Source organism: Hyperolius riggenbachi, chromosome 3, assembly GCF_040937935.1.
Source record: "Hyperolius riggenbachi isolate aHypRig1 chromosome 3, aHypRig1.pri, whole genome shotgun sequence".
NCBI classification, from domain to species: domain Eukaryota; kingdom Metazoa; phylum Chordata; class Amphibia; order Anura; family Hyperoliidae; genus Hyperolius; species Hyperolius riggenbachi.
In genome coordinates this window covers 247,261,491-247,404,978 of record NC_090648.1, presented here as the reverse complement: position 1 = coordinate 247,404,978, position 143,488 = coordinate 247,261,491, and the positions used below count along the sequence as shown (strand labels likewise).

General features: G+C 44.5%; 1 protein-coding gene across 2 annotated transcripts; it reads right to left on the bottom strand.

Annotated features, from left to right (window-relative positions):
- Window positions 1-59,741: 59,741 nt before the first annotated feature.
- Window positions 59,742-131,347, bottom strand: LOC137563532 (optineurin-like). Of its 2 annotated transcripts, none has more exons than XM_068276111.1 (14): window positions 131,265-131,347; window positions 124,349-124,486; window positions 120,403-120,596; window positions 114,475-114,621; window positions 103,965-104,041; window positions 102,946-103,077; window positions 100,871-100,973; window positions 98,667-98,782; window positions 97,493-97,642; window positions 97,176-97,248; window positions 96,027-96,185; window positions 90,097-90,233; window positions 89,878-89,957; window positions 59,742-62,697 (listed from the first exon to the last, which is right to left on the bottom strand). In XM_068276111.1, the coding sequence occupies exons 2-14, from the start codon at window positions 124,482-124,484 to the stop codon at window positions 62,585-62,587; spliced, it is 1,617 nt and encodes a 538-aa protein (XP_068132212.1). In that variant the 5' UTR covers window positions 124,485-124,486; window positions 131,265-131,347; the 3' UTR covers window positions 59,742-62,584. The 2 variants fall into 2 exon arrangements, with proteins under 2 accessions (XP_068132212.1, XP_068132211.1); XM_068276110.1 differs by having other exon boundaries at window positions 131,211-131,319.
- Between the last annotated feature and the right edge of the window lie 12,141 nt (window positions 131,348-143,488).

Sequence of the window (143,488 nt, the reverse complement as noted above, 5' to 3'; positions counted from 1 at the left end):
CAGCGCTTTTTCCCCCTCCTGCCTTTTAGACGCCGGCTCACGGCTATAGCTCTAGCGTCTATCACCGCCGCAGTAGTTCCGGGTTTCTGACGTCAGCCGCAGGAGGAGGGACGGGCGCACTGACGTCATCCGTGGCGCGGCGGAAAGGGGAGGATAAAGCGGAGGACCAGGAAGGAGGAAGTGAGTCCTGGCGTCCTCCGCACACACACACAGACCGGCATGGAAGGCCAAGCAGCGGCAAAGCCTTCTGGACAGACCCAGACCCAAGCGGCAGCTTCCGGTGGGGTGAGTCCTCCGTTCTGGAGGTGGTTTGTCTTCATTTTCGGTCTGAGTAAGTGCTTTTACAATTGCCTTTTATATATTTTATTATAGGCAAAAGCTGAGCCCAAAACTTCTGCTACAGCCCCAGAGAGGAAATATAAGAGATGTGGTTTTTGTAGCATTAAGATTCCATTGGAAGCTCCTAAAAATGCCTGTCAGGCTTGTATAGATACATTAGTGGCTTCAGAAACTTCTAATATTTTGAAAGGGGTTATGGAATCTGTAAATGTTAGAATGCAGGAAACATTGGATAAGTTTAAAGAATCTTTTGTTCCTCCTACCCCTGAACCTTTACCTGGTTCTTCCTCGACTTTTTTCCCGGGCTTTTTTGGGTGTTCTTCTCAGCAGTCTTCCTTATCGGATATTTTAGGAGCTGAGGAGGGGGAAGAAATTGAAGAGGGGGAAGAAGAGGGGGAGGGGCAGTCAGAGGTGATATCCCTTGAAGAGGGGGAACACCCAGAGTCTGATTCTGAGTCTGAACATTTACTTAAAACTCCGAGATTTCTGTTTTCACCCGATGAATCTTCTGAGTTACTTAAAGCAGTTTATGCTACGGAGCAAATTAAAGAGACAGTGGCTGAACTAACTCCGCAAGATCGGGTTTATTCGGGTTTAGCTAGGCCCGCAGGGAGGGTGTTCCCTATTCACAAATCATTACAGGAAATCATTTCCTCTCAATGGGAAAACCCGGAGAAAAGATTGTTTATTCCCAAGTCTTCTAAAAGGAAATATCCTTTCTCTCAATCGGACATTGATAAGTGGATCAAATGTCCCAAATTAGATGCTGCATTGGCAAAATATTCAAAAGATTCAGATTTGTCATTTGAGGATGCAGGGACCCTAAAGGACCCTATGGATAAAAGGGTGGAGGGTCTTCTTAAAAAGGCTTGGGAGTCAGCAGCCTTCGGTTTCCTTCCTGGGATTTCAGCCACGTGTATTTCTCGTAATTTAAGAATCTGGATGGATTATTTGATTTCTCAGATTGAGAAAGGGGCCCCGCCTAAGGATTATACGGCCTCTTTGCCGGTTGTTCTCAGGGCAGTTGCTTTTTTGGCGGACGCAATTACTGAGATGGTTCGTATCACAGCTCGCACGACGGCTCTTATTAATTCTGCTAGAAGAGCGATATGGCTGAAAACCTGGGAGGGGGACTTGACTTCCAAGAATAGACTATGTTCTATTCCCTTTGAGGGTAATCTTCTGTTTGGAGCGGAATTAGATAATGTTTTATCTCGTTCTGCAGAGAAGGGGAAACAATTCCCTAATAAAAAGAAGGTCTTTAAGGGTAAAAGACCCTTTGTAGCCAAAAAGACAGCCAGCGATTCAAGTTCAGGGCCTAATAAAAATCGGACGGTGCAGCGTAAATGGTCCTTTCCTAAGGGTAAAGGGAAAGGCACCTTTACTCTTGGAAATTCCAACCCTACTAAACAGAACAAATGACGTTCTACCAGTGGGGGGCAGGTTAAAGTTTTTTCTGACAGAATGGGAGAGATTATCTCCCGATCCCTTTGTTTTGCAAATCATCAAGCGGGGTTACCGTCTTCAATTTTCAGTTCCCCCCCCCCCCACAGAAAATTTGTGAACCAGATTCCAAGAGACCCTGGAAAGGCTCTGGGTCTAGATTCAGAAATTTCAAGTTTTTTGTTGAAGAAAGTAATAATTCAGGTTCCTCAGATAGAGGAGTTCCAGGGTTATTATTCACACGTTTTTCTAGTAAAGAAAGCAAACGGAAATTTTCGTTTCATTCTGAATCTAAAATCTCTCAATCCGCTCTTAGTGTACAAAAGGTTCAGGATGGAGAGCATTTACTCTGTGAGGGCTCTCCTCCAGGGCAACGAATTTTTTATTTCAATAGATCTTCAGGACGCATACCTGCACATACCGATTTTTTCAGGCCATCAGAAATATTTAAGGTTTGCAATCCGAGACCAATTTCGGATTCGACACTTTCAGTTTCAAGCTCTACCTTTCGGCATTGCATCAGCCCCTCGAATTTTCACCAAGGTACTTGCCGAGGTGATGAAGGAGCTAAGACTGCAGGGGATTTCAGTAGTCCCTTATTTGGACGATCTCCTGGTGTTTGCACAGACAGAAGACTTGATTCTGGCACACAGGGAAATCGTTTTATCCACTCTGACGCGTGTGGGTTGGATAATAAATTATGCCAAGTCAGCTTTGACCCCTGTTCAAAGGATTACCTTTTTAGGATACCAGATAGACTCCAAATTACAAAAGATTTTTTTGCCTCAGGAGAAAGTGCTGAAGATCCAGTCACAGGTAGAACAGATGTTGGGGCTGGAGGAGTGCTCTCTGCGTCTCATTATGAGACTTCTGGGTCTGTTCACAGCCACAATTCCGGCTGTTGTTTGGGCTCAGTTTCACGGCAGGCTGTTACAGGAGGTTCTGTTGACAAATTGGGACAAGTCCCAGGATTCTCTGGATCTGCGGATTTCCATTCCAGATCCAGTGAAGACCAGTCTGGAATGGTGGTTACAGCAGGAAAATCTGCAAAGGGGGAGATGGTGGAGACAAAGAAATCCAATAAAGATTTTCACAGATGCGAGTTCTTGGGGCTGGGGTGCAACAGCTCTGGGACAACATGCACAAGGCTCCTGGCCTCAGGACATAAGAGTAAAATCGTCCAATTTCAGAGAACTCAGGGCGGCCTGGGAAGCACTTCTAGCATTTCGAGAAATGATAGAAGGGAACCATGTGTTAATTTTTTCCGACAATATTACGACGGTGACCTTTTTGGCAAAACAGGGAGGAACCAGGTCCAGGGACCTGATGTTTCTTTCCTCACAAATCTTCGGCTGGGTAGAACACAGGATACTATCTTTGTCTGCAGTCCATATAAAGGGTACGTTGAATCTGGAAGCAGATTTTTTGAGTCGGCAACAGATAATCCAGTCAGAATGGAGTCTCCATCCGGAGGTGTTTCATTCGATCTCGGAGTTATTCGGCACGCCAGAAATAGATCTCTTTGCGACTTCAGAGAATGCAAAGGTGGATCAATTTTTCTCCCTGCACAGTAGCCCAGGATCTCTGGGATTGGACGCACTCAGTCTCCCATGGCAATACAATCTATGTTATGCCTTCCCTCCACTATTTTTAATACCTCAGGTTTTGGTAAAACTACAAAAAGAAAAGGTGAGATTGGTCTTAGTGGCCCCAAGATGGCCAAAAAGACCCTGGTATGCGACCCTGTTGAGGTTGTCGGAGAGAGATCCTTTTCCTCTTCCAGATCGACAGGACCTGTTGAGGCAGGGTCCTCTGTATCATCCCAAGCCCCAGTTATTCAAACTGGCAGCCTGGATCCTGAGAGGGTAATTCTGAGAAAGAAGGGTATTTCAGAGAAGGTTATTGAAATTCTCATGAAGTGTAGGAAGCCAGTAACTCAGAAGATTTATCGGAAAGTCTGGAAATTTTTTTTATCATGGTGTACTTCTAAAGACAAGGATTGTAGTCTGACTAGTTCAGTTCTAGATTTCCTTCATGATGGGTTCGAGATGAAGCTGGCACCCAGTACCCTGAAGGTCCAATGCTCAGCGCTGTCTATCTTATTAGACAGGCATCTAGCTCAGGAGGAGTTAGTAAAAAAATTTTTTAAAGCGATTCAAAGATCGACTCCGGTTAGACAAAAGATTTTTCCTCAATGGGATTTGCCCTTAGTTCTCAATCATCTCGTTAGGCCTCCTTTTGAGCCTATCGACAAAATTGACATTAAGCTCCTTTCCTTTAAATTAGCTTTTTTGATAGCTATAACATCGGCAAGGAGACTAGGGGACCTACAAGCATTGTCAATTAAAGATCCCTTTTTGGTAATATGTCCAGATTGTGTTCGGTTAAGATTAGACCCATCTTATATTCCGAAGGTTTCTTCGGAGTTTCATCGTACTCAGGAGATTGTTTTGCCCTCTTTTTGTGATAGACCTTCCAACGACAGGGAAAGGGAGTTTCATTGTTTGGATGCGAAACGCACTCTTGTAGCATACCTGACTAGGACCAGGGAGTTCAGGAAGTCGAATAATTTATTTATACTATATACAGGTAAAAAGAAGGGGCAGCAAGCATCAAAACAAACTATAGCTAGATGGATTAGGCAGACTATAATCTTGGCCTATCAGACTAGTAACTGTCCAGTACCTACCAATGTCAAAGCCCATTCCACACGTTCCTTATCCACATCTTGGGCTGAAAGAGCAGGGGCAACTATACAGCAGATCTGTCAAGCAGCAACCTGGTCGACGACATCCACATTCATCAAGCATTATAGAGTGGATGTGCTATCTCAGCAAGACCAGTCGTTTGGCAGAAAGATGCTCCAAGCAGTTGTCCCTCCCTAGGTGAGAGTTTTTGTCTTTTAAAAAAGACTTCTTGTCTATCTCTCCTGTTGTCCCGGATGACGGTTAGAGAAATACTCCTATTAGACCTACCGGTAATGGAGTTTCTAAGCGTCTTCCGGGACAACGCCTATAACCCGGCCCTTGCTGGGTACACCTTTCTATTTTTCGCCCTATACTAGTTAGAGGAATCACTGTTGGGTGTATATATTTTTCTGCTATCTTCATTTCTGGTGGTTTCTAGTAGGTTTTACTTATGGATGCACTGAGGAATGAGGGTGGGCGGGGGCTTTTAATGCTTCTTGATTGATCGTTTCCCAGATCCGGAGGAGGGACCGGATCTCCTGTTGTCCCGGAAGACGCTTAGAAACTCCATTACCGGTAGGTCTAATAGGAGTATTTAAGACTGTTTGGCTAGTTGATATCTCAGTTATGCTCCCTATGCAGGCTAACCTGGGGCGGCTAAACAGGAATGTACAAATTGTAATAAATGAGTTATGTGCTTGTTCATGAGTTTTCCTTGCAGGAGAGACTGTGCTAGAATTTTTCCACAGGAGAAGGGAAGATACCTGATGATGGAAGATATAAGCACGCAGGATTGCTGTATTGTTTTCCAATTTGTCTGTTTGACTATAAAATAAGCAATCTCAATTCTCTAAACAAAGTACTGTTGCCCTATACTTAAGGTGAACCCGTGATAAAATGTTTAGGGAGAGAGACTTCATGCGGACTTGTAAATTGTGCCTGTCCATTCCTTCCCCAATAAGCGACTTCCATAGCGAGTCACTATCTCTAGTCATGTGATATTGATGATTGGATAGTGAGCAACAGTCTTCAATTAGTAGATTCTAACTAGCAACAAATTCTGTTGCTATGGAAGGAGGTGAGGGAACATGGTGTGGCGCATAATGGAGCAGAAGGGATAAGGAGTAGAACAGTAGCGTTGGCCTGTACTTGGACAAGGTAATCAGAGAGGAAGGATGTTTTGCTAGGCTGCCGTAAACATGCTCGATTCTCGGTAGAGGCCGTCCTGACTGCGGGCTAGTGTGTGGGCAGCACAGTGGCGTAGTGTTTAGCACTCTCGCCTTGCAGTGCTGGGTCCTCGGTTCAATTCCCAGCCAGGGCACTATCTGCAAGGAGTTTGTATATTCTCCCCATGTCTGCATGGGTTTCCTCCAGGCACTCAGGTTTCCTCTCACACCTCAAAAACATACAGATAAGTTAATTGGCATCCCCCAAATAGGCCCTAGACTACCATACATACACTACACGATATGTACATAGACATATGACTATGGTAGGGATTAGATTGTGAGCCCCTTTGAGGGACAGTTAAGTGACAAGACAATAATATACGTGGTGCTATATAAATAATAATTATAACACAAGGCTTCTGAAAGTTTTTCAACTTGCTTTGAATAGCAACCTGGAGCCCTAGGTTTGGCTGTGCCACAAAGGGCTCATTCACACATGTGCGCTGCTGCCCATGGTGCATTCTGCACGGACATATTGAAAGTCCATAGACTTTTTTTATATCATCATTCACACACGTGCTGTGTGCAATAACACAGTGGGGAGCTGCGAGGGTTTTAGTGCACACTATGGGCACATTTCCACTATTTCCGTATACGCAGCGGTTCCCCGCATGCGAGCCAGACGGGGAAACTCTGCATGGGTGTTGCAACTGATTCAGAAATGGATGCAGCACTGTAATGGTAACCTGCCCTAATGTTAGCTAAAACACAGCCAAATATTTGCTTATATAGTACAAATGTTGGTTTTGAGGACATCTTGTGTCCAGATAGCAAACTGCAGTTTCTGACATTCTCTACAGAAACAAGACCACATACATTATTATTATTATTATTATTATTGATTTATAACATACCGACATGTTCTGTGGTGCTGTACAAAGTAAGAAACCAACATTGGATACATAATAATACAGACAAATGGAATACACCAATATACAAAATACAGAATTGATACTAAATACAGAAATGCTAATGACAGTGACTAAAGTAAAATGATGAATAAAATGTACAATCAGTTTCAAGACACAAAAGGGGAAGAGAGCCCTGCCCTTGCGAGCTTACAATCTAAAGGAATAGGGGGGAACAAAAGGTAGGATAGTATATAATAAACCTACTTCGAGGCAGTGTGTTTTAGGATATCTAGTAGGCCTTAGGACAAGGGGAAGAGGTCTAAGGTAGAGTGTATGCTTATCGGAACAAGTGAGTTTTTAGAGACCATTTAAAGGTAACAAAGGTTGAAGAGTGGCAGATGTATTGTGAGAGGGCATTTCAGAGGAAGGGTGAAGCATGTGCAAAATCTTGTAACAGTTAATGAGTGGAGGTAATTCTAGAGGAGGACAACAGCAGGTCATGTGCAGATCTGAGATTACGATTGGGTTGGAAACTAGTGAGGAGATGTACAGGGGAGAAAGATTGTGGAGAGCTTTGAAGGTTAGGATTAACAATTTAAACTGGATCCTCTGGTTAATTGGTAGCCAATGAAAAGCTTGACATAGAGGGGCAGCAGAGGAAGAATGAGAAGAGAGATGAATGAGACGAGCAGCTGAGTTCAGCACAGATTGGAGAAGTACCAGTCTGTTAGTTGGTAGTTCACAAAGTAGTATGTGTACAGTCAGTAGTTAACTGTGTACAGTCTCATTTACAAGTATGCTTATTTATTTTACAGGAGAATATCAAGATGCCGGTGTCTTGTGCTGCCTCAGGTTGCAAATCACGATATACTTTGGAGGCAAGAGAGAAAGGAATTACCTTTCACAGGTATTAATATCTTTCATAATTTATTTCACATACAACTGTTTTCCTATATAACAGGTTCAGTTTCGAACATTGTTTAAAATATTTTGTGTATATAGTAAACATAGCAAGATTACAAATGATAAACCTCAGTGGCCTTCAGTTGCAGTCACATGCATCAGTCAGGCCCATTGGGCCTAATCTACTGGAATCTCCAGTAGGAATATCCTAAGTAATCTAGCAAACTTGAAGTGTTTTTTTTTCATCAACATTCTGCTGCGGAAGCCCTAGTTTTTATTTTTAAAATCGTATTGTGGGAAATGTATCATTTGTAGTGACAAAGTCTTTGGAATTGCTTAAAACTCATTTCTGCATTTCTTTTTCTTTTTTTTTTTTTTTTGTTACCTGGCTTGCCGGGTTTGTAAAACTGTTTTTCTCTGAATCAACATAACGGCTCAGTAGCAGCCCCCGCAGACTGAATCAGGAAGTAATCTGTAGGAGATCCTAATGGAAGACCCCGCAGATAGTTACACGCAGTGCACATGTGCATCGTTGCCATGGGTCTGCGTATCCCTGGCAGTGTGTGGCATAGCTGCACAGATAAATGAGAGCTCTCTTGTCAGTGCGAATGCCCGATGTTTGTCTGTAACAATCTGAGGGGTCCTCTCTGTGAGGATCTCCCACAGATTACTTTTTGATTCAGGGCTGTTTCACATTGAAAAGCTGAGATTTTGCCACGATCGCTCCTGAAATGTTGCATGCTGTGCTTTTGGAATTGCAATCCCGGCAAAATCTCTGCCAGTGTGTAACAGCTCTCAGCCTACAAAAGTTAGAAATAATGGCAAGTTAGCAGTGTCTCACAAGAGCCGGGGATGTACCATCCTCCACAGGTCTGAAGCACTTTATTTGAAAAAAAAAAAAAAAAATATCCAAAGTTGTTTCATGCTCCACTTTCACCTGGTACTGGCAACTCTGTTATCTTACATTGACGTTCTAATTACATTTTATGAAGACCATTTATTACTTTAAAATTCTATTTACTACTTTTTTCATTGCTATTTATATTATACACTTTATTATTATTTTTATATTAGTGACTGATGTCCTTTTAATAACTTTAGGACAGCCTTAAAAATAAGTTCTCTTGCGAGTGCGGTTAACGACTGCAGCTGCTTTACTGCTAATTTCTGACTCTTCAGTATGTTTTTATTGGAAATTTTTGCTACCCAATAACAGATGTAATACCTCTTCAGGTTTGCCAGACACTGAGTAGGCATTTCATTTTCCTCCTGTTTTAAAATCTCAGTACATGCCCCATTTACTTTAGAATACGGGGGGTTCTTATTGCATTCACCAGGCTATGTCTCGGAACTCTCCATTCAAATGATTCCTCTTAAATATGCATGCTTGCTGAATTGTTGAATAGCATATTACAGTTTTTCTTTGCTACATTTTTTCACATGTATCACAGTGCCCTTTATCTATTATAATTAATATTCAGTATATTATCACAGATTTCCCAGGTCAAATCCTGCCTTATTAGATAAATGGTGTCGTGCAATGAGAAGAGCCACAAGCACAGGGGAGTTATGGATGCCATCCAGGTACCAGAGGTTGTGCAGCCTCCACTTCCAGCAGAGTTGCTTTGACACTACCGGGCAGACAAAAAGACTAAGAGATGATGTCATACCCAGTATCTTTAACTTCCCAGAAGATGTACAGGTATATGAAGAGCCACATAATTCAGTTTTTTGACCTGCAAACTGTGTAAAGGTGCAGAACAGTAATTGCTTATCTTTGTTTTACAGTTCTAAGAATGTAAAGTTCAACTTAAATTGATACTGAATATCAGGATATACTGTATTTGGTGTTCTGAGTAGTTACGACATTTTATATAAACTACAAAGTGCAATACTGCGCTGACATGTAGCATATATTAAAGGGTATATAATACAATTGAATGGTGGTGCATTTCTATTATCCAAACAGCAGTAAAAACCAAGTGAAAAAGTGTATGAGTCTGCTATATCACAAGCGTGGTGCTGATCAACTCCAGACAGACAACTTCAAGGGGTGGTCTTTAGGCCTTAACATGATACCACCACCTCACCCTGTAAGAAGGGGCACTCACACTTTTCATAGACCCTCTGCAAGGGCGGGTTAACAGCGCTTTGGGGTCATCTAGGCCGCCCCTGTCTTATCCAGGAATCTTCGTCCCTGCTCTTGCTTGCATGCTCTCAAGTACCTATTTCAAATGGCCAGCACGGCGTCACTTTTGGCTTCCGACCACATCCTCTGAGATTTTCCATGGTGTGAAATAACTAGTATTTCTTCCAAACGTCCCTCAGGATGGCCAAACGAGAGATTCCATGTCCCTCCCCCAAAGGAAACACAAGCCCAAATTGTTTAGTTTCAAAATTTTTATTGAAATAAAATTGAGAACATCATACAGCTTTGAAATATTGCCCCTAGAGGGGCTAAATGCTGGAGATAACAGAATATGTTGTAAACAGAGATATTGGTACTACATATACAATGCACTTACATTATAATTATACATAGAGAATAAGGTAGCCCAGGCAGGGATAAGGGCAGCAGATAGTGTATAATTTAAATTGAGAATGCACAGGAGCGGAGTCCTAATAGTGTGGAGACGCTCATCCAGGGCTGCCATGTTTTCATAAAGGTGTCAAAGGTGTCATTAGTGATAGCAAGTAGTCGTTCGGAAGTTATGATATCTAATAGAATTTTGTCTACCATTTGGACTGAAAGGGTTGGTTGCTGCCATTGGCGGGCAATATGCGATCTGGCGGCTTTAGCAATGTGCTGGGCTAGTCGGTGTGGAGGATGTTTCCATTTCGGGGGTTTGTCTCCAAACAGGAGAAGGGCTGGGTCAGGGCTTAAAGATGTTTCTAGCGCAGTATTGATTCTGGCCCAGAAGTTCTGGACCTTTGGGCAGTACCACCATATGTGCGCCATATCACCAACTCTCCCACATTTTCTAAAACAGAGATTTGATTTAGAAGTATCAATGTCATGCATTCTGGAGGGGGTGATGTATGCACGGTGAAAGAGTTTATAGTTTGTTTCGATGTGGGAGTAGTAGTTACTTCCCTTGGATAGAGTAGTACAGCAGTTTGACCATCTTTCTGGAGTAAGAGTAACTCCTAGGTCTGATTCCCAGGCTATCATAGTTTTGAGTTTCAGGGGCTGTGGGGGTTGTGATAGGATGGAATATAATAGAGATATAAGGCCTCCTTCTAAAGGTCTAAGGTCGCACCATGCCTCATATGGCGAACGCTGGGGGACAGGAGTCCCCTTTAAGCCCACAGATGTTAGGAAGTGGTATAGCTGCATTGCAGCAAAGTACTCAGACGGGGGTGGTTCAAGCTTAGACTTAAATTGCTCCCATGTGGGGATCTTGTCATTCACTATTAGGTGCTTTAGATGGGTAATTTCTTTCGCTTTCCACCATCTGAAGGCTTTAGGGTTTAATCCTGGAAGGAACATAGGGTTGCCAAACAGTGGGAGGGATAGGGGAACCCTTGTTTGTAGTTCTTTTTTGTATCTAACAGATCGCCATATAGATAGGGAGTGAGCTGATAAAGGAGATTTTTGTTTTACTGAGGTGGGTAGAGGTATCAGGGACCATTGTAGTGCTGGCAGGGTGAACGGTTGCAAAAGGTCAGATTCAAGTTGTGCCCATAGTGGTGCGTTAAATTTTGAGTGTATTTGCGCAAGTTGTGCGATCTGGGCTGCTCTGTAATATAACACAAGCTTAGGGACACCAAGTCCACCCCTTGTCCTATTGAGGTACATTAGTGTTTGGTTTATGCGACTTCTTTTGTTATTGATAAATTGAAAGATTGCATTTTATAGGTCTTTAAGTTTTTGCTGGGTAACTAGGAGTGGAAGGGTACGAAATAAATATAGTAAGCGGGGGAGAAGGTTCATGCGGACTGCCTGTATTCTACCAGTCCAGGAGATAATTGGGAGGTTCCATTTCGCTAAGTCTCTAAGGAGCTGTGAGATCATAGGCTTATAGTTCAGGTTGTATAGGTCATTTGGATTAGTGGAGATTTTAATGCCTAGGTATGTGATATATTTGCGTTGGAGGGTGAGACCCAGGGCGGATGTCAAGTGTTCAGCTTGGGCGCGTGGAAAGTTAGCAAACAGAATTTCTGTTTTGGCTACGTTAAGTTGGAGACCCGAGATGGTTCCAAAGTTTTTTACTAAAGTCAGTAGATTGGGGATTGATGTGTGTGGGGAGGTCAGTGTGAGGAGCAAGTTGTTAGAACCTGCTTCTATATCACCTTGCTTCGACACCAGTAACTTCTTACAGTTACGTCTCACAGACGGTGAGATCACTTGACTCTCCACACAGCAAGTAGGAGATAGACTTCCTCAGGCTTCTTCAATGTTTACGTTATTTATTCAAGTAACAGAAATACAGATAGATACAGTTTATCATCTCCTGGCAAAGCAGACTTCCATGTTGCGTTACAGCTGCTTGAGTACCTTCCTGCTGAAGATACCCAGGTCTTCTTGTATCTACTCTATGTTACATCTAGACTACCTATGTACAGCATACATTATATCAGATTACAGAAAGGAAAAACATACTTAGAGGTCCCAGTCAGCCTTGCAAGCTATTGCGAAAGTAAAGAGCAGAATGAGCTCCCATAGCTCCCTCAGCCTTTAATACTGACTAGGAAAGAGTTAAATATGACATCATCTTCGCCACCCCCTAGATCAGACTATTGGTGGACCCACTCGTGGTGTCATCATACACACCTACTTGATTGATAATCAATGAGGCTTCTGACCTATATGCAGGAATGTAGATATTTACATAACATGGCTGATGTTTATTGTTCTAGTGGCGGTACATGCGCAGGTCAGGGAGACCTGCGGCCTTGTACTAGAACAGCTTCTTGGTATGTTCTAGTTCTGCTGACAGAACTGCAGATTTTCTCTCTCAGAGAAAATCCCCTTAAAGGGCTGATTTGCACTCCAAGCCTTTTTGACTAACTCAGTCCAAATAACTGAGGCCTACTTAAATTATAACACAAGTCATCTGCAAAAAGGTTTGCTTTGTAGGTCTTGTTCGCTATTTTTATGCCCTGTATATCGGGAGATTGTCTCATTTCTTCTGCCAGAGGCTCAATCACCAGTGCAAACAGCGCCGGTGAGAGCGGGCATCCCTGTCTTGTGCCTCTTCTAATTGGTATGCTAATAGCAGAGGTAGATGGTAACTTCAGCTGAGCCGTAGGGCATGAGTATAGCCCCTGGATTGCTTGCAGAAAATTTCCGCCAATACCCGCTCTCTGTAGAGATTGTAGCATGTAGTCCCAGTCTATGGTGTCAAAGGCCTTCTCCATGTCTAGCGCAGCTAGTGCCACAGGTTCTTTTCGTTTTTTAGTGACATGAAGAAGGTCCACGACTTTTCTCACATTATCTGGCGCTTGCCTGAAGGGAATGAACCCCACCTGATCCTTATGAATTAGTGGAGACAAAAATTTGTCTAATCTAGTGACGAGAATGGACGTAAAAAGTTTGTAATCTAAGTTGAGGAGTGAGATGGTGCGATAATTTTTTACATCGAGGGGGTCCCTATTGGGTTTAGGGATTACCGTAATCATTGACTGGAGAAATTCAGACGGGGGAGTGTTGCCCTGGAGGATAGAATTAAAAAATTTAAGGAGGTGTGGGACGAGGTGGTTTTTAAATTTCGTATAATATAAAGCCATCTGGCCCAGGGGCCTTGCCATTTTTAAGGCGCTTAATTGCATTTCTTATCTCATGTTCATTAATAGGGTAGTTAAGTTCTTGTGCTTTTTCAGGTCTAAGGAAAGGAAGTGGTAGTTGTTGTAAGTAGGCAGCTGGTGATGTGTGAGGTAAAGTGGGGGGTTTTTGGGCGTAGAGGCTAGTGTAGTATTCAGCAAATTGTTGGTGAATCTTTAGGGGGTCTGAGGTGGTAGAGCCTTGTTTGGTTCTAATTTGGAGGACTTTATTGAGGTATTGGGTTTCTCTGAGTTTTTTGGCCAGCCAGGAGTTAGGTTTATTATATTGAGCATATAATTTGGATCTCGTCCATCTAAGCGCCTTTTCAGTTCGCGAGGATAGATTAATATTTAGTTGGGCCAAGGTCGATTCGATCTGTCTCTGCAGGTATGTAGTTGGGGTACGGGCATGAGCTATTTTTAGTTTAGTGAGTTTGAATTCCAGGTTGGACTGTTGTTCGAGCTTATGTTGTTTGTGTTGTGCTGCTAGTCTTATTAGTTGTCCCCTAATTGTTGCCTTATGTGCAAACCACACTGTTGAAGGTCTGATTGACGGTAGGTCGTTGATTCTAAAGTAGTCTGATATTTTTTCTTCAATGTCTAGTTCGTTTTCAGGAGAGGTTAGTAAGCTTTCGTTCAGTCTCCATGGCGGTCGTGTCAAGGGCACTGAGAGGGAGGTGCACGCGGTCACCACCATATCGTGGTCTGACCATGAGCTTATGTGTGTTCTTGAGTAAATCAGGTTAGGTATAAGGGATGAAGTAACATATATTGCATCTATACGCGAGTATGTTTTATGGGCATGTGAAAAGAAAGTGTAGGATCTAGAGTGAGGGTTGTACTCTCTCCAAGTGTCCACTAAATGGAGCGAAGCCATGAGGGTTTGAAGGGTTTTTGAATGCTGGGTTTGTCTATGAGTAGAAGAGGAGGTTGATCTATCTAGTACAGGGTTAGGGGCTATGTTGAAGTCCCCAGCCCAGATTATTTGGGCTCTGGGGTATTCTTCAAGTTTATTGAGGATTGTTTTAATAGTAGCAACAGGCGATTCGGGAGGGGAGTATGAATTGACTATACAGATTTCGCTGTTTTGGATATATCCATAAAGAATCATATAAGTCCCATCATCGTCTGTTATCGTTTTATCTACTCTGAAGGGTAGGGAGTTATGTAGGAGGGTGATTACACCTCTATGCTTAGTGGAGGCTGATGAGGCAAAATAGCGCTGAAAGTGGTTGTGGAAGTATTTAGGGTGCGAAGTTTTAGTAAAATGGGTCTCTTGGAGACAGATAATGTCCGGAGAGCATTTTTGATAGTCTTTGAATGCTTTTCTCCGTTTTATTGGCGAATTGAGCCCTTTGACATTGTGGGATAGTATTCTAAAGGAGGACATTGGATTTAAAGAGAACCCGAGGTGGGAATTACTTTTACTATTGGGGCACAGAGGCTGGTTGTGCGCACTAAGACCAGCCTCTGTTGCCCCATCGTGTGCCTCCATGTCCCCCCTGCTCGCCGCTATACCCTGCGCATTGCTGGCGACACGCAGCGTGTCGCCAGCTCAATGTTTACCTTGCGCTGTCAGTCAGCGCTGCTCCCCTGCCTCCTCCGCATCGGCGCACCCGCCCGTGTCCCTTCCCTCCCGCTGATAGGAGGGAAGTGACGCGGCGGGTGGCGCCGATGCGGAGGAGGCGGGGGAGCGGCGCTGACTGACAGCGCAAGGTAAACATTGAGCTGGCGACACAGCCAGCAATGCGGGGGGTATAGCGGCGAGCAGGGGGGACATGGAGGCACACGATGGGGCAACAGAGGCTGGTCTTAGTGCGCACAACCAGCCTCTGTGCCCCAATAGTAAAAGTAATTCCCACCTCGGGTTCTCTTTAAGGTAGTTTAATCTTTTTGTCAGCGCCATTGTACCTCTCCGGCCCGGGCAGAGTTGCAGAGAGTAAATTAGGACTGTATGACTTGAAGGGTTACCACAGAGTGTAGGCATATCAGTAGTGATGCATGTAGTACCAAACATATAACAACAACAAAAGAGAAAATTAACTAAATCATAACATTTCGAAAACACTTGGTTCTCGAATTTAGGCAAAACGCCTACAGGTATGGATTGCATAGACAGAGTTATTAAGGCTCTGAGTGTGCATTCCATCGAGTGGGGGTCAGCACTTTGGGTATTTCAGGCTACCACTCTAAACCTTTTTACATATTATGAAGACATTCAGGATAATTGTTAATATAACATATGAAGTGCAACGGCACTACCTAGTGGGCAAGATAGCCAATTCTTAAAACAGAAGGAAACTACAAATGCAATTAGTTGCTAGGCAAGTGGCATGAGGTATCCGCAATGTTATTTTGCCAGTTTTGTATAGGTAGGAAAAAATGACTAAGAGATAAGGGGTATCCCCAGTTCAGGTTAAAGGACATGTGTCCGATTGGAGTAGTATGCAATTAGGTGCAGTTTGTTTAATCCTCCCCTTTCATTGTAGGGGTATAAGGCTTGGTCTTCATGGGGCTTTTCCTCAAGGGCAGGACCAATCCCTGCTAGTGAGTGTATTAAGGGATACGCTGCTATTCAGGTTAAGTCTGCGGGGTCCAGTATATGCTCTATTGGAATATATGTATTTGTGGGGTAGAGATATAAGTATGAGCCTGAACCATAGAGGTAAAAAAGGGATGCAGAGTTTATCTAATAGTGCGGGATGTTCCAGGAATTGTGTATCATACTCACGCCAATATGGCGCCGGCAACAGTCATGATGTAGTTTCCGTTGGAATTATGCGTCCGAGGAGGAGGCCTGCGATGTTCGCTTTCTCGAGCTTTGAGTGGACCAAACCCGAGTAGGCCGTGGGGCGCTTTGTGGAAGTGGATCTTGGGCAACGGGCTCAATCGGGATCCCAGCAGTCTCCAGGTGTCTGCGGCCTTCCTCCAGGTTACGAGCGATGTAAAGTTTCTCCCTGTGGGTGAAGTTGAGCGAGAAGGGAAATCCCCACCGGTATTTGATAGAGGCCTTCTGGAGTGATGCGATAATTGGCCTAAGTGCTCTCCGCCGCTGTATGGTGGTGGGGGCCAAGTCGGCATATAGTTGGACCGAGTTGGGGACTCCCGGTAAGGCTGTGAGGTTGCGGGATGCTTCTAGGACTATGTCCCGTACTTCCTCGTATTGGAATTTCAAAATAACATCGCGGGGAAGGTCTTTATTGCGCGGTCTAGCCATCGTTCTGTGTATCCTCACCATGCAAAAGGATGCGGGATCCATTTGTGGAAGGAGAGCTCCAAAGAGATTTAAGGCGGTCGGCTTCAGGTCTTCTATGGATTCTGGCAGGCCGCGGATCCTTATGTTCGCCCGCCTGCTTCTATTTTCCATATCCTCCAGTTTTAGTTCGAGGGTTTCGATTTGAGCTGATTGGTCATCTATGACGTTCTTATCCTCCTCAAGGGCATCAGTGATGGCGTCTGTTTGTTTCTCAAGGTCTGCCACACGACCGCCCAGCTCTCTGATTTGTATAGTGAAGTCTCGGACGGCCTCTTTTAGCTCCGCTCTGAAGACCCGCATTATGTCTGCGAGTAGAGTGTCCTGGGATGGGGTCTGAGCAGGGCCCGAGTCGCTTGCCGCCATGTTAGCAGGAGATTGCGGGAGAGTGGCCGTCTTGGGCGAGGATTGCTTAGGGAATGCCGGAGATCCGTCGGCCATCTTGGTTTTTGTGGCGCGCGGCGCCGCCGTCTTTGTTTTAGGTGTAGCTGCCGAGTGAGAGAGGTTTTCTTGCTCCTTCTTCGCCTTTCCTCTCCGCGACATAACAGGGGTGCTCTACACCAATTTTGGGGTGTCCAGTCGCTAGTTGGATGCTGCTATTAGCTGAAGAGTGGCAGCCTGAAAGCGGAGCTACAGGAACTACTTCATGCTCCGTTCGCGCCGCGCATGCGCCCAAGCCCAAATTGTTTAAATAGCCTCTCCCTTTCCTTTACCTTCAGTTATTTTGTGTTTCCCGGACCACCCGGGTGCACAAGTCCATCTTGCAGCCCACGTTTAGTTTTTTTGATAGTTTGGTCCGGAGGTTCTGGCGGGACCCGGGCTCCCCTTCTTATTTTCCCCTGGTCTCTGGGTGAAGATTGCGGCAAACGTGGAGAGTTAGCCGGTCTAAGCGGCGTCAGGGAGCGCAGTGGTGATCTCCGCGAATTGGCCGGAAGTTTGTCTAAAGCGCGCTTTCGGGCGCATCAGGTGACGTCATACCGGAACTTCCGGTGGATGGTTTCAGGAAGCTCCGGTTGGTGGTTTCTGTTCGATACCTCCCTCGTGCTCTTGGCGTCCTCCGGGTGGCGACGGTGATGAATACAATTCAGCGAGTGGACAGAGCAAATTTGTCTCCAGGTGAAACTGTTTATTATGTGGGGATTAGGGAGGTGGAGCTTTTTGTATTTAAGGATATTTTGTTCTCAATGCTCCAGGACACTCTATGGCAATTGTGTATTATAGAGCAGGCTGGTGTTTCCCTTGATAGGTCTCAGATTACTGATGCTGCACAGAGCGCCCAGAGCTCTCCTCTGTCGACAGCCCAGGTAACATAAGGTGCACTCACTTTTGCTCGATTGCATGTTTCTTTTCTATGTAGATTGTTTTTGATTATTCTTTTCTTCTGGTGTTTTTCAGAATAAATATCCAGAGAAAGGAATAAACTCATCCAGGAACAAGCATAGGGGAATGTTTTGGAGGAGTCTGGTGTATCTAAAGTGGATGATGTTGAGAAGGATCGATCTAAGGGATCAAATCGTTCTAAACAATAAAAATCAGTGACTTCAGCTAAGAGATCTGACAAATCTAGAAGATGTGATGTTTGTGGTGTAAAATTATCTTCTACATGGAAAAATAAGATTTGTAAAGATTGTGTTGCCTCGGTAGATTCTAATACATCAGTGGTAAAGGATCTAGTGGATGAGAACGAGGGCATACAAATTTCAGATCCAGTCCTTTTAGCCAACGATAAGATCTATAAAGGTCTGAAAGTACAACCATGCAGGTCTTTTCCAGTACACTCCTCACTGAAAGATTGTAATGGATCTATGGAAAGACCCAGAACATAGACCGTTTATCCCAAACTCTTTTAAAGGGAACCTAAACTGAGAAGGACGTGGATTTTTCCTTTTAAAATAATACCAGTTGCCTGACTCTCCTGCCTATCCTGTGTCTCTAATACTTTTAGCCACAACCCCTGAACAAGCATGCAGATCAGGTGCTCTGACTGAAGTCAGACTGGATTAGCTGCATGCTTGTTTCAGGTCTGTGATTCAACCACTACTGCAGTGAAAGATGTCAGCAGGACAGCCAGGCAACTGGTTTGGTTTAAAAGGAAACATCCATATCCCTCTGTTTAGGTTCCCTTTAAGCCACGGTTTCCCTTCACTGAGTTAGACGAAGCACCAAGGGCTAAATGTCCTTAAATCAATGCGGCCATTTCCCAGTATTCAAAAGAATCGGATCTTTCCTTTGAAGACTCTGGTCTTTTGAAAGATCCTATGGGCAAAAAAATCAGATGTACTTATTAATAGAGCTTGGGAAGCTACTACATTCTGCTTTAAACCTGAAATGTCTTCAATTTGTGTAGCACGCAATCTCATGTCTTGGATTGAAGCTATAGAGGAGGATCTTGTTAAGAGAGTACCTCCATTAAACTATTCTCCAGGCTATCCCTTTAGTTTATAAAGCCGTGGTGTTCCTTGCTGATGCAGCAGCTGAAGCTCTCCGCTATTCAGCTAAAGCAGAGGCAATTGAAAATGCTACCCAAAGGTCTATTTGGTTGAAAACATGGGAAGGTGCCCTAACATCTAAACAGAGGTTGTGCGCCATGCAATTTGAGGGGGAACTTCTTTTTTGGCAAAGAGCTTGAATCAGTTTTAACGAGATCCGCTGAAAAAGGTAAAGGGTTGCCAGATAAAAAGAAGAAAATTGTCACTGAAAAGCTTTTTCGTGGCAAATCGAGTTTTTTTGTCAGAGGTAGAGGAAGAGGAGCCCAGGCGTCAGTTAGAGGTAGAGGGACTTTTTCTCGTGGTAGAGGAAGAGGATTTTCTGGGCCAATTAGGCCAGGAAATCCCAAACCTACTGAGGAAAAGTGACAACCAAGGTCCAGTAGGGGGCAAACTTCAGAGGTTTGTGGACCAATGGTCACTTATTTTAAAAAACAGGTTTATTTTGAATCTAATCGAAGAAGGTTATCGATTGGAGTTTCAATCCCTGCCCCCAAATTCAAGACTAATTACAAATCTAGCCTCAGACAGAAAAAAGGCAATTTTTTTATGGGAAGCCATAGCAAAATTGATCAACAAGTTGTGTGCAGAGTGCCTCCGGGTTAGGAAAACAGGGGATTTTTTTTTCCCATGTCTTTCTAGTTCAAAAAGCTTTGGGAGGTCGCAGAATGATATTGAATCAGCTCATAAAAGAAAAGAAATTTCGGATGGAAAGCATCTACTCTGTGAGGAATGTACTAATAAAGAATCTGTTCATGACATCTATAGATCTTCAAGATGCCTATCTGCATCTGCCCATTCATGTGAGTCATCAAAAATACCTACGGTTTGCAATCAGAAAGGGAGCGTCATTTGCCCATTACCAATTCAGAGCGCTCCCATTTGGACTAACCTCGACTCCTCGGATTTTTACAAAAGTAGTTGCAGAAATGATTCAATACATGCATCTGAAAAATTTGAGAGTCATTCCATATTTGGACAATTTCCTAATTATGAACCTGGACAAGGATTTATTGGTGAAAGGCTGTTCTTAGTGCATCCAGATCATGGAATCTCTTGGATGGATAGTGAACAAGGAAAAGTCGGAACTGTCCCCAACAAGAAAAATGAAATTTTTGGGTTATGTGATAAATACAGGAATGGAAACCATTTCCCTCATACAGGAAAAGATTCTAAAATTGAAGACTACGGCAGAGCAGGTACAAGGAGCAGACGTGTTGTCAAACGGAAGGTTGATGTTAGTACTCGGTCTTATGACGTCAGCAATTCCGGCAGTAGAATGGGCTCAGTTTCATTCAAGGACATTCCAGTGGCATGTTCTGAGAAATTGGGACAAGTCACCATATTCAATAGACCAATCCATCAATGTGAGCAAGGAAGTGAAAATATCTCTAGAATGGTGGAAGAATTTAAACAATTTTTTCATGGGAAGAAAATGAAGACAGGAAAACCCAATAAAGATCACAACAGATGCCAGTGCCTGCAAGCTCAGGGACAACGGTCAAATCAGATTTCAAAGAAGTCATCGAATTTCAGAGAATTACTAGCTGTAAAGTTGGCGTTGATACATTTCCAGGACAATGTGTTTCAGAAGGAGGTGCTCCTGTTCTCAGACAACATGGTAACAGTGTCGTATCTGAACAAACGGGGGAATATGGTCAGAATCCTTGATGAAGCCAGCCCAGGAAATTCTTCTATGGTCAGAATACTTGATTTCAGTAGTGGCGGTACACAAGGGACAACTGAACGTTTGGGCAGATGTGTTGAGTCGCCAAATAATTTTGGAAAGCGAATGGGAATTGAATCAGGAGGTGTTTGAAATGATAGTGACTCGTTGGGGTCGTCCAATTCTGGACCTATTCGCGTCAACACAGAATGCAAAAACTCGAGATTTTTCTTCTATACAAGCAGGAACACCTCCAGATCGGCTGGATGCTTTTTCAATTTTCTGGGGGAAGGGACTGATGTGTACATTCCCTCTGTTCAAGCTGGTCCAAAAGGTTCTTTGCAAGATTGCAAGAGAAAAGGCTCATGTGATATTAGTAGCACCTTGGTGGCCGAAGAGATGTTGGTTTCCTCTGCTGAAGGATACATCAATAGACGAAATCTTCATTCTGCCTCTACGTCAGGATCTGTTGATTCAAGGACAAGCTCGATATCCCAAACCAGAGTGGTTACAACTGTCTGCCTGGATCCTGAGAGGGAATTGTTGAGAAAAAAGGGAATCTCTGATAAAGTGATAAATACTCTATTGAGAAGTAGGAAACCATTTACTAGAAGGATTTATTTCAGAGTCTGGAAAACCTTTTGAAGCTTGGAGAAAGAAGACAAAAAGAGGAAATTCTTTACCAGATATTTTAGAATTTCTACAGAAAGGAGTTGACATTGGCCTTGCACCTGGGACTATTAAGGTTCAAATAGCGTCTTTGTTTTTCTTGATAAGAGGTTGGCCTTAGACCTCTTGATTGTGAGGTTTATGAAGGTTGTTAAATCAGATAAACTTGTGCCGGAGAAAGTTGTTCCACCATGGGATCTTCCGCTGGTGTTACAAACCTTGATGAACGTTCCTTTCGAGCCATTGGATAAAATTTCATTAACCTGCCTGGCGTTCTATTAAGATCGCCAGGCAGGCTGCGGGAGGGTTTTTTTTTAATAAAAAAAAAACTATTTCATGCAGCCAACTGAAAGTTGGCTGCATGAAAGCCCACTAGAGGGCGCTCCGGAGGCGTTCTTCCGATCGCCTCCGGCGCCCAGAATAAACAAGGAAGGCCGCAATGAGCGGCCTTCCTTGTTTTGCTTACATCGTCGCCATAGCGACGAGCGGAGTGACGTCATCGACGTCAGCCGACGTCCTGACGTCAGCCGCCTCCGATCCAGCCCTTAGCGCTGGCCGGAACTTTTTGTTCCGGCTACGCTGGGCTCAGGCGGCTGGGGGGACCCTCTTTCGCCGCTGCTCGCGGCGGATCGCCGCAGAGCGGCGGCGATCAGGCAGCACACGCGGCTGGCAAAGTGCCGGCTGCGTGTGCTGCTTTTTATTTGAGCCAAATCGGCCCAGCAGGGCCTGAGCGGCAGGCTCCGGCGGTACTGGACGAGCTGAGCTCGTCCAGACCGCCCAGCAGGTTAAATCTTTTGACATTCAAAGTTGTTTTCCTAGTTGCAATCACACCTGCAAGGAGGATCAGTGATCTACATGCCTTATCAGTAAAAGATCCTTTGATGACCGTGCTGGAAGATAAAAAAAATTTGAAGCCTGATCTGACTTACTGTATATTCCTGCGTATAAGACTACTTTTTAACCCTTGAAAATCTTCTGAAAAGTTGGGGGTCGTCTTATACGCCAGGTATCATTGATGCTGGGTGATACGCCCTAGTCTGTTACCGCCTCTCAGATCTTGCTGCTGAGGACTGTAGTGAAGCGGCACAGGCGCATATGTGCGAGCTCTGAGAGGCAGAGAGGGAGGTAAATAGGATACAAGGGTGGGCCAGACGGGTGAAAGAAGCATATTTTATGGGCACAGCACGATCTATTCTTCCATACTGCTCTGATAAACAGGTAGACAAGGAGAGCTGACCAATCCACTGAGGGAGAACGAGAGCTGGCCAATCTAGTCAATTGACTATATACTGTTATATACTGAGTACCACATACAGTACAGCACCAGTATATGATTTTTTTTAAAATTTGGTGTACGTTGGAAGAGGGGTAGTCTTATACGCCGAGTATATCCCAAGCTCTATATTTTAACTGAAAAAGTTGGGGGGTCGTCTTATACACCCAGTCGTCTTATACGCCGGAATATACGGTATCTTCCCAAAGTCAATTCCAGTTTTCATAGATCCCAGGAGATTGTTTTGCCACCTTTTTGCAGTTCTCTGAAAAAATACAAAATAAAAAGTTCTGCACTGTTTGGATGTGAGAAGAGCTATTCTATCTTATTTGGAAAGAGTTAAATCCTTCAGAAGATCTAATCATTTGTTTGTTCTGTTTGCGGGGCCGAATAAAGGTTTGCAAGCATCCAAGGCAACAATTTCACGTTGGATTAGGGTAGCTATTATATTGGCTTACAGGGAATCAGGACATACGCTTATGCATAAAGTCACAGCACATTCTACAAGGTCTCTTTCTACGTCTTGGGCAGAATCGGCAGGCACAACTGTTGATCAGATCTGTAGGGCGGCAACCTGGTCTTCTCCTAATACATTTATTAAGCACTATAGAGTGACATCTTGTCTAATCAAGATCAAGCGTTCGGAAGAAAAGTGCTTCAAGCTGTTGTCCCACCTTAGGGGTAAGAGTTTCTCGCTTGTCTCTCGTCTGGCCATCCTGAGGGACGTTTGGAAGAAAAACCCTGTTACTCTTACCATTAGCGATATTTCTTCGAGTCCCTCAGGATGGCCTATATTTTCCCACCCAATTAGTGCAGTATGATTTTATTTAAAGCGGAATATAACCCTGCATTTCAACTTTGCTCTAAAACATTATTTACAGCATATTATATGCAAAAAGCATTTTTTTTTTTACTAGACCAGCATTGGAAGGGTTAAACACAGAGGTTTTAAGTTCCGTGCAGACGTTCAGATAGTTACATTCTATTTAGTTATATGTATATATTTAGAAATGTTACACACTCTTTGGCTGTCCTCCAACTCCTTCTCAGTGAGAGAGATGAGTCACATTCAACACTTAGATACATTTATGTAAACAAAAAGTATCTAACTCAAGTTCGGATGTGTCTGCAGAAATCTCCAGGGACTTTAAAGCCCTGTGTAACCCTTCCAATGCTGGTCTAGTAAAAAAAAAATGCTGTAAATAATGTTTTAGAGCAAAGTTGAAATGCAGGGTTATATTCTGCTTTAAGTGACGTTGTTTAATATTTGCATATTTATTTTTATGTTCATGTATTTACTGGGTGGTTCTTTGTTTTTTTATAACTGAAGGTAAAGGAAGGGGAGGGGCTATTTAAACAATTTGGGCTTGTGACTTTGATGAACAGAGGCACCAGCAGAATAAAAACAATTAAAAGTTTTAAAATATGGTGGTGGACTTACCTCCAAAACCAGACTAGACTACTTGTCTGACGTAAATAAATACTTTATTATTAGTATAAAGTGTTTATGTCAGACAAGTAGTCTAATCTGCTTGCGGAGGTAAGTCCCCACTTCCTCCCCAGCATATTTTAAAACTTTTAATTGTTTTTATTCTGCTGGCACCTCTGTTCTTCAAAGTCATTATAGTGTCCACCCTTGAAAGGGGGACCCACCCCTACCTTCTATCTACAGAGAGCGACTTCTTAACCCTGAGTGAGGACAGGTCTAATCTCCTCACCTGCATTCAGTGTTATACTCACACCCTTGTTTGTGAGTATAACCTTCTCACATTACATTATTCACTATTGTTCTAAACATACTACACCATATTGGGCTCTTGGTGTCTTTTTCTTAATTTGGGCTTGTATTTCCTTTGGGGGGGGACATGGAATCTCTCGTGTGGCCATCCTGAGAGACTCGAAGAAATACCGCTAACGGTAAGAGTAACAGGGTTTTCTTTAATAATACTTTGCACTGTAGCCACTGGAACTTGAAAATATTTAGAAATGGCCTTGTAGCTCTTTCCTGACCTTTGAGCAGCCACAATGTGCAGCTGCAGGTCCTCACTGAGCTTCTCTGTCTTAGCCAACTCCTCTGTCAGCAAACCAACTGCAGAGAGCTGCTGTTTTTCACCTATTGAGTTAATTAAAACAGCTGTTTCCAATTAGGGTAATTAGGATGCTTTAGAACAGCTTGGACTATTTGGAATGGTATAGAACTTTGGATTTTCCCACAGACTGACAATTTGTGAAAGGTATGAATAATTTTGGACTGGGCACTTTTTGCTCAAATGTAAATAAAAGCTGAGAAATGTTGTTTCCCCACAATAATGCCTCTTGTACATAGTCTTATTATCTTTTGGGAGACACCTATGTCATTTCCCATCAAAAAATTACTTGCTGGTTGAATAAAAGCAACTTTAAGTCAAATTTTGCCAGGGGTATGAATAATTATGGGCAGCACTGTAAGTCACTACCCCGTCACTTGGACTCCTCTGTGCCTCGCTTTGCTGGCTTGACTCAGTAGCCTTCACTGAGGGCAGAGAGTGATCTCAGCAGGCAGCTGTTGTTCATACTTTGCATTTTGCAGCTAGCCACCAATATTCCTGCTTTTGAATAGTGTTGTTGATTGAACTTTTATTTGTCCAGCATGCAGAAACCCCTGAAAACAAAACGGTAGACGTGACTGAACCTCCCAGTGTGGAGCTGCACATAGTGCCTATTGCTCCCAAAGAGGAGACAGAAGAAAATGTGTCAGCCACCATAGACACCGATGCTAAAATCAGCTTCCAAGTACAGTTACAGGTAGGTGTTCATTTATTCTTCTTCTTTTGTTAATTTTTATTTTTTTAATGGCTGACGAAAACTAAGAACTGCCTGAATTATCCTATAGCAGGGGTCTGCAACCTTTAAGAATAAAAGAGCCACTTGGACCCGTTTCCGAAAAGAGAAAAAAAACTGGGAGCCGCAAAACCATTATAAAACAGATATGACCCTAATATGCACAAATCGTTAGCAGATATGACCCCAATATGCAGATATGTCCCCAATATGCACAAATCGTTAGCAGATATGACCCCAATATGCAGATATGTCCCCAATATGCACAAATCGTTAGCAGATATGACCCCAATATGCACAAATCGTTAGATATGACCCCAATATGCACAAATCGTTAGCAGATATGACCCCAATATGCACAAATCGTTAGAAGATATGTCCCCAATATGCACAAATCGTTAGCAGATATGACCCCAATATGCACAAATCATTAGCAGATATGACCCCAATATGCACAAATCGTTAGCAGATATGACCCCAATATGCAGATATGTCCCCAATATGCACAAATCGTTAGCAGATATGACCCCAATATGCACAAATCGTTAGATATGACCCCAATATGCACAAATCGTTAGCAGATATGACCCCAATATGAACAAATCGTTAGCAGATATGTCCCCAATATGCACAAATCGTTAGCAGATATGACCCCAATATGCACAAATCATTAGCAGATATGACCCCAATATGCAGATATGTCCCCAATATGCACAAATCGTTAGCAGATATGACCCCAATATGCACAAATCGTTAGATATGACCCCAATATGCACAAATCGTTAGATATGACCCCAATATGCACAAATCGTTAGCAGATACAGTGGAGGAAATAATTATTTGACCCCTCACTGATTTTGTAAGTTTGTCCAATGACAAAGAAATGAAAAGTCTCAGAACAGTATCATTTCAATGGTAGGTTTATTTTAACAGTGGCAGATAGCACATCAAAAGGAAAATCAAAAAAATAACCTTAAATAAAAGATAGCAACTGATTTGCATTTCATTGAGTGAAATAAGTTTTTGAACCCCTACCAACCATTAAGAGTTCTGGCTCCAACAGAGTGGTTAGACACTTCTACTCAATTAGTCACCCTCATTAATGACACCTGTCTTAACTAGTCACCTGTATAAAAGACACCTGTCCACAGAATCAATCAATCAAGCAGACTCCAAACTCTCCAACATGGGAAAGACCAAACAGCTGTCCAAGGATGTCAGAGACAAAATTGTAGACCTGCACAAGGCTGGAATGGGCTACAAAACCATTAGCAAGAAGCTGGGAGAGAAGGTGACAACTGTTGGTGCGATTGTTCGAAAATGGAAGGAGCACAAAATGACCATCAATCGACCTCGCTCTGGGGCTCCACGCAAGATCTCACCTCGTGGGGTGTCAATGGTTCTGAGAAAGGTGAAAAAGCATCCTAGAACTACACGGGAGGAGTTAGTGAATGACCTCAAATTAGCAGGGACCACAGTCACCAAGAAAACCATTGGAAACACATTACACTGCAATGGATTAAAATCCTGCAGGGCTTGCAAGGTCCCCCTGCTCAAGAAGGCACATGTGCAGGCCTGTCTGAAGTTTGCCAATGAACACCTGAATGATTCTGTGAGTGACTGGGAGAAGGTGCTGTGGTCAGATGAGACCAAAATAGAGCTCTTTGGCATTAACTCAACTCGCTGTGTTTGGAGGAAGAAAAATGCTGCCTATAACCCCCAAAACACCGTCCCCACCGTCAAGCATGGGGGTGGAAACATTTTGCTTTGGGGGTGTTTTTCTGCTAAGGGCACAGGACAACTTAATCACATTAACGGGAAAATGGACGGAGCCATGTATCGTGAAATCCTGAACGACAACCTCCTTCCCTCTGCCAGGAAACTGAAAATGGGTCGTGGATGTGTGTTCCAGCACGACAATGACCCAAAACATACAGCAAAGGCAACAAAGGAGTGGCTCAAGAAGAAGCACATTAAGGCCATGGAGTGGCCTAGTCAGTCTCCGGACCTTAATCCAATAGAAAACCTATGGAGGGAGCTCAAGCTCAGAGTTGCACAGAGACAGCCTCGAAACCTTAGGGATTTAGAGATGATCTGCAAAGAGGAGTGGACCAACATTCCTCCTAAAATAAGTGCAAACTTGGTCATCAATTACAAGAAACGTTTGACCTCTGTGCTTGCAAACAAGGGTTTTTCCACTAAGTATTAAGTCTTTTATTGTTAGAGGGTTCAAAAACTTATTTCACTCAATGAAATGCAAATCAGTTGCTATCTTTTATTTAAGGTTATTTTTTCGATTTTCCTTTTGATGTGCTATCTGCCACTGTTAAAATAAACCTACAATTGAAATGATACTGTTTTGAGACTTTTCATTTCATTGTCATTGGACAAACTTACAAAATCAGTGAGGGGTCAAATAATTATTTCCTCCACTGTATGTCCCCAATATGCACAAATCGTTAGCAGATATGACCCCAATATGCACAAATCATTAGCAGATATGACCCCAATATGCACAAATCGTTAGCAGATATGACCCCAATATGCAGATATGTCCCCAATATGCACAAATCATTAGCAGATATGACCCTAATATGCACAAATCGGTAGCAGATATGACCCCAATATGCACAAATCGGTAGCAGATATGACCCCAATATGCAGATATGACCCCAATATGCACAAATCGTTAGCAGATATGTCCCCAATATGCAGATATGACCCCAATATGCACAAATCCTTAAGCAGATCTGAAAAGAAAAACCCATTTACTCACCTAGTCAGAAGAACTGTCACGATCTCCTCCTGTCACGATCTCCTCCTGTCCCGACCTCCTTGTGGCACGCAACTCCCTCGGCTCCTCTTCCTTCCGACGTCACGTTCTGCCTGCACTACACTGCAGGGCTACGGGAAAATGGCCGCCCGAAGCCCTGCACTGGTCCGGCAGCCTCTCTGATAGGCTGCCGGCCAGCTGGCAGCACACGTCACACGCGCACATGTAACAAGCGCGCCGCAGCCACTGACACTCACTACTGGTGTAGTGTCAGAATGGGCAGCCCTGCAGCACCGGAGCCGCGGCCTAGGAGCCGCGGCAAAGGTGAAAAAGAGCCGCTTGCGGCTCCGGAGCCGCAGGTTGCCGACCCCTGTCCTTTAGTGATGTCCACTAACCCAGTTTTAAAAGAATCTTCAAAGCATTTAAATTCTCTTTCACAATAAGGCTTATATGCATCCACCACTAAAATCATTTCACTGCGCTATAACAAATAAGTCATACTTCCTAATTTGTTGCTAAAAGTGGCTTCATGGCGCTCCTCTATAAAAAGCTATATAAACCTTAATACAAAACAGTCAGGCACAAATTGATAGAACAGAAGTCCAATTAGATTGGTTCGCCACACACTTGGGGGGTATCCACCCTAACACAGTTTATAGAGAAAGTATGCAGGCGCTCGACAGCATCAGTGGGTCATCATAAGTAAAAAATTCACATCAGCAGCAATGTCCAAACAGAGTACTCTCACCATAAGGAATGGCTGATTGTATGATAAATCAGCATATGCACATATCAGCAGTATCCTGCGAGCAAGTATCTTCAGACAAATCTGGATCTGGAACTCAAAAAGCAAATATGCATAGCGTACGGAATGTTCAGGAGAGTATTAAGTTCACACTACCCCACAAGTGAACCAAACGTGTAAAACGCCCTCCACCAGCACACGAATGGCAATTATAACCGCTCACCAGATATTATTGCTGATCAGTGTAAGACCAGCATCAACGCTTTTATATTGTAGAGATCTTCCAAGACACCCTGCACATACTGTAATCTTGTAACTGTCATAAATAGGAATTCTTGTTCAGACTGGCCTTAAAGGAAACCTGTAAGGACTTTAAAAAAAAAAAGAGTTTAACTTACCTGGGGCTTTTACCGGCCCCCTGCAGACATCTTGTGCCCGCGCTGGGACAAAACCATCCTCTGGTCCCCCGCCGTGGCTCAGTTCCATTTTCAGAGACTGAGCCTGCGCAACAAGAGCGTGAATAAGGATGCACGCAGTCAGGGCCGTGCAGGCACAGTGGCTGTCGACTTGCAAGTTGGTGATAATAAAACTGAGCCACAGCGGGGGACCGGACTTCCTGTGCTTGGGCACAGGACGTCTGCAGGGCGGCGTAGAAGCCCCAGGTAAGTTTAACTCTAAGTCCGTACAGGTTTACTTTAATGCGGTGATGCATCCTGCATACATGGCACACATCTGTACAGGTCTCACTATGTTTGATTTGAGCTGTCATTCAGGAGAATGGTACATGGGCACAGGATCAGGTATTTATGTGCATTTTGTCTGTGCTGTTTTCCCTGTGTTTTACATGCTTTTGCCTTGTTTACTGTTGTTCCAGGATCACCCATATTTTATTCCTGATATTGAAACATTGAAAAAGAAACTGCAGGCGTCAGAAGATTCCAGAGCCCAGAAAGAAAAAGAATTGAGGAATGCCAAAGATCGAGAGAAGAGACTGCGTCAGACCTGTCTTAGCATTTACCAGGAACTCAGCAAGAGGGGCTTATTGACTCCTCAGCTTCAGGAAGCTCTTCATCCGTATGAAGGTAATACAGGCACTTACAGCCATGACTTCTGAACATTTCCACAAAGAATATTCTGATGTGGCAGACCAGTAGATCAATCAGTGCATTGACAACAGATTTACAGTTATTCTTTTATTTGACTATGAGGCTGTAAAAAGAAGTCTTGGCTTAGGTCAGCCAAATTTTCCATCATGAAGTTAAAAGGGCACTATGATGAAAAACTGGAAAAGGTGTACATTTGTTCCAGCCCTTTATTGATGTGTTTTAGAATAATACATATATACACATTCATACACACCGACACACTGACAATGAATTACCAATAGTATGACTACACACGTAAAGTGAATGCTTTGATTGTTTAGATATTTTCCTGGAATTATTCAAGAAACCGGAGTGTGAGTATTCTGCACAGCAGCGCCTCTTCTCCCTGGTCGTACACCTAAATGACCCACTGTCATATACATTTCTCAGGAAGGAACTTAAGCTGCCACTTCCAGGACCTAAAACACTTCGCCAGTAAGTAAACGTTTTTATGTGGTAATAAGCTGTCAGCTGCAGATTTTTGTTATATTTTTAGAAGACAGTTGTGTGCTTACTTAGAGACAAATTTATAGCCCGATTAGCTGAAAGCACAATCTTCCGCAACATTTTCCATTTTACCTGTAGAAGATCTATGAACATGAAGCCTTTGTAATATTTCCATAGGATGGTGTACTTCAGAAATACTGTATAACTTGGTTAGCTTAGTTGAAAAAAGGTCACATGACCACCAGGTTCAACAAATGTGTTTTCATCTCTTCAAATGACTTTGACGTTGATCTGTATGAAGATGTATTTCTACCAGAATAGCAAACCTCATAACTGGACGTCGTCAGTATCCATATGACAAGTGTGAGCTGTGGTGCTTTTATAAAATCAGATTTGTTGAAGCATATACTGTAGATTACTAAAGAGTAACAGAGTGTCCGCAACACACACTATAGTAATAATAAGAGTGTGCAAGGGCTCAAAAAAGCATATGGAAAATATCAAGGACAGAAAGCCCATAAAGATAGCACCACTCTAATGAAATAGTAGCATTTATTCAAAAAGTGTATAGCATTAATACAACATATGACATCTTTGAGTTTCAAACAAGATAAAAACAATTAAAACCGACCAAATGGTCCAAAATGGTAACAGCTGCATACAATCATGTCTTAAGGTAAATGAAGGTGCAATCCACCGTATAAATATAATCACAAATATGGCACAGATATTGTCTATAAATACCGGTAATCGCCTCAGTGTGCATCTGATCAGAGCACACACAAGGTTGAACCCGGGTTCAGCAAGAAAAACAAATAAATATACGCATCCACATACAGTAGTATAAATAGCAAGTGCAAAAAATTATATATATATATATATATATATTTCATATATCAAATTATTCCTGTGTAGGAAAAATGTGCAAACCAGCAAGGACTGCTGTATAATATGACACTAGGAGCAGCCTATAGAAAAGTGCATGAGGTGAAAAGTGATACAATAGGGGAAGATACTTAGCCCGGGGAGACCAAGGAGGCGAAGACAGTGCAGCTGTAAATAGAAAAGGTCCCTTCAGAACAGTCCCGCAAGCTCCGCGGGCGTCACCCCGCTTTCAAAGGAGACGCCCGCGGAGCTTGCGGGACTGTTCTGAAGGGACCTTTTCTATTTACAGCTGCACTGTCTTCGCCTCCTTGGTCTCCCCGGGCTAAGTATCTTCCCCTATTGTATCACTTTTCACCTCATGCACTTTTCTATAGGCTGCTCCTAGTGTCATATTATACAGCAGTCCTTGCTGGTTTGCACATTTTTCCTACACAGGAATAATTTGATATATGAAATATAAATATATAAATTTTTGCACTTGCTATTTATACTACTGTATGTGGATGCGTATATTTATTTGTTTTTCTTGCTGAACCCGGGTTCAACCTTGTGTGTGCTCTGATCAGATGCACACTGAGGCGATTATTTATAGACAATATCTGTGCCATATTTGTGATTATATTTATACGGTGGATTGCACCTTCATTTACCTTAAAGAGTAACTGTCAGGCTGCAGAAGCTAATTTAAACCTCTATTCTCCTGTGTTAAACAGTTTAGAAGGAAGCCAGAAAGCCATTAGTGAAGATAAAAATCTCAGTTACCTTTGATGTGTGCTTATCAGCAAGGGTGTTATAGACCCATAAGGACGCAAGCCGCATACTAAACTGCAAAGCATTCTGGGGCCCTCCCCTCGGCTGCTAATGAGACGTTACAGCAGCTTGTAATCAGTCCAGCGCGTAGCACTGATAAATCTCCGGGCAGAGTACACTGCAGGAGTCAGCTATTGTTCCTAGCCACATGGCTCATTAATATTCACTGCACACTGTGTTGTTCAAGTACGAGCTTATCTGTGATCAGGAAGCAGGCAGGACATGACGACACATTTGACAGAAAAACATGGAGCCTGCCATGAGCTGTCAGGAGCATCTATCTCTGCATATACTATATACAAATTCTGTGAAATCCAAACGTGGACAGTGAAATGCATATGTAATGTAAGTACAGCCAATCTTTAGCTACTGATATATGTGTTTATTTTCTCTGAGACCTTATACCTAACAGCTCCTCTTTAAGACATGATTGTATGCAGCTGTTACCATTTTGGACCATTTGGTCGGTTTTAATTGTTTTTATCTTGTTTGAAACTCAAAGATGTCATATTTTGTATTAACCATTTACCGCCATCCTAACGTATTAAAACGTCATGCTTACCGCTATTAACAGCAACATGACGTTTTAATACGTTGCGCATTCCCGCCGCTGCTACCGCCGTGTGTCCGCCGCTACCGCCGCCATTACCGTCGGGATCCCGTGCTGGGTGATTGGGGAAGAGGACCGAACAGTCCTCTACCCAATCGCAGTGCTTGGAGTGAATGGACGTGACCGCGAACAGCGGCTACGTCCATTCACATAAACAGGAAATGTAACAGTTTAATAAAGTGTAAAAAAAAAAAAAAAAAAAAATGAACACGGCCTATGAGTGTTCACTAGCGCCATCTTGTGGCCAAAAAGTATATTACACCTACAAAATACATACATTTTCAAGTATATACACATCATTAATAAAATTACACTTCCAACCCTCCCCCCCAAAAAAAAACACTTGTAAAAAAAAAAATCAGCTTAAAAAAAATAAATAAATAGTTGCCTTAGGGACTCAGCTTTTTTTATTCTATATTTTATGAGGGAAAATTAATTTTAATTTATTACATAGGGGCTTGTAATTATGGCCAGAACAAACAGAAAAATAACCACTTATATTTCAAAATAATATACTGTCGCCATACATTGTGGTAGGGACATAATCTAAACGGTTTAATTATCGGGACCACTGGGAAAATAAAACGTGTTTGTTTTATCCACAGGAGAATGTTTAATTTTAAAACTATAAAGGCTGAACACTGAGAAATAATGATTTTTTTTCTGTTTTTCTCATTAAAATGCATTTAGAATAAAAAAATTCTTAGCAAAATGTACTATCCACAGAAAGCCTAATTGGTGGCGAAAAAAACGAGGTATAGATCATTTTCTTGTGATAAGTAGTAATAAAGTTATTAGGGAATAAAAGGGAGGAGCGCTGACAACTGAAAATTGCTCTGGTCCGTTAGGATAAAAACCCTTGGGGGTGAACTGGTTAATGCTATACACTTTTTGAATAGATGCTACTATTTCATTAGAGTGGTGCTATCTTTATGGGCTTTCTGTCCTTGATATTTTCCATATACTGTAGATTATCTTTACTCCCTAACCACGTGAAATCCCACCCTCCTTTACTGAAACAGTATTGCATATGCACTGTGTATGTGGTTGCAATAACGTTATTGAAGTGTAATTTTAGTTACGGTTTTCTGTATTTTTGTGCACCTTTTTCTATCTCTAGGTGGCTGAAATCAAGCTGTCATGGTCCTGGCATTAATTATGTAGTTATTGAAGACTTACTAAAGAAAAAACAAACCCAGCCTCATCTGTATAGCAAGGTCTGCATTGTAGTGCATACAGTATCAGTGCAGCAAAATGTGATCTTTGATTCTCAGAGAAATGGGTTTGTTGGGTTTGTGAACTTGGGCACAGGAGGAAGTGGAAGCCAGGAAGTGGCCAATGAGGTGCTGGTGCTCATGCTTGTGGGAACTACTGGCCACTGGGAATCTCCTGTTGCATATTTCTTTGTCAAATCATTATCCGCACAAGCCCAGAAACAGCTCCTTTGTCATGCCTTGCGTGAAATCTGGGAGAATGGGTTTGAGGTGATAGCTGTTTCTATGGAAAGATGTCCACGTAACGAAGAAATGTGCTCCCTGCTGGGCTGTAACTTTAGAGACCCCTGGCAACTGCGGACCTTTTTCTGTTTTCCCAACAGTGATGTTAGGCATTATGTGATGTTTGACATTCGCCATGAACTAAAAACCATAACCAACATGATAGAAGAGGTTGGCTCTTTACAAAGTCCAAATGGAATCATCACATGGAAATTCATCACTGAACTGATGAACCTGCGCCACAGCTGGAAGGGGTCCCCTGAGCTTGCAAAGATGCCCTTACTGGTCCACAGGCTAAGCAACACAGTCGCTGATGCATTAAAACTCCTGGAAACGAAGGATGAAGAGGTCCGATATCCACACGCCACTGTACAATTTATTCAGGTCGGTTTTATTTCAGGTAACTTCTGTCTACTTAAATTGTAAGATATCATTTTAAAATGGCCTTTATCTTTTCATAATTCATAACTGTTAGAAATGTATCATAATTCAGGACAGGCGACCTCCAGTTTGCTATGATATATATATTGGATCAGTTTGTGTAAATGTAATGGATCCAGTTCTATGGCTTATTATTAAGGCTTTTGGAATTTTGAGGAATATTTTATGGAGGGGGGCTAAAATAAACTGTATAATCTCAAACCATAACCATTGTACCCGAGGGCAACCTTACCATATATGTAGGGTTAATCCTTTTATATGACAGTGGAGAAAGCGTGCACTAGTAGATACTTCTATCCATAAGCTGTGTAACCTCCTTCTCATTAGAGTTTCACAATAGTGAGGCTACAGCTTGGTTGTAATTAGAAAGTTCACGGCTGCTTTTGGATGCATCGTGTGAGAGGTTATGGTTTGCATGATATTGAAACTGAGTTTTTTTTTCATCAACAAAAGTGGTATTTCACTTTGACAAAAATTGCAGAGTGCATTTTTGATCTCTCCACCTGCAATGCTAAGTAGACAACTACCATGCGTGCGAGAGAATTCGCCGCTGGGAGACTTGGGCGCAGGATACAGCCGATATATGGCTTATCCTGCTGCTGTACAAGTCCTGGCAACGTTAATTACTATTCCCCCTCCAGGTCCACTTGGATGGTGGGGAATGATGTAATTCGGCTTCCAGCCGTTGGTGTCCCAGCACTGGCTGTAACACCAGAGCTGCAGGCACCTGTGGGCTGTATGAGACTCCATCCTCTTAGCAGGGAGAGTCTCCTTCCTGAAAAGTTAGCAATCCACACACTGCTCTGTTCAGAGACACCACTGTGGTGTTTGCTTTATTGGATCTTACAAAACATACATAATAAAAGCTGTATAGTGGCTACGGTCCACCGCCTGGGCTGTGTGGCGTAAACAAGGACTATGGTGGTCAGAAACGGTGGACCGTAGCCACTATACAGGTTTTATTATGTATGTTTTGTAAGATCCAATAAAGCAAACTTTTTGGTAAAAGAGCTGTGTCGGGTGGTACACGGGTGGATCCGCTGCACCCCTGACCCCTGCATCATTTGAGTGCTGTCCCGCTTACCTTTTTGACCCCTAAATATTGTCTGTAACCTTAACTAATGTCCAGCGCTGCGTAATATGTTGGCGCTTTATAAATACAATAAATAAATAATAAAGTATTGTATATATCCAGACCCCCCCCCCACCCCTTGTATGTAACAAGACCCCCTCCTTGTGTATATATAGCCAGATTCTCAATAGCTCCAACAACCCCCCCTCCCCCACCAACGCTGCCGTTTTACCTCCTGACCTTTGCTCCGGATCCCCCTGCTGGATTGCTGGCAGCATACGTCATATCTCAGTGTGAAGGAAGCTAGTATTGCATGGTAAAGCTGACCGCCGCATACAGGAAGTAAATAGGTGTCACTTTCTATACACGGCGGCCAGCGTTACCATGCAACACTAGCTGCCTTTACTGCAGGTCGCCGCTCTGAGATATGACGTATGCCCCCAGTAATCCAGCTGGCAGGGGGGAATCAGACTTTCTGGAGGAGGGGGCTGGATCAGAGGAGGTAAAACGGCGGTGGAGTAGCAGGTCAATAGCATTGCCCAAGCTTCCCCACTGCCGTTCTTCCAGCGGGGGGGGGGGGGGGGGGGGTGTCTGTTTTATAGGCAGTATGAGAATTGTGCCAAATGGCCCGCAGGATGCTTGAGCATATTTGATGTTTAAAAACTGTATTATTACAGCTTATGGTAGTGATTTTCTCCACAGCTTCAAAATACATTTAAAATTAGGGCCAATATTACCTCATATTGATACTATGTACTTCATATTGAGGGGCGCACTGTTTAAAATCCTTGCGACATAGCTTTTATAGCCCAGTGTTTGTAATCTGCTTTTGGATGAAGTGCTTGAAAGACAATTATGCTATGCTCAATCCAGTATCATCTGTGGACACAGCACTTGGCGTGGAATTTACGGTATACACTCGGGTATAAGTCGCAAAATTTAGGACTGACCCAAAGTACAAAAGTGGGGGGGTCGACTTATAGTCACATAGTCCTAAATTTTGTGACTTACAGACTGTGTGGGGTGGGGGTATGGATGTGGGGTGTGTGTGTGTGGATACTCACCATCCATCGCTGGGCGCAGTGTCCTCTCTCTTCCTCTCTTCTACCTCACTCGCGTCTACCCCCTTCAGAGATGGTCCGGCTCCCGATGTCACATGACGTCGGGAGCAGAAGTTACAGCGCGAGTGGAGGAGAAGAGAGCAGACTGCGCCCAGCGGTGGATGTGGTAACGGACAGCTGCAGCGGCGGGGAGAGCGGGCAGCATGGAGGCAAACATTGCACCACAGCCTCTATCTTCCACCTACCACGCATCCCCTTGTGTTGATACCAGCGTCTCTCCTGTGATAATGTCATCACAGGAGACGCTGGTATCAGCGCATGGGATGCCTGGGAGAGGAAGTAGATGGAAGATAAGTGAGATGTTTGCCTCCATGCCCGCTCTCCCCACCGCTGTAGCCTATACATGGGGGCAACTGTACTGGCTACCTTACTATACTGGGGGCAACTATACCTGGCTGCCTATCAATGCTGGGGCATCTATACTGGCTACTTACGTATGCCAAGGGCAACTATACTGGCTACCTTCCTATACTGGGGGCAACTATGCCTGGCTGCCTATCAATGCTGGGGCATGTATACTGGCTACCTACCTATGCTAGGGGCAACTATACTGGCTACCTACCTATGCTAGGGGCAACTATACTGGCTACCTACCTATGCTAGGGGCAACTATACTGGCTACCTTCCTATACTGGGGACAACTATACCTGGCTGCCTACCTATGCTGGGGGCAACTATACTGGCTACCTACCTATGCTAGGGGCAAATATATTGGCTACCTACCTATGCTAGGGGCAACTATACTGGCTACCTTCCTATACTGGGGACAACTATACCTGGCTGCCTACCTATGCTGGGGGCAACTATACCTTGCTACATACACTGGATGCACCTACCTGCCTAGCCTATACTGGGGGTAACAATACTGGCTACCTATACTGGAGGCACATACCTGGCTGGCTTACATATAATTACATATAGACTTATACTTGAATAATTGAAAAAATCCACCTGGTGAGGGTCAAATTTGGGGGGTCGACTTATACACGGGGTCGACTTGTATCCGAGTATATACGGTAAGTAAATCGGACTGCCACTATCATATGGAGTCCATGCTTAGAGTATAGATTCATTACAGCCATATGCTGCATGCAGGAGGTCAACCCCTGATTCCCACAGTTTAGTTTTTAATTGGTTGTATGCATGGATGTAGTGGGATCATCCCCAGATATCCTACTACCAACTACTGAATCTGAGAGAGCCTAAGCGATTTGAGTCCCATGGGAGAAAAGCGCTATAGAAATGGTATTGTATTGATATCTTTTTCACCACTTGACTACTTTGATTTCTGTACCTTTAGGGCCCATTCACACTTAGAAGCGCAAAATGCCGCCGATTTTTGACGGCATTTTGCGGGAGTGATTTTTCCGCGACTTCAGTGGACAGTGCAGCGATTTCAAAAGCGCTAGCATTTGAGCGTTTTGCCGAAATCGCCGGCAAAACGCTCTAGTGTGAATGGGCCCTTAGTGGCCTTTATGAGTTTTTGTTTCCCTTTTTGTAATGTAAAGTTTGTATAGTATCGAGGGCCCACCCCATATGTGGGAGGGAATATGACTTTAAATAAGAGGTTTAATTTATTAGGACAACCTCAAAAAATTGTACTGTTGGAATTTTTTTTTCTTTTTCCATATATTCATTCAATGCTTGATAAACCCTCTCACAAGAAAAGGAGCCACCTATGAAATCCTAGTTGTTCTGGTTTACCATGATGGATACTCTAGGTACACTGTAAGAAACTTAGTTAGGGCTCGTTCACACAAAGGGCGTTTTTGCCCTTTTTTCAAGCGCAGGCGATTTTCAAAATCGCCCTAAAAATGCTTGTGCAATAATTCCCTATGAGAGAGTTCACATCAAAGCGGTTCGTTTCCGATCTGGTCAGCAAAGCGGTGCCTGTACCATTTTTGAGGCGATTTTTGCCTCAATGGAAGGTATAGGAAAAATCGCAAAACGCTCACAAAATCTCTTTGTGCGGCAATTGCGTTTGCGTTTTTAAAAATAAATACATTGTATTCTTTTTCGGGTCAAAAAGTTCACTTCCTGACTTGCGTTAGGGAGTGGAAAAACGCAATTGCTCTGAAAAAGCGCTTATTAAAAGTGCTTTACAAAAACCGCAGTGCCCACCCAAACGCCGGGAGGAGAAAAAAAAAATTGCCCACAAAATTGAAAATCGCTGACATCAGCGATTTCGATTTTAGATGTGACTGAGGCCTTATAACTTTTGTTTGTTGTACCACAGATATTTCTTCTCAGATCCTTCAGCTTTTAGTCTCAGTTATAAAGGAATAAGATCCATCCACACATCAGACTAAACTCTGCTGCGGTGGCTGCTAAAGATTGTGTCTGCTGATAATCGCACGTGTGTATGGCAGGCCCAGCATGTTGCTGAGAGATCCGGCATGCCAGATCATGTCACCTGAACACAGCCCAGTTGCATTGTTTTCTCCTGCACTTTAAAGAGAACTCGAGGTGGGTTTGAAGAATGTTATCTGCATACTGAGGCTGGATCTGCCTATACAGCCCAGCCTCTGTTGGTCTCCCAAACCCCCCTAAGGTCCCCCTGCACTCTACAATCAGACATAGATCACAGCCGCGCTGTGCTGGCTGTGTTTACATCTGTAGTGTCAGTCTCGGCTGCTCCCCCGCCTCCTGCAGAGCTCCGGTCCCTGCCCCCCTCCCTTCCCTCTAATCAGCGGGGAGGGAAGGGAGGCAGGCGGGGACCAGAGTTCTGCAGGAGGTGGGGAGAGCAGCAGACTGACACTATAGAGAAAAACACAGCCCCCTGCGACACGCTGTGTGTCGACATCTAGGCTGTGATTTATGGGGGATTGCAGAGTGCAGGGGGACCTTAGGGGGCTTTGGGAGACCAACAGAGGCTGGGCTGTATAGGCAGATCCAGCCTCTGTATGCAGATCACATTCCTCAAACCGACCTCGGGTTCTCTTTAACCACTTGTCATAGTGACAGAACATAGCCATCAGGCTAGCGACGTGTCTGTACAGCCTGGACCACACAATTTCTCCCGAGGGATCGTGCCTTGCTCTCTGCCGACCGACATTAGTCTGAAGTGTGTACAAGGCTTTAGAGTTCAGTCCTCTCTCAGATTAACATGAGTTTGAGGCTGGTTTTTTTACACTTGAAACTAGCATTGTGGAGCGATGATAGCATCGCATCGCTAAAAAAAGCCTTTGGAGATTACAGAGGCAGTGCACTGTAATCTCCATTCTGGCTGCAAGCCAAGCAGGAAGTGAGGCTATCTAGTGCTCACTCCCTGTGGCCGTTAGAATTGCCCAGAGGTGTATTGTCAAAATACGCTTTTCGCATGCGAGCGGCGAACAGTTTAAATTATCTGCAGCGCCATAAACTCACATTACTTCCGTTTCGCCCCGCATGTTGCCCACCAATGAGCTGTTGTGGCGAATCAGGCACTTCCGGGTGATTGCTTTGCACCGCACCAGGTATAAAATGCCCCATAGACTTTCATTGGCAGGCATGCATTTTTGTGGTTTTCAATACACTCGTGTTTCATTTTTTCTTTTTTCTTTTTTTTTTTTCCATCTGTATACATTTTTCTTCCTGCATTTGCATTTTACATTTAGATTTTAATAGGCAATAAAAATCCAAGTTGATTATGGGTAGGGATGATGCAGGATTATGCTGCATACATTTGCATACAGGATCTGCATATTCCTGTCGTTTTTTATGCTCTTCTTTTAGCTTTAATGGACATGTAATATGCAGCGTGCTATGTGTTTGTGGATTGAACAAAAATAAAGCACATAAGGGAACCTAGTATAAGAAAACAATTGTCAGTACAAATCATGAAGCATATGTTTGCTGGTAAATGCAAAAAAAATGCATCTACAGAGATTGAACCCAAATTGCAGTCTTCAGCATGAGTTCAGTTTTCCATTAATACAGTATGTATAGCTTGGACATGCACTTGTACTAAATGTACTGTAAAGGCCGAGGTCTGTGTACACTAGCCCAGGACTGGATGAGTGAGGTTGGGTTCACAGTGGTCAGTTGCATAACGCAGTGTTTCTCAACATTTTATTGGTATGTACCCCTTTTAACCACTTGCCGACCGCCCACTGCACATTGGCGGCGGCAAAGTGGCAGCCCCAGGACCACGTAACGCACATTGGCGTTGGGTCCTGGGACTCTTCCGGGCCGGGGATCCGCCGGCATTAGAACTCCGCCCACCTGCGACGAAATCCCGACGGCCATACGGAAGCGCCAGCGGGATGTTAACCCCCAATCTGCCGCATACAAAGCGTATAATACGCTTTGTATTGTATACAAAGCGTATTATACAGGCTGCCTCCTGCCCTGGTGGTCCCAGTGTCCGAGGGACCACCAGGGCAGGCTGCAGCCACCCTAGTCTGCACCCAAACACACTGATCTGGCCCCCCATGCCCCCTGATCGCCCACAGCACCCCTCAGACCCCCCCCCTGCCCACCCCCCAGACCACTGTTTGCACCCAATCACCCTCATAATCACCCATCAATCACTATCTGTCAACGCTATTTTTTTTAGTCCCTAAACTGCCCCCTGGGGACTCCTGATCACCCCCCCCCCCCCTGTGTACTGTATGCATCTATCCCCCCTGATCACCTGTCAATCACCCATCAATCACCCCCTGTCACTACCACCCATCAATCAGCCCCTAACCTGCCCCTTGCGGGCAATCTGATCACCCACCCACACCATTAGATCGCCTGCAGACCCGACGTCAGATCACCTCCCAAGTGCACGGTTTACATCTGTTCTCTCCTCTAAACACCCACTAATTACCCATCAATCACCACCTGTCACTGTTACCCATCAGATTAGACCCTAATCTGCCCTTTGCGGGCACCCAATCACCCGCCCACACACTCAGATTGCCCTCAGACCCCCCCCCTTATCAATTCGCCAGTGCATTATTTACATCTGTTCTTCCCTGTAATAACCCACTGATCACCTATCAATCACCCCCTGTCACTGCCACCCATCAATCACCCCCTGTCACTGCCACCCATCAATCAGCCCCTAACCTGCCCCTTGCGGGCAATCTGATCACCCACCCACACCATTAGATCGCCTGCAGACCCGACATCAGATCACCTCCCAAGTGCACTGTTTACATCTGTTCTCTCCTCTAAACATCCACTAAATTACCCATCAATCACCCCCTGTCACCACCTGTCACTGCTACCTATCAGATTAGACCCCTATCTTCCCCTAGGGCGCCCAATCACCCGCCCACACACTCAGAACGCCCTCAGACCCCAGCCCTGATCACCTCGCCAGTGCATTGCTTGCATCTATTCCCCCCACTAATCACACCTTGAGACACCCATCAATCACCTCCTGTCACCCCCTAGCACACCTACCCATCAAATCAGGCCCTAATTTGCCCCGTGTGGGCTCCTGATCACTCGGCCAAACCCTCAGATCTCCCTCAGACCCCCTTCCGATCACCTCCCCAGTGCATTGATTGCATCTATATTCCCCTCTAACCACCCCCTGAGAAACCCATCAATCACCTCCTGTCACCCCCCTATCCATCAGATCAGGCCCAATACAACCTGTCATGTAAGACGCCACCCTGCTTATGACCGGTTCCAAAAAATTTGCCTCCTCATAGACCACCTGCCATCAAAATTTGCAGATGCTTGTACCCCTAAACAGTCATTTTGAGACCTTTGGTTTCCAGACTACTCACGGTTTTGGGCCCTTAAAATGCCAGGGCAGTATAGGAACTCCACAAGTGACCCCTTTTTAGAAAAAAGACACCCCAAGGTGTATGAAGCGTTCATAGAAGATTTTATTTTTTGTCAAAAGTTAGCGGAAATTGATATTTATTGTTTTTTTTCACAAAGTTTCATTTTTCACTAACTTGTGACAAAAAATAAGATCTTCTATGAACTCACCATACACCTAACGGAATACCTTGGGGTGTCTTCTTTCTAAAATGGGGTCACTTGTGGGGTTCCTATACTGACCTGGCATTTTAGGGGCCCTAAACCGTGAGGAGTAGTCTAGAATCCAAATTACAAAGGATTGCGGAGACACCACCGCGCGGTCTGGCAGCGGGGCGGCTGTCTCCGCGTTCAGACCGGCGGTTTCCGCACAGCAGCATGCGTCTGGTGTGTCTAAGCCTAGTAGTGCACACAGATGGAGAGCTACGCGCGCGCGCTAGGAGGCAGGACCTTTATGCCAATAGGAGAGGCATCAGCTGATCAGGACTGTCAGCTGATCCCAGCGCAGGGAGTGATTGGCTGAGTGGGGCTGGGCGGCGCTGAAGAGCGCTGCACTATATATACTTCTTGCCTGTCAGTTGCTGGTTGTCTGCCATTGCGAATACATACGTGTGAGCACTCAGACCAGTCAGATCCCACAGTGTGTTAGAACCAGGAGGACCTGGGAATTCACACTGAGCCAGATTACTAATTGTGTTATATGTTAGAAAAGTTCCAGGGTGTTGAGACCACGGACCTCACACCCAAGCTTTGGAATATTGTGACATTACGGTGTTATCCTTTAGACCAGTTCCAGGGTGTCGAGACCACGGACCTCACACCCAAGCTTAGGGATACTGTGTCATTGCTGTGTTATACTTTAGACCAGTTCCAGGGTGTTGAGTAACAAAAACAAGAGCCTCATGACATCTATACATCAAAAAATCATACCTATAGGTCTTCAAAATAGTCTCGCATGCACAAAAAAGAAAACGGGAAAACCGATCTAGGCCATATAAAATGATAATAATGGTATCATCACATAAACACTCTGGATACCCACAGGTATTCCCACTCCACAGAATCAAACGTCTTTTGTATATCCAAAAAGGCCAGGGCGCGCGGAGTAGTGATGTTTTCTGAGAGTTGGATATGGGAGTAAACACGTCTAAGGTTGATATCAGTAGTTTTGTGAGGCATAAAGCCAGTCTGGTACGGTTCTATTAGGTCTGAAATGTGCTTATTTATGCGGGTGGTTAAGATTTTGGTCAAGATTTTTAAATCATTATTGAGAAGGGAGATGGGTCTGTATGATCCACACTCCAGGGGGTCCTTGTCCTGTTTTGGGATGAGAATGACGTGTGCTTGGTAAAAGCTAGGTGGAAGTTCCCCAGACACCAAGCAGCTATTGTATGTTGATTTTAGATATGGGGCTATTATTCTCATGTGGCGTTTATAGAATTCTATAGGGATCCCATCGGGGCCCGGGGACTTATGGGACGGAAAAGAGATAATAGAGTCTAGTATTTCCTCCTCCGTTATCTCTATATCTAGGCCAATAGAGACCTCCTCCTCTAGGGAAGGCAGCGGCACAGTTGCCAGCAGTTCATGGAGGTCAGCGGTAGTGCTTTTGAACTGGGAGGTGTAAAGATTGCTATAGTATTGTTGGAATCTGTTGAGGATGGCTGTGGGAGATGATATGACTTCCCCAGTGTCATTCTTAATTTCAGGAATGTTAGAGTGTTCTAGAGGGTCCCTCGCTATGTTGGCAAGTAATTTGCCGCTTTTGTCACCCTTCTCAAATATAGTTTGTTGCCACTCCAGAAGGGATGTCTTAGTGAGGTCTGTCATGTGTAAATTGTGGGATCTTTTGGCTTGCATCATTGCCGCGTATGTATCCTCATTGGGGGTATCAGAGAAGCACTGTGTGCTTTTTTCCTCCTGTTCTTCCAGTGTATCTAACGTGGCGCTATATTCTTTTTTACATCTACTTATTTGGTTTATGTATTCCCCCCTGATTGTAGCCTTAAAGGCATCCCATGTGGTCTGGGTAGTGGCGGTATTCTCGTTGGTTTCCCAGTATTGATTAATGGCCACGGTGACATGTTTAGCAATGTCCTCCTCTTTCACCCACTTGGGATTAAGCCTCCATAGTGTATGGTTGGAGGAAGCGGGAAGTGAACATATAATTTCTAATGGAGCATGGTCTGATAGGCCGCTAGGGAGGTAAGAAGCTGCAGACACAGAGGAGAGCCAGTCTATATTACCAAAGGTCAGGTCAATTCTCGAGGCAGATTTGTGTGTGGCTGAAAAGTGTGAAAAGGCTAGCTTTTGGGAATTTTTCCACCTCCATAGTTCTGTAAGAGACAGGGAGTCTGCCCAGGCAATTAGGTCCGTATTGGCTATACGAGATTTATTAGTAGTATCGAGGTGTGATGAAAGGATATCGTTGAAATCTCCAATTATGAGGAGTTTAGCTGGTAGATATTTCTGTATCTTAGTCGTTATTTCCACTAGCAGGTTCTGTTGAAGGGGAGGGGGAGCGTATACGCCCACAATGCAGTAAATGTTGCCGTATATAGACATATGGAGAATAATGTACCTGCCCTCAGAGTCTGGAAGTGCGTGTAGCAATTTGCATGTGAGAGATTTGTTGATCAATATTGTAACCCCCCTAGAGAAAGTAGAGTACATGGAGTGGAAACACCTGTGGACCCACGGCTTACTCAGAGACCTCGCCAGTGCCCCATCCAGATGCGTTTCCTGGAGTATTAAAATGTGGGGCCGGTGCTTGGAAAGATATTGAAACATTAACGACCTTTTAAAGGGAGAGTGTATACCTCTGATATTCCAAGAGATTAGCTTTAGGGAGGTTTCCATGTCTGAGCATGGCGAATTTTAGCGTAATTGGATCTAAGGGTAGCTATGGAGTTGGGCGGGTTGAGAGCCCTGTGACATGTATAATAGAGGAGTCTTGCCCAGTGCATTAGTAATAGTACATTCAGTAGAGTTAAAAGTGGTTTTCTTGTGGCTGAAACGAAAAAAATAAACAAAAATCCCTGCTGCAGTAGCATAAACATTAACACAGAACACTTAACGCAGCGTGTATCCCAACTTTAGTAACTAGGCCTGAGTCACCTATAAGACAGTTTTGTCAGTGTAGAGCGGTCCCTACTTGGGGGGCGGCGGTACCAGAGGGAAAAAGGTGGGTCCGCTGCCCAGCTACACCCTGATATTGGGAGGAAACATCTTTAACCGCTATGGTCAGAAGAATCATAACACCGTTACTGTATATATGTAGTGTCAAATAGGCATTTATGCTATTTACGGAATATGTATGGCACCCGCTATTAGCCCCTTCCGAGGTGGTATGTGGGAGGCATCGGGCCATAGGAGCAGGAAAGCCCGCTATCCTCACCCTCAGCACTGCTGGGATACAATTCGGGTTCTGGGAAATTGTAGGCTAAGTGGTTTTAGGTGCTTGTAATTGTTTTCCAGAGGTGTGTTTCAGACGTATATCACCCTTATGGAGGAGACACAGGGCTAGCAAGGGCATTTGGGTATAGAGATATCAGTGTATGAACCCACCAGAGGAAGGTGTATGCACCGCATACAACTTCTAGTTGGCTTTCACTATGAAAGATAAATTGTTCTAGAAGGGAGAGTATGTGGGCCCCTCTGTTCATGGTTTGGGCTCGCTAACACATGTATCAGTGAGAGTTAATTAGGCAGGGCTTAAACAAGTATAGTGCCGTAGAGAGTTAACTATGTTAGCCATCACCAACCTGCCCCATTGGAGGGGAGTTGCACCTTGTCGTACCTTGAGTGTTGCTTGCATAGTTATGAGGAGTTGAGTCTCGTAAAAGATTCAATGCATAGCTAGGTAAAGGCTTTTGTGCAGGTAAGTATTGCAGCACTAACTTCTAACACAGACTGTGTGGCATATATGTGATGGGATTCTTCTACACATCAAATATGTAGGTGAGAGTCACAGAAAGTTAGCTAACAGTGCCCTCTGGTGGCTAATTTCAGCAATTGGATGTCCCCTCTTCTAGAGGCAGATTTTAGTCGGATTCCCAGCACCTCTCTTATATACCCCCCGTTGTACATACCACACAGCCAGTCCCACGTCCCCCCACTGGCGCGCCTTTATTGGGTGCCATACCATTTACTTGTATCCTGGTGTTGTTTTATAGCATATTGCTTATTTTAGCACAGGTGTACATTTCCAACCATTATATTTTGAACACACAACCAAACCAACTTAGTATAACTTTAAGCATGTCATGTATCACTTATAGTGACAGCAGAGAGATTTGTGCAGCATTACATCACTCCCCCCCCACCCTAAACCCACGCCAGGAGCCCAGCCCGGATCCCCCCCGCAAACACTGTAGGCCCGGCGGTGCTCGTCATTTTCCATTTTAGGTAAGTATGCGGCAGAGTATACAGGTTCACATCTGCCTCTTCGTCACCCAGTCAGTGCAGGCAGCTGGTTAGCATTTAAGGGTTCCACTTAGGTTCGGGCAGAGTTCTCATTCCACGTGAATCATTCCCTTTCTCCTCCCTCTCTAAGCCCACGGATCTGATGAATTAAGGTAACAAGCGACAGGGAGAGAAGCGGCCCATGAAAGGTGACAGTTCGTTTGTAAAGCCACAGAGTATATGCAGTACTGCGTCACCATTTTCCCAGGGCGCCCCGGAGCACAGAGAGAGTACACAGAGAGGGGGAGACCAGTAAGAGCCTGCAGCTCGCAGCGACCCGCATCCTGGGGGCGGGGTAACTCGTTCCCGGGCAAGTGAGAGCTGGTGAAGAAGGGCGGTACCTAGGGGACACCCAGTTGTATAGCCGAGGACCGCCATGTTATACAGCGTGGTAGAAAACAGGCCCGATGGTCATTTACATGCATATATACACATATATCCTCTAAACTGGCCCCCCAGAAATTCTTCTTTTGTAACTAATAAAGATTAGCCGTGGTTAGGAACATTAGGGTGGAGAAGCAGTACTATCGCAGCCCGGCATGGGCGGGAGGCGGGAAAGACGATGCAGCCACACAGTACTCAAATATAATAAGGGTACCTTAGGTTTTAGGCAGAGACTCGATCCATGTTAGAGCCTCTGCCGGAGTATCAAAAAAGAGGGCCTTGTCTCCATCTTGAACCCGGAGTCTAGCCGGGAATAGCATAGCATACGCAATTTGTTTCTCCCGCAGCTTGTTCTTAACTTGCTGAAAGGAGCTCCGCTGCTTCTGTGTTTCCACAGTATAATCTGGAAATATCATGAGCTTAGTATTTTGGAAATGTAACTCACCGGCTTTCCTGGAGGCAGATAGGATAGCGTCTCTGTCTTTAAAGTTCAGAATTTTAAGAATTACCGGTCTCGGGAGGGCCCCAGGGAGCTTCTTTCTGGTGGTCATCCGATGAGCGCGCTCAATCACAAAGAATGGGGAGAACGTGGATTCCGGTAGGAGCTGTTTGAGTAGGCTTTCAATAAAGGAGGCCATGTCTGCACCCTCTGCTCCCTCAGGTATCCCCAGAATGCGGAGGTTGTTCCTGCGGTTTCTGTTTTCCGCGTCTACCGCTCGGTTTTCAAGTTGGGATATTCGTTGCTGCATGCCTGGGATAGCCACTCGGTGAGCCTGGGCCGTGTCTTCCAGATCCGAGGTGCGTTGCTCTAGCTCTTTGGTCCGGTCTCTGATCTTGCCCACATCATTGCGTAGATAGCCTATATTCATTTCCATGCTATCGATTTTCTTAGTGAGCGCTGACTGGCATGTCTTGATGGCATCAAGTAGCTCTGCAGGGTTTGGCATGAGAGGCTCGTCTTCTTCATGATCCGCCATGCTGTCTCCGTCTTTTGCCTGCCTTCCTTTCGGCGGCGGCCGTTGTTGGGCCGAGGTGCCTGCAGGGTCTTCCGGGAGATCCTTATGTTCCTCCTTGTCCTTAGCCCTCGATCCTTTGGGAGGCATAGCAGAGTAAGGGTGAAATCTGTGTTGCGATCTTTGAGAGCGTTCAGGCCCCTCCGGCTCGCCCCAGCATGTGGCGGCAGTCCCAGGGTCCAGATCCGCTTCACTTCCGCTCTCCAGCGGCGGCTTGTACCCAGACTCCAGCTTGCAAGTACGAGTCTAGGAGGCAAGGCACAGTATTTTGGTTGGTCTGGAGGTGTGCATATATCGACAGTATACTATAGGGCAGAGGCTGGGCAGCGGAGCATCAGGAAAGACTTCTTCTCACTTCGCCATCTTGGCCACGCCCCCCGTACGCGTTGCAGGTTAACGTCCGAGATAGCATCCTGCACCAGCGGTAACGCGTGCAAAGATACGCGTGGCAGCCAGCCTACTCCGAGTCTCCAAAAACGAAACTAGCTGGCGGCGGGGGACCGGAGCAGCGGTGAATTACTTTGAGGGCATAGGATGGCTGCAGGGGGCTGGTAGAAGCCCAAGGTAAGTGAAACACATTTTTTTTTGGAGGGGGGGGGGGGGGGGGGTGGTCAGGTTTCCTTTAACTGTGTCACAGTTCTTCCTGCTAAGAAGTTAAGCTTCTTTCAGGCAGGTAGGCGACTGTCAGCTGCTCTCCTGCACTGGCCAGATGCTCATTAGCACTCAGTACTGGCACTAGACAGGCACCCCTGCTCCTCCCATAGAGTCTATGCTCAGACGGGACATGTTGCGGTCTCCGCCACCAGGTAACACCACGTGTCAGCGTTTAACACGTGTGGTGTTACTACCGCTGCAATTCGACTGCAATTAAATTGCACTCAAATTATACTGGTGCATGTCATGTGGGACACTGAACTGCTCGGCACATGTGCAGTTCAGCCCCCTATCTGAAAGAGGCCTTAATATGAATAAGCAATAAAACCTGACATATGGTTCTATTATTGTGTCCCATTTAGGGTGAATTGTGTTCCTGTCCTTTAGTATAGGCTGAAGCCGCATAACTGGTACTGTTATTTCAATGATTTAACAACTAAGAAGAATATTTCAGGTGCTTCTGCTGGATTTTTGTTTACTCTTCATGTTGCTTTGTTTGATGCATTTCTTAAGTGTTTTGCTTTTTATTTCTAGGTAATTGGTCAATTAGTTGACATGTTTAGTAGTAGCAGTCTGCGGCTAGAAGGTGATAAAGGCCCCATCAGGCATTCCAATCTAGAGGAGAAGTTCCAAATCCTTCAAGAAACCCAATATTATCTGCTGACCCTGGCAACCTGTGTGAGAGATTCTCATTTCCAGACCTCAAGGTACACAACTACTGCCGCTCTTCACATAAGGGAGTCTGGCTCTATTGCAGCATCATATGTAAGCCCCTGCCCCCCTGTCCTCTCTCCTGATTTCAGTGCTGTCCCCGTTAAAATTTGCCACCTTTGGAAGCTTTCATTTGCGTTCCAGAGTGCTACAAAAGACAGGTGGCTATGGAGCCGGCCATCCTTCCCAAGCACTGGGGGAAGCGAGCAAGGCTGTGGAGTTGGTATAAAAATCATCTGACTCCTCATTTTGTGAAACCTCCGACTCCAACTCTGATTCCAGGTACCCTAAATAACTCCGACTCCTCGACTCCGACTCCTTAGTCTAATACTTACCAAGGCTGTGGATTTGAAGCAAAAATCATCCAACCACGATCCCTGACTCCTCAGTCTATGAAACCACCAACTCCTACTCCAGGTACCCAAAATTGCCCTGACTCCACAGGCCTGGAAGCAAGTTCTTCCTAAGTTCCTTGAAGGCATAGTCGACCAGTTGGTCGAATACATGCAATGGAGGTGAGAGCGTTGGAACAAGGGCACCATAAGAGGACAAGGAAGGCTCTCGAGGATCCAGAGCCTTCCCTCCATAGGTGAATATTTAACTTATTTTTCCCCTTCAGTTTTACATTAACACCTTGGGCCATATGCAATTCATTTTTTTCTCTTAGGAGATATTTTTTCCATCTTCAATTCAAAAAAACAAAAACTTTTAGCACTTTTCAATGGAAAAAGTACCAAAAAGTAGGTGAAAAAGTACTGTTGTAATGGTTTTGAGTATTTGTTTGCTTGCTGGTGGTTTAAAAAAAAACTATTTTATTTACAAGTTGTGAAAATATCACCTAGGAGAAAACTCAGGTGAAAAAGAGAATTGCATATGGCCCCTTTTACCTTTTATTACAAATAGGATGCTATTATTTTCTCATCTTAGATCTAGAAAGTAAGTGTAGCAATAAAGCAAGAAGTGCTTGCAGAACATTACTGGTTTACCCATGAGCAGTACACGGTACTGTGCATCATCTGCACAGGTTATGGAGCACACAATGGTATATCTTTTCAGCTCTTCTTAAAGGAAATGTCTACTTCCTCATCATTTTGCCATAAACATAGATCTGGGCTACACATCAAATGGTTTGAGGTGTTTCTCTTTTTCCTCTTGAAAATGAAAGCTTGCATTGAAATGCTTAGTTGGGAGACCCATCCAGAGGAAAGCAAACGGTGAGCTTTCTTCCAAACGTATATACAACTTCTGGTTTCAGGGGATTGTAGTATAGTGGTTTGTGGTGTTCACATGTGTAGAATGTGCTCTAGCTTATGTTACTTATATCTACATTATATGACCAAACACTTGAGGTAATTTCAAAGGGTGAAATAAAAGGGGTTTACTTACAAATATACATATGTACAAGTTAGGGCACATATAATGTGACTCACATAATTGATCTTTACCCTACCCACAATCACGCTCTTTCATCAGCTGAGCCCCTTTCTCTATTATCTTCCTATGTCCATATCGGTGTTCCAAGAGAGAGAGAGCTTCCAAAAACTGTCTTATCTGGATATAACAGGTATAAAGACCCCTCCTCCATGGTATGCAACAATAGCCCTCGCCCTTAGCAGTTTGGTTGGAAGGAGCTAGGTGGGGGCTGTAGTTAGTTCTAGCTGTGGCCAGCCAATCATTGGACCAAACCAGACAAACGGGCTTCTGTAAGCTAGGAGTCCTCTGCTGAATACTCCATGGCCGCTCGTTAGAGGCGGGGCATTGATCTCAGGAAAACCCTTGTCATAGTAATGTCCATCCACAGTCAGAACAGCCATTAGTCACACCAGATTAACAAGTTAGGAGACATCCTCAAAACTGGTGGTAGAAACCATTTTGTGTCCATGTAGGCACACCCAAAATATCTTTATTTATATAGTTTATATTCGATAAGGAGTTTTAAAATCCAACAACATGTATTTTAATAGAACATGTTTGCTCCTTTTCCTCTTTTCAAACGGTTAACAGATCATGTTGGTCTGCTGGTCTGCTTGTGAATATAGCTTCACTGTCTGAACTGTTGCCAGGATTGCTGAAGGAGCAGGAATATGTCACAACACACAGGTTCAACACATATCACCTTCAGGAATTACTAAATCATCCTACAACCAGAGGTAAGTCATTTGGATCAAAACAATGTCAAAGAAATTTGATGTGAAAATAAACTGATGGATATAAAGAAAGTAATTGGCCAAATTAAAAAATTACAAGGATACAATATCATCAGCTGTCTTATGGGACACAGTAAAATATGTTACAGGTGTTTGGTACTATGAAAACAAAGAGAGAAGGGGGGGGGGGGGAAGCAAAATGTTATAAATTAAAATGCCAATAGCTGAGCATAATCAAAAAAAAGTGTGTAGAGAATTTTAATAATAGTTACTCAAATCAAGGTTTGGAGATTGGAATCAATAGCTAATAAACAAGAAAAAGGCTATTCCCAGAGGCAGAGGAGGCAAGATGGAATGAATTTTTTCACACACAGGCCCATATGCAATTATTTTTTTCCTGAGTTTTCTCCTATGTGATATTTTAAACTAGCCAATAAAATGACTTTTAAACTACCAGCAAGCAAGAAAATACTCAAAATAGTTTTGACAGTACCTTTTCACCTACTTTTTGGTACTTTTTCCATTGCAAAGTGCTGAAAAGTTATTCTAAATCAAATATGAAAAATTATCTCCTAGGAGAAAACTTAGGTGATAAAGTAAATTGCATATGGGCCACAGAGAAGACAGGATAACTTGTCAGAAGGGAGGGGTTGAGGAGGAAGTTAGCAGAGACTGGCCAGAGCTGCAGATCCACCTTGCCAATTGGAGCCGTGCTTTGCATTCTGGGAGAATTAAATAAAAATGCTGTAGAATAAGAGACAATTCCATGTTTGGACACTTTATAAATGAAGCAATGCATATTAATGCAAGATGAGTTACTGTATTTTTTGTTTTTATAATATTAGGTGGTTCAGATGTACATCCAACAGCCTTAGAGGTAAGATGTGCAGTAGAACAACTGTTGTCACAGAGCGGACTTTTACATAAGAAGGAATTCAGCGTTGGAGGTATAACATCAAGGCAAAGTCTCTGTAGCTATGGCGACTATATTTCCTCTCCATTTGCAGATACTGGTACTGAGCTTCTTGATCACGTCTATTCCTCTCAGTTGTTAGAGATGGCAGTTCACAATTCTGCAATGTACATTGCAGGCTGGGTTGTGAGAAAAGCCTTTACTCAGCTGTCCTGCAACAAGTGTAGATGGGCACTTGTGACTGAGCAGCACCCACAGGATTATTTAACTGCCTATCATTTACTGCCAGTTAAGGACAGTGCAGCTCACTTTGTGCCCTCACATGGAACAATCAAGGCTGTGCAAACAGCAGAGAAGGAACTGTATCATATGCTGAAATGTAATTCTAAGACTAGCACATCAGCCCATATGTTGCAGCACCGTGTACTGCTTGCCCTGGGTTCAACAGATATATTTCATCTAAAAGAACATATACTGCATACAGAAATGGGCATTAACAATCATCACTTCCTGTTGGTGCGTTTGGTTACATCGGTGTATCATAAACTAAAGAAACCCTATATTGACAGAAAGGCACTGGAATATCAACACAGAAAACAGGTAAAACAAAGACTCTTAAGATCTCTTCAAATTCAACCGCACTCAGTGGAACACAGCCAGACAGTGTGAAGAAAAGTTTTATGCTGTTATTTATATATTTATCCACCCTGTTCTGAGACAAAGACAGCCTGTCGCCTTTTATCCATGTTTGGTGGAATTTAACATTTAGGCATAGATGGATGTGTACTCTTTGCGTTTCACAGACTCCTATGAAATGTGTGAGGGTTGTAACAGAAATGACTACGGTTATGCTGAATACCTGGGTTATAGTATAGCTCTGAAGACTGGTGCACCATTGCTATGTTTGCAGCAAAAGCTACTAGGGATAATCAATTTAAATCTGGGTGGGACATCATTAGTCCATTTTCAAGTTGCATATACTTGCATAAAAAAAAAAAGTCATAATTCTGTATGAACTTGGAAAGATTTTCATCTCATTGATCATCCCTAGCAGTTACCAGTTTTGGAGATGGTACACCAACTCTTTGAAAGCTGCTTGTATGGTATAGTTTGTGATTGCAACTCATCGGTGATAGCAAACACATCATCTTTGATCAGACACAAGCTGAATTATTGTTGACTATTGACTATCATTTTTCCCCTTCTGCACGGTGTCTTTTTTTTTTTTTTTGTATCCAGTATATTGCAAAGTATTGTAACCCTTCTTAGCTGGCATACATTAACCCCTAAATAACCTAAGGAGAATCCTAAAAGTCAAAGTTAATCAACAGATTCTAGAAGCACTAGAATGCAATCATGCATCATAGTAAACTTAAATATTTGTGGTATTGTCTCTCCTTTCACAATCATGATAATCAATGTCTTCATTTGCTGCACTGAGACAGGTGCCTAAATAATGCTGTAATTGTCCTAATGCCTGCTGCTATGGCACTGCTCCATAGGCAAACTGCCTTCAATACCAATCATGTATTCCCACCTACATTTATTTTTTCTGCCACTTGTAGGGTTGTAATACTAGCTTCAGACATTTCTGTACAAGCTCTTGTACATACAAATTTTAATGCAACTTACGCTTAAAATATTTTACCTAATGTATTTTATTACTGTACCTATTAAGTGAAAATGCTCATTTGCCATTTTATTAGTAAAAAATATTTATGAATGGTGCATTGAAATAATGTTCTGCTTTCCATTGTAATGGGTGAACAGTCATACTATCATGGGTTTCTTTACATCCACATTTACTTTTCTCTAGTGTCACCGTGGCCACATGAACTATGTAGGCATATTTTCATAGTTTATCTTACCATATACCGTTTGAAGAGATTCAATTATATGCTCTTTTACTGCCCCAAGCTAGCCACTTACACTACCCAGAAAACAGAACTGGAGTATGCAATTATCTATATGTAGGGTATATATATATACACTCAATACTATGAAAAAGTATTTGTACCCTTCCTGATTTCTTATTATTTTAAGTGTTTGATGAACTGAAACATTGTTACAAATAAACGTATTAAATATTGGACAAAGATAAAGTGGGATGCGAAAGTTTGAGCAACCTTGTTAATAGTCTTGATTTTCCTGTGTAAGTTGTTGGTTGTTAGTATTAAAAAAAAGTCAGTTAAATATATCTTATAGGGAGACACACACACAGTGATATGAGAAGTGAAATGAAGTTTATTGGATTTACATAAAGTGCGCAATAATTGTTTAAATAAAATTAGGCAGGTGCATACATTTGGGCACTGTTTTATTGATTCCAAAACCTTTAGAACTAATTATTGGAACTCAAATTGGCTTGGTAAGCTCAGTGACCTCTGACCTACATATACAGGTGAATCCAATTATGAGAGAGTATTTAAGGGGGTCAATTGTAATTTTCCCTCCTTAATTTTCTCTGAAGAGAAGCAACATGGGGGTCTCAAAACAACTCACAAATGACCTGAAGACAAAGATTGTTCAGTCATGGTTTAGGGGAAGCATACAGAAAGCTATCTCAGAGATTTCAGCTGTCTGTTTCCACAATTAGGAACATATTGAGGAAATGGAAGACCACAGGCTCAGTTCAAGTTAAGGGTCGAAGTGGCAGACCAAGAAAAATCTAGGATAGACAATCTCGGAAGCCATCAATCCTGAATGAAATATAGATGTTTTGTAAAGAGGAATGGTCCAAAATACCTTCAACCAGAATCCAGACTCTCATTGGAACCTACAGGAAGTGTTTAGAGGCTGTAATTTCTGCAAAAGGAGAAACTACTAAACTTTGATTTCATTTCTTTTTTGTGGTGCCAAAATTTATGCACCTGCATAATTTTGTTTAACCATTTCAGCCGCCCGGATGTGATCCTCACGTCCAGGTGGCTGCTCTGATGCAGAGGCGTGCTTGGGCGGGCCCCCTTGTCCCCCAGTAGCCCTGGGATCAGTGAATGGGAACATGGTTCAGTTTACCGATCTAAGTTGCTTGCAGAAAAACCGACTGTTTCTTATGAGAGACCGCAGTTTTTCTATTAAAAAAAATAAAATTCCCCTGTCCTTGTACTTTCAGTAAGCGAGAAGCACAAGGAGGAAAAAAAACTCAAGGTGGCCATCTTGTGGCCAAATAGTAAAACTACATCTACATACATTTTTCATGCCAATTTACACATATTATAACAGTACAAATTTACTGTTTATTTCCCAACACCCAAAAAATTACCCAAATAAAATTTAATGAAAAAAAAATTACAATAAAAAAAAAAAAATTCAGTTACCTAAGGGTCTGAACTTCTTAAATATGCATGTAAAGGGGGTATACTACATTTTAAAATTATAAGCTTGTAAATAGTGATGGACGCAAAACTGAAAAAATGCACCTTTATTTCCAAATAAAATATTGGCGCCATTGTGATAGGGACAAAATTTAAACGGTGTAATAACCGAGACAAATGGGCAAATAAAATACATAGGTTTTAATTATGGTAGCATGTATTATTTTAAAGCTATAATGGCCAAAAACTGAGAAATTTTTAAATTTTTCTTAATATTCCTGTTAAAAATGCATTTATAAAAAAAAATAATTCTTTGCAAAATGTACCACCCAAAGAATGCCTAATTAGTGGCAGAAAAAAAAAAAGATATAGAGCAATAAATTGTGATTAGTGATCGTTATTAGCAAATGGATGGGAGGTGAAAATTGCTCTGATGCATAAGGTGAAAAATCCCCACGGGCTGAAATGGTTAAACATTATTGCACACTTTCTGTAAATCCAATAAACTTCATTTCACTTCTTAAATACCACTGTGCGTGTCTCTTATATGATATATTTAACTGACTTTTATCGTAAAAACCAACAGATTATACAGGAAAATCATGACGATTAACAAGGTTGCCCAAATTTCACAACCCACTGCAACTCAAGTAAACCCAAAATGCAGTTTTCACATGACTATTGTGTTTAGTAAGGGGAAAGCTATCCAAACTTAAGGTGGGCATTAACGATACAATTCTTCACCTGATCGATTTACCAATTTGATAGTTTGTGCCCACTAACAGAAAGTTGCTATCCAATTTGATCAAATGAATGGAATTGATCTGAAATTTGTATTGATTTGACTGATATTACAATCAAATCAAAGAATAATTCATATGAAGAATTGTTTCATTAATGGCAACCTTTACATGGCCCTATATGAAACACTAAGTAAAATGTTTCATGAAGTAACTGTGGTTAATCATAATTTTTGAAATGCAGAGTTCAATTTCAATAGCCACATCCAGGGCCTGTGTTCATGATACAACCATAAGGGCCCTTTTCCACCAGCGCGTATGCGCTGGCTGAATCGCAAAAACGCAAGCGATTTTACAATCGCTACGGTTTGCTTTTTAACATATGAATCGCGGTAGGTCATTTCCACTACCGCGATTCGTTTTTGCCGGGAACGCAAACGCGCGGCGGAGCGATATTTGCCGCGATTTTGCTATGCAGTGCATAGCAAAATCGCGGCCGCGAACGTCGGGGAATCGCCGGTAATTGCGATTCAGCAATCGCTAGCGTTCAGCGTGAATGCTAGCGACTGCAAGTGGAAAAGGGCCCTAAGGCAAAAATAGCATGCATAGAAGAGTTCCAAGGCAAAAACCACTGCTGACCAAAAAGCTCACTGTGCAATTGAAAAAGTACCACAAAGTAGATGAACAAATACTGCCAAAATCATTATTTTCTTGCTAACTAATAGCAAAATGCATTTTAGTAATAAAGTGTTAACATAATACCTAGGAGAAAAAGTTAATTGAATAGGAGCCTAAATGTTTAAAGTGTAATTAATATAAATACTGTATTTACTAAAAGATAATATCACCTGCTATGTGTCTGTAAGCCTGGCATCAGTCCACTAATGTGGTTGTAGGAGAGTTAGCAACATGCCAGTGAGTTGCTCTCTTTACATCTCCCATAATCACATGGATATCTCAGGAACCATCAGTGATGTGGGGCTGCAATTTATTTAGCACAGAGATAGTTCAGGACGTAGTACCCTACCCTCAAAATTTGGAGTGCATGGAAGCTAAAGGTAGCCATACACTGGTCGATTTGCCATCAGATTCGACCAACAGATAGGGACCTCTCTAATCGAATCTGATCAGAGAGGGATTGTATGGCTGCCTTTACTGCAAACAGATTGCGAACGGTTTCAGGCTGAAATCGGTTCACAATCTGTGGTGGTGCTGCAGCCGCTCCCCCCAAGCATACATTACTTGCTCCGCCGGCGCGACTGCCCCCGGTCACCGCTACTCTGTCTCCGCTCTGGTCTCCGGCATGCTTCACTTCTTCCTGCCCGGCAGGAAGTTTAACCACTTGCCGACCGCGCACTCATACCGCGCGTCGGCAAAGTGGCAGCTGCAGGACCAGCGACGCCGGTCTGCGTCGCCGGCTGCAAGCTAATTAATCAGGAAGCCTTCCTGTCAATTCACGGCGGGGGGCTCCGTGAATAGCCTGCGGGCAGCCGATCGCGGCTCGCAGGCTAAATGTAAACACCAGCGGAAATAATCCGCTTTGTTTACATCCCAAAAAAAGGGGGGGGGGGGGCGATCTGGTCGCTCTGCCTGCACCCTGATCTGTGCTGGGGGCTGTAGAGCCCACCCAGCACAGATCAGCTAAACCGGCGCTGGTCCTTAAGGGGGGGGTAAAGGGTGGGTCCTCAAGTGGTTAAACTGTAGAGCGCCCTCTACTGTTTAAACTTCCTGCCGGGCAGGAGGAAGTGAAGCATGCCGGACCCAGAGACCAGACCAGAGCGAGAAGGAGCAGAGGTGACCAGGGGCAGTCGCGCCGGCAGAGCAGGTAATGTATTGCCGCTCTATTGCTTTGGTCGTCGGGCACTCGAACGCCGCTAGCAACGCGCTCCCTACCCGCGGGCGATCGACGGTAATTTTCCACACAGAGCGATCGACGGGATCAGACTAAATAGATCAAAATTTAGCGGGAATGATGTGACAGCAGATTCGATCCCAGTGATCGAATCTGCTGTTGATCGGCGGGGAATCGGCCCAGTGTATGGCCAGCATAAGAGTGCTGAGATATCAAGCCTTTCAAATCAACATAATATAATACTGTTGATGTAGGAGGATCAGACACAGCATCGGAATGGAGGGCAGAGAAATAGCAGCACAGGATCTGACATAGCAGCCGAGTGGAGAGCAGTGAAATGGCAGCAAATAGTGTGAAAGGTAGTCTGTTTCATACTGTGGCAAAGATTTTCCACTATTTGCGATTCTCATTCAGGAAAAGATAATTGATTCCTGCACAAGAATTGCAAACACAATTGTGGCAAAATAGCAGCGATTTTGAAGTGTGGAACAGGTCCCTAAGCAATCTGGATAAACTTTAGGATCTATATATGGAACAAAGGTGCAGGTCTTCAACTAAGGGAATAAAGAGAAAACCCTCTAGCCCTGAGCACCAGTAGTAAACATGGTTCCTCCCTTGCTGCATGAGGCACTTTTTCTATGCCACACTGACAGGGTAGGAGGATTTATTTTTTTTCTTCTCCTCATAACACTCTCTTTTCCTTGTTTTTGTAAAGAAAAAAAATTCTCCTTACAGTTCCTTTTTTGAATAAACTAACAAATCCCTCATACTAAGTAGTGTAAAACTGGACAAGATTTTACAGTCAGTGGCCTGCTGTCCTGTACACAGTATCAGTGAAAGATTGAATTGTAAATCACTTTGTACAGCAAACACCATATTTTCACAAAGCTAATTAAGTGAGGAAATATTTTATTTACATTTATAGAACATAATTTTCACATTCTGAAAGATTAATATTTCCAAAACATAAAAGTAACAAATCATTCTTTTACATATTATACAGTAATCCATCAGCTAACAAGCCATTATCCGATGTTACGTAATAAGACTAGCAGGTGGAAGAAAGTGCACATACATAAAAAAAGAACATGCTGCAATGAACTTCTTTCAAAACAATGTTCAACAGCAGCTCCAGAGAGGCTAAAGCAGGTGATCCTGACAATGCTGCATCTGTAATGAGTAAAGAAGGTACTGTCTTGTAGTGGTCACACAAACTACATAGATATCTGAGCTCCCAAGTGCTTTTACCTGATTGTGCAGCTATGTTTCCACCACTGCTAAAAGGGAAAAAAAAATGTGAAATGCATGCCACAGCTGTTTTACCTGTTCAGCTAAGTGGCTTGTACTTTCCCCAACAGTTCTGAAAACCTGTGTTATTTACATGCTGATTTCTGCTTTGGGTCCCTGTAACAAGGACCCAGATGTAAGTGATTTTTGAATGATTTTAGTGTTTGTTTTTAAACAATCTTTTTATTAAGTATAAGATAGATACGCTTAGATGAGTCTATTATTTTTCCATGCAAAACTTTGAACACTGCATTGAGAGCCCGAAATATTGCTGACACTTGTATGTGGAGAGGAGGCCAGCTGGGAAGATACCGGCTGTTGACCTTATTATGCTATGTTGCAGACCCTGTAATTAAGGTTTGTTACTATCTGGTAAGCGCATCCATTTTCTATGGTGTTCGTGGTGGTGGATGTATATGATTAGCGCTGAAGGTTTTATATACAAACAATACCAGTTGCCTGGCAGCCCTGCTGATCCATTTGGCCGCAGTAGTGTCTGAGTCACGCACCTGAAACAAGCATGCAGCTAATCTTGTCAGATCTGACAATGTCAGACACCTGATCTGCTGCATGCTTGTTCAGAGTCTATGGCTAAAAGTATAAGGCCCCATTCACCCTTACAAAATGCTTGCCCTATTGCTAGCATTTTGCTCTGGCGATTTTTGGCAATTAACGTGAAAAACAAATCGCCATTCACACTTGCCGATTTTTCGGGATTGTAATTAGCGCTTCTATAGCACTAAACGCGATCGCAGAGAAATCACCTGAAAATGGTGCAGGATACAAATTTGCATTTGGCAATTTGCAATAATCGCCAGCGATTAACGTAAATCGCCGAAGTGAGAACGGGCCCATAGGGTATTATGGCACTAGCGCTTTAAAAAGCAGTAACGCTTGAGCGGTTTTCCAAAATCGCCGGCAAAACGCTCAGATGTGAACGGGGCCTTAGAGGCAAAAGATCAGCAGGATAGCCAGGTAACGGGTTCACTTTAAAGAATAGAATTTCACATGGTTGCTGCATTGCCCTTTGCATTTTTTTTAATCTGTCCACAACAAAATACACCCTTACATGGATGCAGAAGCAACAGACAGACCCTCTACTGGAGTGTTGGCTGTACCTTTCACAAGCCTATTACTAGTAACTATAAGAAATGAACTGCTATAGAGGGTTTTGTTAACTCCTTCCTTGTTTACTCCACTGTGCCTATAAAAAAGTTATTTGTACTCAGATGAAGGTCAGGTAAAACTGTATCCTCCCTGGGGAGGGAGGATTCTCATTGGTCTGTTGCAATCCAATGGGGAGCTCCATGTTTCAGCCTGGGCTCTAATTTGTATACCGGTGCCTCTTACCTGCAGTGGACCCAGGCGGTGGATGCGAATGTGACTGTGGCAGGTGGACTGGTTGGGTGGCAGTCACATACCAGATGCACAGCAGTGTGTATGTAAACAAGGCAATGGACCACAGCGCAGCCTGTTCTGATACTGTGAATGCACCCAGCCTTTTAGAGATGTTGCTTGTGTATAGAAGTGATGGGATTTTTGGACCCAAATAAAAGCTACCTACCGGTAACACTGAATTGGCAAATTCAACACAAAGGTTTTTCAAATTATGCTAATTGCCAGGCTGTCCTGCTTATTCTCAGACAAAAACATCAACTGCTGTAATTAAAGACCTACATGACTAGGCAATTGAGAATCTTTAAATGAAATAAATATGGCAGCCTCCATATCCCTTATCAATACAAGGTGCCTTTAAGACCCCTCCAGTTTTGAAATAGAGCAGCGAGTGTCCATTTCCAAGCAGCACCCATGGAAAAGTAACTATCTGAATGGCTGTAGTTGATAAAAAAATTTGAAGCCTTTGATAGAGCTCTTTGTAATCTTTCAAGACATAACAGGGTGTTAGTTACTCAACAATACTAACACTTATGTGCGCAAGGAGTTATGCAAAGTAGACAGTGTGCAACCTATGTTACATACACAATGCATACATTGTAGAACAGGCATTACGCAAACATTCTGTGTTGTGTATGTAACGCTATGTGTACCTTATGCATTATTTACGTTATGTAAGTCCCAGTAAAAACCATGTGTGCTCTTTTCCCACATGCAGTTTAATGATATTTAGTACCATTTATACCCCAGTATTCCTTGCCTCTATAATATAGTATAAGACAATGTAATTTTTATGTGGGGACAAGTCTCCTGCTGCTGCACTGGCCTGGGTGATTAAAAGAGCATATTGCTACTTTGTATAAACAAAGCTATTGCAGCTCAGAAGCAGAGTAGTAGTCAGAAATTACAGCATATAAATAAAGCAAAACAGTGTAAATTACATAACATAAAGGCCATCTGAAAACAGGCTTATAAACCAAGGATATAATCCAAAAACGTTATAAGAAATCCCTTAGATGTAGAAGATCTGCAGAAGATCTAGGTGATGCACTCCATGACATGGATCTGCAGAGTATCGATGTCTGGCACAGACAGCTGACACTTAGGACATATATGTACATTTAATCCTAAGGCCTCCAGGTTTCCTGCTCCTGCAAATAAAAAACATTTAGCTGGTGGAAAGAGTGTAAATATAATAAAACCTTACATACAGTACTGTACTAATTTTACATTTTGTTTCTAAATTCCTGCCATTTAGCACACACTGGCATGACAGTCTATGCATTATTTGGCAGTATTTCTGATAGGAAACTCACTTTGCAGTCAGTGCTACCATATACATAATTCCATTAGTTCATCACTACAGTGTGCTTCTATAATGCTGTACTAAAAGGTTGCTGGAAACATAGCCAACACCAGCCAGCAATTCTTACAGCCCGACACCATTTTCTGCAGACAGAAGCTGTGGGAAAGACTTCCTCCCAATTGCCAGGCTGTAGTCTCACCCACGGCTGTGGAGTTGGAGTAGAAGAGTTTGAGTACCCGGTTACCTGGAGTCAGGGAAAAAAATGCACTAACTCTGACTCCTAATAAATTTAAAATATAATTTAAAAAAGGGAAAATATGATAATTTTCTATTTCTCGGATAAAAGTCATCATAAATAACTTATTTATTTATGATGTATATCCAGTAATAGCAGTGCATAGTACACAAAAATCAAAAGACAACGTTATTTGTACTGCTGCAATAAAGCAGTATTTTTAAAATAAACTACAGGTAGTCCCCGACTTACAAACGCCCGACCCGCCGATATGAACGGCATGGATTCAATGTTTCCATGGGAACAAGCCAAAAAAAAATTCTCAAATTGGACTTTGAATTTTTTCAAATAGATTGTCTCAAAAACTAAAGACAAAATGGCTTTTAAACGTGTATAAGCAGGCACAAAAGGCAGAGGTGACACAGAGGGGGACACTGGAGGCAGAGGGGGGCACAGAGGAGGTACAGGGGACAGAGATAGCATATTGTTCCGACTTAAGAACAGATTCAGGTTAAGAACGAACCTACAGTCCCCATCACGTTCATTTACTGGGGACTAGCTGTACACATTTTTGATTGTGACTTTATATCTGATGTGTACACATGAATCTTGTATATATAATAGCATCTAATAAAGCCTGGGAACGCAGTTGATCTAAGTCCCCATTGCAATGATCGGCAACTTCTGTGAGAAGCCGCGATCATTCTGAGAAGAAAAAAAAAAAAAAAAAAAGTTCGCCATCCACCCATCACTTCCTGTAAGCGTAATAGTACACTTACAGGACGCATAAAAAAAATACTGAGCATTACTTGTGGCCAAATAGTAAAATTACATCTACAAACTTTTTTTTTAATTAAAAGCTTTTTTTAACATTTAAAATGACTTCTTCCCTCCCACACTTTCCCCAAGGTACCCAAAAATGTTTTTGTAGGACACAGGGACACAAAGGGGCATAGAGGAGGACACAAGTAGGACAGAGGAGGACACAGGGAGACACAAGAGGTACAAGGGGGCATGAGGAACAAAGGGGACATAATCCACAAAAGTGTGTGTGTGTGTGTGTGCGTACGTGTGTGTGTACGTGTACAGTGGCTTGCAAAAGTATTCGGCCCCCTTGAAGTTTTCCACATTTTGTCACATTACTGCCACAAACATGAATCCATTTTATTAGAATCTCAAGTGAAAGACCAATACAAAGTGGTTGGAAAAGCAAGAGTGAAAGAAACCGAGCGACCAATCTAGTGTAATAGTTTTTTTCAAAAGTGGAATTATGATTAAATAAAAGTTATACTCACAAGTCAGGGTTACCACAAAGGCAACCACTGAGACAGCAGGTGGGGAGAATTGTTACCTGAACCCACTCAGGTTTAAAAAGTCGCTATCTATAGATAAGAAGAAATGGGGATACACCCCTCCACCAAGGGTGGACTAAGATATTGAAATAACAGGGATAATAGAGACGCCAAACAAATATAAAATCGGTTAAAAACCGTCTAAAAGGAGGGAAATGGGTGGTTTCACCTCTCCTAGATACACAAATGACTAGGCTAGTTCAGCCGTAAGATCTATAAGTATATTAAAACAATTCTCCAATAGTGATGCAACGCATTTCATGGGCCAACATCCCGCTTCATCAGGTAATATAACAAGGAGAACACACATCCAGGTCAGTATGTAGCCAGAGCTCCTCTGGCTACATACTGACCTGGATGTGTGTTCTCCTAGTTATATTGCCTGATGAAGCGGGATGTTGGCCCGTGAAACGCGTTGCATCACTATTGGAGAATTGTTTTAATAAATATATTTATAGATCTTACAGCTGAACTAGCTTAGTAATTTGTGTATCTGGGGGAGGTGACTCCACCCATTTCCCTCCTTTTAGACGGCTTTTAACCGATTTTATACTTGTTTGGCGCCTCTGTTATTTCAATACAAAGTGGTGTACACGTGAGAAGTGGAACGAAAATCATACATTATAACTGCAAAGTGGGGTGTGCATAATTATTCAGCCCCCTTTGGTTTGAATGCAATCAGTTGCCCATAGACATTGCCTGATGAGTGCTAATGACTAAATAGAGTGCACCTGTGTGTAATCTAATGTCAGTACAAATACAGCTGCTCTGTGACGGCCTCAGAGGTTGTTTAAGAGAATATTGGGAGCAACAACACCATGAAGTCCAAAGAACACACCAGACAGGTCAGGGATAAAGTTGAGAAATATAATGCAGGCTTAGGCTACAAAAAGATTTCCAAAGCCTTGAACATCCCAAGGAGCACTGCTCAAGCGATCATTCAGAAATGGAAGGAGTATAGAACAACTGTAGACCTACCAAGACAAGGCCACCAACCTAAACTCACAGGCCGAACAAGAAGAACGCTGATCAGAATTGCAGTCAAGAGGCCCATGGTGACTTTGGACGAGCTGTAGAGGTCTACAGCTCAGTTGGGGGAATCTGTCCATAGGAGAACTATTAGTCGTGCACTGCACAAAGTTGGCCTTTATGGAAGAGTGGCAAGAAAAGAGCCATTGTTAACAGAAAAGCATAACACCCATTTGCAGTTTGCCACAAGCCATGTGGGGGACACAGCAAACATGTGGAAGAAGGTGCTCTGGTCAGATGAGACCAAAATGGTACTTTTTTTTGGCCAAAATGCAAAACGCTATGTGTGGCGGAAAACTAACACTGCCCATCACTCGGAACACACCATCCCCACTGTCAAATATGGTGGTGGCAGCATCATGCTCTGGGGGTGCTTCTCTTCAGCAGGGACAGGGAAGCTGGTCAGAGTTGATGGGAAGATGGATGGAGCCAAATACAAGGCAATCTTGGAAGAAAACCTCTTGGAGTCTGCAAAAGACTTGAGACTGGGGCGGAGGTTCACCTTCCAGCAGGACAACGATCCTAAACATAAAGCCAGGGCAACAATGGAATGGTATAAAACAAAACATATCCATGTGTTAGAATGGCCCAGTCAAAGTCCAGATCTAAATCCAATCAAGAATCTGTGGCAAGAACTGAAAACTGCTGTTCACAAACTCTGTCCATCTAATCTGACTGAGCTGGAGAAGAATGGGCAAGGATTTTAGTCTCTAGATGTGCAAAGCTGGTAGAGACATACCCTAAAAGACTGGCAGCTGTAATTGCAGCAAAAACTGGTTCTACAAAGTGTTGACTCAGGGGGCTGAATAATTACGCACACCCCACTTTGCAGTTATTTATCTGTAAAAAAAAATGTTTGGAATCATGTATGGTTTTCGTTCCACTTCTCACATGTACACCGCTTTGTATTGGTCTTTCATGTGGAATTTCAATAAAATGGATTCATGTTTGTGGCAGTAATGTGACAAAATGTGGTGGGTGTGGGGGTGTGTATAATCTTCCCTGGTCAGGAGCATCTTATAGTCTGAAAAATACGGTAAATGTTTCCATATTTTTCTTGAACACAATTGAACACACCATGTAAACATTCAAAGTGCAGGTGGAAAAAAGTATATGAACTTATGGATTTAATAACTGGTTGCATCTCTTTTGGCAGCAATAACTTCAACCAAGCATTTCCTGTAGTTGCAGATCAGACATGCACAACGGTCAGGAGTAATTCTTGACCATTCCTCTTTACAGAACTGTTTCAGTTCAGCAATATTATTGGGATATCTGATGTAAATCACTTTCTTGAGGTCATGCCACAGCATCTCAATTGGGCTGAGGTCAGGACTGACTGGGCCACTCCAGAAGGTAGATTTTATAAAGATTGTTATATCCAAATTAGTGGAGTCGGATTGGAGGAGCCAGAGGAATCCTAAACTGAGGAGTCGGAGTTGGATGGTTTTTGTACTAACTCCACAGCCCTGGTCTCACATCTCTGCAAGGTCTAAGTTAACCATTTCTAATGGTTATGGCATACATTTCCCAACATTAGGGTTATGCACCTTTTATTTATTTGAAATACAATGCTCAAACTGTAGATGTGTTCCTTCACTTTTTACCAGAGCCTTCTGGCTCTAGTATCCTTTAAAGTGCAGTTTGTAGGGTGGCATAATCAAATACTTACCGTGCCTCCTGTTCCCCTCCACGACTCCAAACCGGTCATACTGCGCTGAGCATGCGCAGCATGTCCGTTCTGCTCCCCTGTGGCCGCACAGTGATATCACAGGACAGGAGTGTGCTCACTCCTGCATCCTGGACTCAGTATTGATTGAAGACTCGGGGGAAGCAAGCGCACTCCTGTCCTGTGAAAGCACTCTATGCGGCCACAGGGGTGCAGAACAGACATGCTGCACCCACCCACTGCAACTTCACTTTTTACCAGAGCCTTTCGGCTCTGGTATACTTTAAGTGTATACATATACAATCATACACATGGCAACATCACGTCAGTATAATGTGGCTCTCCCCCACTATGCAAGAACCTTTATTACAAAATACATCAGAAATCTAGGCTCTTTCTGCACTTATCTAAAGTTGTTCATAATGTAGATAGCAGCTAAACGTATCTTAAACAATGGGGTCAATTTACTAAGGGCTGTTGGGGGTTCAGAGTGTGAATCAACCCTTAAAGAAAACCTGTAATGAAGAAAAACTCCCCTGGGGGGGTACTCCCCTCCGGTGGGGGAATCCTCCGGATCCTATAGAGGCTTCCCCGTTCTCCTCGGTCCTACGGCTGCGGCGCAAATCCTCCCGGAATGGCGCCGATGTAAATATTTACCTCCACGGCTCCAGCGCAGGCACAGTATCGGCTCTCAGCACGGAGATAGGCGAAAATAGCCGATCTCCATCGGGCCGTTCTACTGCGCAGGCGCAGATCTCCTCTGCCTGCACAGTAGAGCAGACCCGATTGAGGCTATTTTCGCATATCTCAGTGCGGAGAACCGCAACAGAGCCCCTGCTGGAGCCAGAAAAGGTAAACAAATCGGCGCTTATCAGGCTTGTCGAGGGAGGATTCGGGACACTTCGGGGGAGCCACCGCTGGACTGCCTGCAGCTACAGGGGAGGGGGAAGCCTCATTGGGACACTGAGGCTTCCCCCTCCCGAGGGTGAGTACCCCCAGGGGAACTTTTTTTTTTTATACAGAGCCTCTTTAAAGCAGACCCAAACCCAGAACATCCTCTGTACTCTAGAAGCGATGCAACAGCATAATAACCTTTAACCACCCTGGCGTTCTATTAAGATCGCCAGGGCGGCTGCGGGAGGGTTTTTTTTTAATAAAAAAAAACTATTACATGCAGCCAACTGAAAGTTGGCTGCATGAAAGCCCACTAGAGGGCGCTCCTGAAGCGTAATTCCGATCGCCTCCGGCGATCAGAATTAACAAGGAATGCTGCAATGAGAAGCCTTCCTTGTTTTGCTTGCCTCGTCGCCATGGCGACGAGCGGAGTGACATGGACGTCAGCCGACGTCAGCCGCCTCCGATCCAGCCCTTAGCGCTGGCCGGAACTATTTGTTCCGGCTGCGCTGGGCTCCGGCGGCTGGGGGGACCCTCTTTCGCCGCGGCGCATCGCCGCGGCAGCGATCAGGTAGCACACGCGGCTGGCAAAGTTCCGGCTGCGTGTGCTTTTTATTTGAAGAAAATTGCCCAGCAGGGCCTGAGCGGCAGCCTCCGGCGGTAATGGACGAGCTGAGCTCGTCCATAACGCCAGGATGGTTAAACAAAAAAAACATTTCTTTGTTACGCCTGATACAATTCTAAAATAAATCTTCACCTTTTCTACTTCCTAATTCATGGAAAAAGACATATTGTTAAGACCATTTGAAAGCACAGGATGTTATCTGCCATAGGCAGTCATGTGACAAGGGGGAGATCAGATTACAATTTGTGATTAGACACAAATAAAAGTGAATTAAACAGGCTAAACTCTAAATACATACAGGGTGCATTTCTCTATGTATTTAGAGAGTTTAGAGCATGTCTCTATGTCTATTCAGTCCTGTGCAAGAGTTCAGGTCTACTTTAAAGTTTGATAATTTACCGAAAAATGTTGTTTTAATTCACTAAGCCCTACTCTGTATGTCTCACCAGCTGTAAAGTAGGCTGACAAGTGTGAACAGCTCCTATATATAAAATAGGATCTGTTAACCGTCAATTTTGCAACAAGTGGAAAATGGACAAAAAAAAAGTCAGTTCTCAGCTCAAGTGGGAACATGTCCTGATTTTTTTCTCTGCATGTGCCATTCCCGTGTCAGTATTGTGAAGTATAAGGCTTCCAGCATCCCTTTAGATGTGTATGCTAGCCACTTTAGGTCTCTCTTCTGTGTATCATTATATAGATCTTCACATCTGAAGAGATACAGAAAAGCCTTTTTCAATGTGTCCCTTCTGCACTAGGTTTTTTTTTTTTTGTTGTTTTTTTGCGATATCCAACTGGCCAGGACATCAGATCAAATGGGGTGAGTAGCAGGACCAGGGAGCTTTTCCTATTGGCTGTCTGCCTCGTCTCTCAATGTTATCACATGCTGACATTAGTAAGGGTCCTTTTACACTTAATCAGCTGCTGTCAGTTGTAACTGAAAGGACAACTTATGCGTGGTCCACTGCCCATGTTTCCCTATGGCCTTTTTCACACTGTATGCTGAAAAACTGAAGCTTTATCACAATGCATTGCTATGGAGAAAAAAAAATGCAATGCATACTAATATAAGTGTGAAAGGGCCTTTACCGGCAAGTCCAGATAGGTCTTGAGAGTCTGAAGCAATTTAAATTGCTTCTTTTTCATGCCCAGTTATCCTAAGTATTAAGATCAAAGCTGATTCGCCACATCCCCACGTCAGAACGAGGTTTTTTATCTCCCCCCTGAAGAAGCCGGAAGCCATCGAAACTGTCGGTAACGGCGCACCACCCCGCAATACCCTCGGAGATCTGAGGCCAATACCATCGGTCTGGCGTGACTGCCTGTTGCGCACCGGGCCGTCAGAGCCGATCTCAGGGATGCCACACCGCCTATGTGTGATCACCGCCATACACATCTGACTGGAGGTGGATCGTTGCGGAACTTTACACTGCCCAGCACGAAGACTGCTGATACTGAGGAGGGCATTCAGGATCCTACACTGAAGAAGTGGCGAGATCTATCCATTGTGTCTGTTGCTAACTATGGACTCTGTCCGCTTTGCCTAACTAACACGCTGATGCTGCGTTTGCTGTTTATGCTGCTGTGAGCCCGGCAGGATCTGTGGTCCTCCTTCTTAATGTACAATTCCTCCAAGACGATCCAGCACAGCTCTTTTAATCAGAAGATTATTTTATTGGATCATAAAAATACAAACATTAAAGCTGCATAGTGGCTACGGTCCACCGTTTCGGACCATCACAGTCCTTGTTCACGCCACACAGCCAAATGAACAACTGCAGACATGCTCTTTATATAATCAAAGCTCAGGGCAACCAATCAGAGGAACCTATGCAAATGACTGGACCTGATGGGGAACTACAGGGTTTGTCCACAGAGGGTACCGCCCTCCCACCCCATTGGTCAAACATTTTGAAATGTATGATGTCACAGCAGGAACATAAACATATAAATAGAAACATTTCTAACTCTGATCTATAGCACCTGTTGAACATCTAAAAAGATCCTGGGAGGAATCCAGGGCATCCTGATGCAGAGGGCATGGGTTTGGATGTGTCATATACAGTGTAAAACTGTAAACGAACAAACACCGAGCGCTGCCCGCCGTCACCATGGCAACCACCGTCACATGACAACCAATGCGGAAGGACGTACGCAATGACGCCTCTACTGGCGTCCTATTGCCACCGCGATGCGGAAAAACAGACGCATAGTACGCGTATAAAAATACGGAACAGACACAGACAAAAATACGCATGCCCAATGCTATCAATAGATGACCTGGACTCAACCCATAAAATAACACCCCTAGTTCAATAATGCATAGTAAAAATGTGCAAAAGAACCTATGATACATAAGTGACAAATGAGAAGGGGACCCAAAGGACACCCCCCACCCCCAAACAACAGACCCAGAGCCATAGAACATCTACCACACAAAATTTAAATCGTATTCCTTATATAGTCCCCCACGACCAATAGTCCCCAATTCCTTAATCCAGCGCGCCTCTCTTTTTAACAATTCTCTACCCCTATCACCCCTAAACCCACGGGGCACCCCATCAATAACTTGGGCTCTAAGCTGACTAACATCATGTCTAAATTGAACAAAATGCTCTGAGACTGCATGATCCAAGCTTCTACCTCTAATATTGGATTTGTGTTTGGAAACACGATCTTTGAGCTCCTGTGTGGTTTTTCCCACGTAACAGCTGCCACATGGACATTTAAGCATATAAACAACAAAGCGTGAACAACAAGAAAAGCGACCTCTAATCGCATATCTCTTACCAGAGGAAGGGTGAGAAAAAACATCACCTCTAATAATGCTATGGCACATGTGGCAGCTGAGACAAGGGAAGGTACCACACACGCGGGGCACCTGTATATTAGATCCACGGTTAGGGTCAGAGTGAACAAGCCTGGATCTTAAAGAGGGGGCCCTTCTGTAGGAAAATAAAGGAGGCTGCTGGAATTCAGGAACATGTGGGAGGGAATCTTTAAGGGTGCGCCAATGTTTCGTAACAATACGTTGTACCTCATCACTGATAGTATTAAAGGTAGAGACGAATGCTATTCGTCCCTCATCCCTAGCCCTATTTCTCAACTTGTTCTTTCTCTTTTGGTATCTCATTAATGTATCAGGGGGATAGCCTCTAGACTGAAATTTTCTGCCCATCTCAACTAGTCTTCTTTCCCTCAATTGGGTGTCACCCACAATTTTCGTTACCCGATCGTACTGGCTATTAGGAATGCTGACCACCTGATGACGTGGATGGAAGCTATCAAAATGAAGCACCGAATTCCTGTCCGTACTCTTGACGAACAGGTCCGTGCTAAGCTTCCCATCCTTCTTAACCACTTAAGGACCTAGGGCTTTCTACCCCTTAAGGACCGGCCACTTTTTTTCCATTCAGACCACTGCAGCTTTCACGGTTTATTGCTCGCTCATACAACCTACCACCTAAATGAATTTTGGCTCCTTTTCTTGTCACTAATAAAGCTTTCTTTTGGTGCTATTTGATTGCTCCTGCGATTTTTACTTTTTATTATATTCAGCAAAAAAGACATGAATTTTGGCAAAAAAAAGATTTTTTTAACTTTCTGTGCTGACAGTTTTCAAATAAAGTAAAATTTCTGTATACATGCAGCGCGAAAAATGTGGACAAACATGTTTTGGATAAAAAAAAACCATTTAGTGTATATTTATTGGTTTGGGTAAAAGTTATAGCGTTTACAAACTATGGTGCAAAAAGTGAATTTTCCCATTTTCAAGCATCTATGACTTTTCTGACCCCCTGTCATGTTTCATGAGGGGCTAGAATTCCAGGATAGTATAAATACCCCCCAAATGACCCCATTTTGGAAAGAAGACATCCCAAAGTATTCACTGAGAGGCATAGTGAGTTCATAGAAGATATTATTTTTTGTCACAAGTAAGCGGAAAATGACACTTTGTGACAAAACAAAAAAAAAAGTTTCCATTTCTTCTAACTTGCGACAAAAAAAAATGAAATCTGCCACGGACTCACCATGCCCCTCTCTGAATACCTTGAAGGGTCTACTTTCCAAAATGGGGTCATTTGTGGGGTGTGTTTACTGTCCTGACATTTTGGGGGGTGCTAAATTGTAAGCACCCCTGTAAAGCCTAAAGGTGCTCATTGGACTTTGGGCCCCTTAGCGCAGTTAGGCTGCAAAAAAGTGCCACACATGTGGTATTGCCATACTCAGGAGAAGTAGTATAATGTGTTTTGGGGTGTATTTTTACACATACCCATGCTGGGTGGGAGAAATATCTCTGTAAATGACAATTTGTTATTTTTTTTTACACACAATTGTCCATTTACAGAGATCTTCCTCCCACTCAGCATGGGTATGTGTAAAAATACACCCCAAAACACATTATACTACTTCTCCTGAGTACTGCGATACCACATGTGTGGCACTTTTTTGCACCCTAACTGCGCTAAAGGGCCCAAAGTCCAATGAGTACCTTTAGGATTTCACAGGTCATTTTGAGAAATTTCGTTTCAAGACTACTCCTCACGGTTTAGGGCCCCTAAAATGCCAGGGCAGTATAGGAACCCCACAAAAGACCCCATTTTAGAAAGAAGACACCCCAAGGTATTCCGTTAGGAGTATGGTGAGTTCATAGAAGATTTTATTTTTTGTCACAAGTTAGCAGAAATTGATTTTAATTGTTTTTTTTCACAAAGTGTCATTTTCCGCTAACTTGTGACAAAAAATAAAATCTTCTATGAACTCACCATACTCCTAACGGAATACCTTGGGGTGTCTTCTTTCTAGAATGGGGTCATTTGTGGGGTTCCTATACTGCCCTGGCATTTTAGGGGCCCTAAGCCGCGAGGAGTAGTCTTGAAACCAAATGTCGCAAAATGACCTGTGAAATCCTAAAGGTACTCATTGGACTTTGGGCCCCTTAGCGTACTTAGGGTGTAAAAAAGTGCCACACATGTGGTACCGCCGTACTCAGGAGAAGTAGTATAATGTGTTTTGGGGTGTATTTTTAGACATACCCATGCTAAGTGGGAGAAATATCTCTGTAAATGACAATTGTTTGATTTTTTTTTACACACAATTGTCCATTTACATAGAAATTTCTCCCACCCAGCATGGGTATGTGTAAAAATACACCCCAAAACACATTATACTACTTTTCCTGAGTACGGCGGTACCACATGTGTGACACTTTTTTGCAGCCTAGGTGCGCTAAGGGGCCCAACGTCCTATTCACAGGTCATTTTGAGGCATTTGTTTTCTAGACTACTCCTCACGGTTTAGGGCCCCTAAAATGCCAGGGCAGTATAGGAACCCCACAAGTGACCCCATTTTAAAAAAGAAGACACCCCAAGGTATTCCGTTAGGTGTATGGCGAGTTCATAGAAGATTTTATTTTTTGTCACAAGTTAGTGGAAAATGACACTTTGTGAAAAAAAACCAATAAAAATCAATTTCCGCTAACATTGGACAAAAAATAAAATCTTCTATGAACTCGTTATACACCGAACAGAATACCTTTGGGTGTCTTTTTTTCTAAAATGGGGTCACTTGTGGGGTTCCTATACCGCCCTGGCATTTTACGGGCCCAAAACCGTGAGTAGTCTGGAAACCAAATGTCTCAAAATGACTGTTCAGTGGTATAAGCATCTGCAAATTTTGATGACAGGTGGTCTATGAGGGGGCGAATTTTGTGGAACCGGTCATAAGCAGGGTGGCCTTTTAGATGACAGGTTGTATTGGGCCTGATCTGATGGATAAGAGTGCTTGGGGGGGGGTGACAGGAGGTGATTGATGGGTGTCTCAGGGGGTGGTTAGAGGGGAAAATAGATGCAATCAATGCACTGGGGAGGTGATCGGAAGGGGGTCTGAGGGGGATCTGAGGGTTTGGCCGAGTGATCAGGAGCCCACACGGGGCAAATTAGGGCCTGATCTGATGGGTAGGTGTGCTAGGGGGTGACAGGAGGTGATTGATGGGTGTCTCAAGGTGTGATTAGAGGGGGGAATAGATGCAAGCAATGCACTGGCGAGGTGATCAGGGCTAGGGTCTGAGGGCATTCTGAGGGTGTGGGCGGGTGATTGAGTGCCCTAGGGGCAGATAGGGGGTCTAATCTGATAGGTAGCAGTGACAGGGGGTGATTGATGGGTAATTAGTGGGTGTTTAGGGTAGAGAACAGATGTAAACACTGCACTTGGGAGGTGATCGGACGTCGGATCTGCGGGCGATCTATTGGTGTGGGTGGGTGATCAGATTGCCCGCAAGGGGCAGGTTAGGGGCTGATTGATGGGTGGCAGTGACAGCGGGTGATTGATGGGTGGCAGTGACAGGGGGTGATTGATGGGTGGCAGTGACAGGGGGTGATTAATGGGTGATTGATAGGTGATTGACAGGTAATCAGTGGGTTATTACAGGGGAGAACAGATGTAAATATTGCCCTGGCGAATTGATAAGGGGGGGTCTGAGGGCAATCTGAGCGTGTAGGCGGGTGATTGGGTGCCCGCAAGGGGCAGATTAGGGTCTGATCTGATGGGTAACAGTGACAGGTGGTGATAGGGGGTGATTGATGGGTGATTGATGGGTAATTAGTGGGTGTTTAGAGGAGAGAATAGATGGAAACACTGCGCTTGGGTTGTGATCTGATGTCGGATCTGCGGGCGATCTATTGGTGTGGGTGGGTGATCAGTTTGCCCGCAAGGGGCAGGTTAGGGGCTGATTGATGGGTGGCAGTGACAGGGGGTGATTGATGGGTGGCAGTGACAGGGGGTGATTGACAGGTGATTGACAGGTAATCAGTGGGTTATTACAGGGAAGGACAGATGTAAATAATGCCCTGGCGAATTGATAAGGGTGGGTCTGATGTCTTGGGTGGTGATCTGATGTCGGATCTGCGGGCGATCTATTGGTGTGGGTGGGTGATCAGATTGCCCGCAAGGGGCAGGTTAGGGGCTGATTGATGGGTGGCAGTGATTGATGGGTGATTGACAGGTGATTGACAGGTGATTGAAAAGGGGATCAGTGGGTTATTACAGGGAAGGACAGATGTAATTAATGCACTGGCGAATTGATAAGGGGGGGGGGGGTCTGAGGGCAATCTGAGCGTGTGGGCGGGTGATTGGGTGCCCGCAAGGGGCAGATTAGGGTCTGATCTGATAGGTAACAGTGACAGGTGGTGATAGGGGGTGATTGATGGGTAATTAGTGGGTGTTTAGAGAAGATAACAGATGTAAACAATACATTTGGGAGGTAATCTGACAGCGGGTTTGCGGGCAATCTAATGGTGTGGGTGGGTGATCAGATTGCCCGCAAGGGGCAGGTTAGGGGCTGATTGATGGGTGGCGGTGACAGGGGGTGATTGATGGGTGATAGGTGATAAGCAGGTGATTGACAGGTGATCAGTGGGTTATTACTGGGAAGAACAGATGTAATTAATGCACTGGTGAATTGATAAGGGGGGGTCAGAGGGCAATCTGAGCGTGTGGGCGGGTGATTGGGTGCCCGCAAGGGGCAGATTAGGGTCTGATCTGATAGGTAAAAGTGACAGGTGGTGATAGGGGGTGATTGATGGGTGATTGATGGGTAATTAGTGGGTGTTTAGAGGAGAGAATAGATGTAAACAATGGATTTGGGAGGTGATCTGATGTCGGATCTGCGGGCGATCTATTGGTGTGGGGGGGTGATCAGATTGCCCGCAAGGGGCAGGTTAGGGGCTGATTGATGGGTGGCAGTGACAGGGGGTGATTGATGGGTGATTGACAGGTGATCAGGGGGGATAGATGCATACAGTACATAGGGGGGGGGGTCTGGGGGTGATTGGGTGCAAACAGGGGTCTGGGGGGTGGGCAGGGAGGGGGTCTGATGGGTGCTGTGGGCGATCTGGGGCAGGGGGGGGGGGGAAATCAGTGTGCTTGGTGCAGACTAGGGTGGCTGCAGCCTGCTCTGGTGGTCCCTCGGATATTTGGACCACCAGGGCAGGAGGCAGCCTGTATAATACACTTTGTAAACATTACAAAGTGTATTATACACTTTGTATGCGGCGATCGTCGGGTTAACATCCCGCCGGCGCTTCCGTATGGCCGGCGGGATGTTGTGGCGGGTGAGCGGCGCCAGGCGGAGGATCGCGTCACGGATGACACGATCGCTCCGCCCATGCCCCTACAAGGACCGCCGCCATTTGTCAATACGGCGGTTTCTTGCGGGGTGCACTTCCCGGCCGCCAATTGTACATACGGCGGTCGGGAAGTGGTTAAAGACACACGTGTCCAAAAAGGACACCTTCTCCCAGTCCGCGTTGACCACCAAACGAATGTATCTGCACTTGCTATGTAGATTTTCAACGAACGCTGTAAGGGTCGAACGTGGCCCCGCCCACAAACAAAAAATGTCATCGATGTACCGCCACCATCCTTTGGCGTACATCGTGAACAGTGGGTCATGATAAACAAAAGCCTCCTCCCAGAGACCCATAAAAAGATTAGCGTAAGAAGGGGCCACGTTCGACCCCATGGCAGTACCGCGTCGCTGCAGAAAAAAAATCGACCTTCAAAAGAAAAATAATTCTCCCGCAAAATCAGATTCAAAAGCGCTATCAAAAAACCACGCTGTTGGTGATCGTAGTCGGACCGGGTGAACAAATAGTGGTCTACAGCCTCTACACCGCCATCATGTGGGATGGCGGTGTAGAGGCTCTCGACATCAATGGTGACCAGCAACAGCTCTCCCTCTACCTGCTCAATGGAGGCAAGTTTGTTCAAAAAAATCTCCTGTGTCCTTAATATAGGAATCTAGCTGTGTGACATATGGTTGTAGCACGTCATCTAAAAATTGTGCCGCAGGAGTGAACACAGAGTCCACGGCGGCCACAATGGGTCGTCCGGGGGGGCGGTGGAGGTCCTTATGTATTTTTGGCAATGTATAGAAAAGAGGAACTACAGGGTGTTCGTTAATCAAAAACTGTTTTAAGTCCTCTTCCACAATGCCCTGGCCGGCAGCATTATCCACAAGTCCCTTAAGTTTCTGTTGTACTCGATATGTGGGATCACAGGGCAGTTCTTCATATACATCACCATTAGCTAACTGTGCATATATCTCCTCCACATAATATGCCGTATTAAGGACCACCACCGCCCCTCCTTTGTCAGCTGGACGAATCGTAATGTCCTTCCGTTCCTGAAGACTACTAATTGCTAGACGTTCTTCACTAGTTAAATTGGGCACAGTTCTCCATTGGCCATTTTTGCACTCTGCCTCAATAGTGGCCAATTCTCTTTTAACATTAGAGATAAAAAGATCAATGGCAGGATTGGAGGGTGGCCTGAACGCACTCTTATTCCTAAGGCCAGTGTTCTTAAGAGAAAGACCATGTTCTTCTAATTCCTGAGCAACTGGATGTTCTGGGAGATTACTAAAAAAAAATTTACGTTTCACTGATCTGAAAAAACTGTGCAATTCGATATCCAAGAGAAAGAAATTGGGAAAATTGGTAGGACAAAAAGAAAGTCCAAAATTAAGCACCCTCTCCTCGATCACACTGAGGGGTGAATCTGAGATATTCACAACAAGGGAGACTACGTTTTCATCTGGCGTAGTTGCATTGGATCCCTCCTGTTGTTTTTCCCTTTTGGACCGGTGTTTCCTGCCGCCCCTGCAGCTCCTTTTCCTGTACTGGCAGGTGAGGAGTCCCCCGATGGTATCGAGGTCTCAGAAGTATTACTCTCCTCTGCGGAGCTGCCTATTGCTTCACCTTTTGGGCGGGGAGGGTTGCGGGGTCTGGGTCGGCCGCGTCCTCTTCCCCTGCCTGCTGCAGGGTTGGGAACCTTTTGCCACGTGTATACGTAACCACTGGTGTAATCCAAGATATCTCGTTTGAACTTCGCTCGTTTTGTATCTTCTTGGGAGTGTAGGAAAGTTTCCATCTTGTCATCAAGGCTTTCCACATATTGATCATACTCCTCCCCTGTTAATGCATGGCGAAGTTCCGTTTTTAAAGCTTTAATTTTATCATCAATTACTTGTAGTTCCCGGTGTATCCTCACAATCGTGAATAACATGGAATCAAAAGCGGCTTTATTCCAGAACCCTTCCCATCCTTTGCAAAACTCCTTATCACCAGGAAACATCATAGGTGGTACATTCCCTCTTACAGATCTTGGGATTCTTCCAGCTTTGTGATATTCTGCTAAAGTTTTAGCATGCAGATCATATGAGATTCTACTTTTGCGGAGGGTCTCAATTTCGCGCTTGATGAGTTTAGCATCTGATTGATTAAGAAAAGTGGCGCCCCCTTCAGCCAACGCCAAGATGCTCTGGGTCTGTGTCAGGGAGTAAGAGCTGCCCTCCGGGGCCAAATCTCCGTCCGTATCCATCACGGTGCAGGTCTCCGGGTACAGAGTCAACAGCCACAAAGATGTGTAAGACCGCACACTAGCGATGTCGGGGAATAGGCGTGCAGCGGATCCACCCCTGTACCCACAGGGTATAGCGTACAATTCCTCCAAGACGATCCAGCACAGCTCTTTTAATCAGAAGATTATTTTATTGGATCATAAAAATACAAACATTAAAGCTGCATAGTGGCTACGGTCCACCGTTTCGGACCATCACAGTCCTTGTTCACGCCACACAACCAAATGAACAACTGCAGACATGCTCTTTATATAATCAAAGCTCCAACAGGGCAACCAATCAGAGGAACCTATGCAAATGACTGGACCTGATGGGGAACTACAGGGCTTGTCCACAGAGGGTACCGCCCTCCCACTCCATTGGTCAAACATTTTGAAATGTATGATGTCACAGCAGGAACATAAACATATAAATAGAAACATTTCTAACTCTGATCTATAGCACCTGTTGAACATCTAAAAAGATCCTGGGAGGAATCCAGGGCATCCTGATGCAGAGGGCATGGGTTTGGATGTGTCATATACAGTGTAAAACTGTAAACGAACAAACACCGAGCGCTGCCCGCCGTCACCATGGCAACCACCGTCACATGACAACCAATGCGGAAGGACGTACGCAATGACGCCTCTACTGGCGTCCTATTGCCACCGCGATGCGGAAAAACAGACGCATAGTACGCGTATAAAAATACGGAACAGACAGACAAAAAAACGGAACTTCGCCATGCATTAACAGGGGAGGAGTATGATCAATATATGGAAAGCCTTGATGACAAGATGGAAACTTTCCTACACTCCCAAGAAGATACAAAACGAGCGAAGTTCAAACGAGATATCTCGGATTACACCAGTGGTTACGTATACACGTGGCAAAAGGTTCCCAACCCTGCAGCAGGCAGGGGAAGAGGACGCGGCCGACCCAGACCCCGCAACCCTCCCCGCCCAAAAGGTGAAGCAGTAGGCAGCTCCGCAGAGGAGAGTAATACTTTTGAGACCTCGATACCATCGGGGGACTCCTCACCTGCCAGTACAGGAAAAGGAGCCGCAGGGGCGGCAGGAAACACCGGTCCAAAAGGGAAAAACAACAGGAGGGATCCAATGCAACTACGCCAGAGGAAAGCGTAGTCTCCCTTGTTGTGAATATCTCAGATTCACCCCTCAGTGTGATCGCGGAGAGGGTGCTCAATTTTGGACTTTCTTTTTGTCCTACCAATTTTCCCAATTTTCCCAATGTCTCTGAGGAAGCAAGTGTCTGTGTACTTGTGAAACGGCTGTTAGACCAGCCCTGTGCACCCTTTTCTGTCGGATTGTGGGGATGAAATAAAAGGTGGATTCGGCAGCTTTTTGGTGCCCGGACTCTTTCTGCTTTTGGTGTTGCTTATAATTGCTATTGTCTGGGGGCACATTGAGCATTTCCACTGACCCCCACTAAGTCTGCCAGCAGCGACTAGTGCCGCCTCCTTTTTTCTCTTTTTACTGACGGATATCGAATTGCACAGTTTTTTCAGATCAGTGAAACTTAAATTTTTTTTTAGTAATCTCCCAGAACATCCAGTTGCTCAGAAATTAGAAGAACATGGTCTTTCTCTTAAGAACACTGGCCTTAGGAATAAGAGTGCGTTCAGGCCACCCTCCAATCCTGCCATTGATCTTTTTATCTCTAATGTTAAAAGAGAATTGGCCACTATTGAGGCAGAGTGCAAAAATGGCCAACGGAGAACTGTGCCCAATTTAACTAGTGAAGAACGTCTAGCAATTAGTAGTCTTCAGGAACGGAAGGACATTACGATTCGTCCAGCTGACAAAGGAGGGGCGGTGGTGGTCCTTAATACGGCATATTATGTGGAGGAGATCTATGCACAGTTAGCTAATGGTGATGTATATGAAGAACTGCCCTGTGCTCCCACATATCGAGTACAACAGAAACTTAAGGGACTTGTGGATAATGCTGCCGGCCAGGGCATTGTGGAAGAGGACTTAACCACTTGCCGACCGCCCCCAGCCGATGGGCGGCGGCAAAGACTGGGCCCAAACGACCGCAATACGCCCATCGGCGGGGGCGGCTGCGGGAGTGGCTATGCGGCGATCGCGTCATTCGTGACGCGATCAGCCGCCGGAGACTGGCTCCACCCACCGCTCGTAGTAACCCGCCGGCCGTTCGGAAGCGCCGGCGGGTTACTAGCACCCGGATCGCCGCATGTACATAGTATAATAGGCTTTGTAATGTATACAAAGCCTATTATACTGGCTGCCTCCTGCCCTGGTGGTCCCAGTATCCGAGGGACCACCAGGGCAGGCTGCAGCCACCCTAGTCTGCACCAAAGCACACTGATTTCCCCCCCCTGCCCCCTGATCACCCACAGCACCCCTCAGACCCCCCCTGCCCACCCCCCAGACCACTGTTTGCACCCAGTCACCCCCCTAATCACCCATCAATCACTCCCTGTCACTATCTGTCAACGCTATTTTTTTTTTATCCCCCCCCCCCTGCCCACTGCCCCCTCCTGATCACCCCCCACCCCTCAGATTCTCCCCAGACCCCCCCCCCGTGTACTGTATGCCTCTATCCCCCCTGATCACCTGTCAATCACCCGTCAATCACCCGTCAATCACCCGTTAATCACCCGTCAATCACCCGTCAATCACCCGTCAATCACCCCCTGTCACTGCTACCCATCAATCAGCCCCTAACCTGCCCCTTGCGGGCAATCTGATCACCCACCCACACCAATAGATCGCCCGCAGATCCGACATCAGATCACCTCCTAAGTGCAGTGTTTACATCTCTTCTCTCCTCTAAACACCCACTAATTACCCATCAATCACCCATCAATCACCCCCTATCACCACCTGTCACTGTTACCCATCAGATTAGACCCTAATCTACCCCTTGCGGGCACCCAATCACCCGCCCACATGCTCAGATTGCCCTCAGACCCCCCTTTATCAATTCGCCAGTGCAATATTTACATCTGTTATTCCCTGTAATAACCCACTGATCACCTGTCAATCACCTATCAATCACCCCCTGTCACTGCCACCCATCAATCACCCCCTGTCACTGCCACCCATCAATCAGCCCCTAACCTGCCCCTTGCGGGCAATCTGATCACCCACCCACACCAATAGATCGCCCGCAGATCCGACATCAGATCACCTCCCAAATCCATCGTTTACATCTATTCTCTCCTCTAAACACCCACTAATTACCCATCAATCACCCCCTATCACCACCTGTCACTGTTACCCATCAGATTAGACCCTAATCTGCCCCTTGCGGGCACCCAATCACCCGCCCACACGCTCAGATTGCCCTCAGACCCCCCCTTTATCAATTCGCCAGTGCAATATTTACATCTGTTATTCCCTGTAATAACCCACTGATCACCTGTCAATCACCTGTCAATCACCCCCTGTCACTGCCACCCATCAATCACCCCCTGTCACTGCCACCCATCAATCAGCCCCTAACCTGCCCCTTGCGGGCAATCTGATCACCCACACCAATAGATCGCCCGCAGATCCGACATCAGATCACCTCCCAAGTGCAGTGTTTACATCTCTTCTCTCCTCTAAACACCCACTAATTACCCATCAATCACCCCCTATCACCACCTGTCACTGTTACCCATCAGATTAGACCCTAATCTGCCCCTTGCGGGCACCCAATCACCCGCCCACACCTCAGAACGTCCTCAGACCCCAGCCCTGATCACCTCGCTAGTGCATTGCTTGCATCTATTTCCCCCCTCTAATCACACCTTGAGACACCCATCAATCACCTCCTGTCACCCCCTAGCACACCTACCCATCAGATCAGGCCCTAATTTGCCCCGTGTGGGCTCCTGATCACTCGGCCAAACCCTCAGATCCCTCTCAGACCCCCTTCCGATCACCTCCCCAGTGCATTGATTGCATCTATTTTCCCCTCTAACCGCCCCCTGAGACACCCATCAATCACCTCCTGTCACCCCCCTAGCACTCCTATCCATCAGATCAGGCCCAAAACATCCTGTCATCTAAGAGGCCACCCTGCTTATGACCGGTTCCACAAAATTTGCCCCCTCATAGACCACCTGTCATCAAAATTTGCAGATGCTTATACCCCTGATCAGTCATTTTGAGAAATTTGGTTTCCAGACTACTCACAGTTTTGGGCCCGTAAAATGCCAGGGCAGTATAGGAACCCCACAAGTGACCCCATTTTAGAAAGAAGACACCCCAAGGTATTCTGTTAGGTGTATGATGAGTTCATAGAAAATTTTATTTTTTGTCACAAGTTAGCGGAAATTGATATGTATTTTTTTTTTCACAAAGTGTCATTTTCCGCTAACTTGTGACAAAAAAAAAAATCTTCTATGAACTCACCATACTCCTAACAGAATACCTTGGGGTGTCTTCCTAAAATGGGGTCACTTGTGGGGTTCCTATACTGCCCTGGCATTTTAGGGGCCCTAAACCGTGAGCAGTAGTCTAGAATCCAAATGCCTCAAAATGACCTGTGAATAGGACGTTAGGCCCCTTAGCGCACTTAGGTTGCAAAAAAGTGTCACACATGTGGTATCGCCGTACTCAGAAGAAGTAGTATATTGTGTTTTGTGGTGTATTTTTACACATACCCATGCTGGGTGGGAGAAATATCTCTGTAAAAGGACAATTGTGTGTAAAAAAAAAAATCAAACAATTGTCATTTACAGAGATATTTCTCCCACCCAGCATGGGAATGTGTAAAAATACACCCCAAAACACATTATACTACTTCTCCTGAGTACGGCGGTACCACATGTGTGGCACTTTTTTGCACCCTAAGTGCGCTAAGAGGCCCAAAGTCCAATGAGTACCTTTAGGATTTCACAGGTCATTTTGCGACATTTGGTTTCAAGACTACTCCTCACGGTTTAGGGCCCCTAAAATGCCAGGGCAGTATAGGAACCCCACAAATGACCCCATTTTAGAAAGAAGACATCCCAAGGTATTCAGTTAGGAGTATGGTGAGTTCATAGAAGATTTTATTTTTTGTCACAAGTTAGCGGAAAATGACACTTTGTGAAAAAAAACAATTAAAATCAATTTCCGCTAACTTGTGAAAAAAAAAAAAAAAAATCTTCTATGAACTCACCATCCTCCTAACGGAATACCTTGGGGTGTCTTCTTTCTAAAATGGGGTAATTTGTGGGGTTCCTATACTGTCCTGGCATTTTAGGGGCCCTAAAGCGTGAGGAGTAGTCTTGAAACGAAATTTCTCAAAATGACCTGTGAAATCCTAAAGGTACTCATTGAACTTTGGGCCCCTTAGCGCAGTTAGGGTGCAAAAAAGTGCCACACATGTGGTATCGTCGTACTCAGGAGAAGTAGTATAATGTGTTTTGGGGTGTATTTTTCCACATACCCATGCTGAGTGGGAGAAATATCTCTATAAATAGACAACTGTGTGTAAAAAAAATAAAACAATTGTCATTTACGGAGATATTTCTCCCACCCAGCATGGGTATGTGTAAAAATACACCCCAAAACACATTATACTACTTCTCCTGAGTACGGCAATACCACATGTGTGGCACTTTTTTGCAGCCTAACTGCGCTAAGGGGCCAAAAGTCCAATGAGCATCTTTAGGCTTTACAGGGGTGCTTACAATCAGGCACCCTCCAAAATGCCAGGACAGTGAACACACCCCACAAATGACCCCATTTTGGAAAGTAGACACTTCAAGGTATTCAGAGAGGAGCATAGTGAGTCCGTGGCAGATTTCATTTATTTTGTCGCAAGTTAGAAGAAATGGAAACTTTTTTTTTTCTTTTTTTTGTCAGAAAGTGTCATTTTCCGCTAACTTGTGACAAAAAATAAAATCTTCTATGAACTCACCATGCCTCTCACTGAATACTTTGGGATGTCTTCTTTCCAAAATGGGGTCATTTGGGGGGTATTTGTACTATCCTGGAATTTTAGCCCCTCATGAAACCTGACAGGTGCGCAGAAAAGTCAGAGATGCTTGAAAATGGGAAAATTCACGTTTGGCACCATAGTTTGTAAACGCTATAACTTTTACCCAATCCAATAAATATACACTGAATGGTTGTTTTTTTTATCAAAGACATGTAGCAGAATAACTTTCGCGCTCAAATGTATAGGAAATTTTACTTTATTTGAAAAATGTCAGCACAGCAAGTTAAAAAAGTCATTTTTTTTGCCAAAATTCATGTCTTTTTTGATGAATATAATAAAAACTAAAACTCGCAGCAGCAATCAAATAGCAGCAAAAGAAAGCTGTATTAGTGAACAAGAAAAGGAGGTAAAATTCATTTAGGTGGTAGGTTGTATGACCGAGCAATAAACCGTGAAAGCTGCAGTGGTCTGAATGGAGAAAAAGGCTCTGGTCCTTAAGGGGCGAAAAGACTGTGGTCCTCAAGTGGTTAAAACAGTTTTTGATTAACGAACACCCTGTAGTTCCTCTTTTCTATACATTGCCAAAAATACATAAGGACCTCCACCGCCCCCCCGGACGACCCATTGTGACCGCCGTGGACTCTGTGTTCACTCCTGCGGCTCAATTTTTAGATAAAGTGCTACAACCATATGTCACACAGCTAGATTCCTATATTAAGGACACAGGAGATTTTTTGAACAAACTTGCCTCCATTGAGCAGGTAGAGGGAGAGCTGTTGCTGGTCACCATTGATGTAGAGAGCCTCTACACCGCCATCCCACATGATGGCGGTGTAGAGGCTGTAGACCACTATTTGTTCACCCGGTCCGACTACGATCACCAACAGCGTGGTTTTTTGATAGCGCTTTTGAATCTGATTTTGCAGGAGAATTATTTTTCTTTTGAAGGTCGATTTTTTTCTGCAGCGACGCGGTACTGCCATGGGGTCGAACGTGGCCCCTTCTTACGCTAATCTTTTTATGGGTCTCTGGGAGGAGGCTTTTGTTTATCATGACCCACTGTTCACGATGTACGCCAAAGGATGGTGGCGGTACATCGAAGACATTTTTTGTTTGTGGGCGGGGCCACGTTCGACCCTTACAGCGTTCGTTGAAAATCTACATAGCAAGTGCAGATACATTCGTTTGGTAGTCAACGCGGACCGGGAGAAGGTGTCCTTTTTGGACACGTGTGTCTTTAAGAAGGATAGGAAGCTTAGCACGGACCTGTTCGTCAAGAGTACTGACAGGAATTCGGTGCTTCATTTTGATAGCTTCCATCCACGTCATCAGGTGGTCAGCATTCCTAATAGCCAGTACAATCGGGTAACGAAAATTGTGGGCGACACCCAATTGAGGGAAAGAAGACTAGTTGAGATGGGCAGAAAATTTCAGTCTAGAGGCTATCCCCCTGATACATTAATGAGATACCAAAAGAAAAAGAACAAGTTGAGAAATAGGGCTAGGGATGAGGGACGAATAGCATTCGTCTCTACCTTTAATACTATCAGTGATGAGGTACAACGTATTGTTACGAAACATTGGCGCACCCTTAAAGATTCCCTCCCACATGTTCCTGAATTCCAGCAGCCTCCTTTATTTTCCTACAGAAGGGCCCCCTCTTTAAGATCCAGGCTTGTTCACTCTGACCCTAACCGTGGATCTAATATACAGGTGCCCCGCGTGTGTGGTACCTTCCCTTGTCTCAGCTGCCACATGTGCCATAGCATTATTAGAGGTGATGTTTTTTCTCACCCTTCCTCTGGTAAGAGATATGCGATTAGAGGTCGCTTTTCTTGTTGTTCACGCTTTGTTGTTTATATGCTTAAATGTCCATGTGGCAGCTGTTACGTGGGAAAAACCACACAGGAGCTCAAAGATCGTGTTTCCAAACACCAATCCAATATTAGAGGTAGAAGCTTAGATCATGCAGTCTCAGAGCATTTTGTTCAATTTAGACATGATGTTAGTCAGCTTAGAGTACAAGTTATTGATGGGGTGCCCCGTGGGTTTACGGGTGATAGGGGTAGAGAATTGTTAAAAAGAGAGGCGCGCTGGATTAGGGAATTGGGGACTATTGGTCGTGGGGGACTAAATAAGGAATACGACTTAAATTTTGTGTGGTAGATGTTCTATGGCTCTGGGTCTGTTTGGGGGTGGGGGGTGTCCTTTGGGTCCCCTTCTCATTTGTCACTTATGTATCATAGGTTCTTTTGCACATTTTTACTATGCATTATTGAACTAGGGGTGTTATTTTATGGGTTGAGTCCAGGTCATCTATTGATAGCATTGGGCATGCGTATTTTTGTCTGTGTCTGTTCCGTATTTTTATACGCGTACTATGCGTCTGTTTTTCCGCATCGCGGTGGCAATAGGACGCCAGTAGAGGAGTCATTGCGTACGTCCTTCCGCATTGGTTGTCATGTGACGGTGGTTGCCATGGTGACGGCGGGCAGCGCTCGGTGTTTGTTCGTTTACAGTTTTACACTGTATATGACACATCCAAACCCATGCCCTCTGCATCAGGATGCCCTGGATTCCTCCCAGGATCTTTTTAGATGTTCAACAGGTGCTATAGATCAGAGTTAGAAATGTTTCTATTTATATGTTTATGTTCCTGCTGTGACATCATACATTTCAAAATGTTTGACCAATGGAGTGGGAGGGCGGTACCCTCTGTGGACAAGCCCTGTAGTTCCCCATCAGGTCCAGTCATTTGCATAGGTTCCTCTGATTGGTTGCCCTGTTGGAGCTTTGAATATATAAAGAGCATGTCTGCAGTTGTTCATTTGGCTGTGTGGCGTGAACAAGGACTGTGATGGTCCGAAACGGTGGACCGTAGCCACTATGCAGCTTTAATGTTTGTATTTTTATGATCCAATAAAATAATCTTCTGATTAAAAGAGCTGTGCTGGATCGTCTTGGAGGAATTGTACGCTATACCCTGTGGGTACAGGGGTGGATCCGCTGCACGCCTATTCCCCGACATCGCTAGTGTGCGGTCTTACACATCTTTGTGGCTGTCTCCTTCTTAATGTGGCAGTGCTTTTGTTTTCCAGCTTCTTATTTTTCATCAAGCTTTGCATGTATCAATTCAGAACTTTGATTTTGGATCCATATTTTTTGGCCCTATCACATGACTTCAGTCAGTGGCTTGTATGAGTGGTGCACCTGGTGTGTGTGGATCTAGAGGCTTGCGTGGTGGGGTGGCCATCCCATGTGTTTTTAATGAATTTTTCTACGTGATATTTGTATTAATAAACATTTTCTATTTTTGAACTTAACGTCTGTATAGTCTCTATATCGCACTAGTCAATATTAACACACCACTTCCTGTCTTGTTTGGGTACGAGGTTTTTATCTCCCCAAAATCCCGGGGGAAAATTCCACTAATTTCCAGGTCGTAGATTTTGCTGCCTGGGGGAGGCAGAGCTTTGCGCTGTAGCTCTGCCTCCAGGCCAGGCAATCTCCACCTCTCCCAACCCTCTCAGTGAAAGAAGACTGGGAGGGGCAGGGAGAGGCGGAGATTAACTAGTGCAGAGGCAGAGCTACAGTGCAAAGCTCTGCCTCTTCCAGAAGGATCACAGAATTTGACCCCAGGGATTTCGGGGGGATAAATACCTCGTTCTGCCGCAGGAATGCAGTGAATCAGCTTTGATCTTATTGCTTAAAATAACTGGGCAATTAAAAAAAAAAATGTACTTTTTATGGCTTCAGACTCTCTAAAGCAGTGTTTCTCAACATTTCATGGGTATGTACCCTTTTTGAAAGCCTGTGCTGGCCAAGTACCCCCTGATATGGTAAGAACTATCTACAGTACCCCTTGATACAGATACACTGAATTGTAGTACTAGATAATTGTTTCTAAACCGTTTCCAAGCATTTGCTATTGTTTTTAATTAGCTGAAATACTAGTTTGGCTGTTTAAATAGGATTTGTTATTTTCTGAAACCATACATTTATTAAACTTAAAGAGTAACTGTCAGGCTGCAGAAGCTAATTTAAACCTCTATTCTCCTGTGTTAAACAGTTTAGAAGGAAGCCCAAAAGCCATTAGTGAAGATAAAAATCTCAGTTACCTTTGATGTGTGCTTATCAGCAAGTCTGTTATAGACCCATAAGGACGCAAGCCGCATACTAAACTGCAAAGCATTCTGGGGCCCTCCCCTCGGCTGCTAATGAGACGTTACAGAAGCTTGTAATCAGTCCAGCGTGTAGCACTGATAAATCTCGGGGCAGAGTACTCTGCAGGAGTCAGCTATTGTTCCTAGCCACATGGCTCATTAATATTCACTGCACACTGTGTTGTTCAAGTAGGAGCTTATCTGTGATCAGGAAGCAGGCAGGACATGACGACACATTTGACAGAAAAACATGGAGCATCTATCTCTGCATATACTATATACAAATTCTGTGAAGTACAAACGTGGACAGTAAAATGCATATGTAATGTAAGTACAGCCAATCTTTAGCTACTGATATATGTGTTTATTTTCTCTGAGACCTTATACCTAACAGCTCCTCTTTAATTAAATACATCAAGCCCAAGTACCCCCTGGACCCGTCAGAAGTACCCCCTGGGGTACGCGTACCGCATGTTGAGAACCTAGGCTCTAAAGCACTGAACATTTTACTTGCTTTACTGACTGCACTAATCTTTGTGAATTGACATTTAAGGTATTTACCGCATAAGTCGGTAATTTACCTCACTAGTTGGCAGTTTTCATTTTCAGTGCGGTAAAGGTTTAGTGAATTGGGGCTTGAGAAGAGGTTTAGTATAATCAATCTCCCGTTTTGCTGCATTACCAAATGCAGAATGCTAATGCTTAATGAATTAACACCAATGTCTATATTTTAGCAGCTCGTTGTCGTTATACTTCACCTCTTGGTGTAAGATGAGGCCCTTCACTGCCTTCTGATGATTGCGATGCATGACGTCTCTGAAGCTGTTCTATGGAGTGCCTGCCATAAATATCATACAGTTAGAGAAAGGAGGACACAGATAAACTCAGTTCTTGGACTTAACATTACACGGTACATAGTACTGTATATTTTAGATTCTAATCATCATCGATAAAAAACTGCGATCATCAATCTTTACCTTCCATGAATTTCATCCTTCAGTTTTTCATTTTCCTGCAAAAAGTATGCCAGTTGTGTTGCCAATTCCTCTTTCTCATGATGAACATTTTGCCTGGCTTCTCTCTCCGCATGAAAATCAGAACAGTAGACATCAATCTGAGCAAGGCAAAAGTAAGGTATAGATCATTTTGTTGTGTTAAGTAGTAATAAAGTTATTGGCGAATATAAAAGGAAGGAGCACTGACAGGTGAAAATTCCTCTTGTCCGTTAGGGTAAAAAGCCTTATGGCTTATAGTGGTTAATGTCCTCTTCAGGGCTAGTTCACAGTGCTCAGGTGAATTGCAGAATAATTCTGCATTTCAACTCACTGGCCGTACAATTCTTCTATGGGCCTGTTCACAATAACGGATTGCGTTATTCTAACTTGCAGCAGACAGGCTTTGTATTAAAGTCAATGGGCAGTCTCCATTGCGGTTCACACTCATTGTAACATGTGTTATGCAACAGACCACTGTGAATCAAGCCTCAAGGTAACTTAGATAGAATTAAATAGAGGAACATTTTAGTCCCCTATGCGGTCATGAATTTATTTTAATTTTTTTTTGCCACTAATTAGGCTTTCTGTGGGTAGTACATTCTGCTAAGAATTTTTTTCATTCTAAATGCATTTTAATGGGAAATATAAGAAAAAACTGAAACAATTATTTCTCAGTTTTCCGAACCATTATAGTTTTAAAATAAAACGTTCTCCTGAGGATAAAACACACACACACAGTGGTCCAGATTATTAAACCGTTTAAATTATGTCCCTATAACAATGTGTGTTATTTTTATGTTTGTTTGGTTTTTTTTGTTTTTTTTTTAACCCTCCTGGCGGTCTATTAAAAACCGCCAGGGGACAGCGCAGCCGTTTTTTTGATTTATTTTTTTTTTAAATCATGTAGCGAGCTACATGATAGCCGCTGCTCAGCGGCATCCCCCCAGCCCCGCCGATCGCCTCCGGCGATAGGCGATCAGGAAATCCCGTTCAAAGAACGGGATTTCCTGGAGGGCTTCCCCCGTCGCCATGGCGACGGAGCGGGATGACGTCACCGACGTCGTGACGTCTAAGGGAGTCCCGATCCACCCCTTGCCGCTGCCTGGCGCTGATAGGCCAGGCAGCGCAGGGGTCTAGGGGGGGGGGGGGGCTGTGTTGCGACGTGGATAGCGGCGATCGAGCGCGGGGCGGCGGAAGTGCTGACGCAGCTAGCAAAGTGCTAGCTGCGTTCAGCAAAAAAAAAAAAAAAATTACTCAAATCGGCCCAGCAGGGCCTGAGAAAACCTCCTGCTCGGCTTACCCCGAACTACGTTCGGGGTTACCGCCAGGAAGGTTTAGTGCGGTCCAGAGCTGCGGCGGGAGCAAGCAACTTATTAAAACGTCCTGGAACCGTTAGACTCAAACAGGACGTTTTAATAAGGCAACTTGTCATAAAGTGGTTTACTTGCATAAAGTGGTTTACTTGCATTACGATTTCTTTTTTAAGGCCTTCTTGATAGCCAGCTGCATAAATTATTCACGTGCAGCCATCAACATAAAAGAATCTTATATATATATATATATATATATATATATATATATATATATATATATATATATATATATATAATCGTGTGTGTGTGTGTGTGTGTGTGTGTGTGTGTGTGTGTGTGTGTGTGTGTGTGTGTGTGTGTGTGTGTGTGTGTGTGTGTGTGTGTGTGTGTGTGTGTGTGTGTGTGTGTGTGTGTGTGTGTGTGTGTGTGTGTGTGTGTGTGTGTGTGTGTGTGTGTGTGTGTGTGTGTGTGTGTGTGTGTGTGTGTGTGTGTGTGTGTGTGTGTGGCGATCACGCGAAAACGGCTTGACCGATTTCAACGAAACTTGGTATGCAGATACCTTACTACCTGGGATGATATGTTCTGGGGGTCTCGCGGCCCCCCTGCACACCTGGGCGGAGCTACAAACAGCAAATCAGATTCCACCCATTCAAGTCAATGGAAAAAATGTAAAAGGCTGTCATTCTCACAGTAATCGAGCCACAGTCCCCACACTTTGCACAGTTGGTCACTTGGTGACCGAGGTTACAAATCCAGGAAAAGTGGGCAGAGCATAAAACAGCCAATCAAATTTCAGCCGTTCATTTTAAATGGGAAAATGTAAACTGCAGCCATTCTTAGACTGTTAATCGCAGGGTTCTCAAACTTGCCACAGTTGGTCACTGGGTGAATGAGATTAAGATTCAAGAAAGTGGGTGGAGCCTACAACAGCCAATCAAAATTCACCTATTGATTTTCAAGGGGAATATTTAAACTGCTGCTATTCTTACACTTTTAATGGCAGAGGCATCAAACTTGCTACAGTCGGTCATTGGGTGACTGGGGTCAAAGTTCACTAAAGGGGCAGGGCCACATGCAGCCAATCAGATTTCCTTAGTGGATAAACTGCTTCCATTCACACATTTTTGATGCCTAGAACCTGATAGCTCACAAACTTGGTCATTGAGTGACTGTGTGTCAAGGTTACAAAAAGTGGGCAGAGCCAAAACAACTTTTACTGGGAAAATATAAACGGCAGGCATTCTTACACCGTTAATGGCAGGGTTCTCAAACTTTGCACAGTTGGTCATTGGGTCACAGATTAAGATTTTGGAAGGTGGGTGGAGCCTACAACAGCCAATAAAAATTCCACTTTTGATTTTCAAAGGGAATATTTCATCTGCTACTATTCTCTTATACTGGTAAAAGCAGATGCCTCAAACCTGGTACAGTTGGTCACTGGGTGACTAGGGTCCAAATTCAGGAAGGGGGCGGAGCCACAAACAGCCAGATTTGTTTATTTTTCAATGGGAATATACAAAGTATTGATACCAAGGATCCCAAAGCTGATAAACTTGATAATTGAGTGACTGTATGTCAAGGTTAGAAAAACTTCATTTTACACATTGCAGGGTTCCCAAACTTTACACAATTGGCCACTGGGTGACTGGGATGAATATTCAGAAATGTGGGTAGAGCCTACAACAGCCAATCAAAATGTACCTATTAATTTTCAAGGGGAATATTCACATTGCTACCATTCTTACACTGTTAGTGGCAGAGGCCTCAAACCTGATACAGTCAGTCATTGGGTGACTGGAATCCAAATTCACTAAAGGGTTGGAGCCACAAACAGCCAATCAGATTTGTTAGATTGATTTCAGCCATTCTGTTATTGCCAGGGTTCTCAAACATGACACAGTTGGCCACTGGGTGACTGTGGCTAATATTCAGAAAAGTGGGTGGAGCCTACAGCAGCCAATCAAAATTCACCTTTTGAATTTCAAGGGGAATATTTACTTTGCTGCCATTCATGCACTCTTAATGGCAGAGGCCTAACATCTGCTACAGTCAGTCACTGGGAGACTGAAATTTAAATTCTGAAGGGAGCGGGCCAAAAACAGCCAATCAGATTTGTTTAATTTCAATTGTAAAATGCAACTTATTGATGCCAAAGACCCCAAAGCTCATAAACTTGGTCATTAAGTGACTGTATGTCAAAATTAGAAATAGTGGGCAGAGCCAAAAACAACTAACTTTTTACATGGGGAAATGTAAACTGCAGCTTTTCTTACACTGTTAATTGCAGGGTTCTCAAACTTCACACAGTTGGTCACTGGGTGACTAGGATTAATATTCGGAAAAGTAGGTGGAGCCTACAAGAGCCAATCAAAATTCACCTATTGATTTTCAAGGGGAATATTGAAACTGCAGCCATTCTCACACTGTTAATAGCAGAGGCCTCAAACCTGCTACAGTCAGTCGTTAAGTGTTTGGGGTTCAAATTCAGTAAAGGGGCGGAGCCAAAAACAGCCAGATTTCTTTGCTGGATAAACTGCTTCCATTAGCACAATTTTGATGCCAGGAACCCAAAAGCTCACAAACTTGGTCATTGAGTAGTGACTGTGTGTCAAGGTTACAAAAAGTGGGTGGAGTTAAAAACAGATTTTTCTGGGAAATTGTAAACTGCAGCCCATCTTCACTGTTAATGGCAGGGTTCTCAAACTTAGCATAGCTGATTACTGGGTGACTGGGATTAATAATCAGAAAAGTGGGTGGAGCCTAAAATGCCAATCAAAAATCACATGTCGCTTTTCAAGGAGAATATTAAAATTGCTGCCATTCTTGCACTGTTAATGGCACAAGCCTCAAACCTGGTACAGTTGGTCATTGGGTCACTGAGGTTCAAATTCAGAAAGGGGGACAGAGCCACAAACAGTTAATCAGATTTGTTTCATTTCATGGGAAAATACAAATTATTGATGCCAAGGACCCCAAAAAACTCACAAACTTGGGCATTGAGTAGTGACTTTGTGTCAAGGTTACAAAAAGTGGGCGGAGCCAAAAACACATTTCACTGGGAAAGTGTAAACTGCAGCCCTTCTTACACTATTTATTTCAGGGTTCCCAATCTTTGCCCAGATGGTCACTGAGTGACAGATATTCAGGGAAGTGGGTGGAGCCTATAATAGCCAATCAAAATTCACCTGTTGATTTTCAAGTGGAATATTTAAATTGCTGCCATTTTTACACTGTTAGTAGCAGATGCCTCAAACCTGCTACAGTTGGTCATTGGGTGTCTGGGGTTCAAATGCTGGAGAGGGGTGGAGCCACAAACAGCCTATCTGATTTGTTTAAATTCTATGGGAATATACAAATTATTGATGCCAAGGACTCCAAAGCTCACAAACTTGGTCATTGAGTGTTTGTGTGTTAGTGTTAGAAAGTGGGCGGAGCCAACACCAGTCAAATACATACCCGGGCAACGCCGGGTCATCACTGGGTGGAGACAAAGACAAATACAAATTTCACTGGGAAAATGTACACTGCAGCCATTCTGTTAATGGCAGGGTTTTTAAACTTTGCACAGTTGGTCACTGGGTGACTGGGATTAATATTCAGAAAAGTGGGTGGAGCCTACAAAAGTAAATCAAACTTCACCTGTTGCTTTTCAAGGGGAATATTTCATTGCTACCATTCTTGAACTGTTAATGGCACAGGCCTCAAACCTGGTACAGTTGGTTATTGGGTGACTGGGGTTCAAATTCAGAAAAGAGTGGAGCCACACACACTCAATCAGATTTGTTTCATTTCAATGCAGATTATTGATACCAAAGACCGCAAAGCTCACAAACTTGGTCAGTGAGTAATTGTGTGTTAGGGTTAGAAAAAATAGGCGGAGCCAACAACAGCAAAATACATACCCGGGCAACGCCGGGCAATTAGCTTGTATGCCTATATAATCAAAGTATTCCTTTGTCCTGAATAGTTCAGCACTGCATAAATACACAATAAAATGTATTCAGAACTATATATTTGTATCCCACCTACCGACCCATGCCACATCTCCTGACTCTCACCTAGTCACCCAACCCACGGCCACCTTGAGCTGGATATTGCTCATGTCCCACCATCATATTACCAACCAAGAGCCCCCCCTTCCCCCCCCCCATCCCACCCAGTTCACCTGATAAGCTCTCCAACTCTCATCATCCCGCACTGCGTTTTCTTCTTCTCTAATCACATCTCTTGCCTACCTATTCTATGGCTCCTCACCTCTTCTATACTCCTCAGTAATGCACCACCCCACAGCCATCACTCCCATTCCTTGTCCACTTGCCTCTCCTACAATCCCTACTGCCTGGCTTGCCCAACCAGTACCCACTTCATTGTGCACATATTTGCCCTTAAAAGCAAGAGTTTTATGGCTGTAATTCCTTATTAGTGAGGATTAAGATATAGGACTGGGTCCAACCTAGAGAGAAATGGTCATTGGCATACCTGAATGTTAACTCTTTCATGCAGTAAAAAAAAAAATCTTAGTTAATGCACATACATTATCTATATTATTGTGTGACCTCAGGTACACTTTAAAACCACACACAACATGTAGTTACACACCTGAGCTTTAAGGACAGCAATTGTGTCCTCATCCTCCTGATGTTTGCTGATCAGATCCTTCAGTCCATCAATCTCTTGTTGTTTTTTAGCCAATGCTTGTTCACACACTTCCAGCTTTTGTGATAGGTGGGTTAGCTGCACTTTGGGCACTTTTTCAGCCTGCATTTGAAGGAAAGGTATTTTCATTGATGCTCCATGATAATATTCTGCTACCATATAGTATACTGTCAGTTTCATGGTGACTAATTATAAAGCAGGGCTCAGAGTTTTTTTTTTTGGGGGGGGGGGGGGGGGGGGGGGGGGGGGAGACAGTAGTGAGAAATTATACCTATCTTTTTACTTGCTGGTCCCTCGCCCTGCTCTCTTTCATAGGTGCCTACTCCATCACTACCCCTTTGCAGCCCCTTCTAGTAACAAGTACTATGGCAAGGCTAATACCCATGCACCATTCTGGTGATTGGAAGCATCAGACCAGCAGCAGAGGGCAGGGACACTTGCTGGAAGAGACACTTATTGAGCACAGGAATACAAAAGGTCCAGCAAGAGTCTTCCTAGAGAGCAATGGATCTGGTTTTCTACCAAAAAGTTGATTTTTATTTTATTGTATCCCTGGAGATACACTAACACTGTTTACAGATTTTTTTTTTCTAATCTTTTCTTAAAGAGGAACTTCAGCCTAAACATACTATTATTAAATTACATTAGTTATGTTAATTAAAATAGACAGGTAATATAATCTCTTACCCACCCTGTTTTAAAAGAACAGGCAAATGTTTGTGATTTCATGAGGGCAACCATGGTTTTGGTTGAAAGGAGGTGACAGGGAGCATGAGACACAGTTCCAACTGCCCTGTGCTCTGATCACCCCTCCCAGTTGCTAGGCAATGAGACCAGCATCATCAGAATTCCCATCATGCATTGCACAGCATCAGGGGAAAAATGCCCAGGCAGTTTTCTTTGATCGGGCAGAGCTTAGCTTCTGTGCAGCTAAAAACGAGGCTTTGGTAAGAAAAACAAAGTTCTGATGCTGTGAAACTTAAAGAAACACCAAGCCTTTTCAGTGCTGCCGAGTAGATTTTTGGTCTGGAGGTTCACTTTAAGTTTAAAAATGAAATGACAGATATTGGTGTGTTTGCGTGTCACGTTTACCTCTGCTTTTCTTAACAGCTCAAAGTCACATTTCTGTTTGTCGAGTGCTTCTTGCAGTGTCGTTATCAACTTCCTGTATGACAGGAACACAGGTCATTTGTGAATTAAATAGAGGAAAACACATAAGTCAGGAAGTAAAATACAGAAATCTTGCTTCTTCCACTTTCACACAGGGTTTCCACATAACAGTACAATTTAAAATCAAAGAATGTCACAAACATGATTTTGATATTATGAAGCAAAATAATAAAATACATTTTGTGGTCTGCATCGGCCACTGCTTGCTATATGTGAAAGATGAGGGGCACACTTCTTACTTTTGTTCTTCATTTTTTTTCTGCTCCAATTTAATTTCAGATTTTAAGCTCTCCACCTGAAGCTCCAAAGTCTGTACAGAATACAGCAGCGTCTGTCTATCATCCACATTAACCTGGCTATCTGCAAGTTTCTTATCCAGAGATGAGCATCTGCAATAAGGGAAGAAAAATGAAGCCAGCTTCACTGCATTCCACACAAAAACATAACAGTCTGCTAATGCTAGTACACACACCTATCCTATGCTAGGGCCCGGTTCACATTAGCGTTTTTTTCCAGAACTGTACAAACGGAACAGATGTGAAAGGATCCAATGTTAACCTATGGAGCCATTTACATGCGTCCGTTGGTACGGATACGTTCCGGTCCCCGGATCTAAAAATTGCTGCAGGCCCTAATTTTTCGGACCGCTCTGCCCAGCGAAACGGATCCGGACAAACAATGCTGCAGCATTGGGGCAATGGAAAACGGAACGTTTCTTCACAGTAGTGAAGAAACTGACCATTCCATGGGGAATTGGAGGCATGGGCCGACGCAAACCTGAGCGACGGGAGGGTGCAGCAGCCGGGTGGGTGAGGAAGGGTTTATACATACCTAAACTTCTGTAGCAGCCAGCGGTAGCTTCAGTCTTCTTCCGCGTCTTCTGTGTAGTCACAGCGGAAGAAGAGGAAGCCTCTACCGCCGGCTGCTACTGAAGATTAGGTACAGTATGTATTTGCTGAGTGAAAACTGATCCGATCAATCATTGATCAGATCCATTTTCACTATGTGAACCGGGCCGCGGACAGAGCCATCCGGATCCGGTGAAGTGGAGACTGGATTCGCTCACCGAATACTTTTGGCTCCAAACGCAGATGTGAATCGGGCCTAAGAGATTCAGGTATAGGCTGAAATTCACAAAACCATAATGCCCAAGGAGAGGAGGAAAACTATAGGGCAAGGCACAGCACTGAAGGTCTTCAGACTTCAAGTAGTCAGGATAAGTTAAGTAGAAGTGTGGCCGGAAAAGTAGTAGATAACAAAACCAGGTAAGAAAACCATTGATTTAGAACATGTGAGAACTGTCTTGACTGTCAAAATGGTATCATTGTTGCAGTAAAACTGGGGAAAGTTGTATTTTTCTCTGAAAGTCGATGTACACAAATTATCTATAGGGTAATGAAGATTTGACATCACCTGTCTTCCAGTTTATTCTTAATCTGTTGAGCCTGACTTAACTTCTCGTTTGTTTCATATAGTTCTTTATTCAATACCTCTGCTTTCTCTTTTAGCGCTTCCACTTCAACAGACAGCTGAAAAGTAAAATGTTTCACTCCATTGGAAAATGATATCCTCCCAAAATACACAACCATCACAGCACATTACATGCAATACGAATTTATGCTGAATTATAACATTTGGAAAATGTTCAGTAAAAAAATTGCCGTCCCAAACTAGTGCTCGGCACTGCCCTTCACAATGTGATGTTATCTTATAATACTGTTAATGATCAATACTACCCGACAATAGCCTTGATTTTATGTCACCCAATATTGTCCAAAGACCACTTCAAGCTACCAGTTAGTGCTAGACCACTGCAAGCTACCGCCAGTTACTAGTCTCTCACTACCGGTTAAAGGAATACTATCGATACCCAAGTGTTCTAAAATGACAGTGTGCAAATAATGTCTAAGTAGCTGTGTAAACATTTTCCTACTTTTCATGGTAAATATCAGTGGCAAAAACTGTAATTTATGTAGGATTTAGCTATATTGGGACAAATCAATTGCAGAAGGGGTGTCTGCTTCAATGCACAGCCAGAGTTGCATATCAGACTACAGAAAGCAAATATCAAACATCAAACTCTGAAAGCAAAAACAGTTAAATTTCCTCTGCTCTCTTCAGACACTTCAGTCAGAAACAGAGCTCCCAACAGCTGCAGCTCCTGTGTCCTGTCTCTCTCTGTCACACACAGAGTAAGGGCTGGTTCAGACGGACGCTTGTGGAGCATTTACTGCCAGCGTTCGGGGCTTGGCGTTAAACGCTCCCATTCAAGTGAATGGGAGCATTTGTACCAAGCTTTCACGCGCGTTTACACGAACGCAGCATTCTGGTCCCGATTTTCACTGGCGTTCAAGGAGCCCCTGGAAGCTACATGTTGCTTCCAGGGGCGGTTAACCGCGACGGGTAATGTCCCCCTAGGGGAAGAAAAAACGTGACCGCATCCGAACGCAACGCGAACGCTGCTGAAAGTCCGAACGCATTGCCACCGCGACGCCAATGAACGTGACGCCTCCAAACGTCCGTCTGAACCAGCCCTAACACAGAGTTAACTGATCAAGTGTGAGGGGAATTTCCCCTCTCCTCATGGCTCAGTCAGCCATCAGTTTTGGCGTCAGTAAACTTTGAATATATTTTGCTAACAGTAAACAAAGAAGTTGCTATTAAAATGTATACACCAGTACTTAGAGGCACTTCCCAAACAATTCCTGTGTCAATTGAAAAAAATATGTGAATCGATAGTATTCCTTTACTGCTTGATTTGCCCGATACTGATTGACACTACGGTTTGATACTAATACTGTCTTAATGGAGACTGACACCTCTTGCCTCTACTGGATTCACTTGATACTGCCCAACACTGCTTGGTAACACCTGTTACTCGATATCGCTGATACAATTCAGAATTACTTATCGGCTATTGCTACTGCTGTGGAAATCCAGCTCTGTACTGTAATGCTTTAATACTATTGCTGTGTTGCCTGGTGTTGACTAGCACTCCAGCAATTACAGGCAGCTCTTAAATCATAGCAGGCCTGGCAATCAGCAATCTCTTGCTCGCTAGGATCATCCTTAGACAACCCCCACCTCCCAAAAGGTAACATAAAACAAATACCATCAGCTCCCCTGAAGAGCAAAACATTTAAATTAAAGAAAAAAAAAAAAAAAGAAAAAAAAAAAAAAAAAACTTTGGGTTTCTAGAATGAGGATTGTGCTAAATATAAGTGAATGAAAGCCTTCACTGTGTTATCCCACAGGAACCACGTGGTCCACGTTGAAAATGGTAATATTGCCGATATAAAGCCAGCGCAAGGCAATATTACCTTTACTTCCACCAGTAAGAACTGCGAGTAACGCTATTAACGTGGCCTGCGGTACTCTAGTAGCGTGACCATTACTATAGTAACAAGCGTTACTAACAGTAACTTATGTTACTAACAGTACTTACTGGTGGAAGCAAGAGTAATATTGCCATCCGCTGCCTGTATGGCAATATACCACTGTTACGTGCATCAGGCCTTATATCTGATATTGTAGAAACAAAACAGAAATGAATTTTCTGCTTGGAGCAATGCAGACATTTCCTTACATCAAACCTACAATTTCCTATGGGGACTTACAAGCTCTGCAGTCTGTCTTTCTCCGTCATTTTCCTGAACTGGGAGATCAGTTTCAGTTTCTTTATGTACATAATAAGATGACTTCTGTTCCAGATCTGACAATCTAACACACAAAACACAAATATAAAAACATCACTCAGTAGAGGCATAAAAAATTATTCATTTTTAAATAATTTGCCATGTAGCCTTTGCTCTAAGTCATACATAAAATTACACTAAAAGATGTGAATATTATGACGATTTTCTTCTGTAAAGTGACCTTGCAGTGAGAATAAACTTACTTGTCCAAGCCCATCCCCATGTAACACTAGCACTGTACTTTAAGAGTAGCTTCACACTTGTTCAAAAAACGTATCCGTGGCTCCTGTTTTTAGCCTGGATCAAACCGGAGCCAAGGATACCAATGTTAAAAATAACAGCAGCCTTCACTTAAAAAAAAGAAACATATCCGTCTGCGTTCAGGGAGATCCGTTTTGAAAACCTGAACGGACAGTCCGGATTTGCAACATTTTCACGGACCCCAGGTACATGGAGGGGTAGTGAAAAGTATATTTTGACACCGAAACGTATCCATTTTTTGTGTCCCAGGGTAGGGGGGGCTGCCATGCTGGAGGGGGTAGCAGGCAGGAAGGGAAGCAGCGGGGGCAGTGGCGGGGAGGGTGGGTTGCACCCCCCTCCCTCACCTGGGTCCTCCCTTCCCTGCTCCCCCCTCCAGCCAGTTTCATTGATAAAATCATTAACCTCCCTGGCGGTAAGCCCGTGCTGAGCACGGGCTATGCCGCCGGGAGGCACCGCTCAGGCCCCGCTGGGCCGATTTGCATAATTTTTTTTTTGCTACACGCAGCTAGCACTTTGCTAGCTGCGTGTAGCATCTGATCGCCGCCGCTACCCGCCGATCCGCCGCAATTCCTCTCGCCGCGGCCGCCCCCCCCCCCAGACCCCGTGCGCTGCCTGGCCAATCAGTGCCAGGCAGCGCTATGGGGCAGATCGGAGTCCCCTCTGACGTCACGACGTCGATGACGTCGGTGACGTCATCCCGCCCGTCGCCATGGCGACGGGGGAAGCCCTCCAGGAGATCCCGTTCTTTGAACGGGATCTCCTGATCTCCGATCGCCGGAGGCGATCAGAGGGGCTGGGGGGATGCCGCTGAGCAGCGGCTATCATGTAGCGAGACTTTGTCTCGCTACATGAAAAAAAAAAAAAAAAAAAAAAAAATTAAAAAAAAAGATTTGCTGCCCCCTGGCGGATTTTTTGCAAACCGCCAGGGGGGTTAAAGTATTCAAAATGTAAGCCAAGCGGGGAACTTACTTCCTTGTGTTCCACCACTCGCCGTCACTTCCTGCCATGCCACCCAATTAACTACAGAGGGCAGCATTGCAGGAAGTGACGGCGAGCGGTGTAACACAAGGAAGTAAGTTCCTCGCTCGGCTTACATTTTGAATACGTTAATGATTTCATCAATGAAACTGGCTGGAGGGGGGGGGAAGCAGGGAGGGGGGGGACCCAGGTAAGGGAGGGGGCGACCCCCCTCCCCGCTGCTGCCCCCGCCTCCTGCCTGCTACCCCCTCCAGCATGGTGCTCCACCCATGGCCAGGGACGTTTCCTTGGACTGGTAGCGTCCCTGCAAAAAAAAAAAAAAAAGCCATTTCTCTCAAAGCAGAAAGAAAAGCAAATGGTTTACAAAAACTGATCCGTTTTAAACGGATCTGATCTGCAGCGGTCAAGTGTGGACCTAGCATTAGTCTGAGCCATTACCTGATCTGTGTTCAGTGCACCCAAAACAATCATTTCACTTACAGATCTTAATCTGTGCATGTAGACTCGTGCACAAAACAATTCAAACAGATCTTTGATCTAAAATGAATATATCTGCAGAAGATATGAAAAACATTTTGCTCCCTACAGATAAAAAACAATTTTAGTGGTTGTAAAAGCTCCATCGAGTTGGAAACTTACTACTTGTGATTTTGCAAGAATTGTTTATATTCATTTATATACATTTATATTAGGATTAGTGATTGCAAGGAAAAGATGTTCTTTGTCAGAATATTGGTGGGGAAGGGGAATGCACTTACTTCTTGCTCACAACGGCCAGCTCCCTTTGCAACTGTTCCACTTTTTCCGTTTCCTCACGCAAGCTATGAAGAAGTTTTCGGACTGCCAGCTCCTCTGATTCCAAGCCACAGTGGTCTTCTAAGGACTTTGTTCTATTATTGTAAACATTACAATTCAGACATCTCAACACAAGTATGACTAATGTGTTACTCCAGTCTGACCACTGATCTAGGGTGCGTAGTTCTCATACAGGCTGATCTGCAGCCATCCGTACTTTTTAGGACCGTCAAATTTAAAATGTGCCCTTTTTTTGCACCACCGCAACTAAATGCAGGCTAAACACATTTATTACATTTAAATGCATTCTTTAAGTGTACCCGAGGTGGATGTTACATTACAAATGGGACACAGACAGGTTCCCTGCTCAGTGACATCCTCACGGCGCATGCTGTGCCCCCACCGACAAGCAGCTTGTTGGTAGCCTTATGGGGAAGGGGCGTCCTTAGCAGTAAAGCAATTGCTGCAGAACGCCTCTTTCCAGCCTCTCTGTGCCCCTGAAATCTCTCTCCCCCACCTCTCTGTTCTCTCAGAGAAGCACAGAGTTCTGTCTGCCGCGCCATGATCCCACAACATTTTTGTTCTTCATGAAAATGAAATTAAAGGATTCAATGAAGCAGAAGCAGTGGGGAGCAGCAGTAAGGGGCACTACCTGATCTAGCTAGCTCCCTGGATCAGGTACAGTAAACTCCAAGGGACCAGCAAAAGTGGTTTACTATATCAGAAGTTTATTATATCAGAAACTACATACACACACACACACACACACACACACACGTCACTACCCTTGAGCCTACCAATGTATCTGTACAGCACCGGGAGAGTACTCATGTGTATGCACCTTTCTGTCTAGCAGTATTTATCAGATCAAAAAATGAAAAATACTAAAGACTATTTAGGTAATAAACTGATATGTTTAGAATTTTGATAATGAACTGTGAAAGTATCTGCAGTCTCACAAATGTGCAAGTTATACAAATACCTGCATGAAATAATCTCTTGGTTTGACATTCCATGATCTGCATTACTGTCGTTTGACTCTGCCCCAGCCTCTCTCCCCTATAATCATGAGAAAAAAAACAAAACATGGAATTAAGAGAGAATGTTATTCCAATGTGCCATAAAAGCTTTGGCATCTGCTTGTACCAAATAAAGCAAAGCTGAAGCGAAAAAAATAAAATAAAAAAAACTATTAGGCCCAGTGCACACCGAGTGGTTTTGGATGCGATCCGCCGGCCGCATCCGCCTGTAAAACCGCTTGGCTAATGCATTTACCAGGACACTCTGCTGTCCGCCTCTATCATGATTCCCCTCAGTTTCCTCTCTACTTTTCGTGGACAATCGGAGCACCTGTCTTGTTGGGAGCGTGTCGCTGTGTAGCGTCCAGTGCCGAAAATGGCAGCGCTCAGATCAGCTCTCAGGCTGCTCCTCCAGTCCCACTCTTTTCTGTTCCTGCTATCAGTGTATGTTTTTGCTCTGTTTGTATTACGTTAACTGTACGTGTATGCTGTAATGTTCTCTGTTTGTGCTTTTTATTTTGCTTTTATGGTTTATACGTATGTAACATGCTTAACTGTATATGACGCTCTGCTCAGTTGTACGCACAAGCTGTAATGTTGTCCTATGTATGTTTGTCCCATGTCTATGTATGTACCATGCTTAATCGTCCCATGTCTATGTATGTACCATGCTTAATCGTGCTCTTTTCTTGTTTTCATCAACGACCCTGTATGCGCCAAAACCAATTCCGGGTACAATCCACCGTTGTACTTGGCGAAATAAATTCTGATTCTGATTCATTTCAATGGGGTGGTGCACACCAGCGGTTTGTAGCAAACCACAAACGTGCCTCCTGCTGCACGTTTGCGGTTTGCAGAAGCATTTCTGCCTCAATGTAAAGAATAGGGAAACCGCAAACCGCTCTGAAAAACGCTACATCAGAGCGGTTTGCCAGGTGTTTGTTACAGAAGCTGTTCAGTAACAGCTTTTACTGTAATTCTATGTAATCTGCTACACTAAAACGCTCCAAAACCGTTAGGCATGTTTAGAAAACGACTCTAAACATGCCTAGAATCACTCTGAAATCCGCTCCAAAAACCGCTAGCGTTTTGTGGATCTGCTAGCCGTTTTGGTGTGCACTGGGCCTGACAAACAAATGCATCTATAGGACTTCCCTAAAATCCCATAGTCTTATTTTAATTTAAAAGGTTTGTTGTCATTATTAAAGGTAACTCCTCTGGAACAGCTGCATCAAATATTAAGACTGTGCGAGAAAATGTATATTCCTCTATTCAGCTGCAATGTGACAGTCCCGAAGTCACCTCTTTATGTTGTTCTGTGACAACGTATTACAGGTAATTCAAGTGTCTCATTAGGACAGTATGTAGAGTTCTTTCAGACTGAACTTATTGTTGAGTGTTGTCTGTATGTAGGGTGCAACACAAGATACAGAACATTTATCCACTTTCCCACTGCTGTACAGAATATCTACGCTCCTCTGTGCACTGTCTCACCACTAGGTGCCAGGTCCCTGTATCTCTTTATTTACATGCTGGGAGCGGGCGCGGGCATGAGAACGCACACTCTAGCCAGCCCGCACAACAGTTAACTAATTGGACATTAGGGACAAGTGTCCTAAATCCAATTAGAGTCCCCGATTGATAACAAACCGCAGGCACCTTGGTATTGCAGCCGTGTGCGTGTGATCGCGCGTGCCCACGTGCACACACGCACCTGCACAGCCCTTGCAGTCCAATGATTGGTTTTGGGGACCCCAGTCCCCAATAACCAATCATACCACATGATAAATAAATGAATGAATGGAGACTGCCTCTGCTTGAGGCAGCCTTCATTCATAACAAGTATTGTAAATAGCGCAATTGCGAGCCCCCGGCGCACGCGTGCACACCAGCTCCACAGTCCAATGATTGGTTTTGGGGACCCCAGTCCCCAATAACCAATCATACTGCCTGATAAATAAATGAATGAAGACTGCCTCTGCTTGAGGCAGCCTTCATTCATAAATATGTATGCCCCCTATTGATGTGCGGCGATCGTGCACGAGCAGCCATGTGACCCTCTAGAGCACCTTGATTGGTTTTGGGGACCCCAGTCCCCATTGTCCAATCACAGTGCTCTGTGAATGATTGACAGCTGCCATAGCCACCTTTCATTGTACTGTTAACATACACATCCCCCTAAGTTACAGATCACTGATTGGAGACTGGGAAAAGATTTTCCCAAATCCAATCAGAGTTTCTGATGAATGATTCTGCTCCTGTGATCTGAGATATATGTTACTTTTTTCACATTGCTGAGGGAAAAACTATTTTGTTAGATTTGCTGTTTTTACCAGCTTTTCAGTACCAGCTTTTCAATAGCTGATTAACCCTTCCCTTGCCACACCACTTAACCTCTCCTTTTCTCCATTTTTTGTTAGGCACTTCAGGCCCATACATTCCTTTTTTCATACACTACTATACTTCTGGCGTATATTCTACGCCTTTTTTTCCCTACTCCCTACTAGCTAACTTCCCTTTAAAAAATAAAAAAAAATATATACCTACCTGTCTGCCTAACTTAGGGCCTGTTTCCACTTGTGCGGTATCGCCACCGATTCCCCGCTGACGAAATTGCATGCGGTTGCGATTCCGCATGCGTATTTTACCGTGATTTCGCATAGGTTAGTAGTGATGCGATTTTAACCAAGTCACTGCCCGTGGGATTTAACATTCCTTTCAATGCGAAATTGCGGTAAAATACGCATGACAAAACTGCATGCGATTTCCCTATTAAATACAGTAGTGGCGTTTCGCATAGCGGTGTGCGAATTCTGACGGCTCTTCCGTGCAGATTTATCCCGCACAGAAAAAGGATTACTGACAAGTGGAAACAGGGCCATCCGCTAGTATTGGCTATGCGAATCCGCATGTGGACAACGCATGCAGATTCACGATAGTGGAAACGGGCCCTAAGTCATTAAGATGGCAAAGAGGCTATTTACGGCAGAAGAGGCCTGCGCCATTCTGCAGTATAGTGACAGCAGTGAGGAAGACCTATCTGATTCAGATGAAGAGTGGTATTCTCAAGAAGATTCGAATTCGCTGACAGAAAGCGACACAGATTCTGACTCCGCTGGGCCACCACCAGCTCAGCCAGCTAGGACAGAGGTGCAGGCGAGGGGCACTGATCCTGATCCAATGAACAGTGACACAAATTCTGCAACTGAAGGAGGATCACCTCACCCAGATGAGGACAGCACCCAGTGCAGCCACTACCAGCAATGCCAGTCAGAGAGGTCAGAGGGCTGCCGGGCCAAGTCAGAGCATGTGATCGAGAGTTGCACAGAGGCAAGAGCTACCTTATGAACTTCGCCACCCACAGTGGGTACCCTCTAATTTGGAGGCCCCTAGCATCCATTCCTTCACAGCCAGTAGTGGTACACAAGTGGCCACTGAGAACATGCAGCCACTAGATTTTTTTCAACTGTTCATTACAGACTCATTTCTGCAGTTTGTGAACAGACAAACCTTTATGCCCAGCAAAAAATAGCGGATAATCACACCTCACCATTTGTGGCAAAGTGGAACCTGTCACAGGAGCCCTGGTGGCTGGAACGCTAAGCGCCTTCCAAACAGTTCCAGTGCACAGATCGTGCAAACTGTGGTCGCAGTCAATGCACAGAAACCGTTGGGAATTGGCCGCAAACAAACCAGAAGGGAGCCTGTGGGTTACGGAAATACACTTTACACACTATTTCAGGGTATATCTGCCACCACCACCACTGGTATGGGCCAGTGGTCCCTACCGACTGACTGAATGATCCTGCAAATAAAACGGTTAAAACACGCGGTATTCTGTCTAGATATCAATAATAGTAGCGACTCCTCAGAGACCGGAGTTCAGTTTCTGTGTATGGCTGTATAGCGGAACAGTAAACGACTTTGATAAAGTCTTTATTTACGTGCAATATAAATAATTAATATATACAGAAAATCAAAATCAACAATTATAGAGACAATATGATAACACAGTATAAAAGAAATTAAAAGGAATAAAAAATACTTAGATTTATGGAAAGATGCCCTTTTGTGGGAAAAACTTGTAGAGTTCGTTTTGCTTCAGTTCAAAGTTCAGAGTTCAGACCAGGTGGATGCCAGCATATCCTCAAGCTGGCACAGATGTGATCAAGATGGTGTTTCAAGGTGGAGGACACTTGCGTTTCAGACTGTCAATAGTTTTATCACCCATCGTTGCGGGGAGTGGCTATGACAGGCACAAGTCCAGCCTCGGGAGGATGGAACAGGGGCTGTCCCATCCTTGCAGACCCTCAGACTGGCAGAATTCTAGTTCGGCCCGTCTTGGGGTGCACGTGGGGGCAGTTAAAACCTATACCGCATATTCACACTCAGCATGATTTTACAAATCCTAGGACATGAAATATGACCGGTCTATCATGAGAATTTAGTAAGAAAAGAGAAAAAAAGAGAAGTCTCTTCAAACCCATATTGCTATTAGAGTTTAGGGGACAGAGTTCTGGGAATTTCACAGAACCAGCACCGGGACTCATGCTACACTTTCCCCACACTTGGCGAAGCTGCCATCTCAGGAACCCCAGAAATATGACAGATCTAGGAAGTTATGGATTATGCTAGGAGCCTCAGGTCATCCAGGGTGTGTGCTGGCAGCTGGCTACCCTTTGATCATTCCCAGGGAGCAAGGTGTCAAGACCTCCCGGGGATTCGTAGCCTGACTGGCTGAATCTAGGCCCCCTTATCAGAGTGAAACAGCTGGCATATCCTCTGAGAGGGGTCATTAGCTCTCCAGGGGGCTGGGGAACCAGCTTGTTACAGCTATGTGCTAAACGCAATTAACTACCTTTCCCAGAACTGTCTATCTTAAAAATAAAAAGTTTGTCATTCTGAGCCCTGCAATAGATGTGCGATCGATTGCGGTGATCATAAACGAATGCTGGATCTGCAATTTTTGTGCGTTTTGGACGACTGGGCGTCGCCTGGCGTCACAGATCCCCACAAATATTCCTGAACTGAATTTTTTTTAGGTTTGACCTTAAATATGGGCATTACAAAAAAACCAGAGCAATACAAGTACTAGAGCAAGGATTTGATTCACTACATGCCCAGACACCGTTACAAATTGCTTATGAGTTGCTTGCATTTTAATGACAATGCCAATAATCTTTCCCGTGACGACCCTGGCCGTGACCGCCTTTTCAAAATACGGCCCCTCATTCACCACCTGAATCAAAAATTTGGAGAGCTTTACATCCCAGAGCAAAAAAAATAAAAATCGCAATTGACGAGCCCCTTGTACCTTTCCATGGAGGACTAGGTATAAAGTATTATATCCCCTCCAAACGATCCAGATACGGGGTCAAATTATATATATTATGCAAAAGCGGGACCGGCTTTACCTATACTTTCAAGATATACGAAGTAAAGGACAGTGTGATCGAACCTCCTGGATGCCCTCCTTACATGGGTGCTAGTGAGCGAATTGTCCTGGATCTCAATCCATTACTCCACCAAGGGTATCAGCTGTATGTGGACAACTTTTATTCTAGTGTCCCACTGTTCAAATTTTTGCATACAGCTCAGACTGGGGCCTGCGGAACTGTTAGAGCTAACAGAAAGGGTCTGCCACCACAGGTCTTGAATAAAAAACTGAAAAGAGGGGACAGCAACCGAAACGAACTGCTAGCCCTAAAATACAGGGATAAAAAGGGATGTTTTGCTTCTGACGCGACTACATCAGTGCTGTCCCGAAGACAAGAAGTGACAAAACCTGTGGCCATTGCTGAGTACAATAAGCACATGGGGGCTGTGGACTTGGCAGATCAGAGGATTGCTCCTTACCGCATCGATAGAAAACGCAAGGCCTGGTACAAAAAAGTAGCAATTTATCTAATGCAGGTGGCACTTCACAACTCTTTTGTCATCTATAAGAGATCAGGCAAAATGGCCAGGTTTTTAAAATTTCAGGAGCAAGTCATCACAGCACTCATAAGCCGAGCTGTACAACCTGAAAAGAACACAGTGCAACTTGTTTCGGAGGATGTCATCAGACTCCATGAAAGGCATTTTCCTGCAGTACTCCCCCCTACTTCATCGAAGCTATATCCCCAAAAGAGATGCAAGGTTTGCCGCAAAAATGCAATTTGAAAGGACACCCGTTATTACTGTGCAAAATGCCCTTCAAAACCAGCACTATGCGTTATCGGGTGTTTCGAAAGCTACCACACAGACCTGCAGTATTAGAGGATTTTTTTTTTACTCTATTAGGCCTGGAACCCACTGCAAACCGCAAACGCTAAACGCAACCGCTAGCAATTTGTAACAGCGGTTTGCAAGCGGATTCATGCGCGTTTGCGGTCGCGTTTTGCAACATTGTATTTTTTTGCCCAGCGGGTGCGTAGCGTTTTGCGGTTTGCGGTTTTATCCTGATTGGTCGTGTGAATAATTTTTCATTTTGTTACATTGCGCTGCACCGCAAAACGCTAGCAGAACCGCTCAGTTTAGGTTTTGCTGAGCGTTTCCACTAGCGTTTCAATACTTTACATTGAAGCGCTAACGCTCCCAAAATGCTGCAGGTCCTGCGTTTGCGTTTCTGAGAAACGCAAACGCTCCTGTGGAAGTTGCCCCATCCATTAACATTAGCACAGCGTTTTGGCAAACTGCTAGCGTATCGCAGTGCTGCCAAAACGCTGCTAAAAGCGCTCCTGTGGGTTCCAGCCCTGAGGCTGGTTCTCACTGCAAGAGCTTTTTTTAACCCTAGTGATTTTAAAAGCACTTGCTAATGTGTTGCTATGGGTGATTTTTTTTTAAAAAATCACATTGCTCATGTGAGAACACACACAGCATTGCATTAGCTAGAGCTCTTAAAATCACAAGCAGTTTGAAAAAGCTCTTGCAGTGTGAACTAGCCTTAGGGCTGGTTTTCACTGTAAGAGCTTTTTCTAAGCACTTGCGATTTTAAAAGCTCTTACTAATGTAATGCTAGGAGTGTGTGTTCTCACTTGAGCAACGTGATTTTATAAAAAATCCCCCATAGCAACGCATTAGCAAGTGCTTTTCAAATCACTAGTGTTAAACTCTTGCAGTGTGAACCAGCCTTTAGGGATTTTCTTTTTTACTTTTTCAGTTCACATTTTTTTTACTTTAACTTTGGCCTTTACTTGAACTTCTGGATGGCAGACAACCACACTCTGGAATCTCAGCAAGGCTTGGTGTACAGAGGCGCCAGAGTAGAATAAAAACATTTAAAAAACGTCTAAAAGAGGGGGATGTTCAGGTGGATTTACCTCCCTCAAAAATATAAAACTAAATTGAGTCACAATATATCAATACAAAAATGTTTGTTGAACTCCTCTTAGTGCAACGCATTTCGCAGGGGTGGTCCTGCTTCATCAGGCAAACAGGAGTATAACTCAATGGGTCTAGATGCAGAAGAGAGCGCCACTCTGGAATCTGACCACTGGCATGGCTATCAACCACCCTCTGACGTGGCTGCCAAAGACCCTCTGACATGACTGCCAAACTCTGACCTTTGACATATTTGCCGAACACCCTCTGACTTCTACCATGGATGCTGTACACCCTCTGACCTCTGGTATGGATTCTAAACACCCTTTGGCTTCCACAGCTTCTACAATGGTGAGTTTTTATTTTTACAGTCTTTGCTGTACTCCCATGTACACAATCTGTTCATAGTATTCACAATTTGTTAGCCCTCATACTATATGGATGTGGTAAAATTGGCCAATCAAAATTCAATGTGTGTACCTGGTTTTATTCTCTTGTCTTCTACACACACAAAAAAAATAAAAAAAATAAAAAAAATGTATAAGCCCTCAATATGCTTTGCTAAAGCCTGGTACACACTTTCAATTATGATTGGCCAATCACTGACCAATTTTACCACCTCTATGTAGTATGAGGCTTTACCCACACAATCTGCTCATAATATTGAATATGGCCTGGTGCACACCAAAAACCGCTAGCAGATCCGCAAAATGCTAGCAGATTTTGAAACGCTTTTTCTTCTTTTTCTGTAGCGTTTCAGCTAGCATTTTGCGGTTTTGTGAAGCATTTTTGGTGTAGTAGATTTCATGTATTGTTACAGTAAAGCTGTTACTGAACAGCTACTATAACAAAAAACGCCTGGCAAACCGCTCTGAAGTGCCGTTTTTCAGAGTGGTTTGCGTTTTTCCTATACTTAACATTGAGGCAGAAACGCCTCCGCAATCCAAAATCTGCAGCAGCCCGGGAGTATGCATTTCTGCAAAACGCCTCCCGCTCTGGTGTGCACCAGCCCATTGAAATACATTATCCAAGCGTATCCGCAGCCGCAAGCGGATCGCAAAACGCAGCCGAACCGCTCTGGTGTGCACTAGGCCTATGTGTTGACTCTCATACTACATGGAGGTGGAAAAATTTGTCAGTGATTGGTCAATAATACATTAAAAATGTGTGTACCAGGATTAAAAAAAAAATAAAAATAAAATAAATTAATGACACTTTGGTGAGAAAAATAGCCCTTGCAAAAGCTGTTGGTGCTACTTGTGATTAACAGTCTGCTGTGTGCCTAAAACATTATCTGATTTGGTATGTAGCGTGTAATGGTAACTGTGACAAGCGAGAGAATAGAATTTGGAGTGTTTGAGGGCTGAGGCCTATGTCATGGGATATTTTTTTTTTTCAAAGTGAAAAAAAAAATAAAAATAAATAAATAAATAAACTTAAAAAAAAATACCATTTTCAAAGTTGTTGTGCAATTTCAGCAAAACCGTATAAATCCAAATGTTACACAATAGGTAGATCTGAGTAGGCCCCTCTCTAGTTTTCAGAATGGTGACATTTATGACCTGTATCAAATGTTCTGAGACTCCAGGGGCTTTGCTAAGAATGAATGACTATTACTTTTGCTGCAAAAAAATGGCCATGAAAAATCCATTGGCGCTGCTCATGGTTAACAGTGTTTTGCGAGGCCAAAAAGCTATGTGATTATGTATATAGGGTATCATTTTAACTGTGACAAGCGAGAGAATAGAATTTGGGATGTCTAAGAGCTAAGGCCTATGTCATGTGACTTTCCTTAGCCCCAAACTGAATGAAAAGCAATACAAATTGTTATTTTACTATACTCTGTACCAAAATAAAACATATGTAAAAAGTAGAAAAAAAAAACAGAATTGAAAAAAAAAGAATACAAAAACAGTTACCTTAGAGACTCTGCTTTATAAATAGGTACGCCATGAGGGTGTATTACTGTTAAGTTTGCAAGTAAGGACTTGTAACTACCAATAGAGTACAATGAGAAAACAAATAACACAGAATTGAAAAACTACACCTTTATTTTAAAATAATATATTGTCGCCATACATTGTACTAGGAACACAATTTAAATGTTGGGATAACCAGGACAAAATAGCAAATAAAATGTGCGGGTTTTACCTATGGTAGCATTGTTTATTTTAAAACTATAGTGGTTTAAAAATAGAGAAATCGTGTATTTTTCATTTTTTTTCTTTTTTTACTTTAAAATGCATAGAGAACAACATAATTACTAAAATAAAGTATTACCCCTGAAAAGCCTAATTTGTGGCAAAAAATAAATAAATACAAGATATAGATAATTTACTTGTGAGAAGTAGGGATATAGTTATTGGCAAATGAATGGGAGGAGTGCAAAATGTGAAAAATGCTCTGTTTTTTGAAGGGGAAAACTCTGTGGTTGGGAAGTGGTTACATCACGCTTTTCTTCTGGCAGAATTAAAGCACCAGAGAGGCAGTAGTAGTGTTAGGGAGTCTTGCCCAAGGTCTCCTTACTAAATAGGTGCTGGCTTAATGAACAGGAAGAGCCAAGATTTGAACCCTGTGTCAGTACACTATCCAGCCACTGTGCTACTGCTATGGATTGTTATTCAAATCCCAAGAGACTTTGCAAAATGAACAACATGAATATAACCTGTATTAAAATGAAGTAGTAAAACCTATATTTAACACAGATAGTTAATATTTTCTAAGCTTGTAATCATGAAAAAGTGAATGAAAAACAGTATGGTTTACTCTTAAAGTGGACCCAAATTAAAAATGCAAGATTTCAGAAATAAAATCTATTTTCTAAATTATAATAATAAATAGCAGCCTTTTTTCAGCTGCATGATGACAAATATAAAATATTTTACATTTATTGGAGGAACCCCTCCCTTCCTTTCATATTGCCGGGACAGAATCCGGCAAAATGCTGGAGTAGATAGTGTCCAGCAAAGGAGGAATTGCTAATGGCTGCCACCTGTATAACCCTAGTTGTGCAAAGAGAAGGGTGAAAAGCATGCAGTGAAATGCTCACAGGCTTGAAGGAGTGTTTATTTATCTTTGTATGTGTCAGAGTGGTGCAACTAAATATTTTGAATTAAAAACCATTTTTGGTTTGGGTCCGCTTTAAGAGAAGAAAAAAAAAAATCTACTTACTGCAATATTGATTTCAACAAATGAGTCTTCAGATGCACAACTGCTAAGTTTTACTTGTAGCTCAGATATTATTCCAAGAAGATCAGCCTTCTCTGCCTGAAGACGAACAATCTGTGCCTTCATCTGTTTCAGCATCTCATCTTCACCCTAAGACAAAGAAAATGTCCATGACTAAATATGTAAGGATGCAGACAGATAAGGGCTTGTGCACATGATGCAATATTTAGGAGTAATAAGAAAATCCATATGTCGTATATACGTGAATATAAACAGATGTCCTGCTCCTAAAATGCCCTCCCCACTCAAAAAAAAAAAAAAAAAGTCTGTTTATACTTGGGTCAGTGCAGGGAATACCCCTGAGATATAACCAGATGCAGTAGCCCCTGGCTACCGGGGTTGACAGCAGAGGAACGGACAAGACTGAACACACACTAAGGGAGCCTACGTACTACAGGAGGCTGGAGGAAGCCCCAGGTAAGTATAAATGTTTGTATACCATTTGTCTCATGGATCGAATGCCTTGTGTATATTTAGCACTGGGTGAGGGTTTTTGCTAGGATTGTGAATTGGTTTGTCTGTCTCACGTCTTGGGGAAATAGGTAGTACAATTTTTTTTGAGTAGAAAGAGCCCCGGCTGAGGGGGCGAGACACAGAGCCCCGGCTGAGGGGTGAGCGCATTGCGCTGTTACCATGATACAGGATGCCTAGAAGAAGGAAGGACACGTGGCACGTGGATCCCAGGAGGTGTGTGACAACTTTCATGCGCTCAACCTCCCCCACTGCACCTCCCCCTCCCTCAACCTCAGCCACTGTGCCCCTGGCAATGCCCTGCTCCTTCCACCCCTAGAAACAGGCATGCTCCCAAATATGATAAACTCTGTGGGGTTGCCTCATGCTACATATTTCATTCATATAAAAATATATACTGGTTTATATGTTTTTATTAACCAGATTACACCAAGCCTTTACTGCAGTGCTTTCTGGGACATACCAGGACATACCATTTCAGTGTAACCATTTTTCAAGCATTAAACAATAGTGGTCCACTTATGCTGCTTGATTAACATGCAGTGTACGTGATGCATGTATAAAGCGCATTACGCAGTTTGTCATAAGTCGCAACGTAAATTGCATAAATGTTTGGAATCTTAACCACTTCGCATCCAGACCTTCTTTTCTCCTTATGGACCAGAGCAGTTTTGAGGCTTTAGCCATGTCCCTATTTAAACAGCCATAACTTTATCCCTACTCACGACACCTAAATGATCTAGGTATCGTTTTTTTCAGGACATACTGGACTTTCATAGGGAGGATATTTTGACCCAAGAAAAAAAAAATTCTACGCATTTTAATGGGAAAAAGAGGGGAGAAAAAGAAAAATTGCATTAATCCTTAGGTTTTACCAATTCTAGTAAAAAATAAAAAAATGCTACAGTAGATAAACATGCCACCAGTATTACGTCCCCCAAGAATACATCGCCAGGCGCATCCCCAGTATCATCCCCCCCAGTATAGCCAGATGTGCCCCCAATATTAGCCCCCCAGTATAGCCAGATCTGTCCCCCGTATTTGCTAGCCCTTCAGATAGACCGATGCGCCCCCCGGAATAGGGCCCACCATTATAGCAATATGTGTCCTCAGGATCAATGTTCCCCATTGTAGCCAGATGTGCCCCCAGGATTAGCGCCCCCTCCCCATTATAGCCAAATGTGCCCCCAGTGTTAGGTTATGGCCCCCAGGAACATCAGATGTGCCCCCCATTATTAATTCCCAAGCCCCTGTTACCCTGATGGTCCCCAAAATACGTTTCAACCCCCCCCCCTTTCGGAACACTACCCCCACCCTCCGTTATGGGTAGCCAGATATGCCCCCCCCCCCACTACTCTGCCCCCTCAGTGGCCAGAGCGATAAAAAAAAAAAAAAAAAAAAAAAAAAAAAAAGCCCCTGCAAGCAGAATCTCTCACCTTACCTGGTTCCTGCAATCATCCTTCAGCCCCAGCTTCCATTCACTGCGCTGCACTCAGCCCTGTGATAGATGTTCGGCATCACAGGGCTGCGTGCACCACGGTGAATGGAAGCTGGGGCTGAAGGATGATCGCAGGAACCAGGTAAGGTGAGATATTATCCTTGCAGGGGCATTTTTCTTTATCGATCTGGCGCGGAGGGGGAGAGATAAAGGATCAACGCTGTTTGCTACATCGGTAATCGTTCATCCGCGGAGTGTCACTAATTTGTTACAAGGGAACATTTTCCCTTTCACCAATTAGTAAGGCAGCTGACAGTGCCGGGGGGTGCGCTCTGAAGCGCACCCGATCGTACACAGCAGGGCTGCTAGCAAGTCAGTATATCTACGTCATGGTGGCTTGGAGGGTGCCACAGATGACGTAGATATACTGTAGCAGTGGTCAAAGTGGTTAATGTGTGCTATGTTCACTTGTTAAGATTAACCACTTAAAGAGAACCAGAGACAAAAACACCCTCATGCATTTTATTACATTTATCAGTAGGAACATGACAGTAAACACCTACCCTGCTTTTAGTTTCATTCTTATCTGCTTAGTCTATTAGCAGCTGTGATAAGAATCCCCGACTGGCTCAGTCTAGATTTGACCTGGAATCATTATAGCCGAGTCACTCTTCTGTGGAGTCTTTTCAAGCCCAAGCCTGCCACCTCCTGGCTTAAATTTCCTGCTTTGCATACTGAGAGCTGTGATGACATGGGAGGGGCTGCTGCTGCTGAGAGAGAATCTCTGAAACAGACAAGTGTGGCTGCAAGCCTGCAATATGATCTGTGTGCTCTGTGTGCTCTCAGCATAGATACTAATGATGACTGCAGTTTCATTCCTATGAGAGACACTTCCTACAGGCAGCTGCACATCATACCAAAATGAAAGCACATAGATGAAAGGCTGCATTTAGCCTAAATAGCAGCCTAGTCTCATATAGCCTAGACCAGGGGCGCCTATACCAATAGGCAGTACAGGCAGCTGCTTGGGGCGGATGTTAGCCAGAAGGTGCCGCCCACCACTACTGTAACTTATTTTTCCCTCTGGAATATTGATTTTTACAGCTATGGAATGAAGGCTCTAGCACGAGTGAGGGGGGAGGAGCATGACATCACAGGAAGTGCAGAGCCGAGGCAAGGTGGGGAAGTGATTATGAGTTGGAGACTGAATGGCCTGTGGGGAGAAGCAGCTAGAAGCGTGCAGCTGGCGGAGGCTCTGACATGCTGAATGAATCTAAACAGAGACAGTGGTAAGACCAGTAAGCAGTAAGTGATACAGCGTTTCATTCTGGCGATTCATCACCACTGTATTGTCACTGCACCCTGTCCTGTTGATGCAGAGCAAACTTAAAAGGAAAACTTCCTTATGGCAAAGTGTGAACATAAACAAAGAAAAGGAATGCCCAGAGGTCTGCTTCGGGGTCCTGTGACTGATGAATGCTTTACGATCCTGTGAAGAGCAGTGCACATTATGTACCAGATAAGGCTGATATAACTTGAGCAAACAATACCCTCTATGCTAAGATAAACTTGTGATGCTAAATAGAGTTCCCTGGAATATTCTGTTTGAAAATACAGTAGTTGGACTGCTTGTAGTGCAGACAAGCACACATACCTTTGATTTTGTTTTTAATACTTTATTTTGCATATTTTACAGCTATTTTCTAAACTTTTCTGGGTCTTGTGGTACATAGGGTTACCAGATTATTTACCACAAGTACAAGTCCCAGTGTGAAGTACTGGTGGGGTATGTGAGACATATAGTGCCTGGTACACACCATGCAATTTCCCGTCAGATAGACTGGTCGAAATCGATATTTTCCGACAGATGTATTCAGATTTTTAATCATTTTTCTGATCAAGTTTCCAATCGCTTCTATAGAAAATTGATCAAAAAAATCGATTGGAAATCAGATCAAACCTGTCGGAAATAATCAAATCAACCTGTCTTATCTGATGGGAAATTGCATGGTGTGTACCAGGCATTATATGTAGCCTTTTTAACCACTTGATGACCACAGTGTTAGACACCCCCCCCCCCCCCCCTCCCCAAAGACCAGGCCACTTTTCAGCCTCCAGCTCAGCCCAGCTAAGGAGCCCAGTGATCGGACTCACCTCCTTTTTTTGCCCCTATGGGGACATGCCACCGGAGATGTCCGATCGCCGCTGCTGCAGTTTGTTTATTTTTTTTTTCCCCAGCCTCTATGAGTCTCTCTCTCCCTCCCCTTCCCTCCACCATCAGAACTGGAACAGGACGGTGATCCGTCCTGCTCTCCGCCTCTCATAGGCATCAGCCTATGAGAGGACGGCGTTCCCCGGCCAATCAGAGGCCGGTGAACCCCAATCTCGTACAGTGCTGCCGAGGACCGCAGCGATCTACACTTGTAAACAAAGGGGATTTCTTCCCCCATACGTTTACAAGCAGGGTTCTGACCCTGCCTCTAACTTCACCCCATCAGACAAAAAAAGGGGGGTGCTGCGCCAGTCTTTTCCTGCCACTTGCCTGTACCCTCCAACTGATCAGGGCCATGCTCCTCTTCAAGCATGAATGCAGCCGCAAAGCGCCTGCGCAAGTGCAGCCATTCCTGTGCAATAAGCCGTATCCGCCTGTGCATGAGCGGCTCTGAGACACTACACAAGCGTGGCCATGCTCACGTGGGTACAGCAAGGCTCTGCTCATGCTTGAAGAGGAGCGCACCGATCAGCTAGAGGGGGGGGGGGGGGCGCCACAGGTTTTCTTGCCTGGAGTGACAAAGTCTAGAGGCGCCCCTGGCCTAGACAGCACATCCAGAACAACTCATAACCCGGAAGCAGATGGAATATGAGCCGGCGGCCATATTTGATTTTTCCTGGAGCAATAATAAATAAATTAAACAAAAAAAAACAAAACACTAAAAAAAGGCACACCAGAGCGGCGAAATGATCAGGTAGAGCATTTATTCTTTACAAGCTATTGACTGATATGTTTATTTTGTGTGAACCGTTCATCTCTGGTTCCCTTTAACGACCGCCTAACGCCGATAGGCGTCGGCGGGTCGTTAGTGGTTTTGCATGGAAACGACCGCTCGTTCGAGCGGCCTTTCCATGCCAGTTCACGGAGGGTGTCTCTGTGAACAGTGTGCGAGCCGCCGATCGCGGCTCGCACACGTAATGTAAACACGCGGGGGAACAAATCCCCGCTGTTTACATCATACAGCGCCGTAAGGCAGATCGGCGATCCCCGGCCTCTGATTGGCCGGGGATCGCCGGCATACGATAGGCTAAAGCCTATCCTATCCGGCGCAGGACTGATATCCGTCCTGCGCCGCTCAGATGGTAAGGGAGAGGGAGGGAAAGTCGGGGAGGGCGGAAAGCGCTGCGGAGGGGGGCTTTGAAGAGCCCCCCCCCCCCGGAAAGCGTGGGTAGCCGGCGGCGATCAGACCCCCCCAGCAGGACATCCCCCTAGTGGGGAAAAAAACGGTGGGGGGGGGGGGGGGGCAGGGATGTCTGATCGCCCTGGCTATTTCCTGATCGGTGCTGCGGGCTGGAGAGTCCACGCAGCACCGATCAGAAGAAAATCCCCTGGTCCTTAAGTGGTTAATGTTCTTTAGTGAATCCACCACAAGGAGGCATAGATCATGAGTTAAGTTAGATAAGGACAGATAAAGCATGAGTTAATAAAATAAGGTGGTATAATTAACCACTTCTTTCCAAACGGATGTTTTAAAACAACCTGTTTTGCAGGAGACATGATCGAAAAAAAATACACCTGCGGATACTGCGCATGGCCACTTTCCAACGCCTATGGGCGGTCGGGAAGTGGTTAAGATAAGTTTAGTGAAATAACCCCATTGTTTCCTTACCAAGAAAAAAAACTTGCATTATTAGGGCACCCCCATCTTTTTTCACTTAAAACAATTAATGACAGCACTAATGCCAAGTACCTGTGTATTACTGCCCTCTTTTAAATACTGGATTTCTCTTCTCAGCATTTCATTTTCTTTGCCCAGCTGAAATAGACGCTCTTTCGCTTCTGTAAGTCCAGACTCAACTAGTCCTTGTTCCTCCCTCTGTCTCTCCCTCTTTAAGAGTTCTTCAAGACGTTCCTTCATTTCCTGATTTTTTTGCTTCATGGTCTCTAAACAGAGCATTTATGTTATGTGTTATTCATGCAGCCAAAAACAAAAACAAATTGAGCACACAAAACATTCCACTTTTCCAGTTTCCCAGTGTAAAAAGGTCAGTTTGTTTACCTTGAAATAAGAAAAAAAAAAAAAAAAAAAAAAAAAGGAGCGATGACAAGCAGACAGAAATAAGTGTTATCCTACAGAAATACAACTCCAATCTCAGTATGTGCTACCAAAAAAAAAAAAAAAAATTAGGTTGGCCATACACTTAGATCTCCATCCAGATATTCCAAAACAATTTCTTTCTAAAGGTGGCCATACACTGGTCGATTTGCCATCAGATTCGACCAACAGATAGATCGCTCTCTGATCGAATCTGATCAGAGAGGGATCGTATGGCTGCCTTACTGCAAACAGATAGTGAACCGATTTCAGCCTGAAACCGTTCACAATCTGTGGTGCTGGTGCTGCTGCCGCCGCTCCCTCCCCCTCCATACATTACCTGCTCCGCCGGCGCGACTCCCCAGGTCTCTGCTGTCTTCTTCTCCGCTCTGGTCTGGTCTCCGGCATGTTTCACTTCTTCCTGCCCGGCAGGTGACTCGCGCTGGCCCGAACAGGTAATGTATACCAGCTGTATTGCGTCAGTCGTCGGGCATTCGAACACCGCTATCGACGCTCTCCCGACCCGCCGGCGATCGAGAAAGATCTTCCGCACGGACGGATCGACAGGAATGATCAATTTCGGATGGAAATCGATCGTTCTGTCAGCGGTGTGCTCGGCGATTTCACAGCCAATTCGATCACTGTGATCGAATCGGCCGTATATCGGCGGGAAAATCGTTAGGTGTATGGGCCCCTTAAAAAAAATTCAGAAGGATTCAATACCTACCATACACTGCACGTCAATTTCCAATAGGTTCCAGCAGGGAATCGATTGAAAATCAATTGAACTACAGTGTGGCACTGTTTGATGCAGTGCAAAGCTATATAGGCCATCCATCTGTCAATGCTCTTGCCCTGCACCCGATTTGATACTTTCAATTGTTTAGAAAAAGTTAGTTTGAGTCCTATGGGAGAAAAGCGCTTTACAAATGTTATTGTATTGTATAAAAAAGGGGGATCAATCTGATATTTTGGGGAATATCGATTCTCATACCTCTCAACCTCCACATGGTCCTTTGCAGACACTCCTGTTGCCACAGTTATGCCCTTGTTCCAAGGCACACGTTTGTTTGCGGCCTCATTCCAGTGTACTCATGCGCAAATTCAGGCACCAAAATACTCATTTTTGCATATAAGAAGCTTTCATGCAGCAGGACCCAGTGCAAAATTGTCTATGAGCTTTGGTGTGTTATGCTGGGAATATATGGGTCGTTTCTGAGCTGATTAGATACATAATTTCCGACATGTCCGATCACCTTTTGATCATTTTACAGCTCGATTTGTCATTGAAGTGAATTGAAAAAAAAAGATAAGATAAACGGAGCGGAAGATGAGAGAGTGGGGATCGAGCGGAAATACGATCGGGCGCAGAATCGACCACCAGAAACAACCCGTGTATTCCCAGCATAAGTCTTGCTACCAGTTACTGTTTGCTTTTCCCATTGTGACATTGGCCTGTTTGCTTTCTCTTGATCAGTCTACCCTGCCTACCCTCTAACCTACACCTACCCCTAGTGACAGAGTCAAACAGCACCTGCAAAGCCTTACAGTTACATTTGTACTTTGTAACATTTTAAAAAGGTTTGCTAGCTGCACAAATATAGACCCCAAAATGTCTCTATTTAGCTACCTCCCTAAACCTCCTCCCTTACAGGGGAAATCAAACCTTCTGAAATGCAGTCAAATGAAGGACACTTGAAACCTTTTGCACTCAGCCCGCCATGGCTACCTGTTGAGTACTGGTACTAGTGAAGTCCATTCTCTGAGTGCAGGGTGCATTGTATTTTTCTGCTGTTTCTGTTTGTGCGGATTTGGATTTGTCCCCAGCAGCTTCCTAGCAGCGCTGTGATTTTTCCATTGTATTGCTTCTGAAATGTATGCTTGACAAATTCAGATACAGGAAAATTGCCAGATGCAGCCTCAGACAACAGAACAGCTTTAAAGAAGATGCACACCATTTCTGGTAAAATGTGATCATATAGGCAAGCCCAACAAAACATAAGGCACCTACTCAATGAGAAAATTATAACTGTAATATATAGAGGAAGGACATGGGGCAGCAGGCTGAAGATATGTACCCTTGCACTAGATGGACAGGGTGCTTTCACACTGCATCAGTTACATTCTGTCATAATGGACAATGCAATTTTGTTTTGATGGTACATTCACATCGGGGGCGGTGGGTTCCATCATAGTAACATCCAGCATGCTGTGCATTCACCAGACCATCAATATACGGTATGTGTTGCACCATACATCTAATTCGCAGAGCGACTTTTCACCACCATTGCCATTTTATTGCAACATGTATAGTGTGAAAGGACCCTAAAAATGTACTGGGGAGCAACTCAGACATGGAAGGGTCTTTTGCAATGTGTTATGCCTGCTTATCCGTACAGGCTTGTTTTACTATAGGGCAGGCTTTCTCAACCAGGGTTCCCTGGAACCCCAGGGTTCCTTGAGGACTCTGCAGGAGTTCCTTGGATTTTCCCCCGATTGTGGAGGAAGTATATTAGAGCTCATTACAATAGGGGGTACTGTAAAAAGAAGCACTAAATTGGGGGTCAGGATAAGAATGAACACAGTATAATGAGTGGCAGTGTAATAGGAGTTAGTGAAATTAACAGCCTCACCTACTTTTAAAGACCATGCCTCCGGAAAAATAAATGCAGGGGTTCCTCGAGATTAAAAAAAAAAATCGAAAAATGGTTTGCAGGGGTTCCTTGAGATCTGAAAGTTATTTGCAGGGTTCCTCCAGGGTAAAAAGGTTGAGAAAGGCTGCTATAGGAACTGCATAGTAAACCTCTGATTATACTGTATAAGGGTAACCATATTTGACAAATAAAGTGGATTATACCATCCCACCATAGAGATCAAGATCAAGGGAAATATCAAATAAAACATCTATGGGAATACAACAATTTGAAACTTATACTAATGAACTGATAATTAAATGTGAGCACCAATACATCTGGATAGGCATTACATGGTTAAAACAGAGTTTCAAGGTTTTAAAAGATATATGGTAATTTGTTTTGGTTTTTTTTTCCTATCAGAGGGGAAGCCATCAGGAAAGGACTTTAATTTGCTGTTTAAAGTGGTCTAACACCCAGCATTTCAACTTTGCTTTAAAAGATTGCTTACAGCTTAGAAACTATTATGCCAGATTTTTTTTAGCAGAAATTCACTGAATGGGTTCATCTGGCTGATGACTTCCACTTTCTACTCTTTTTGTAATGTCTTGTCATCTTATCTAACTGTATGCTGTATATAGGCCTAAGTGCAACGTAGTATAGATGTAACATAAGGGAAAGCCTTGTTTCCATTCAAAAGGAATGGACCAAGAGCCTGTAACGCAAAGAGGACTTACTACAGACCAATTGCTTCGCTGAGGGGTAACGAACATGTAGAGATAAGCATCTGTATATCTGTTTACTGAATAAACTCCTGAAAGCTTTGACGACGTCTAAGAAGTTCTATCTCCGATGTGGTTCCTGTGATGAGTCGAGTGATCACACTTCCTGTGATATGGTGCCAAACGAAGGTGTAGTGTTGTTGCCCATAGCAACCAACAAAGATTTATTACAAAGTGGTTTCTTACCTTTTAGTTTGTTATTTTCTACAAGTAATTGTTTGATTTGCTCCAACATTTCGGACTCATTTTTATTTGAGAGGTTTTTCTGAGGGAAATCTAGGTGTCCGTTCATCATCTCGGCCCCACCTGTCTGATTAGCCATTGCTGAAGCAAGTAAAGCAAAAGAAACAAGTCAAAATTACGCATTAAAATTTTGTTACATGCATGCACAACAATTTACATAAGATTTGCAGAAAATATCAATATCATTTATTAATAAATTTGACTAATAACGGCAAAATTGTGGTTCCACAAGTCCCAAACTTTGCAAAAGATTGACTTGGAATTTTGCCTGAGGCCAATCATATTTGGTACCTGATAATTAACTGTGAGCATGATATCTAGCAAACATTTATTTTAATCTGCATGCATTCATGGGTAAATACAGTGTATTTAGGTATGATAGAAAATAAAAAGAGGGAAAATACAGCCATTTAAAGTCGTCTGAAATTCAGCATTTCTACTTTGCTCTAAAAGATTCCTAAGGGCTCGTTTCCACTAGAGTGAATCTGCATGCGTTTCCTGCATGCAGATTCGCTCAACCAATACAAATGGATGGCGCCGGTTCCACTTGTCAGGAATTCTGTGCGGCTCGCTATGCAGAAAAAATCTGCACAGCAGAGCCGTCAGAATTCGCACGCCGCACACGAATCGTCTGTCATGTAACTAAATAGGAAAACTGCAAGCACTTGAGTCTTGCGGTTTTCCCGTCGTTTCCGCGTGCGATTTCGTTTAAGAACCCATGTCAATGTTTGCCAGCATTGACATGGTTAAAATCTCATCATTAAAATCGTGAACGATTCCGCATGAAAACGTCAAATCTGCAACCGTATGCGGATTCGTTGATGCGTTTTCCACGAGCAAATCGCGCCGCACAAGTGGAACCGTACCCTTACAGTTTTAAAGCTACTATCCCAGAAAAAAAATTGTAGCAGAACATCATTGAAACAGTTAAACAGCACCTTGTCCTGCCATGGAAATGCTATTCAGCTTGAGATTCGCATCCAAACTGGAGATAACAGTATGGTCCTTTTTCCACTACACAGCTGAATCGCAAATCGCTAGTGATGTTTAAATTGCTAGAGTTGCTTCTTTATCATAGAAATCATGAGAAGTATTTTCCACTCCAGTGATTCGATTTGTAAATCGCAATCGCTTTCTGGAGCGATTTTGAGAGGTATAATGCAATGCAAATTAAAAATTGCAATTGCATAACAAAATTAATGAAAAACCACAATCGCTGGCATTTGTGATTTGGATTGCTTGTGGAAAAGGGCCCTATCTTTGTTTACATTCCAATGTTACATTTGTGTGTAAACAACTGAAAAACTCTGAGAAGCTCTCTGTACTTCAGGCATACACACAGTTCAGAACAGGTCACTAGAAGATTTTAATATATAATAAAAAGCATCGGGAATAAAATGCAATGGCAGCTTTCAGGGCAAAATAAACTACACTTTGGAAACTTGTAATTTGTAGACCGACAATATGGTAACTGTATGAGTAATAAAAAGGAAAACACATTTTTATTGAATTTTATGTCAGAGTTTCAGACCACTTTAACCACTTATCTGGCAATGCAGGTTGAGTAGCCAGAAAGTAAAAGCCAACGGGCATGTGGCCTCTCCCAACTGATCCACAACAATGAGCAGTATGGCGACGTAGTGGATTGCACTCTCGCTTGCAGCGCTTTGGTCCCTGGTTTGAAATTCTAGCCAGGGCATTATCTGCACAGTTTCTTCCCACATGCCAAAAACAGACGCATAAATTAATTGGCTTCCCCCTAAATTAGCACTAAACTATAATGGACATATGACTATGGTAGGGATTATATTTTGAGACCCTCTGAGGGACAGTTAGAGACAAGACTATATACTCTAATGTGCTGCAGAAAATGTTGGCACTATATAAATAGTAATAATAACAACCCACATAGCTTTCACTATTATGTATGAGCCGAGCACTGTTTCTCGAGCAGCAGAAGTGCATCCGCTTATGTTTGAGGAGGGAGCCACGCAAGAGAGGACTAAGTTACTTGCATGACGGCCTCTTTATGTGGCACTCTACGCTACTTCCTCCTACACAGTGGAAGTTCCGGCCATGTGACAGGAGGGTGGAGTTGCGTAGTAAGAGGCTATCATACAGGACCGCCGGGTCCTCCATACTCCAAGTTCTATACACGCTGTCACTGTACACTAGCGGCAGACATAGGATCTAAGAATGAATCCTAGCTATAGTTGACAACAATTATACATTTTTACAAGAACCTGGGACTCTTGGCTCTACTACCTTAATTCACCCGGCCCCAACACTTGACTTTCTTTTAATGACTAATTGGAAGATGCAGTAATTATCTCCCCTCACTTACAGATATGACAAATTAGCTACCCAACTAATTTTCTTCCTGGATGCTGGTTTTGAAGTAATGATCTAAAATGTAGGCCTCTGCACAGACATTTGTTTTTGTTTAAAGGGAAGGTTCAGGGAGGGTGGAGGAAAAATAAAAATCAATTTCCACTTACCTGGGGCTTCCTCCAGCCCGTGGCAGGCAGGAGGTGCCCTCGCCGCCGCTCCGCAGGCTCCCGGTGGTCTCCGGTGGCCGACCCGACCTGGCCGGCTGCCAGGTCGGGCTTTTCTGCGCTCCAAGTCCTGGTACTTCTGCGTCCCACGCCGGCGCGCTGACGTCATCGGACGTCCTCCGGGCTCTACTGCGCATGCGCAGTAGTTCTGCGCATGCGCAGTACAGCCCGGCGGACGTCCGATGACGTCAGAGCGCCGGCGTGGGACGCAGAAGTACCAGGACTTGGAGCGCAGAAAAGCCCGACCTGGCAGCCGGCCTGGCCAGGTCGGGTCGGCCACCGGAGACCACCGGGAGCCTGCGGAGCGGCGGCGAGGGCACCTCCTGCCTGCCACGGGCTGGAGGAAGCCCCAGGTAAGTGGAAATTGATTTTTATTTTTCCTCCACCCTCCCTGAACCTTCCCTTTAAAGTTTGCAATTGACTTAACTCCATTGTACAGTATATCTTCTGTACTCATAACATGTTGCTCCCCATGAAAGGAAAGCTACTTTTGCAATGTTACCCTAAAGCTGGCCATACACTAGGCCGATTCCCCGCCGATCGACAGCAGATTCCATCACTGGGATTGAATCTGCTGTAAAATCGTTAATGTTAACGCTAAATTTCGATCTATTTTGTCCCGAAATAGATCGATCCCATCGATCGCTCCATGCAGGAAATTACCGTCAATCACCCCCGCGGGTAGGGAGCGCGTCGCTAGCGGCATTCGAGTGCCCGACGCAATACAGCTGCAATACATTACCTGCTCCGCCGGCGCAACTCCCCTGGTCTCCGCTGTCTTCTTCTCCGCGCTGGTCTCCGGATCCGGCTGGCTTCACTGAATTTCCTGTCCCGGCTGGAAGTATAAACAGTAGAGGGCGCTCTACTGTTTAAACTTCCCCCAGACAGGAAGAAGTGAAGCCTGCCGGACCCGTAGACCAGACCAGAGCGGAGAAGAAGACAGCAGAGACCAGGGGAGTCGCGCCAGCGGAGCAGGTAATGTATGCGGGGGGGGGGGGAAGGAGTGGCGGCACCACCCCCACAGATTGTGAACGGTTTCAGGCTGAAATCGGTTCACAATCTGTTTGCAGTAAAGGCAGCCATACGATCCCTCTCTGATCAGATTCGATCAGAGAGGGATCTATCTGTTGGTCGAATTCGATGGCAAATCGACCAGTGTATGGCTACCTTAAGGCTAGGTTCTCAATGGGTGTTGTGTCCCCTGTAACAGAAGGATCACTACCAAATGAAAAAGCAGAGCAGTGAAGCATACAGTCAATGAAAAGTATGTTACTCTGTATCTATTAATGTGCACATTTGGCAGTAATACACTGCATGCATGCATGCAGGACGATTCTATGCTGCAATGCACCTGCCGCACTGTGAAATTTGCAGGTTGTGTATTGAAGTGCAGCAAGCGGTGTTAAAACCGTGGCCGTTATGTCACAACGCACCACTGTGAATGTAACCTCACTGTTTTGTTGAAAGCTCAATAAAACCTTTGAAACCAAAATGCAATTTCTATACCTAACAAACATTTCTGTATCTGCATTCATTTACACAAAAAGGATAATTTCCCTCCAGATATGGCTGAGAATGCTAAGACTTGCAAAACCATATTGGTAAAAATAACAACAGACTGGTGACAAACAAAAATGGGCTTCGCAACAGTGAAAGAAACGAAAGTGAAAGCAACTGCTTTTTCTCTTTCCTTCCTTATTTTATTAATAGAATTGCTTTATGTTTGACTTGAAGTGTATGCCATTATTTCACTACCAGCATTTACAATAAAGCAAAGAGCAGCGCAATATAAAAACACAGATAAATAAAATTCTTGAACAGTTCAGGAAACAAAGGGTGCAGCACAAGTACTGGAGTAAACACAGAAGGAAGGGCAGAGTCCATGCATGACTAACACTTGCGAAAGTATCAGAGGATAAGAGTGAAAGAGATGGGCCAATAATATGTAAAATTTACAATATTTGTATTATTAGTTTTTATTGGGCATCACTTTTTCATCTGTGACCCTCCATACCATTAGGGCTCGGTCAATGCGACACGTTTATCCATCCAGATTAATCACAGCCACCCCAAACTCGCGCTCCATTCAAGCTGAACAGATCCGCTTCAACAGAGCAATGTGAACAGATCCTATTAATTAACATATGGTCCATTCACAGTCCGTTTAGTTACGCTCAACTACCAACTTTAATATAAAATGAAGTACTATTTACATTGCGGTACACATCCTGAAAAATAGGATCGTACCATTGACCCATACAATGCAGTATAAAGTCCATAGAGTTTATGCCCGCATTGTGTGCAATTGACCAATAACCAGCATGCTCTGCGCAATTCCACCGGCACTGCAACAGAAGTATGGTAGTGTGGAAGAGTCACTGAAATATAATTGCATCACACAGCAATACGATATTTTGTCCATTTTGCCATGCTATAACGACATAGTGTGAAAGGACACTTTAAGTGTAACTTAAATTAAAAATCCATCAGGAAAGAGGAAAATACATCCACAGTGACACTCTCCGGTCTCCTGGGTCCCTTAAAGCCTCCACTCAAAGCAGCTGATGGCCATTCATAACTGCATATTCTGTCATAATTAGAAATGCTGTTTCCATGCTGGTTTACTTTAGGTTACCCAGCAAGAAATCTCATAGGGAACAGTTCTTTAAAAGGGAACTGAAGTAAGAGGTATATACGGAGGCTGCCATATTTATTTCCTTTTAATCAATACCAGTTGCCTGGCAGCCCTGCTGGTCTATTTCTCTGCAATAGTACCTGAATAACACCAGAAACAAGCATGCAGCTAGTCTTGTCAGATCTGACTTTAAAGTCTGAAACACCTGATCTGCTGCATGCTTGTTCAGGGGCTATGGCTAATAGTAATAGAGGCAGATGATCAGCAGGGCTGCCAGGCAACTGGTATTGCTTAAAAGTAAATAAACATGGCAGCCTCCATATACCTCTCTTCAGTTCCCCTTTAATCACAGTACCCGCTTACAGCACAAAGCGTTGTGATTGGGCAACGTGTGGGCGTGGTTTAATACAACCTATTGGAAACCTAGCAGTTCGAGAGAGTGCCATCCACCCTAAACTAGCGCCACTGTTTCCACATTTGTTGCATGACATCTGCAAAATACACATAAATAGCTCAAGAGCAGCTATTCCAGCTTCTTTACACAACCAATGAGTATGGAGGGCCCCAACCTCCATGGGATGAATGTGTCACTACAAAAAACAACAACAAAAAAAAAAAAAAACACGCAAGGCAGAGTTGAAAGGGGATGCAAAGATGTCACTTTCTATGGAACATTTAACCTATGCGACAGACACTGAGATGAGAATGCTGGCTATCTTCTAACAGCATGCTGTTGCCACAGTTTTTAGCAGGTTTCCTAAAAAGTTATCCAAGGTGCAGAATGAGCATTAAAGATGACACCTTTTAAAGGACATCCAAGGGGAAAATAAGCTGATGAGAAAAACAATTTCTGTCCTACTCCTAAAAATGACTTTTTTGAATATGCCAGTTTTATTTTATATTTAAATCTAGTTTTAAAATTTGTAGTTTCATTGTCTCTGCTCAATGACACCTTCATTGAAGTATGTCAGAGATGAAATCTATGAATTATTGACCCTTTTTATCTCTTTCATGCTCTCAGAAGCAATTTACTGACAGGAAAGTGTTTTATGGCTGTAATTACTTATCAGTGAGGGTTATGCTAGTCTGACCCCGTCCAACCCAGACAGAAACTGTCACTTACATACCTGATGTTTAACTTTCAGGCAGAGAAAGAAAAAAAAAGGAACACAGCTTAGTTTGGCACTGTACATACACATGTCTATCTTGTCCTTTAGGCATATCAGCTTTTAGCTTTCCGAATCTGATTTCACGTGTGTAAAGTTCCAGCTCAGCCACTAGTTATTCCAGTAAGATAAGCTCGGTACTGGAAAGCAAGGTGACCCAGGAAGAAGCAGGAAGGCTGCTTGGAGAATAGCAACAGGACAGTCGGCACGACTCTAGACAGGGTGGAGCACAAGAACTCAGCACAGACATAAAGGGAAGAATACAAGGAAGTATCACCGCCGCAGACAAGGAAGATGCAGTCAAACGCAACATAATACATCCATCTCAAGGAAAAGCATATCAAGAAGTTTAGTGAAAGTACTGCCGTCAGATCACACAGACGAGTGAAGCACCCAGCTGACGTCTGCTATGCCCAATGATGGAACCGATATCGCGGATGCAGCATTACCTGATGGCTGGTGTCCCCCTGTTACAGTGCACTGCTGCGAGCTTCTACTCTCACCTGTCCTACTGCTGACAGCTACATAACACACCCCACACGGCACGTGTCATGTGACTCTGACATCATCCCAGGGGAGATTCCCAAGACAAAGCACGTGATTGCGTTTGCGGGGTCAGATGATTGGCAGACGAGCGCCGATTGGGCGAACGTCAGCGAGATTAGCACGTGCGCCGTGGCCCTGCTTTGTATCATAATGACATCACCGTTGCGTAAAAAATGTACGTTATACATATTTCAGAGTAACGTCCAGTTTCCAAACAATGACTTTAAAAAAACAACAACAACACGTTTGTTAACATCTTCATGACTGAGCTGACTTGTTTGTTCCAGCAGAGATGGCCGTTGTGATGCAAATAATACGTTGATGCAGAATTCTGCAGCTTCTAAATGGACCAATTGAATGAAGTGGGATTCGATTGGTCCATTTTCAAGCTGCATGAAAAATTCGTTATATTAATTGTACTAGTGTGAAAGCTATAGACAGGTCAAGTAAAGTGATCTCGAGCCAAGGCTTGAGATCAAAATCTCATAAATTACAGTGACCAGATGTTTGAGGGCCTTACGGGGCGGGGGTTGGTCAATAAGTGCAGTGCAGCAGCTCTGTGTGCTGTGGCGAAAAATGGGGGTGGCCAGAGCAGGGACAAGGTCCTCCAGCACCCAAGGCTGAGACACCAAAGTGCGCCCCTCCATCCCTCCCACCCCAGCCGTCACACACTGATTGCTATTAGACTAAGAGGGTCATAGGGCCCACAACCTCCCCAACACCTTAATATCTAGTTATATGGCTTGCAGTCACTGCTATGTATCCCCTTTTCTTATTTCTTTCTGTTTCATACACAATTAGGAATGACAGCTGAATGAATTGTGCGCCCCCTCCTACACTGCGCCCTGAGGCTGGAGCCTCTCCAGCCTATGCCTCGGCCCGGCCCTGGGGGTGGCCATGACATAACAGGGCGGAGCTGTAACAGAGTTAACTAATCTAATGTAGCCATGTAACTCTGAGGCACTGGGCCAGAAGGGCCGGTTCAAGTAACAATTGGGCCCTAGGGCAAAATTAGCCTGGGGGCCCGATCGCCGCCGCTACCCGCCGATCCGCCGCTATACGCGTCGCCGCAGCCGCCCCCCAGACCCCGTGCGCTGCCTGGCCAATCAGTGCCAGGCAGCGCTGTGGGGTGGATCGGAGTCCCCTTTGACGTCACGACGTCGATGACGTCCAGAAGCGCACGGAAGGCAGGGCCGGGCCGAGGCATAGGCTGGAGAGGCTCCAGCCTCAGGGCGCAGTGTAGGAGGGGGCGCAGAATTCATACAGGTGTCATTCCTAATTGTGTTTGTAGCAGAAAGAAATAAGAAAAGGGGATACATAGCAGTGACTGCAAGCCAGATAACTAGATATTAAGGTGTTGGGGAGGTTGTGGGCCCTGTGGCGCCTCTTAGTCTAATAGCAATCAGTGTGTGATGGCTCAGGTGGCAGGGATGGAGGGGCGCACTTTGGTGTCTCAGCCTTGGGTGCTGGAGGACCTTGTCCCGGCTCTGACGGAAGGGGTTGTTCCGGGTGTACAGAACACCCCCCTGCACCAAAACCGGAAGTCAGAGACTATTCGCAAATGTCTCCTCTAAATCTGAGCAGCGGCAGCCACAGATGCGCAGCTGCCGCCTGCTCATATCTGTGTGCGGGGCGAGGAGGACTCTGACTAGAGCGGGGGGCCCAGAGCAGATGCATTAACTTATCGGCAGCGGCGGCGCCGGCCGGTGATGGCGTCCCACTGGTCTCCATGGCTACCTTCCGGATGACGTGACGTCACCACGCCATGCAGCGGCCGGCCCGCGCTCCTCCCCTGGCCATGATTGGACACTTCAAGTCCAGACCGTGGAGAGGCTGCCTGGAGAACAGTGAGGCTCGTTTGGAGTAGTGATGCGAGCGTGCGGTCTCAGTCCCCTCAGGCAAGTGCAGCAGCCCGCCGGGTGGAATGTTTGGAAGCCACCCATTCTGGCTACATATACTGGGACATATCCCCCTGCTGGCTACATATACAGTCTGGGCACATATCCCCCTGGCTACATATACTGCCCCCCCCGGCTACATATACTGGGGACAATATACCCCCTGGCTACATATACTGGGGGCATATACCCCCTGGCTACATATACTGGGGACATATACCTATCTAACCTATACTGAGGGCATATACCTATCTAACCTATACTGGGGCCATATTCCTATCTAAGCTATACTGGGGCCATATTCCTATCTAACCTATACTGGGGACATATACCTATCTAATCTATACTGGGGCATATACCTATCTAACCTATACTGGGGGCATATTCCTATCTAACTTATACTGAGGGCATATACCTATCTAACCTATACTGGGGCCATATTCCTATCTAAGCTATACTGGGGCCATATTCCTATCAAAGCTATACTGGGGGACATATACCTATCTAAGCTATACTGGGGGACATATACCTATCTAAGCTATACTGGGGGACACATACCTATCTAAGCTATACTGGGGGACACATACCTATCTAATCTATACTGGGGCATATACCTATCTAAGCTATACTGGGGGACATATACCTATCTAATCTATACTGGGGCATATACCTATCTAATCTATACTGGGGGGAGTGCAATTTAGCCTAGAAACTGCTAGTATTTGGCTCCACCCACACCATGTTTTGGCCACGCCCACACGCCACTTTCAGGAACACCCCCCCTTGGAAATCCTGGATTTGCCCCTGACGTCGGTGACGTCATCCCGCCCCGTCGCCATGGCGACGGGGGAAGCCCTCCAGGAGATCCCGTTCTTTGAACGGGATCTCCTGATCTCCGATTGCCGGCGGCGATCGGAGGGGCTGGGGGGATGCCGCTGAGCGGCTATCATGTAGCGGGACCTCGTCTCGCTACATGAAAAAAAAAAAATTAAAAAACGTATTTGCTGCCCCCTGGCGGATTTTGACAAACCGCCAGGAGGGTTAACAGACTCTGCAGAGTCCCTGGGGAGCAACAGTTGAAATGGGGGAGGGTCACCTTGGGGGCCCCTACAGGCTCTGTGGCCCTGGGGCAATTTCCCATTTTTTCCTATGGTAGCTCCGGCCCTGTGGGCCAGAGTTACCAAAATGCCACTTGCTGCAACAATAATCTTAGAGTACCAAATACAGCCACTAAGACAATCAAATAATAAATGTGTCAACCATTAACTAACATGTCGACACATGACATGCAAAAACTATTTCCTCCGACAATTGAAATGCAACAACCATTACCTCCAACACTTGAAATGCAAAAAAACGTTAACCTCCACATAGGCAAACGCAGGAGGGATTACAAATGCCCAGAATCCCCCTCAGACCAGAGCCAGTGCAGTGTCTGGGGACAGGACAAGACACCAGGATATCTGCAGGCAACCTGCAGCTCACAGCACTTCCCCCTTTCTTTCCCTGCTACAGTTGACTTTGGATGGAGCTGCAGCGTGTGTACAGAGCATGGAGCAGCAGCGTGTGTACAGAGCATGGAGCAGCAGCATGTGTACAGAGCATGGAGCAGCAGCATGTGTACAGAGTATGGAGCAGCACCGTGTGTACAGAGCATGGAGAAGCAGCGTGTGTACAGAGCATGGAGCAGCAGCGTGTGTACAGAGCATGAAACAGCAGCATATATAAATAGGATGGAACAGCAGTGTATGTACAGAGCATGGGGCAGTTCTGGAGAGTTTAACAGAGTCAGGTATGAGCACAGCCCTGTGCCCTGCTGTGTGAATACTTAACTTTCCCCTTTATTAGCAATGTCGGCTGTCCTCATTATTATCTGTATCCAAACTGTTCCTGATCGATCCCGTTGTCAATCGGGAGCAGGTCGGGTATTTAGGAAATAATTGTCAGATCCTGTCAGTCAGACGGGAAATTGCATTATATGTACCCAGCATGATGTCCTACCATATTAATATACTGTGTTGTGCGTGGCTGAGGGAGACCTTTCAGGAATCCCCCCTTGAAAACCCTGGGTTTGCCCCTGCCCCGACACTTGAATGCAACCACCGTTAACCCCCGACACTTGAAATGCAACTACCGTTAACCTCCGACACTTGAAATGCAACCACCGTTACCTCCGACACATGAAATGCAGCAAACAATAATGCAATAAACATTACCTCCCACACATTAAAATACAGTAAACGTTACCTCCTGTACATGAAATGCAGCAAACATTAAATGTGGCCAAAGGTACCTCTGACATGTGAAATACACATACATTGCCCCACGTATATTAAACACAGCAGATGTTACCTCAGACATAAATGTGTTAAATGCACCCCCTCCCCCCTCACTAGGTGCTGTTGGGACAGGAGGGTGACACTGGATGGAGAGGAGGGTAAACACTAAGTAGGGGGAGGGTGACACTGAGTGGGGAGGAAGGTAACAGTGGGGAGGAGGAGGGTGACTGTGGTGGGTGAAACTGGGAGGGGAGAATGACAGTGGGAAGGAGGAGGTTGACGGTGGAGAGGAGCATGGTACTGGTTGAGGATGGTGACAGTGGGAGGCGGGTGACAGTGGAGGTGAAACTGGGTGGGGAGGAGGGTGACAGTAGAGAAGAGAGGGGGCTGACACTGGTTGGGGAGGACAGGAGGGCGACATTTGGTGGGGAGGAGTGTGACGGACATTACGGAAAGTCGTGCGCGTAAACGCCAACGATTTTCGTATGGCCCCACACAGTTACTGTCAGCCCTGGGTAGAATAACAAATGCCTTTCTTTGCTCTTCTTCTGAGAGCATTGCAGGAGTACAGCCCTCCCCCACATCCTGTTCAGGTCAGGAAAGAATTCACAAGTGGCCAGACCACCTGGGGAGCAGCCATTTGGTCACATAGCTCATGTTCCACCAAACCAGCTCAAACTGGTTGAACTTCAAATTTCCCTCCAAGCTTATAGCTTCACACAATGGGAACATTTACTTTATTAATAATTCAAGATGGGTTTGGCACAGAAAGACAACAAACACATTTCCTGATACCCAGAAATCAGTTCTATCACTCACATGATTTATAATTTTCTGGCTATCAGGAATCAATAGAGAATCCACTTTATCCGGCCTGCGTAGAGCGTATGCGACAGACTAGGCATGCATAGCCTCGTTTAATAGAGGGTCGCGAGCAGTTTACGAATATAGTCTCGGATTTGCGATACGCCACTCCTGGGCCGAGTCACACAAATTATTAATAAATGGGTACATTCCTTGCTCTGAGTCTGTGGGTGGCAACCTGCCTGCCAGGAGGTAACCCTGCCTCAAACACACCTACTTTCCAGGTAGTGACCGACCCAAAACTCTGGTCAGTAAAAAGCGTTTGCAAGGAACTCCACCCAGTTCTCCAAATTCCATCGACTAAGGAACGTCTATGCAGGCGCTAAGGAGAGCCAGCGCCTGCAGTGTACAAAGGACTTTTAAACTGAATGCCTACTTTTAAACTGGACTATTTTCTTCATGCTTCAAATGGACTGCTCAGCTAACTAAGTAAGAACTTTCTGATTTTATTCCTTTTATTTTTAAGCTCTGTGTTTTATATGTTAATAGGTGTATATAACTGTATGTAATGCATTTGTGTTATTAAACGTTTAAAAATCGTTTAGCGGTTATGACCTGTTGCTGAACATACACAATCGTACCTATTCTCCTGAACTCGCTACCCTGTGTTTAATAGAAGTATACACCTTTATAACCCGTATGCGAGAACCCGGCCCAGATATAACGATCTGACCCAGGTTCCTGCATACTGCTAAGGGTTAATAGAGCATTCTCGAAGTCCTAGTAAAATTACAGTAGCGGGCTGTGTAACTCGCTTGGTGGCAGATCTTTGAATTGTATATGTGTGTGGAGTGATTCGGGTGGTATCAGAACGCTCCCTTCGCGAGTCAGTTCATCAAATTGCGAACGTGGGTTACCCTTCGTGATGAACAAATGACCGTGTAAGAGGATTTCTGACGCTGATTGATTTACCCCATCCGCAGACCGGCCTAGCGGTCTGTGACATTTGTTTGGCAGCTTACTGGGATTTGTGTATGTTCAGAACATTAACGGCAACGTTATTTGATTAACCTGCCAGAACAGATCAAAAATCTGTGGTCGATAACCGGTGCATTACCATTTATATAGACTAAACGTGTAGCACAGAGTTCCCCCCCAATCTCTTTTCCTATCCTATCTTTTATTTGGCAAAAATGGCTGCAGCAAGATACAAGAAAATGTCAGTGGCAGACCTAGTAAACTTGTGTGAGGAAAAAGGCATTGTGACTTATAGAAAAAAGAAATCGCAATTGATCGAGGACTTGTTGCGACTGAATACCCAGCCGGAGCAGATGCTGGGAGAGCACACTCCTGGTTCAGACGGTGCTGTAACTGGGGCAGAGGAAAGTGAGCGGTTGGAGCAAAGCAACCCACTTCCAGACCCAGAGGAAAACGGTACCGCGTCTGAACCGGTCGCTGTAACTGCTGAGGAGCATGGTGGCCGGCAGGAGCCCGCCCATGCCAACCGTTCCTGTGTTCCTGAGGCTGGAATGCAGCATGCTTTACAAAGACTGGCGGATACAAATCCTGAGCTGTACATGCAGATTGTCAGAGAAAATGCTGACCGTGCAGAACGCCAGGCTGAACGGGAATCCTCAGAACGCCGGGAGCAGGCAGAAAGGGAAGCGGCAGAGCGCCGGTGGCTTGCTGAGAGAGAAGCAGAAAGAGAGGAGAGAGCAGCCGCACGCAGACATGACCTTGAAATGGCCAACCTGCGAGCGCAAGGCCAAAATCCCTCGCAAAGTGCTCCGGAACCCCGGCCCACAGCAGGCCCGTTTGGGACTCCCAAATTTAAGTTCCCAGAAATGGGGAAGGGAACCGACCCGGACACTTATTTACACTCATTTGAAAAGACTTGCCGTCAGCATCATCTGCCCCAGGAGCAGTGGGCGAGATATTTGACACCCAACTTGCGGGACAAAGCGCTTGAGGCGTTTGTGGACTTACCCGCTGAGAAAGACAATGACTATGAGGCGATAAAAGCTGCAATTATCGCCAAATACCAGTTGACCCCAGAGGTCTATCGCAAAAAGTTTCGCTCCCTGCAGAAAGGCCACACCGACTCTTACACCGACCTGGAGAATCGCCTGTTGACTGTGTTCAGGCAGTAGTCACGGGGCCTCAAAAAAGACTCTCACCAAGGTCTGGAGGACCTCATCATGCAGGAGCAGTTGCTGAACTGCTGCACTCCAGATGTCCGGCAGTTTGTCTTAGAGCGGAAGCCTGAATCCGCCAAAGCTGCCGCAGAACTTGCAGACACTTTTGTGGCCACCCGTGTTCCGGACAGCCGCAAACCTCCAGTCCCGAGCTGGAGAGGGGGGAGACCTATGCAACCCAGCTCTCCTCCCCCTGCGAACCGTGGGAATCGGGTCCCACAGCCACAGAGGCTGGAAGCTGCACCTGCTACTCATCCGCCTGATGCCACATATGTTCCGAAGTGTTACCACTGTGGACAGCGAGGACACCTCAAGTCTGCCTGCCCCGAGGTGAGGACGCCGTCTCCAGAGCCTAGCGCAGAAGTGGCTAGCGCATCCTCTACTGCACACGCCTACCTCGTCATGGGGACAGCAAATCCTCGACTTTCCAGAAATCATCAAGTCGTGGAAGTTAACGACCAGATCGCTGTTGGTTTCCGCGACACAGGCGCAGAGCTTACCTTTGTTCGCTCTCATCTTGTAGCCAGGGAGAATTTCCTGCCTAATGAGCGTGTCACACTTGTGGGAGTTGGTGGCACACACGCACGCACGCATCGCCAAAGCTCGTGTTGTTCTCGATTGGGGAAGGGGCCGCCAGTCAAAAGTTGTGGGGGTGACAGATGACATCCCAGTGCCTGTGCTGTCGGGCACCGATCTTGGCACCCTACGATCCTTTTATGAACCTGTGATCAACACCCCGGATTGCCAGTCTGGACCCACTCAGGTACTGTACAAGCTTGGGGTGGGACAGAGGGAGGCAGCAAGGGTAATGGTACCTAGCCCTCCTAGGGAAGGAGGCCAGGAAGCGGTACCTGCTTCTAATGGACAGCTGTCTAATCACGGTTTGTCTGATTCTAAACCTGTCACTGTTGTTCCAGATACCTGTGTACATGATGTGAAAAATGAACGTAACTGTGATGTTAATGTTGTACCAGATGTTGCTAATAGATTTCATGCTGAATCTCCTATTACTAAAAATGATTTATGTTTAAGTGTGATTGCCTCTAACCTAAGAGGTAACAGTCTTGTGTTGCCTGGGTCATATCCGTGCTTGGCAGTGGAAGCAGGCCAGGTGTCAGAGCAGGCAGCAGGGGGCCTAGACCTCCCCTCCTGCTATGACAGCCAGAGTGCTCCACCATTGCCTGCTGTTAACAAACAGCTGGTGGAGACAGGCCGCACCTTCCCTGTCTCACCCTTGCATGTTTTCCCCTTGCAGAAGCAACCCAGTGCAAAACTGCCCAGAGGTCCACCCTCTATCCTTCCTGGAGAAGGGGCAAGCCTCGCCACCCCGATAAAGGCTGATTCGTTTTTTAAAATGTGCTCTAATGTCCACCTAGGTTGTGCTGACCAAAATGTTGTGCCAAGGTGTAGTCAGTTAGAGCAGGGGTATGCCACGCTGCTTCCAGATTCGCAGGCTGACACCCGAGAGTCAGGAAGTGACCCGGATGTCAGCCAACGACTCTCTCCCTTACAGGAAGCGCTACGCAAACCCAGCCAGGCCTTTAGAGGTAAGCCTGTGGGTGTGAATCGCACCGTCCGCAAAGCGGACACTGGGACACACCGGACCATGAGGCCTTATGCTTCTGGTGAGTTGTCTAAAGGGCAGTCAGATAAGAAGTCGAGAACCCGTTCAGTAGCTAAGCGGCGCGTAGAGCGGGTCATGCAGACCCACTCTGTGCGTCCGACTGGTAGGGGGGAGATGTGACGGACATTACGGAAAGTCGTGCGCGTAAACGCCAACGATTTTCGTATGGCCCCACACAGTTACTGTCAGCCCTGGGTAGAATAACAAATGCCTTTCTTTGCTCTTCTTCTGAGAGCATGGCAGGAGTACAGCCCTCCCCCAGATCCTGTTCAGGTCAGGAAAGAATTCACAAGTGGCCAGACCACCTGGGGAGCAGCCATTTGGTCACATAGCTCATGTTCCACCAAACCAGCTCAAACTGGTTGAACTTCAAATTTCCCTCCAAGCTTATAGCTTCACACAATGGGAACATTTACTTTATTAATAATTCAAGATGGGTTTGGCACAGAAAGACAACAAACACATTTCCTGATACCCAGAAATCAGTTCTATCACTCACATGATTTATAGTTTTCTGGCTATCAGGAATCAATAGAGAATCCACTTTATCCGGCCTGCGTAGAGCGAATGCGACAGACTAGGCATGCATAGCCTTGTTTAATAGAGGGTCGCGAGCAGTTTACGAATATAGTCTCGGATTTGCGATACGCCACTCCTGGGCCGAGTCACACAAATTATTAATAAATGGGTACATTCCTTGCTCTGAGTCTGTGGGTGGCAACCTGCCTGCCAGGAGGTAACCCTGCCTCAAACACACCTACTTTCCAGGTAGTGACCGCCCCAAAACTCTGGTCAGTAAAAAGCGTTTGCAAGGAACTCCACCCAGTTCTCCAAATTCCATCGACTAAGGAACGTCTATGCAGGCGCTAAGGAGAGCCAGCGCCTGCAGTGTACAAAGGACTTTTAAACTGAATGCCTACTTTTAAACTGGACTATTTTCTTCATGCTTCAAATGGACTGCTCAGCTAACTAAGTAAGAACTTTCTGATTTTATTCCTTTTATTTTTAAGCTCTGTGTTTTATATGTTAATAGGTGTATATAACTGTATGTAATGCATTTGTGTTATTAAACGTTTAAAAATCGTTTAGCGGTTATGACCTGTTGCTGAACATACACAATCGTACCTATTCTCCTGAACTCGCTACCCTGTGTTTAATAGAAGTGTACACCTTTATAACCCGTATGCGAGAACCCGGCCCAGATATAACGATCTGACCCAGGTTCCTGCATACTGCTAAGGGTTAATAGAGCGTTCTCGAAGTCCTAGTAAAATTACAGTAGCGGGCTGTGTAACTCGCTTGGTGGCAGATCTTTGAATTGTATATGTGTGTGGAGTGATTCGGGTGGTATCAGAACGCTCCCTTCGCGAGTCAGTTCATCAAATTGCGAACGTGGGTTACCCTTCGTGATGAACAAATGACCGTGTAAGAGGATTTCTGACGCTGATCGATTTACCCCATCCGCAGACCGGCCTAGCGGTCTGTGACAAGGAGGATGATGTGGAGGGGTGGAGGAGGGTGACAGTGGGGAGGAGAGGAGTGTGATAGTGGTTGGGGAGGAGAGTCACAGTGGGTGGGGAGGAGGGTCACAGTTGGGAGGGAGGAGAGGAGGGTGCCAGTGGGGAGGAGAAGAGGGTGACACTGGTTGGGTAGGAGGGTTACAGTGAGGAGGAGGAGGGTGACAATGGGGAGAAGAGGAGGGCAACGCTGGTTGGGGAGGAGGATGACACTGGGAGGGCACCCCCACCTTCTTCTTCTCTGTCGGGTTTCCCCTCGTCTATGTGGGGAGTAAGGTGACACTGACTGAGTGGGGGGTCACTGACTGGGTGGGCAGTAGAGTGACAGTGACTAGGTGGGTAGAAGGATAACACAAAGTGGGTAGGAGGATGACACTATATGGGGAGTAAGGTGACACTGACTGGGTGGGGGCACAGACTAAGTGGGTAGTAGGGTGACAGCGACTGGGCATGGGAGAAGGGTGACAATGACTGGCTGGGGAGGATGACAGTGACTTGGTGGGTAGGAGAGTGACACAAAGTGGGGAGGAGGATGACACCATGTGGGGAGTGGGACACTGACTAAGTGGGTAGCAAGTAGGGTGACAGTGACTGGGCAGGGAGGAGGATGACACTATGTGGGGTGGGGAGGAGACACAGACAGAGCGCTCTCACGATCTTCTTTTCCAATTTCCTGCTTCTGTCTTGTCTCCTCGTGGCAACCACATCACTTGGAGGGGGGGCATGCCGAGGGTGGGCCTGATTCAGCCAGGCGGCCGCTCCAACTGGAGGTTGGGCAGGGCAGCATTCTGGGGGCGGAGCTGATGCGGCAAAGTGGCCGCACAATTGGAGCAAGAGCAGAGTGGCACTTTGTGGGCGAAGCTGCATGACTGGAGGGTGGGCAGGTCAGAAAACTTGGTGGAGGTTAATGCAACCAGGTGGCTGCGCCTACACATAAACACATTGAACAGTGGCCAGAGTCCTGCGGCAGGGACATCGTGTGGCTGAAAGCGGGGCGTTTCCTGGGACGCAATACAACCTGGGACAGGGACCCCGAATCCGGGACGCGTCCCGGTGAAAGTGGGACGTCTGGTCACCGTATATACATACCTTAACCTCCTGAGCGGTATGGATGAGCTCAGCTCGTCCATTACCGCCGGAGGGGATAGCATGGCCCAGGCAGATTTAAAAGAAAAAAAGAAAAACTTTTTGTACATCATGTAGCTCTAGCACTTGGCTAGCTACATGTGTTGTCCGATTGCGGCGACAATTAGACAACACATGCAGGTGCGGGAGCGGCGGCAATCGGACAACACATGTAGCTAGCAAGTGATGTACAAAAAGTTTTTTTTTTTTTAAATCTGCCTGGGCCATGCTATCCCCTTGTCCATACCGCTCAGAAGGTTAAGGTATGTATATACGGTGAGCTTCAGCTCGGGTACTCTTTAAAGGGACTCCGAGCAGTGCAGAAACTATGGAAAGATGCATATCATTTTAAAGCTCTCTTTCTCCTCTTTCCAATGATATATAAACCGCCGCTCTACGCCTTATAGTTTTCGCTATTTTCGCGATCGAAATTGCTGCGGCGGCGATTTCGATCGCGAAAATAGAGAAAACTAAAAGGCATAGGACGACGATTTATGTGTCGTCAGAAAGAGGGGAAAGAGAGCTTTAAAATAATATCCATCTTTCCATAGTTACATTGTATTACACAGGGCGACTTTTTCTCAAAGTCAACAGCTTCATTCAACAGAATACAGTACATACACTCAAATAGCATATTGTTTTCTTGCTTTCCTGCCAAAAATAATGCAAATGGTGTAAACAGATATCATAATGTATATCCAATGCATAGCAGACATATCAATGAACCTGCAGAGATATG

Bases quoted from the DNA above. Each gene is read 5' to 3' on its own strand.
- LOC137563532 (XM_068276111.1), bottom strand. From the start codon at position 124,484: ATGGCTAATCAGACAGGTGGGGCCGAGATGATGAACGGACACCTAGAT. The intron at 104,042-114,474 runs GTAAGTAGATTT...TCATGATTATAG, and splicing joins TTGTTGAAATCAATATTGCA to GGGAGAGAGGCTGGGGCAGA. The intron at 103,078-103,964 runs GTATTTGTATAA...TTACAATAATAG, and splicing joins CAAGAGATTATTTCATGCAG to AACAAAGTCCTTAGAAGACC.